General features: G+C 37.6%; 6 protein-coding genes across 7 annotated transcripts; 3 read left to right on the top strand and 3 right to left on the bottom strand.

Annotated features, from left to right (window-relative positions):
- The first annotated feature begins 14003 nt into the window (after positions 1 to 14003).
- Positions 14004 to 19466, top strand: LOC116249101 (uncharacterized). The gene is made up of 5 exons (XM_031622237.2): positions 14004 to 14565; positions 15306 to 15409; positions 17514 to 17627; positions 18970 to 19053; positions 19203 to 19466. The coding sequence occupies exons 1-5, from the start codon at positions 14292 to 14294 to the stop codon at positions 19257 to 19259; spliced, it is 633 nt and encodes a 210-aa protein (XP_031478097.1). The 5' UTR covers positions 14004 to 14291; the 3' UTR covers positions 19260 to 19466.
- A 7058-nt stretch (positions 19467 to 26524) lies between these two features.
- LOC116246966 (uncharacterized) lies at positions 26525 to 30826 on the bottom strand. The gene is made up of 7 exons (XM_031618891.2): positions 30436 to 30826; positions 30294 to 30334; positions 28677 to 28734; positions 27874 to 27967; positions 27059 to 27143; positions 26907 to 26972; positions 26525 to 26798 (listed from the first exon to the last, which is right to left on the bottom strand). The coding sequence occupies exons 1-7, from the start codon at positions 30524 to 30526 to the stop codon at positions 26697 to 26699; spliced, it is 537 nt and encodes a 178-aa protein (XP_031474751.1). The 5' UTR covers positions 30527 to 30826; the 3' UTR covers positions 26525 to 26696.
- A 47219-nt stretch (positions 30827 to 78045) lies between these two features.
- Positions 78046 to 78690, top strand: LOC116247121 (uncharacterized). Its single transcript, XM_031619094.2, has one exon. The coding sequence runs from the start codon at positions 78262 to 78264 to the stop codon at positions 78565 to 78567; it is 306 nt and encodes a 101-aa protein (XP_031474954.1). The 5' UTR covers positions 78046 to 78261; the 3' UTR covers positions 78568 to 78690.
- Positions 78691 to 85158: 6468 nt separating this feature from the next.
- LOC116248718 (uncharacterized) lies at positions 85159 to 92250 on the top strand. The gene is made up of 9 exons (XM_031621668.2): positions 85159 to 85454; positions 86219 to 86294; positions 89057 to 89096; positions 89660 to 89718; positions 89809 to 89846; positions 90620 to 90683; positions 91229 to 91282; positions 91893 to 91991; positions 92090 to 92250. Exons 1-9 carry the CDS (start codon positions 85276 to 85278, stop codon positions 92144 to 92146), a joined length of 666 nt encoding a protein of 221 aa, XP_031477528.1. The 5' UTR covers positions 85159 to 85275; the 3' UTR covers positions 92147 to 92250.
- A 481-nt stretch (positions 92251 to 92731) lies between these two features.
- Positions 92732 to 94287, bottom strand: LOC116248717 (chlorophyll a-b binding protein, chloroplastic-like). Its single transcript, XM_031621666.2, has 5 exons — positions 94127 to 94287; positions 93845 to 94027; positions 93724 to 93761; positions 93091 to 93605; positions 92732 to 92987 (listed from the first exon to the last, which is right to left on the bottom strand). Exons 1-5 carry the CDS (start codon positions 94177 to 94179, stop codon positions 92970 to 92972), a joined length of 807 nt encoding a protein of 268 aa, XP_031477526.1. The 5' UTR covers positions 94180 to 94287; the 3' UTR covers positions 92732 to 92969.
- Positions 94288 to 108977: 14690 nt separating this feature from the next.
- Positions 108978 to 140366, bottom strand: LOC116248067 (ubiquitin-like modifier-activating enzyme 5). Of its 2 annotated transcripts, XM_031620653.2 has the most exons (15): positions 140115 to 140366; positions 139468 to 139536; positions 139252 to 139365; positions 137976 to 138104; positions 130942 to 131010; positions 129478 to 129630; positions 129243 to 129279; positions 128050 to 128132; positions 127071 to 127145; positions 126654 to 126728; positions 125635 to 125721; positions 125448 to 125560; positions 124647 to 124696; positions 123694 to 123858; positions 108978 to 109285 (listed from the first exon to the last, which is right to left on the bottom strand). In XM_031620653.2, exons 1-14 carry the CDS (start codon positions 140202 to 140204, stop codon positions 123719 to 123721), a joined length of 1284 nt encoding a protein of 427 aa, XP_031476513.1. In that variant the 5' UTR covers positions 140205 to 140366; the 3' UTR covers positions 108978 to 109285; positions 123694 to 123718. The 2 variants fall into 2 exon arrangements, with proteins under 2 accessions (XP_031476513.1, XP_031476512.1); XM_031620652.2 differs by lacking the exon at positions 108978 to 109285 and having other exon boundaries at positions 123558 to 123858; positions 140115 to 140365.
- Positions 140367 to 144179: the final 3813 nt, after the last annotated feature.

Genomic DNA, 144179 nt, shown 5'->3' with positions numbered 1-144179 from the left:
CTGGGCCTCCTTCTGCTTCTGCAAAATTATTTCTCATAAATTAGTCTAAACTAAAGCATAAAGGAAAATCATATTTTTATTATCTGTAAACAAATGCCATGCTATCAATCCTCTATCAGTTTATAGGCTTGAAGAACTAGGCCACATACAACTTCCTTTGATTTAAAGACTCAATGCATCTACTTCTGCATTAGCTTTTCTAGGGTGATAAGCAAGCTTGAAATCATATTCCATTAGATACTATATACATATGTACTGTTAGACATTCAACTCCTTCTACGAAAACAGATAAGTTAGAGATCTATGATATGAATATTTCAAACTCTCCCCCTAAAGATAACAACACTCCATCTTCAAGACATGCACCACAACACCTAACTCTAAATCTTGGATAGGATAGTTCAGGTCATAGGTCTTAGCCTTCTAGAAGTGCAAGTGTTAACAAGCCCATGCTACATCAATATCCCACCATACCCATAGCTAGAAGCACCAGTATATACTGCAAATCATTCTATGTCTGAAGGTAAAGCCAAAACAAGTGTTGTTGTTAACCTCTGCTTTTGCATCTGAAAGCTCTACTCACATCCCTCTGACACATATACCTCACTCCTTTCTTGAGTAATGTAGTCATGGGTAGGGATATCTACAAGAATCCATAAATAAACGACATGTAATATCCTGCCAACCCAAGAAAAGCACATACAGTAAGAGTCGTAGGGGTGATCCATGTTGCATGGCTTCTACCTTAGCTAAATCCATTGTCACTCTCTAACCAGAATATAGCCCAAAAATCCAAATTCTTCTAGCAAAAACTCGCAATTAGACAATTTGGCATGCAACTTATAATGTCTCAACGTACTTAGTATCACACAGAGGTGTGTCTCATGAGTCTCATGCCAAAGAGAATAGATCCATACATCATCAATAAGGCAATCATAAATTGATCCAAATAATCTCTGAATACTCTATTTATCAAATGTGTAAATACAACAGGCGCATTAGTCAGCTTGCAAGTTAATACACAAAAATCATAATGGTCATACCGGATTCTAAATGTAATCTTAGACACATCTTGCTCCCTTATGCACAACTGATAGTAATCTGATCTCAAATCAACATTGAAAAATACTCATGCATCACTTAGTTGATATAATAAATCTTCAATGTGAGGCAGTTGATACATATTTTTAATGGTTACCTGGTTCAACACGCATTAGTAAATCCACAGGTGAAGGAAGTCATCATTCTTTATCACAAATGATACTAGAGCACCCCAAGGTGACATGCTAGGGTGAATGAATCCCTTATTTATGAATTCCTATAGCTACTTCTTCAACCCCTCCAACTTGACATGCACTTGGTATAGGACTCCTTCAAAATATGTGTTGCACCATGCATCAATCATGAACTCCATCTCTCTAGGTGGCAGCAATCCGTAGAGATCCTCGTAGAACACATCCAAGAAATTACAAACTAGTGTGATTTGTTTAGGCTGGGGTGACTTTGCCTTTACTCATGCTAAGCTCACCATATAAGCAATCTCCTCTAACTGAATGTTTTGCTGCATACATAGTATAAAGGCTACCAATTGAAAAAATGCTTTGCATGTTTGAGCCTAGAATTTCGTAAAACTTGACTTAGAAGCATGATTAACCACATACTTGACATGACAATCAATATAAGTCAACCTATGACTAGGGTTACATCTAAGCCCCTCTAGATCTAGAATGACCATCAGAGCATAACATAGTACTTCCAAGATTTCAATAGGTACATCAAATAAATACTATGCACAATAATCCAAGGACCCAACAATAGAGGATACCCAAAGTTCATAAGGTATAAGTACAACAAAAACATCAATGAGGCATTTGAATACCTAGAACTAATTACCTGAGCATGAAGTGATGGATTTTTAGTATGAGCACATTTATTTTGGAAGTTTCATTCCACCTTCCATATGCCCCATTATGTTTGATGTCTTGGAACTTTAGCTCCCTGTTTGTTTATGCTTGGAACCAAAGTACCACCTAAGCATAACATGTTGTATTTGTAATACAATTCATAACACATCCCCTACCTACACAACCACATCATTTTTTATACCATTGTACAGTTTGTCGAAGCAAAAACAACAAGAAACTAGTGGATTGCACTACCAAAATTCGTCATGTCACATGTACACAATAATTCTATATACCAACATCCAGGCATAGCATAGTTCTTCTTATTCAACTATAGAAAAGTGTCTATTTGACTACATCGTCAAAACAAATATAAAAGGTTTAGACCAACCATAATAGAGGTATGCTAATACATCTATCATGAAGCAAAAGTAACAAACTTATAGTTCAGAAGGCAAAAAAGCCAACATACAGACACCACAACTAAGAAGGACACAAGTTCACACCATGTCAATTCCCATTGCTTCTCTATATGTATGATTACAACTAATCTCCATCTGTTGCTTCTTCATCAAGTACTCGTATAGATGCAACTCTGCTACTTCTGTGTTAGTAAACGACCTGAAAACTACACCCTTGTATTTGATAGCGAGTTGTTAACAATGTTCCCAACTATAAAAATGTGCCCTGTTCTCTTCCTTCAAATACAACATAGTACTTGCAAGGCTTCATCTTTGATTCCATGCAATTGAAAATATAATGTCATTACCAAAAAAATGTAACATAATAGCAAACCAAATAATGTAAAACAAACTTATTATAAGGTGAACAATATGTACGCATGTTGACAAGAAACACTAACTTACTACTTTGGAAGTTTCTAAACATTTGTGTAGTTATAGTTAAGCACAAATGGATTATTGCTTCCTCATTAAGAAGTCTACGTAGCAACTTCAAATTCCTTCACAGATGTTGTATCATTACTTGTCTCATATGAAGTGGCATTGTGATTAATAAATTGTTATGCATCTCCATCCTTGTCTATGATAAAATTATGTAATATACAAGTAGCCAACACAACCATAAGTTGTTTTCAAAGTGAATATGTTGCTTGTGATTTAAGTATATGAAATCATCCTTTTAACATCCCAAATACTTGTCCCATTGTTGTTTGGAATTGAGAATGTTGATGGTTATATAATTCTTTTACAATACTTACATACCATGAACCTGGTATGTTCCACTCAGACACATGATAATGAGGACGTCAATATGGTGTTAAAAGATCACATATGTTTGGATAACTCCCACTAGCAAGACAATATTCTCCTATATCACATAGTGAATATCATCAAATATTATTGACACACTATTCTAATACTCTATAGTATCATTGCTATAATAAAGTTGTGACGTCCTAGGATGACTATGTATTATGTTTTGGATTATCATAGACTCAACATCTTTGTATGGATGAACAAAGTGTCTATGTTTCCTTATTAAGAACTGAATGACCAAGAAGGGATCCTTGACTATTGGAGAATACACACACCCCACCATCCCCCTGCCTAATTGTTGAATGGAGATTGTATGACTAATAGAGGTTGATGACCCACCAGATGAGGGGCATGGCTACTATGATAGCTGTGGAGATTTTTGCTGCTGCTGCTGCTCTCGATGCTTTGGGCATTTTTAAATAAAATGACTATGCTCTATGTAGAACAAGAAAGCACTTGACAATCTCAGGCAAGGGTGACTAGGTTGGAAATGATAACAAATACTATACTATTGACCTGATGGTGGGAGTCTACATCCCTCTTGTAGATCTGGGGGTCCTCCTCTCTTAGGAAGGAAAAGCTTCTTCCACCTTCCTTGATTAATCTCACTTGTAACTGTGGGTTTCTTCTTTCAGACTCATTCTTGCACTTTGAGTCCAATCCTAAATGCTTCTCTAAATGCTTGAAATGGGTTGTGTACTCTATTGCGCTCCTGCCTTGTTGAGCCAAGTCAAGGGACTCTTGCATGCAGCTCCTACACATAGTTTGGTATATATGTTTCATCAAAAAATTTCTAGAACTCTGCCTAGGTGGACTCTCGATCCTTGAATTGTAACTCACTGCGTATCCCACATTACTCTGCATCTCCCCCAAGCAAATATGCCCAGTACTTGAGTTGTAGGTCAAACATGTCAGACATCACGAAGAGCTCGATCTCCTTCAGCCAATCCGTAGCTACATATAAACCATCCTTCCCTGTGGACTTCAGCGATTTCATAACCATAAAATACTTGTGTTGCTTCCTAGGAAGTTGTTGAGCTATGAGAACGGGAACTGTAGTAGGCTGTGTAGATGTTACTACTACTTGCATCATATGCAACATTGGCCTTGGGAATTGGATGAATAGCAGGAACGGAAATTGCAATAGATGTGACTGTTGCGCATGCAACCTTAGGCTATCATGAAATGGCCTGCTTGAGTGCTTGAATGGACCTTGTGAGTGCTTGCAAGGTCTCAAGAATGAGTGTTTGTCATTGGTCTGCTGCTCAACTATGGCTTGCTTTGAGTGGCTTGCTCCTCTCCATCCCGAGAAGTGCTGGTCCCCACAGCCTCCTACTAGGCACATTGCTAGGTGAAATGTGACATCATGACCAATACTCACGATGCACTAAGAGCATAAAGTCACAAAAATGAGCTCTATCGTAACATTACAACTAGTAACATATGGTAACAATAACAAAGATATTAAAATTAAATTAGTACTATTTATCTCATTTGGTTCAAGGATAGAGGGGTGTTTTGATATCAACTTTTATAGTGACACTACCTACAATCATTTGGCATGCATATCATATCAATTTTGCCTTCGTAATTGGCAAATAGTGTGACATGTCCTACAACATAATATGAAAGTAGCTAACCTAATTGGCATATGGCTCGACCTGTTCTAGACATATATGTGCTCTACTCTAACAAAATGATGCGTCAGTGCATGTCCCATGCAAAACACACACAACATGTATAACAAAAACCCATAGCCAAAAGATAAATATAGATATATCATAAAGAGAATCATCTACAAGGTCATAGGTATACAAAATAAGCCCACAACTAAAACAGGACGATGATTAGCGTCAGTCACAGTGCCAAGGACCATCCTCTATCCCAACAACATCATGATCACAAGGCACCGCCCTCCTCCGGTAGAGTACCAGAAAAAAAAACAACAAATGTCAAAGATAACTCTAGGGTGAGGACAAGCTCTTCGCTAGGAGCCCGAGTGAGGAGCACTTCACAATGTTGTGTGTTCTAGGAACCCAGGCCCCTGTGCCGCCACCTAACCCCTTTTAAATGGGTTCGACTGATGTCCAGTCGATATGATTTGTTCATGATAAATCTAGACTTAAGTCGTTGCCTTATGTTCAATTTATGCTCAAGGCTCTCAATGCCAGATCATTAATCATAAACCAACAAAGCATTATGGTACATCAATACAATATACACAGGTTAAAACCATACCACTTGGGTAAGAAGCAAAAACCAAACCTATTAAAATATTCTTTTTGTAGTCTAACCTTATTGATATGATCTTAAGAGTGATTTGATGAGAAACGTATATTAAGTTAGTCGTTTTCTTACTTAAATTATGTTTTTTTAATAGTCAAAAAAATGAATGCCTCTTATAACATCAAAATTTTGATAGTATAAAGACCAATTTTTTTTTGCAAAATAATGACTTGAACCAAAACATGATTTATATTAAATTAGTGTTTATAAACATATTAGAAGTTCCACATTTTGTTTAAAACACTTTTTAACATGAATTTAAGGGGTCTGGTTTTTTTATCTCTTAACCAAGTGGTCTAGTATCTACGAATCATATATAGATATAAGATCCAATTTAAAATTCGACTAGTTTGAGATCTGAATTTAAGATCGAAGATTCTTTTGATCCCATTGCGAGATCTATGTTCCAAGTTCTACATTGTAGTTCCAAAGTTTGGGGCTTGATCCAACATTTATGTCCAATATAGAATTAGATCCCAATTCAAACTCTAAGTTCATTTGTTCTGAAATCAAGAATTGATCGAATTGATCTTGATCCGTTATGAATTCTCATGACTAGGACTTAATAGCTAAGGGTAGACCCTGATAGAACTTGGCCAAAATGGGGCAAGGTTTACTTAGAGAATTAAGTTAGGCTCTATTCAATATGAACTCTTATTTGACTAAGTTCTGACCTTAGGTCAAAGCAGAGACATCTTGACTGGGATCCAAGTTTAAGGCCAAGATCAACTAAGGCTTGATCAACTTGACTAAGACCAGAGTCTTAATCAAGGTAAAACCAATCCTAGTAACATCTAGGACCAAAGATAACTCAAATTGGGTTTGGTCCTCAACTGGATATCAACCATTTTGAACTTAGGTTTTGGAAAATCAATTTTGAAAAATAGGTTTTGAAATTAGAAAATGTGAATTTGAAAACCATGTCTTCGAGAGTGAACCCATGCGGAGCCTAGGTTAAGCTTAGCTTTTGCATGTTGGGAAATATTGTTGCATCGCATGCTATTATTCAGTCAAAACCTTAGCTACTTCATGGTCCTGGATCTATGTGCATAATTCAAAAAAGTAAAGCATATGCATGATCCTAATATACTAATGATTAAACAAGAAAATAAACTGTATGATATCATCGATCAATATTTAAAGTGGGCATATATGAAATAGAATTTGAAATATTAAAAAGAACAAGAGAGAGATAGCATTGGCTTACCTGTCCCACATCCCTAACTTAGAAGACATTTAGAATTTATCCACAAAACAGGAAATAACTGAACTACAACATGCTTAATAAGAATTATACTAACCTAGGCACTAAAATGAAAATAAACTAACCTAAGCATTAAAATGAAAATAAGTTAGAAGTATTAAAACTAAAATAAGCTAACCTAAGCATGTGAAGCAAAAATAAAAAACCTAAATATGCAAAACAGAAAAAGGAAAACCTAAAGCCTGCTATCTAAGGAAACAAAAAAGGAAAAAACTAAAATGCAAAAAGAAAAAAAAAAGAAGAAGGAAAAAGAAATTTAGCTCATCGGTCCCTACTCCTAGGCTGATCCACAACCTTAGCTGACTCCTTCTGGCCCTTAGTTAATTTGCTTGATTGCCCACTGTTGTGACTCAAATCAAGCCTAGACTTAGACCTTAAAAAATTTCTTTCTCTCCCGAGTTTTCCAAGCATTTGAGGGAACTTTATCAAAGCAGATGAGTGGACCTAAAAGGGACAGGGACACCTCTTTTTATAGTGTGAGGAGAGATAAAATTCTTTTCCCCTCCATTGACACATGACTAAAAACTTTGTGAGTGGAGGAGCTCCCACTTCGAAGCAAATCATAAAAACCATTATGTTACCCAAGTTCTTAAAACAAAAAAATAATTGTTTCGAAGTCATATGAACACCAATTTTAATTTTGTCAGAACTAGATTGTTCAGCTTAGAGTTGTGCACGAGCCATGAGCAATTGTTCAGATAGACGTCTAGCATAACATGAAATCAAGCACGACATTTTTCTCAAATATGCACACTTATGCATTTGGACTTCGGATTGAGATATGGTTTTGATATTCAAATCATGATCCAAATCCAACAAAAAAGATATGGCCATCGGTCAGAGATTTAGATCAAGATCTTAATCTAGAGAAAATTCTAGAAAATAGATGTTGGATGTGATAGGAGATTTGAATGGAAATTCCAAATGCAGGATCTGGTGACAATAGTTCATGGATCTAAAAAATCTGGATGAAGAGATTATAATTGATGCTCTAAATATTATAAACTATGTATATGTGACTTATAACTTAAGTGTATAATGGCATAATATTGAAGATGAAATGGCTGTTTTGCCATTGGGCATGGACAATGGATTCAGTAGGAAATGATTATTTTGCCCTTGGTTGTAGTTTTGAATCACTTGTTATGTATTTGAAGTAAAAAAGAGAATTTAAACTGGAGCTTTGAAGATCTGACAATGGTAAGCTTGATGAACTTAGGTATACATGACATATAATCTTAAGTTAAGGTGAAAAATATAGACAAAAAGAAAATGATTGTTTTACCACTTATGTGATTTTGGACCAAAACATGCTCAAATCACTGATTTGACTTTGGCTAGGGCTCAAGGAATCAAAGAAAGCCATAAACTAAGGCATATGAGGCAAATGTACTATGTTGATGCAGAAGAATATAGATAAAAAAGAAATGACCATTTTGCCCCTATGTAAAATTACAGAACTCCACGCAAGGTTAGCTTGGTCGATCCGATTAGATGAACTTATTGGCTACTTCTAGATCAGCTTTGGTCAAAATTTCACTAAAATATTTATCTTGGATTGTTCTAAAAATTAAAATTTTTAAAATTTATAAGCTGAAAATGTCATATTTATAAAGGAAAATTAAGCAGAGTCTGAAAAAACACATTATTGTTGGAATTTTCACTAGTGGAGCTGGGAGTGCTTAGATTAGCTACTTACCTATAAGGATATGCTAAAATATTGAAAATTTCAAGATGATTTAACCTAATTAAGCTCGACAATTGTTTATATAGTGTAGCAAGTGTCAGGAATGAGCTCTTGATCCTTGAGAATAGAATTGGACTCAAATTAGTATGAATGAACTCAAAACTCAATCTAGACGAAGAAAAGATGGATTTATATATGACAAACATAATTCTAACTCAATTTCAGCTCACTCTATCATGTTGAGCTCAAAATTAACTCAGACCCTAGAAAAATAGGAGATAGAGTGAGCTCTAAGACCTTCAAAACTAAATTGAGCACAAACTGAGATGAACGAACTCAAACTGAACTAAGGAAAGATTGATTTAGATATATAAACATGATCTTATCTCAGTTTCAAGTTATCTATTAGATTGTGCTTTCAGCTCAAACCCCTAAAAAAAGAGAGATTGAGTTTCATGTCTTTTCAAACTGAATTTGAACTCAAACCAGGATAAATGAGCTCAAACCAAACTAAGGGAAGATTGATTTACACATGATAAAAATGATCTTAACTCAGTTCGAGCTGACTCGAACCCAGCTGGATTGAAAGTCAGTTTGGATCCTACTAAATAGGAGAGAAAATGACCTAGTGGTGGAAACCTGTGAGTACCACTAAAACTCAAATTTTTGTTTAGTAACTCGAAATAAGTGAAATAATACTTTATTTGTACTAAATAAGCCCATTATGAACTTGGTTGGACTTAGGGATACACAGACAAGCAAAAGATTTTAGTTTTAGGTTCCAATGGTCTTACTTGAGCTCAGGTGAGCTGACTTAAGCTGGTCAAAGAGCTAATGAGCTGATTTTACCCTCATAGACTTGTGAAGCTAAGAAGTACCATATTTGGGTTTATTTTACCAGGGTATACAGGAACTTTTGCTATTTAGTGGCAAGATGATCATTTGACATGATGATAATAACTACGTGTTTTATGTCTAGATCCATGGTTCCTGAATGAAGTTCTTAGAGACACTAACCATTGAAATCTTGCTTTGAAAAATAATTTGAAATTACATTGAAAAGGGAAAAACGATTATTTTAATTTATGATAAATTTGGGGTATCTACAACACACAACAAGCCCTAAATGGGCATGATCATGGGCACACCTCAAGAAGTCAAAAAACAAGTCAGAGCCTATCACCAACGGTAGTACCTAGCCACTCGCAAGCTATGGCCTAAACGGGGGTAGCCATAGCTCGGCCATGGCTGGTGCTAACCGGCCATGGTTAGCTGCCAATCACCGGAAAAATGGCTCGTCCAATTTAAAAACTTACAGAACTATCTACTGTCTTTTTGACACGTAAAACACGTCCATGAGGTCAATGGTAGAATGTGTGGAACAGCATATTGGATCATAAGTCTGATCTAAAGCAGGCAGCTGCCTAGGCGTCTGATTGCCAGACCATGCCAAGAATAGGAGTCATCTTGGGGCGGGCTTACTACTTAGATGCTTTCAGTAGTTATTCGCTTTGCACTTGGCTAATTCTGGAAAAACAAGCCTAGAGGGCTATTTCATAAACTGGCTGGTTTAGGGTTTGTAAAATCTATGAATTGCATGTTTTTAGTCAAATAAAAAATGTCAATAGATAGAGACTAGAAAAATATGCCATTCATAAATTATGGCTCAAAATTACACGTCCAATGGTTTTAAATCAATCAAAAAACAAACATTGAGAACCTCAGGCATGCCATACTTGAAATAAACGATGATTTCGATCAATGAATGTGTTAGAAAAAAGTCTCTCCAAGGATCACCGGATAGACCCTATCGCTCAGCCAGAGTCCCTCTCTCTCTCTCTCTCTCTCTCTCTCTCTCTCTCTCTCTCTTCCCCTTTCCCTTCTCTATCTTTTTCCCTTTCTTTATCTCTCTTTTTTTATGTTTTGAAATGAGGATCGAGCTAGGGCTGTACAATGAGTCAAGCTAACTTGAGCTCAGCTCGAACTTGCTCGATAAACTTGTCTTGAGCTCGACTCATTTAATAAATGAGTCAAGTTCGAGTTAAGAATGAACTCGATCACATAAATGAGTCCAGTTCGAGTTAAGCGGGCTTTGCATGGTTAAGCGTGAAAAAGGTATATATATATATATATATATAATTCGTCTCATAATATTGTCACAAAAAATTAGATTGTTCAAATGGATGTCTGCATAGATTGTAGGTGCAAGGTTCATGGCTCCAATCTTCATGCTGCCATTTTCTTTAAAAGCTTAAATTTTTTAAAGAAATACTCAGCTCCACCCCAGCTAAACCCTGCCTCGAGCAGAATCGAGCTGAGTTTGAGCTTTTAGAATTTGAGCCAAGTCTAGCCAAGCTGTGGCTAATGAATCGCAAGTTTACTCCAGCTCGATCCAAGCTCAAGTTTTGTTTAGGACACTCGAGCTGAGTTAGAGCCGGTTCGACTTGGCTCATGAGCAGCCCTAGGTCGAGCAAAGCTTGATCTCCCCTTTAACTTTTTTTTAAAATTTTTCTCTAATTTTTAAGCTATTTACATTTAAACTCAAAGATAGTTAGTAACCTTTAATCATGGATTAGTTTAAATTAAAACCATATTAATTAAGGTTAATATATACTTAAATCACACATTTAAGTATATCTTAATCTTGTTTAAAATCCCCTGCTTAACCAATTTACTAATCCATCTACTAACTTCTAGTTAAAAATTTTTAAGAGTAACTCTGCATTTACAGATAAGCAGCTCCTCAGTTCTTAAAAACTACATTTAAATTTTCTAGAATTTTCAAAAGGAACTCAGATTTCCATAGGCCATTCTTCGCCATCAGTAGTCCAATTTCAGCAGAGTTAATATCCTTGGGGAGCTGGTTGCAAGCTCTATCCAACCTTACCAGCCTCACTTGGTTACTCTAATCCACTAGAAAGTCAACCGTTCTAACATGTAGCTTGAGAATATAAAGGTATAGGCTCAAAAAGCACCCATAGTCTAAGGCGTTACACCATACCCACAAATTGAGATTCACTAGCTAATGAAGAGTGTTAACTATTAAAACATTTGTTATCTAATTTTTATAGGCCATGTGTTTTGGGTATATAACATATCTGTTTTTGTTCTCCTTAAAGAAAATGAAAAAACATAAGAACGCTGAGAAACTGCAAGAAAAGACTAGTGTGCCCATGCTAAAAGAAAATTATCTAAGTTCAAAATCCCATTCGTATGGTAATACACTGGCTGAAGTAGCTTTTTCTTAAGTTTTCCATTGCTTTAGTCAGCTTTGTTCTAAAGAAAGATGCTTTTCATCATTGAATTTTATATTCTTAGTTAAACTCACTCCTGGGTTCAGGCCCCTAACTCACTCCTGGGTTCAGGCCCCTAGTTTGAGAGGGGCCCAACCCACCCCTTAGCAATTTCGGCTTCAGCATAAAAAAAGGCTAAGAACCAAGACAATCATCTCATTAATGATGCCTTTTATAAACCCTTGAAGTATCCCCACAATCTTCAATACAGGACTAAACATTTGGGGCATTACAATTCACCCCCTTAAGGCACACGCATCCGCGAGTGTGGGACTCCAAGTCCGAGTGTTGAACTGGCTCTGATACCACTGTAACAAACCGACCCACTCCTGAGCTCGGACCCCTGGTTTGACGGATTTCAACCCACCTCCTAGCAATTTTGGCTTCATCTTCAAAAAGGCTAAGAACCACAATCATCTCATTAATGACTCTCTTTATAAACCCTTGAAGTTTCCTCACAATCTTCAATAGAAACTAAACATTTGGAGCATTACATAGCCAAACTGTAGGAAGCATTTACCATTAGCTCTCATAGCAAATAAATTTGGTTTTGGGAGTACCTATTAAAAACCAGTTTTAAAACCTGGTTTGCATGTTGGGATGACAATATAAAAGCTTGGAGAGGGGCAAAAATCAGTTTGGCCTGAAAAACCTTAGGGGAGGCAGGTTTTTCAGGCCTTTTTGTGACAACTAGGCTTGATCAAAACATGGTTTTGACGAAACCCAATTTTGTTGTCATTCATGCATGTGTAAAATAGAATTTTACAGGCAAAACCAGGTTTTGCTTCTAAAACTTGGTTTTGGACTGTCATCTAATGCCTCTTAGAGCGTCCAGCTGGGTTGAGGCGCCTAATCAAGTTTGTTCAGAAAAATCAAACTGAAAAAATGATAAAAAAAAATTCAAATTGCAGTCACTGTAAGCCAAATTTAAGCTAAACTTGCTATCACAAAGCTACAAACGCTGGAACTTGAATTTTTGTCTGGTTATCTGGAAACTAACACTTCAATGGACGTTTCTTGACATTGATTTTACTTGTTTAAAAGGGACTAATTATCATTTAATTGGTTTATCTTTGGACTAACTACAAAAGCTCGGTTCACCTGATTAGGGAAACTTTAAAGGTCGTTTGATTGGCAGAACTACAAACGCTATGTTCCAGCGAACGGTGAGGCCTGACCTTAGCGCAAAGGGATATGAACGTAATGCCCTTATTTGTTCTTCAAAGATCACATTCTATGTCTACCGTCTGCTTCATCTTCCACTGAGCAGGCATGCTGGAACGTCCATTCATAAGAAGTGTGTATAGTGCTATAAAAAAAAGGTATTTATCATCGACGTTGAGATGGCAAGAGCTTAGCTCTTTGCCCTCAGCCATTAACGACTCATCTTGTCTTGAGCTCCATCAAGTAATTGGTAGACACTCCTGAATTTGTAGGAGGTTTCTAGATAGTCTCTCACATTGGACAAGATCAAGTCACTGCCCCTTTTAGAGCTTTTTCCCATGTAATGTTGCCAAATGGTAAACACGTGGAGTTCAAACTTAACTGAAAACTCAAGCTTGTAAACGAGTCAAATTCGAGTTTCATAAACTTGACTCATTAAACTAGAGTAAACTCATTTACATGATCAAGTCAAAGAATGAGTTGGTAAATGAGCTTAAACGAGTCAAGCTCTAGCCGGACTCAGTTTGTCGAGCTGAACTCAAGCTGACCTTGTACAGCTCGATTTAAGCTCGAGCTGAGCAAGTTAAGAATCAAGTCTAGTCAACCTGACCGAGCTGGACTCCACTCGACTTTTGTGCAGCTACGGGTTTGTCATTTTGGGGGGTGTTTTTTTTTCTTTTTTCATTCCATTTTTGCCTTTACAGGGTTCTGTGTTAGGGACCATAACATATAAAGTGCTTTGCTGCCCCATTCACCATACTTAAAGTTTTTTTATTTGTACACCAACAACGCTGATAAAACCAAATGTAGCTGATCTGAATTCGTCTGAAATACGGTAAGATTTTTTCCTTGATCCCAGTTACTAACTTAAAACACACTTTCCAGTTGTAGAAGACTTGAGATTTTTTTTTGAGAAACAACAGTATTCTAATCTTTTAGTAAAAGAAAGAACAAAAATTATTTCGAGACTCGTGTTTTTGTCAGAATTTAATTTTGCTAACATGATATTGAGAAATTATGCCAGATGTGATTCCGTTCTAATAATTACGTTCGCTTTTACAGGTAAAGTTATTTTTCTAAGAAAATCCTCTTAAATATGAGCACGAGCCAAGATACAGGATATTTGGAGGGGAGGGAGCCTTCCTTCTCCACACACGTTGCCCAACATCATTGTGAAGGTTTCTCTCTCTACTCTGACTGCATCTTCTCCATTTCCACCGGAACAAAGAGATTTGGCACTTGGTGCGTATCTAGTTCCTCCTGACGCAGATGGTCACACACAACTGAGAGTGAGAGAGGGGGGGGGATGGAAGCTGGTCATCTGGCCCCGGAGGAACTCCGAATTGTATAATTTCCAAGTTTGAAGAAGACCACCAAAGTTTAATCTCGAAGAAGGAAAGAGAGAAAACTAAAAACATGGCGTGTGCCACCATCACTCTACGCTCCCTCTTTCTTTTCCTCTGCCCAGAAGCACCATCATCTTCACGGGCGGTGCTTCCTTTTCGCCCTCCCACGGTTTCTAATATCGGGTCGCCGTTTCGGCCGTTGTCGATGTCTCCGACACTCAGAGTTTCCTCCCGGGCCGCTCGCAGGTTCCATTTGAGGTGCTCTGCTGAAGATAACTCGTCCATTGATCCGTCTCAGGATGAGCAGGGCCCTCCCCAAGAAGCCATTCTCAAAGCCATATCCGGTAATTATTAAACTCTCTCAGTCTCAACCTGTCATGTGCTTTGTCTTTTAGATGGTACCTGTGTTATTTTTTCTGAGTGCTTCAACAATTTGATTGATTCGGTTTCGTGGGAGTTTATCAATTGTTGGTCTGTTAGATTAACGTTTTGTGATGTAGGATGTCGGTTTCCGTTGTCCTCCTCCTTTTAGCACTTCGATTGAATGTGAATTGTTGGTGTTATTGGATTTGCAAACATTTATTCCAGTGGTATCAATGTCAACAAACATTGGTAAAGAACTCCGGGTTTCTTGGACTGCTGAATTTTGTTATGAAGAGACGAACTTGTGTTCATTACAATGGCATGAATGTGAACAAAAATGTTAGACATTGGTAAAGAACTCTGGGTTTGTAGGACTGTTGAGTTTTGTTATGAAGCGACTGTGTTCATTATGCAAGAATAGTAAGGAATTGCGTTTTTTGATTCCCAGATGTTGGTTTGATAATACCAAATATCTGCTAATTATGCAAGATAGAGAACGCAGCTGTGATTTTACATTACCCTCGGAGTGATTAGTGGTACTATTTTTCTTTAGTGGTGTTGCCTGGAGAAACACCAATTTGTAGTGCTGTTTTTTGGTTTCAGTGGAATTCGATTATTGTTAACAGCCTCCAGAATTTGCTTGACTATGTGGTCTTAAATCACTGAAGAATTTTCAAGCTATTGGTGCAATTGACAATTGATTTTATGTGATGATTTTTAGAGGTATCAAAGGTAGATGGAAGGGTTGCTCAGACCACAAATATTGTGATTGGAGGCACAGTGACGGATGATGCAACTGATGAATGGTTAGCCTTGGATCAAAAGGTACTCTTTTCAGCATTCAGTTGCTTCATAATTTTACTAACCATTTCTGGCAAGCTTGGTGGTTAGGTTTCCTCGTATCAGCTAATCGAGGTTGCGAAGGTTGTATTGAATTTTAGAATGAGATAGTGTGATGGAGTGAGTTTTGAGATACAGTGCCAACATTTCATCTGATTGTTGCTTTTACTTTGTGCCACTTTATGAAGCCTAGCCTTCTATTGCATAAAGAACAACTACTCTCTTACTAAGAAAAGGGAGGACGGGGTTGGGTTGTTGTGGGGGGGGGGGCGTGTGGAGGAGAGGAGAGTGGGGGTGGAAGAATTTCATGTCACTGTCATCGAATTCTTTTGCTACCTGAACCACATGAAAATGGTTGCATATTATAGTTTGGAATTTGCAAACTTACCAAGTAAATGGTAACTACCTTCTCTGAAGGGAAATGAAAAGGAAATGGAAACTGGTTGGTATGAAGTCTGGGATCCAGTAAAAAGTAGTGGGAGAGGCAATTTTCTTCTAACTGTTGAATTTCATGATAAGCCTTTTTCTTTCCTTTCTTCACGCTCATAAGCTATATAACTGAAGCTTTTTTTTGGAGATGAACATATTGAGCTTGTACGTGCCTGTCTCCATCCGGTGAATACTCAGACTACTTGTTAGATCCTAACTATGTTGTGGTGGCCACAGAGTAGGCCTCAATAATGAAAACACTGTCATTTAATTGAGTGTTTTTTTCACAATAGAATTAGTCTATTCATGTAACACTTTCATACTTGTCTTGCTGAGATTTTGAATAGATGTTTCATCTGGATCTGGGTGATCATCGTCATTTTTCTGGTGACATCTTGGATTTATTTATTTTTTTCATATGTTTAGTTTTAATCTGTTCATCACTAGGAAGGGTCTTCTTTGCCCTCATGTCTATGGAATAGTTCAGGTTTAAGAGGTGCCTCCTCAGGCTCTGCTTTCTGAAGGGCATCGAAGAGGCAGGTGCCTTATTTCCTTTCTTCCCTAGATATTCATTTAGTACGTTAGTTTGCCTTGTATTTCCTCCTTCAGTTATGTCAAGTAAGAAATAGCCAATACCTCGATTTTAAGATCAGTAGTCATTATTTTGATAATTTGCTTTATCTTGCCCCATGAATTTGGACAATTTTTAATCAGGTGCATCTCACAATTGTGCTATTTCTATTGACATATGCAACCATTTATAAGTTGCATTTCTCTGTGAATGCTATGTCCATCAAAATTTTAAGGTTAAGCACCCGAGGATAGTACTGGGATGAATGATTTCCTTTTCACATGCAAGTCACAAGGCTCCTACATAGATCAGCAGTTCCTTCTCCCATGTATCTGGGGCCTGTTTAAACGTACATGCGCATGCACACAGAGATTGGGTATGTGTATTGTCTAAAATTTGTGTCTTCTGCACAATATCTGCAAATTCGGTTCCAAGAATCCAGATCTGAGACTCAAACCTTAATGCATGTTTGTATTTCTGGGGAATCCTGTGTTTCAGTGTATATTTATAATCATTGTTAGTCATGTTTCAGTCTAGGTCACATGGGTGACGGGTACACCAGTTTTGAAAATTATGAGTGCAGGGATACCACAGAGCATATATATAAATATGTACATTATATATATAATAATACACAAAAGTTCTCAAAGTTAAAGAAAAGGGGGAGAAAAATATGGAATCTAGGTGGAAGGGAAACAAAAATAAAGGAAAAATCAAAATTAAAGCAAAACTTAAATTTGAAAAGATAAATTTTTAAGGTTTAAATACAGCTGCACCCAGCCGTACCCACATAGCCTTTCACCGTCCCCACATACCGACATGGGTACCTGCCCATATCACATGAACCCATGTGACATAGGTTCCAATATTTCAATTAAACTTTTCTGTTGAGAAAAACCATAACAACTTAATTAACTCTTTCTAAAGTATATAAAACACTATATCCATATGCTCAATATTTGCTGCAAAATTCTTTTTGAAAAACATAGCCATATTGAATATTGAGCTTATTGGTTGGCATCTCGTTTCAATTGGAGATGCATAGTCAGTTATTATAAATAAGGTTTTCTTATTTCGTTTCTTTTGCAGGTGAACTCATACCCAACAGTTCGAGGATTTACGGCAATTGGTACTGGAGGAGATGATTTTGTCCAAGCTATGGTGATAGCTGTTGAATCAGTACTTCAAAAACCAATCCCTGAGGTCTCTCTCTCTCTAAGCATGATTCATGTCTTGCTGCTTGAATTTTACATGTCTTACCCATGAGAGTCAATAATGGCATACATGTTGGTCCATATGGTCAAAAATATCTTTTTATTCCACCTGCATGTGGTTCTCGAACTTGCTGCTGTTGCCTTGCACCCTTTTTGGTAGCTAGGAGAAAAGCTTTTGTCTAACTTTTGTCTTTGGCTCAAACATGACAAAAATTTTGTATTATGTGTGTGTTTCTATTTGTTACAAAAAGCTCTACTTAAAACTTTTGCCTTGAATTGAAAAGCTTTTGTATGTTAAATCTGCTAAATCTGCTCAAGCTAGAAAATGCCTTAACTGGTCCACAATGGACTGGTTGGCAACCATTAGTTGCATGCAACTCACTGTTGTTGGAAGATTTAAAACCAGCCACCTCCTAATGGCTTGTATGACTGAATATGCAGTGTTTTGCTTTCCTTTTTGAGTGCATTCGTCTTTGTGGCCACTCTTTCTGCAATAAGAGTGTGGGGACATAACCCTAGCTGGTTGGCATCTGAGAGGGATGTTTCCGTAAAGCAAGTGCATGGAAAGTTTCAATAAGATGAACAAAAATGATTAAGACAAACATGACCATACAGTTGATAAGAAGTTCAACAGGAATATTCCATTTAATAAGGCATCGGTGAAATCAAGGCAGGATGCATCTTGAACTTCTATTTGCTCTCCTTTGTTGTGTTTCAAAGGTAGGCCTTGGTTCACACATGCATGTAAGCCACCAATATCATCTCAATTTACTTGCTTTTCGTAGAATCGTATTGCTAATCATTCAGTTATCCTTGTTTAGTAACCTGCCTTGGAATTTAGTATATATCGCAACATTGAACTGGTGCATTATTTTTACTGTTGGCACCATGTTCTTGATGGACTTGTATGTTAGACTTCAGAACCACTGTTGTCTCTATCTTTGCATAAATAGAGGAACTTTTTTATTAAAGTTCTAGTGGAACTGAGCTTTGAGAAAAAAGAACAGGAGTCCAGGAAAGAAAATAATGACTGGAAGTCTTCAGCCTCTCCTTCGTTTAAGTTTTTATTAGATATCTTCTGGATCTTCCTTTGGGCATCAGCTGCTGAAATGTTACCCTATTCAGTTAAAGAGTGGTTATACAAAAAACAGGTAATTTGTGTAAAAAGGCATACATGAAGGCACTTTCTACCAATTAAAAATGATCGATTAATTACACTGCTTGCTATCAACAGCTTTGATGAGTTAGCAGGTCTTTCATACTTGAGGGCATATTATTGTGAATGAATTATTGGTTGGTGTTGCTGACTAGCAGTTCCTCTCCATGAGCAGGGTCGTGTGAGACAAAAGTTATCTGCTAGAGGGAAATATGTTTCTGTTAAAATTGGACCCGTCCAAGTGGTATCAAGTGAACAGGTATGCATGTGCACATATGTGTGTGTGTTTGCAACAGAGAGAGAGAGAGAGAGAGAGAGAGAGAGAGACCAATTTTGCTAACGGTTGAATGGAAATCTATTTTCCATCTTTCTGCCTAAAGTTTTTTTTTTTCTCTCTCTTTGGAACAGGTTCAAGCTGTGTACAATGCAATGAGGAGAGACGATAGAATGAAATATTTTTTGTAGAATACTTAGTGTTGGAGAAAGAGGGATATATTCTTTCGTGTTCGCTTGGTATGCTTGGGTTGTACGGTGGCCTGCCTTCACAGCAATCCGTGAGGTTGTATTGTTATGTGTTTAACCACTGCTGTTTACAGTTTAACTTCTTTAGCAAACTTTGTTGAGAAATATCTTGAAGGATAAAGGAATTCTTTCTTGATCTTCTTTTCTTTATTTCTTCTCTCTTTTTTCCATTCGTCTTTCACATTTTGAGATGAAAAATGGCACTCCATGGACCAAATGTGTTTCCAGTAGGGCCCTCGGGCCATTTTTTGCCCGTTAAAGCGGGATCAAGAACAAGGCAGTCAACCGTTTGCATAATCCTGCCTGTCCTAAATTCCTAATTCCAACGTTTCTTGATATTTTCTTGGGGCGCAAAGTTCCGGGTTTCATTATTAAAAGTGTGCGACCGCGGAGTACTCGATCCCAAACAACTTGATACAAAACAAAATCAATCTATTTCTTCAGAAGCAATATTGAAAAGGCAAAAGCGTTGGAAAAGATTCACTTTATTGCGATTGTGAACTTATCAAAACTAACTTTCCTAAAATATTTGAAGAAAATATACAGTTTTATTTAGTAGCGTTTATTTTCTGCAAGGTCAGCTTCCATGCAAGATGTCCACTTGTCAAAACAAGTGAATTTCTAATGCTTATTTTGCACAAATTTTCCCACCAATCTTTGTTATAATTATCAAGATAGCTCTTGCCAACCAAATGTTTTGAAGAAGTATTTCAATGTAGTTTTGAATGCAATGTGTGAGCTAGGGAAAAACTGAATCAAGTTTCCTGTAAATACAACTAGCAAAAATAAGATGAAACCCTTGCTGCTGCTCATATTTGAAGGTAAAATTTTATCATTATCTTTCGTCAAATGTTTAAAGTACACATTTAGTGAATCTATTTAGTAACTGATTAATACGAAATCTGATAAGTCACTATTGATATATGATTGTTTATGAGCTATTGATGGAATTCATGTTCCTTGGTACCACTTGAAGCACAAGGATGCTTTTGAAATGTGAAGCAAGTATGCACCCAAAATGTGATGGCTATTGTAGGGATTGATATGAAATTTTAATATGTACTTGTTGGTCAAAACGATTGACGTCTAATTCAAGAGTATTATATGGTGCTATTGATGACAGTGAATATCCACTTGTGATACTTCATGGCACTTATACTCATTGTCTAATAATTGATTGTTAATCTTTTTCTTTTCCTATATAATTATGTTTTTATTGATGTAGAAAATAATATCTTGCCGATAATGGTAAACAAAGTGGGATTCATCACTCCACATCAAGGATATCAGTACCATCCTTCAAAATTGAATTCTTCATGACCTAAACTTATAGAGACAAAAAAAAATTCAACCATAGACATGTGTTGCTCTGAACTATAGTTGATCATGCATTTGGGTTCTTGATCACCGGGCTTGGGCCCTTGGTCCGACAGATACCAACCTGCCCCTAACAGTTTTTATTTAAATCCAAAAAGGCTATGAACCAAGACAATCAATTACTTTAACAACCCATTTTATGTGCCCTTCAAAATCTCTCACAATTTTCAATAAGAGGCTAAACTTTTGAGGTATTACAATCTACCCCCTTAAAGCATGTGTGACACTTCAGATCTGTTTGTTGAACCATACTTTGATATCACTGTAACAACCCAATTTACATTGGGCTCCAGCCACTGGTCCAACAAATCCCAACCTACCCCCTACCAGTTTCGACTCCAACACAAAAATGATAGAAATTAGGAAAACCAATTACTTTAACAAACTACTTTATAAGCCCTTAAAGATTTCTTACAATATTCATTACAAAACTAAACTTTTGGGATGTTACACTTGAAGCCACAATATCCCATATGAAAAGATCAAGTGCAATAACCATTTTGCACTTAAGTGAAAATTGTTCTTGTCACATGTATTTTGCATAATTTTATATCATATATGAACCGAGAAGCAAGGAAATTTGAAGCTGAAGAAGATGAAGACTTTTATAGTTATAGATAGGTAGATGAAGAACAACAAATTCGTAGTAAACATCATCTTGGTGGTCACAACAATACATTGTGAAACAGTATTACAAGGCAAATGTGGCTTGACTATGTGATATAGTACGTATTATGTGGAACATTTCTTGCTTATTATTTCATGTTGTAGAATCGCAACATCAATTGCAGGTTGTTGGTTTTTTGGAGGTGTTGGTGTTTTTATTAGATGGGTAGTTGCACGTTGCAGCTCTAGTTGAAGTTGGAAATGTTTCATCAATTTCATTGACCAAAAGAGAGTTCCCAATCTTGTAATAAATGACAGTATTTTTTACCATTTATTGTTCTTATCTTTGATTCAGTAACGTAGGTGGATGCACTGAGATTTTTTTTTTTTATTGTGAGAGATTATTAAAACAAGCTCAATTTGTTTTCACACAATTCGTATTTATTCTTTTTGTCAATTTGTAGGAAACAGTGAATGTAAGATCATTGGTTATATATCAAATTGAGAAACTAAGATCTCCATATGTAATTCCGTTTGCTAGCAACTAAGAAATGTGTAATCCCCCCTTATCTGAAATCCTATGATCATAAATCCAGTGATCTCAAATCACTTTGGATTTCAAATCCAAGGCCATAAAAAACAACCAGAGAGAAAAAGCACCTCCATCGCCCAATATGACCTGATCATTGATAAAACCTTTCCTTAAAAGCATTATAAAACCCTACCAGAAATAAAGATGCTTTTATAAAAGAGGGACAAAACAAGATCTTACCAAATTAAGTCAAAACCCGTATTTAAATCACTATAAAACCCCATAAAAAATGAAGATGTATGTATAAAAGGGGTAAACTAAATATGACATTTTCAAAGAATAAGTTAAAACCCTTATCTAAAGCACCCTAGAGATGAAATAAAATGGAATAAAAGGGGGAAGCGGGGAAATCCATAAAGGCGGTGCAAGCTCCAGCCTCCTTCTTACTGCACCGACGGTTCCATTCCGTATCAGTTTGATCGGTAATATGGTATATCAGCTGATACGTATCGTTGCACAGCATTGTATGACAAGTTTTTCTTATTTTATGAATTTTTAAATTAATATAAAAAATTTTAAACTGATGTGATCAAAATGAAAAAATAAATAAATAACGAGCGTGTATCGGCTTTGTATCGTTTTGGCAAGGGGCCGATACGCTTATCTATCGATACATATGCTCCGACATAAAGTATTTTTTCCGTTTTTCTTTTGTCTCCACATCTCTTTCCGTTTTCTCCCTTTCTTTCATTTTCTTTTCTTTCTTTTTAAACTTCTTACTTGCCATATTCCTACTCTTTTTATTCTTTTCTTTGCTTTCGTTCTATTTTTTTATTTTTCTTGGTTTTTTAATATTTTTTCTTCTTTTCCTCTTCTTCTTTTATATGTTCCATTCTTCTTCCTCCATTTACTTTTTCCTTTTCTTTCTTCTTCTTTTTTGTTTTTTTTTCTGGTTTTTTTGTCATATTCTTCGTATTATTTTTTTTTTCTTTTGTTCAGCAGGAATATACATTGCGCTACATAATGCTTCCTTCTTTCTTGTTTTTCCTTTCTTTCTTTGTCTTGTTCCTTGTTATATACTTTTTTCCGTCTTTTTCATCATACATCTCTTTCATTTTTTTCCTACACCACGCGCATAGCTGGTTAATATCTAAATTCGCATTCTCATTACAGTAGAATTTCAAGGGAGATAAAGAAAATATCATAGATGGGTTCTATGCTGTGTCACACGGACACGGCAAAATGGACCACGTACCGCTGTCGACACTTAGACACGACATGATACGTTTTGAATAACCACTTTACTAACCCAACATTCTTTGTTTTGTTTGAGACTTTCTTTCTTATGACTTATAAGATTGGTCATGAACAATGTTTTGTTTGAGAATCTGAGACTTTCTTTCTTATGACTTATGAGATTGTAAGAGTGAATTATCAATTTAATGTTTTTTTTATTTTATTATCCTTTTAATTTTGTTAAAATATAAAATTTACCTTATCCGCGTATTCTAAAATTTTGAAAATTGCCGTATCTGCCTATCCATACCCGTACCCATAGGATACCCGTACCCGTATCCGTGTGACATAGGTTATATGTATATGTGGAAAGATTACTTGGGAATATGTAAGTTAGAAAAAAATATATAAATATAGATGTATTTAAACTTTTGGGTAGAGAAGCAGTAACTAGAATGAAATGGCGGGAAAGACCTGGTCAGAATGCTCCTAAGCTATTATCACAATAGTGTTTGATGTTGCCACAATTGGTGAATCATTAGACTACTAATTTTCGTGTGTAAGATTTTTCATTTACGGCCACGCAGCCATTTGGTGGAGCTCATTTTGGCAAGTGACTTCTAAATTGAAGAATTTTTGAAATTTGAGTTCTAAGCTTGACCTGAAATGCATCAAGACATGGGTGGAATTGAAGCACTTTCTCATTGGTATATATCTATATTTGATTGAGTGAGCAAGAGGGATATTTATTTCATCCTACAGCTCAGATGAGAGGCGAAGCTCCCACGTAACTCCTTGTCTCGGTAGGGCATAAGGTTTTCTTAGGTGTCTCGAAATGTCACTTTCACCATTCTTTAATTTAACATATTAGCGGCTCTCCTTTTACAGTATAAGGGAGTTGATGGCTTGAGGATTCGACAATAAAGGAAAACGTGAAGAGAAAACCGCTACACTATCTTTCATCATGTGAAGCATCAAGCTAAAAGAAAGACACGTGAAGAGAAAAACTGGTTTGAACCCCACTTATTAGATAACGTAGACCAAAGTGATTAGATTGTTGAAATAGAAAAATATGTGTTGCCTAGCAATCCTAATTGATTGAACATTTTTCCCAAGTACACATGAGCTTTTGTAAAGGAAAGGGGAATGGGAGATGAATAATGATGACGAAGAGAAACAAATTTATGTGGACATCATAGAGGATAAAAGTTTTAATGATGAAGAGACACGAGTCTAATAAGGTAAAGTTTAAATTATGGAACTTTGAGCACATCTCATCTACCCACCTTTTTTTTTCCCTGGTCATTGCAAAGTTTAGTTTATGGCTAAACTCTTTTCGTGATTTGGGCATATGATGTCTTAGAAAGGCTTTTTGAAAATGCACAAATTATATTGCTCTTGCTTGGCAAGAGATTATTGAGAAATATATAAAACATGGTTGCATATATACTGGCAATTTAATGCTTCGAAGATGTAGCAAATGCAGCAGAAGGTAGGGGAACTGTTTGGAAAGCAAGCTGATATAAGGAATAGGTTTAAAAAGTTTGTACATATGTTAGGGGCAGAGCCATGAATTTTTTGTCGCAGGGATCAAACTATAGTTTCAAAATTTTAACAAGGGCCGAAATAGAAATTTTCAAATTTTTTTATATACATAAACTATTTTTTTTAGATTTAGATATAAATTTTTAACGTTTTTAAAATCTGAGTGGTGGCCAAGGCCCCTGCCAACCCCCACGTTCCCTTCAACAGATATGAAAGACCCCAAAAGATCATAACAAAGTCCAGGCCACACGGTGGAATATTTTCTTCATATGAATTACTTTGCAATTATGGATGTTTTACACCTGAAAGTTGTTAGGTAGTAGGGATACTCGGTAAATGTCTTATGAATCTACCCTAAAACTAACTCAAGTAAATATGACACTCATATAGTATTCCTGCTGCCAAACGACTCTTTAATTGATCACTAGAGATATAAGTATGTCAGATTTCCGTTATTTGCTAAAGTCAGATTTCCGTTATTTGCTAGGGGTTGTTTGGTAAAAGTTAAAAGTAGGCAAAACTTTACAACTTTTTCTGGACACAAAAATTATTGCTTTGTCATATTTGATTGAAAGGAAAAAAGATGAAAACTTTTTTCATGTTTAATTAAAAGAGGGATACTTTTATGCCAAAAAAAAGGTAAAAGAAGAGCCAAATCTGGAAAAAAAGAAAGAGGTAGGATCCAGCATTTTTTTGCAAAAGTTTTGCCTGGTTAGCAAACAAGACCTTACAATAAGTGAATCCTCTGTACATATCAATATCGCCATCTTCGCCATCTCCGCGCAATGATGCTCAGTATTAGCCAATCTGATACTGAGGATTCAAATAATAATAAAAAAAAAAATTCCTTTTTTTTCCATTTGAAAATGCCTGGTACAATCTGATATGGTTAATTGTTCAGGTTTGGTTTTTTATGCGAAATGGCAACTGATATTTGCAACTCTGATTAAAAAGATACTCCTGAGTGTCATGGCCACGTGAATTTGAGGAATTCTAGTAAATAGGAGTGCAATGAATAGGTTCCTGAAATCAGAGCGTAGAGGAAAAGCACTCAGGTTGCAGGCAACTCACGCCTTCTAGGAGAATCTGGCTCCCAAGGAACAAGAATGGCCATCTAAATGGATTAGAAAGGTGGAGGTGGAAGTGGAGGTGGAGGGTGCCTGAAAGACAGGCCCGCTTCCTCAGTGATAAACCAAAACCCGAGTGCAGTGGCAGCAGACAGCAGAAGGAAACAAGTTGAACATGACTCTATCCATTGTTTTCAGGAAAGAACCGGTAATGAGGGAAAAAAGGATAATCATTCCAAGAGATGCACCTGTCAAAAGGAGGAAACCATTTAAATGGTTGGTTGTTTCGCTGTCACAATGAACATATGAGAGTTCACAGACAACCAGATGGACTCTCATGGCTGGGTGACTTTGCAAGTCAAAACGGCTGGCAATGGTATCCTCTCGCTGTGTTTCAGTCTCCGCCAAAAGCAAGATAGCTTTGAAGAGCATCAGAACAGAGTTGGTGCAAATCAGGCATGTACAGACACGTTGAAGGCTTAAAGAGCAGACTGAGGTGTTGGATAGAGCAAAATTTTTCACCAATTGGGAATAAGCAAAGTCAGAACTGTAAAGAGTCTGAGCAGGAGGTAACCAACATGCTCCACGGAAGTGGCTGACGATTGCTAGAGTGCTCTCTGAGGGTTAGGCCAAAGTAGGAACACGATTTTTGAAGTGATCGGGATCTCTACATAGAATACTACTTTTGTTAGTGGTTACATGTAGCATGGATCAGTTGTAACTTACCTAATTGATTGAAGTCTGAGTAGCCCCAGCTTATAATTAAGTAAGCAAAAAGCAAAAAAAGTAACCCCAAAAAGACACACATACTTCAACAGCTAAGTAACTCTTTTGCACTTAGGAAATGTAAGAATAGCCAAGGCTGATAAGCCCATTGCATTCATACAAAACATGAATCATCTTTCTACAAGGAAGAGATTTCCTTTCTCCTAAGGCTAAGTCAGTCCAACAGCCAATTGCAGAATACAACTGTATGGTACAAGCCAGGAAATTAATTCACTCCTTGTCTGCTTGACCTTACATACCATATCTTTTACTTTGAACAATTTCATGAATTTGTTCTGCTGTTAAAACTGAAGCCTGGCTGTCAAAATTAGCATTCTCCATTTGCTGCCGAAGCTAAAAACCAAGATCAAACAAGTGATGTTAGAAACACATGATCAAGAGCTCTATGTTTGCCACATCTTGCACACTTTTCAAGTAAAACATCTAGGATTGACAACTAACCATCTCAAGGACGAATGACTGCTCATCCATTGGAAATTTACGCATTTGTTTTAGCATTTCCAGTTGCTGAGAGAGATAGCCAAACAATTATTAGTACTTGATGCATCTTGCAATGGACAATGACTTGAAAGAAAGAAGCCATCAAGCCCCACCTGTTCCTGAAGGTTTTGTTGGGTCCGTATTTTTTCTGCAAACTCATCAGGTTCTAGCTCGGCTTCATCACAAGCCAATTCTTCTCTGCATTCAGAGCATGGAAAGGTAAGCCTTGGGCCACAGAATCAAAGAATAGTTGTACTTGAAGCCTTGTACATTAAAAGCTCAAACATGTTTGCAGATTCAGATTTTCAAGCCGTAATAGGAACTTCTATGGTGACGGGAAATGATGAAGTATGCTGCTAATCATGTCATTGTCAGAAGCAGGATGGCTAGGAGTGCATGTCTGGCATGGTAACCAGTAGCAACTACAATGTCCACTACTAGAAACCCACACAAAGAATAAATAATGCAGACAATATCAAGGTTTTATCCTTTTGACTTGCACTCCACCAGAAGTTGAAGATTGTGAATAGCCTACTAGGCTTGTAGGGAATACTCGCATGTTGTGCATTACACATAGGACCAACTAGCAAAAGAATACGCTTATGCATAAACAGTTATCCTACAAGAATTCCAGATAACCTAGCCAACAACTCAAGCAACATATTAAGTTATTAACTCTAAATAGCAAAAGGATAACATGCTGAGGCACTTCACCATGCATTAATGACTGAATAACGTTATAACACAAAACTATAGATGAAAGGATCTCTGCAGCAAAGTTGAGGACCAAATATGAATAGTGTACCTTTACATATGGAGAATGAAGAAATAAATCAGTTAATACTCAATGGTGCTATGTTCTAAATCCCAGACAAAGAAAGAAACAGAAGTGCATGGCAACACTGTACACAAACAAGTCAGAACTTACTTTGCAACAAATCCATAGAACTGCATCATTAGGTCTCGGTCATTCTCATAAACCATATTTACTTTTCCGAGACAAGTAATGCCAAACCCAGGATCTGCAAGGAAGTGCGAAGACAATATATCATGTGTTCAAGGATCTCATGCTAGTTATTTCATATGCATGTGGAACAAGAAACCACAAACAACCATATTATCTCAAACCCACATCAAGAAGATGACAGGATTATATATATCAAAATCCATGACAGATGCAATATGGAAAGGCGGTGGAGCCAGTGATAGACATCCACCTTCAACCAAAATTGGAAATATTTGGCATCCTTGCTACTTTTGAAAGAAGGCTTTTGTTTTTCAAACAACATGATTGGGGATCCTCCAAAAACACAGACAGGAATGCCAAGAAATAGTCAATGCCATTGCAGAATAAACACTTCATGCCTGGGTACTACAACCTATCCACATGTAGGCCCAGGCCCCAAACACTTCAGTTGGATAAGCCACCCCTGGATATTACACAATAAGATGAAACGTATTATACTGCATACAGCTAAATTATGCATACATAAAGGGCACTAGCTCAACTTGTTTGTTGCTAGGACAACATGCGTAGTTGTCATGTCCTAGAATGACCATATCCTGACATAAAGAAATAGTTCAATTGAAAGCTTAATATGCATACTTAGCTAGAAATCACTAGCAGAGGCTGCTCAAAGGGAGCAATACACAAGATATAAAAGTAAGATTCAGCATACATTTCTCAAAGACCAATAAAGGCAAGAACAAGATACACTTTTTTATACTTACCAACTCCCATATCAAGGAAAATCTCCTCCTGAATTGCAGTGGTTATGGCAACTGCTTCCTGCATATTTTGCAAAATTGCCAGAAAAAAAAAAATTAATGTGTAAGTTGAATAAATAAAGCTAATAGAAGACAAAACCTCATGTAAAGAGGCATAGAAAAGTTAAACTATTAACAGCTAGAACAGATACCCAAGATATCTTTCTGCAAGTATGATTTTTTTGAATGCTTGTATGAAAGAATGTAGGTTGTGTATTTGCAATTGGTAACTCAGTGAACAGTGATGAAAGCGAATAGGTCACATGTTGAATGCAAGCTTATAAGCTAATGCCTTGTTTGACAAGCTTCTGGCATGGTGGGCCCTGAAAGTCACCTAAATAAGAACACTGAACCAAACAAAACAATAAGAATAAAAGAAAAGTGATGCAATGGGAGATTTTACCTTCACTAACCATGGGTGGGCCTACTCATTGCCTGCTTGAAAATGATTTTTTTTTTATTTTGTCCAGATAAAAGCAGATCCAAAAGAACATTTTATTTTTCAATCATATCAATAAAACTCTTTTGAGAGGAAAAAGGAGGAAAATGATACCCTTAAACAAGTGGAGAAAAATTAGTTCTTCTATTTTTGAATTACAATCTACACATTTGTGGAACCCCATGACTAAGCCTTTGATGTATGTGATGGAATGTATTCTTGACTCCACAAAAGAAATATAACACACGTTTCAGATTTTCCTCTTATATACAGATGCTGACTAAACAAGACAACAACATATTTTTCTGTCATGTCATTCATCTGGATCGTCAGGCACTCAAACCTGCTGTCTTAAGTTGCAACTACAGTTTTACACAAACACCCAATACCTAGTCCAATCAAACAGATCCAATCAATAAAAGATTTTGACAAATGACATCATATTCCAGTCTTTAGCATGTAAAAGCTGGTCTGTGTAATCATGAAACGTCTATTTTCTAGTGGAATATTCAATAACCAAAACAGAAACAATTGGTGCGCTACAGAACCATAACATATTCTCTACATACGCTATTTCACGAACATGTGACCAATACATAGATGAAATTCATGAAACTTCCACCAAATTGCATCTCCAATATGAATGCAATCCATAGTCACTCAAAATAGACACTCAATTGCATATGTCAAGCTCAATCCATTCAGGATGAAACGTTAAGTCAAACTTTATCTTCAATATGGTCTTTATACAGAGTTCAAAAATTCAGTTCAATTGTTCCAGATAAAAGCGTTCGCCTCTTGCATTAACCCATAAGTCGTTGGATTATCACCTCCTACTTATGAAATGAGGACTCACGCACTGCATCATTTTCCTCAATATCCCCAAAAGAAAAAAACTAAATCAATAACCAAGAGCAGGTCATCGTTTCACTGTTTGCTTCCAAATTGAATGGAAAAAACAGAAAACCAACTTTGAGACTATGCACATAATTAAGCAACTAAATGCAGCCCACATTCTCATATCCACTTACTCCACATATTTATTTCAAAATTCACCAAATAGAACGAAAAGTTAGCAAGGAAAGGAAAGAAATGACGAAAAATTTATCTGCAAAGGAGAGCAGGAGGAACACGGCTTTTACCTGTTTATCTTTGACAGCGTCCTTGATTCGTTTCTTCACATCTGAATTAGAAAGGGAACCAAGAAAATTCTAAAAAAGCCAAAACCTCATGTAACACACACACACAGATGATGATGATGACGAAGATTGATTGGTGGTGGACCTGGTTGGCAGGTGCGGAGGGAAAACTGGCGGAAGAGATGGAGGAGTTGGTCCCTCGAGAGCATCCCGCTCGTCTGCATCGACGTCGCCATGGCCGATGGGCCCCCGCTCCGAGTGTCTCTTTTCAACCACCGCCGACACCAAAGCAGAGCGGAGGCTCAGCTCAGAGGCACCTCGGATTAGGCTTACCGTAGCTGGGCCCCTCAGCTTACAGCAGTCACATATCCTGGATGTTCTTCTTCCTTTCTCCTCTCGTCCTCTGCAGCTATAAAGCAGTCTCGACTCGTTTTGCAAAAGGAGAGTTGGCTGAATATAATTGGAAATTTGGAATTGGAATCATTTGAAAAAGAGATCATATAAAAGTAAATAATTAAAGAAACATATTAAAAATACAAAAACAGTCTCTAATTGGAAACGACATCGAATTGGAAGGGAACGATTCAGTTGCAATCAACATATTCAGGCCAACTTTGGCAACCCTGTTTTAATATTAAGGGATAAATGAAAAAAAAAATCTTGGTAATCTAGAAGTCGAAAGGAAAGTATCACCGAGTTTATGGGTAAGGGTGCAGTATACAAAACAAGAATTTTATCATAAACTTTTTAATGTGTTACAAATAAAAGAGAGAGATAGAGAGAAAGACAGAGATTTGAGGAAGAAAGGAGAGTGAAATTGACTAAAACTAGTAAAAAATACAACGGAAAAGCAAAATAACGAAGCTAGAAGAAGAGGGTTGTTCTCAGTTTTGTCACAAATGGATCCTATGGCTAGCACAATTAAAACTTTATATATTAGTGGATGTGGATCCTGTTGGATAAAGTTAAACCTATTTGGATCCACCTGTACAGATCTAGATTCTGATTTATGGATCCTTACATTTTGAATATGCATTAGGATCCAAGACAAAAACGAAGGATGATCCAAGTATATTGGTCTAAAATTCTAAATAAATTGATTGGTCGCCTTGGGATTCAATATCAGACTGGATTGGGTTTACTTTGCATTACACTCTCTTGGTTAGACAAAAGTCAAGATCGACCGATTATGATCAACCAAGTTGCAAGTTGCCGCTATAAAGCTGGCATCGGGGTGGGCTGGGTCTGGGCTGCAAAATCAGCTATCGGGGTGACCCAATTACATCTTGGGATGAGCTCAGGCTGGGAACTAGTGGCATACTCGGCCAAAGAGCATATGTGTAAAACTATATTTATTGTGATTTTATATATTTTTCATTATAATTGTTATATTTGTATATCAAATTTATATATTTTATGTATTTTTTTTATTATAGTCGGGTTGGGACGGGACTTGGGGCTTGGCACAGACTACTGGCTGGACCAAGCCAGACTTTGTACCGGGCAAACCCGATGCCCGGCCTGGCCACTAGGGGACCTTGCATCACTCTCCCTTGGAGTGAAGTTGTCCAACCTCTAGCTCATTGTTGACGTTTTACTACTTTTGGTGATTGCCAGTCTCTTGTGCTTAAGAGCATCAGTTGTACTTGTCTCTACCAACATCTTGGTGTACCTCCTATACTTGCGTTATTGGGATCTTGATAATGTGGAGGTTAACTTGCGCATTGTGGATTTAGATTTTTAATAGAAGATCGAATATGTTTGGGTTTGGATGCAGATTTGAGTTTAGACACGGACTTGGGTTTAGGTATGGATTTGGGTATGCATATGGATTTGGACATGGATTTGAGTTTGAACTTGGACTTGGACTTTGGGATGAATCCAATTGGATATGAATCAGGTTTTCTCCTAAACTGTCAATCGGATGCCAATAAAAGATGGGTAGGACTAAAATCGAGCTTTTTGTTCAGGGTCCAAACTGAAAGAGGTCTCATTTTGACCTAGTGGAAGATGAAATAGAGGTCGGTCCAATTTGGTTTATGTAGTGTTTAGATAGTGGAATTGGACTAAATATTGTATTTTATATCTAGTTCAAGGATGTTTCTAAAGTGGACGCAATGGGTTTGGTTAGAACAAATGGGTTTAAGGTCAATAATTAGTTCCTCTACTACAAAAAGAAAACTTGATTTTTATTGACGCTAAAGAAACATCAATAAAAATACACGAAGCATCAATAAAATATTTACTGACATTCTTACATATGCAAAACCGAACATCAATGAAGACTGTGCCGCTAAAGCCTTTCCTGACATTTTGCAACAAGTCAGAAAATTTGCTGTTTGTGACATAAAATATACACCAGTAAGTACTGACTAATTATTGACGTTCCTTGCATCAGAAAAGCCTGCCAAGAAGTCCCCTACAATGGGTTTTATTGGTGCAAGTGGACATCAGTGAACATTCTTTCCGCTGATGTTAAACCATCGGTGACATTTGATAACATCAGAAAATATTTTTTCTTTTACTGACATACGGTTAGCATCAGTACACACAATAGGAAAAAGAGTAAAGTGGAGATGACACCTGTGAAGACCATGCATTACTTTCCTATTGTTATGTGATTAAAAAGACTTTTCACATTGTTTGAGGCTGCACAACAGATGACATGGTATAACAGCAAATATGTTAAGGATGGAGTGCTCAGACATTAGATAGTTTTGCATGGAAAAATATTGATGAAATGCACGTGTCATTTGATGTAAATGCATGAAATGTACGATTAGGTTTAGCAAACGAGGGTTTCAATTTGTTTGAAACATTGAGCTCAACTTATAGTATATGAAATGTTGTGTTGGTAGTACACAATTTGTCACCTTGAATGTGTATGAAACAACCTTTTATGTTATTATCGCTTATCATTTCAGGACTGTAGAAACAAGCACCACATTCAAACACACCATGTAATGTGGAAAGCCTCCTCCAAAATGAAGGTAAAAAACCACGTGAGACGATAAGGTAGTGGATGGTGCTCACTAGCTGTCGTCACTCCTTTCTCACTCTCTAAACTTCATTCATAATAAAAAAATTAGGGTTACAAGACATATTTAAGAGACTCAATAACGGGTCGAGTCTGGACCCAAACCCAACTCAGCCATACAATCGTCAACACTCTCCTTCAAGTTGGACATACAAGTCAAATATGCCTAACTTGAATACATTCTTTTTCAAATAAAGTGGATGACAAGGCTTTGGTCAAGACATCTGCAATTTGATCTTCAGACTTCATGTACGGGAGTACAAGTTATTTCAAGTCAATTCTTTTACGGATGAAGTAACAATCAATCTCCACATGTTTCGTCCTCTCATGTAGTTTGTTAAGCTTATGGCTGATTTGTTATCACAATACATCTTCATCAATGTCAAACAACAGAACTTTCAACTGTAGTAATTCTGGGACCCCCATAGCAATTGCCTGAGATTCTGTCTCAGCACTAACGCACATCTTATCTCTTGCTTCTCCAAACAACAAGGTTTTTCTCAAATAAATACAATATTCTGTAGTAGATCTCCTTGTATCTGTACAACTTGCCCAGTTTGTATCTGAGTATACTTCAATCCCAAGATAGCCTTGCTTAACATACAAAAGACCCTTACCTAGATTTTTCTTCAGATAACACATGATCCTATCAATAGTTTTCAGGCGAACATCAGTAGGAGCATGCATGAACTAACTTATCACATTAACAACAAAAGTAATATTTGGTCTCGTGAGATAAATCAACTTCCCAACAAGATGTTGATATCTCCCCTACTTTCTTCACCTAGATGCTCCTCATCCTTGATGCTGATTTTATTTTCAACTTCTATGGGAGTAGGAGCAGGTTTGCAGCTAAGTTTTGTAGTCTCTTCCAACAAATTCAACGTGTATAAAACAAGACTTGTACTTGATCGAGCAATCTCTATCCCAAGGAAATGTTTCAACTTGCCAAGATCCTTGATGCCAAACTCAATAGCCAATAGTTCTACAACCCCATCTTTGTCATCTCTTGTTACAATCATATCATCAACATACAATAGGAGAATAGCTACATTGTGCCCCCTTCTTTTCACAAAAAGAATGTGATCCCCATTACCCTAATGATATCCATACTTCTTCATCACAACTCTGAGACGTTCAAACCAAGTTTGAGAAAATTGTTTAAGTCCATATAGAGTCTTCTTCAACTTGCAGCATTTTCCACTTCTCTCATATCCAGGAGGCATACACATATATACTTCTTCTTCAAGATCTCCACTCATAAAAGCATTTTTAACATCGAGTTGGTACAAATTCCACTACTTCTCCATTGCCAATGCGTGAATAATCCTGACAGTCTTCACCTTTACAACAGGAAAAAATGTTTCCAGATAATCAATTCCATATTTCTGACTAAAACCCCTGGCTACCAACCGGGCTTTGTATCTATCCACACCACCATTAGGCTTACTTGATTGTATAAACCCACTTGGATCCCATGGGATGAACATTTTCAAGTATACTCACAACTTCCCACGTTCTATTCTTGTTCAGTGCTTCCATTTCTTCTTGCATTGCACACACCCACTTGGAATCAACCTGAGCCTCAACAACAGTCCTGAGAGTCATAGACATAGAGAAAGAGATGACATAAAATATTTGTAATTTCCACTTAGTTTAGAATACAATATGAAATTACCAATAGGATATTGGACACATGACCTGGTGCCCCTTATGAGAGCGATAGGCAACTCTTCAGTCAACTCCCTTTTGAACTCCTTGAGCTGACCTCTTACAAGCCAGACTTGGATCATTTGGGGAAGGTTCAAGCTTGGGATTAGTGTCATCCTCAAGCTCTACTCTACGATCTTCTCCTCAAATATACCTACCCAAACATGTGGTCATGCCACCGTTCATTAACAATCAAGTGATCAACACACTCTCTCGTAGAACTTGACTGGCCACTGATGTTATGATTAGAACAACCATTAGTTTTATACTCTAGAAAGTTAGTAAATTGAATCTCTTGTTCTGGAGAATACTCTTCATCCCTCCTTGACAACTCTCCTTGAAGAGAGTTCACCTTAAAGAAAGAGATATGTTCCAAAATTGTGATGTCTTCTGTCAGATAAATACGGCTAGTGAAAGGGTCTAAACGTGTGTATCATTTTTGAGTAGGGAGTACCCAAGGAAGACTCCCTGAATGGACCATGCGTAAAGTTTTTTAATAGTGGGTCTGTGATTGTGAATAAAGCTGACACAACCAAACACATGAGATGGAAGTGGAAAAGGATCATGACCAGACATTAACATAGATTGTAGCGTAGAACCATTCAACACTCGACTAGGCATATGGTTAATCAGATATGCACCAATCTGCACAGCATCCCCCCAATATTTCTTTGGGCCATGGCATTGAAAAGGGAGGGCTTGAATCACATTCAACAACTGGCAATTCTTTCGTTTAGCAACCCCATTTTGAGGTGGGGTATAACTGCAGGATGTTTCATGAGCAATCTCTTTTTTTCGAATGAAACCGCCGGTAAAGTGTCACACATATTCATGTGCATTGTTAGAATGAAAGGTTTGAACAAAAGCACTACATTGAATTGTGTTTCTATAAGAGTGATAAAGGTCTCGATGACACTAGGAACTTCACTACGATCATTTAACAAATAAACAAAGGTGGTCCTAGAATAATAATCTATAAATGTAATAAAATAGTGAAAGTCATGACAAGAAGATATTTTAGAACCCCACACATCCGAATATATCAAAGCGAATGCTGTATTAGAACGACTTTCAGGAACAGGGTATGATGCTTGGACGTGTTTGGCCAAATGGCAAACTTCACATGATAACAAGTTCAAATTAATATTAGAAAAAGAGTCATGGAACAAACACCTAAGCAAAACAAATGGAAGATGTTTGAGCCTCTCATGCCACCACATAATGAGCTGAATATGATCTTCTTGACTCTTCTCTATCCTACTGATCATTGTCAAAATAGCCATAGCAACACACATGGGTGGCTGAAAATGTCCCTCAGAAGTCAAACCAATCCCAATCTTCTTCTCTGTCACCAAGTCTGCAAGACACATCGATCAATAGAAAAAATGTGTCAGCAGTTTAATTTTTTTTTTAATATTGCTAACCGACAAAATATTCAAAGGAAGGTGAGGGACATGCAGTGCATTATGAACCAAGAATTTATTCAATAGAGGGAGACTCCCTTTTCCGGCTATTGTAATAAAGGAGCCATCAACAAGGGACACTCGCTCCTTGCGAGAAGAGAGCTTATACTCATGGAAAACCTTGGGATTCCTGGTCATGTGATGCGTAGCACCATTGTCAACAGTCCATTCTCCCACGCAAGAATCACCTTCTTCACTAGAGTATGGTCTTGAGAACAGCTTCAAATTCTTTAGTATAATAGTCTAATTCTTTCCACTTAGACTTCAAGATAGTATAAAAATCAGCAACTGACCTGTTCCCTTGCCACAGACCATATACATTTGCTCTAAGATCAACCACATGTCACGAGCAGTCTTCTTACGAAGGATAAGAGATTAGACACTAAATTGACAATCCAAGTCTTCACCTGATCATCCTCAAGGAACCATGTGTCCCATGTTGGATTAGTCTCATGTGGTTCAGCCATTCTTCCATTGATATAGGCAATCTATCCACGACCGGAGATTCATAGTGATGGCAGCGGACCAGTGCATGTAATTTTCCTTGGTGAGTTTAATAGTCATGACTTGAACTGGAATATTTTCAGTTTTGAAGACCCTGACATCTACTCAATTAGTACTAACAACCGATGAATCTGATTCAGCCATCATAGTTAGGCCGTGGCATGCAGTGGCACATAACAAACGACAGCTTAGGGATGTAGGCGATAGCAGCTGCGTAGGCAACGACGGCAAGCAATAGAGACGACGACACGCAGGACCAGAGGCGACGACACATGGGAGTAGTAGAGGGCTCGGGCGATGCAGACAATGGGAGCAATAGAGGGCTCGGGCGATGCAGACAATGGGAGCAATAGAGGGCTTGACACATGGGAGTAGTAGAGGTGACAACACACAAGAGCAACATAGGGCTCGACACTTGGGAGCAACAGAGGTGATGGCACACAGAGTAGTAGAGGGCTCAGGCATGTGTGACAGTAGTAGAAGGCTAGGGTGACGCATGCAACAAGAGCAACAGAGGGCTTGCGCTATGCAAGCAACGGTGGCTACTGTTCGGGCAACAAACGACAGCAGCTCAGGTGACTGCTCAAGTGATGGTGAGAGAAAAAACAACGGTATCTCAAATGACAAACGACGACAGCTCAGGCGGTAGGAGCAAACGATGGTAGCTACAGTAGAAGGTAGTCAAATGACAATAGCAAGGAAGCATGAGAACAATGGAAGACAGGAGCAAACGTTGGCAGCTCATGTGACTGCTCAGGCAACAACGGTACTCAGGCGGTTGATTATGTACAAAACTCAAATTATTTAAAAAAATAAAAAAAACTTAAGCATTCAAATTGTGTAAGACTTAACTGAATGATTGTGTAAGGCTTCATCGAAAGCAATGGAAGGGAACATGATAATTGCTTCTGATTTTGTAACATTCGGTGAAGAACATCACCAAATGAGCTTTAGGATCACCCTAGCCATTGAACTTCACAAATTTCTTTAACAAGTTCTTGATGTATTTATCATTTTTGAAGCTTTCATAGAAGTCTTTGCAAGTGAAATTTTGTTTTTTTTTTTGCCCTTGAGTTGGACAACATTGAGTTTCTTCTCCACTTTTGGGAGTTTGATTATGATAGATTTCCCATTTTTCTTGTTCTCTATGAGGGTGGTCTTGATGTTTTCTTCACTACTGATTTCAGTAGTGGTATTACTGATAGTATCACTGTCACTAGATGATGATTCATTCTTCTTTTTTTCTTCTTGTTTGTCTTCGATTGCTCTTTGTTGAATTTGAGGATGAATTAGTGGAACTTCTTGTATCCTTCCTTATTAGATTTAGGGGCCTTTGAGGCAGTGCTAGAGCTGGAAGATGATTTCTCAACTTTGGTTGAGAGGAAGTGGTTGTTCCAACTCGATTTCTATTCTTCTCTTTCTCTAACTTCAGGTTCCACCATAAACTAGATGTTCACCTAATTGAAAAATGAAGAAAAGAATGATAGAGATTAGAATTCTGGAAAATGACTTGATGATAGACATGGAAAGATGTTTCATTGCAATATCAAGATGAGACAATGTTGTTTTGCAGACTTGATTGATTACAATGCAATAATGGGCAAGTGTTTTCCCACCATTTGGCATAATTAGGACCAATGACTGAGCCAAGGATGAGGTAGATATGGACAAACTTCCACCATTGTTGTTGGGCTAATGCATATGTTCCCAATCACTTTGGAGTATCAAGCTCGGGCAGTGCGATGGCTCCTTTGGATTTGATGTCGTTAACATTTCTTTGCTGCTGTGAGAATTGACAGAGACAATGTTCCAGATAGTATGCCACTATGAAGTAGGGTCCCAAGAGTAGGCAAACTCTATATGGGTTGTATGTGTATCTTGATCTGACGATGTCTTTGTCAAAGAAATCCCATATAATGCTTTCTTTGTCAATTTGTTCCACTTTTCCTGATAGTTTCCTACACAAAAAAATCTCCCATCAGGATCTTGTAAATGATTGGATTGTGGTCCTGCATGCTTGTAGAACCAAGACTGTAGAGCAAAGACGCATCCTTCTATGTGGTCTACATCTCCAATAGAAAATTTGAATAACCCTTTGTATAGGAAGGTGAGAGCTGCCATGGCTATTGATCTATGACTGGCTTTAATGTGTCCACATTTTCTAAAGAGACGATCAACCCTGAGCTCCATAGTTTCTTCTTTGTTATGCCATAGTTTCTTCCTTGTTATGGAAGACTAATAATCCGACAGTGCACGTCATCATTGAGTTTTTGTACTGTTAGAAGCATTTCTGGATAGGGTGGTAGCATTGATATATTGAGAGAGTTCTATGCTGAGACATTCTAGTTGAATGAACTGAAGTCCATCTTGTTCTATAAGTGAACAACTCCTTTTTCCTGTGAGCCTACATATCAACTCTAGAATTTTGAATTCTTCTTGGTTTACAAGGAACTGACTTTCAATCAGCCTTTTAGGGTAACCCTCTGGCATAAGGAATCCTAGATGTTGGAAAACTTGTCCAGGGTGATGGCCAATTCACCCCATCGAAACCATAACATGTTGGTTCTTGGATTCTACCTTTTGGTGATTGCGTGGATCAAACAGTCATTGATAGGTTGAGTCGCCAAGTTTACTGCTTCTTCGAGCCCATAGTTCTCCAAGTGGTCCGAGAACATACACCTAAAGGTATGGTAACATGACAAGTACCATTGGGGTAGGTAGACTCCAGTTGGTATTGTTTGAAGTTCAGGTCGGCCTTGGCATTCGCCAAAGAAAATGTGATCATAGGGAAAGATGGTGTCTAAAGAGTCCATGTGAACATAAGGAAGTTGACTCCATTAGATATTTGATAGGATTGATGTGAGACAAGATGAAGTCTCATTTTGTGCATGGATGGAAACAAACAACGAGTTCCTAGAATTCTATTGTTCTGAAAAATAGACTTGAACCTCTTAACGAGCCTTTGTTATACCAAGATCAATGGTATTGGCCCTTGTTAAGTTTCTCTAGTGTTTGGGGCTCTTCATTGCTCCTTGTTCACCTATCGATATAACGGGGACAATTGCCCATTTCGGTCTAATAGGAGGATTTTTCAATCCAATTGGTTGGTCCAGTTGTTAGGCTATATCTTAGATTGGGTTCTAGAAATAGCCTGGCAACATAATGACCGGGACTTGATAGGTAATGGGGTTTTGAAAACTTGAACGAAAAAATAGATCTCTCTATTGCATACATTTCTATGAGATTAGTTTTGAAATGTAGAGAGCAAACATAGGCCCCACACAATCCCTAGATAGAGAGGGGTAGGACTAAGAGTAGGGATGCATAATGCTGGTAGGTGTGGTCATGAATGTTTCATGCAATTGAGATCTGGCATTTGAGAAAATAACTTGTGCTTGAGAACTAGACAAGAGATCATGGGTCTCACCAGGCGTACCATTTATTCGCACCCTCCACGGTCAATCTTGGCGACCATGTGCATGGTATAAGGAAAACTGTGCATGAAGTAGCAAAATTTGGGTTTTGTTTGAGAATAAAATTTAAGAAAAAGGGACCAGCCCATTGGTACGATGATCAACCATTCCTGCCACCTTTAACAGGGATAATCGATCCAAGGTCTAGTTTTTCTCAAGATTTGAAAAGTTAATTTTCATACATGCATGTGCAAGGATTGGATTTTGGTCTTTTGTATTCATTTTGAACAAGTTTGAAAATATGTCAGAATTTTAAAAATTGAGGAATTGGAAATTTGTATGGGATCTTTGGATTAATCCCAGATTGTAGTAATTGATCTTTGATTTGGTCCAAAAATTAGAGTTTGAGAAACTTAGGACTTTGATCTTGGATAGGAAATTAAATTTTGAATGAAATTAGCATTTGAAATTGAATGGAATTGGATTGAAAATGAAATTAAAGTTTTGGATAGAATTTGGATATTGAAATTGGATTTTTGAAATAGGATTGGGGATTGAATTTGATTTTGATTTTTTAGATAGAATTTGGTTATTGAAATTAGATTTTTAAAATAGGATTGGGGATTGAAATTGAAATTGAATTTTTTGATAGAATTTAAATATTGAAATTACATTTTTGAAATAAAAATGAGGATTGAAATTGAAATTTGAATTTTTGGACTAGATCTTGGAAATTCTTGGAATTGGACACTTTTTTAAATTAGATTTAGATATTAGAGTTTGAAATGTCTAAGTTTGGCAATGCTCGGAAATCGACCAATATTTTGGGATTTTGAACTTGATTTTTGGGAAAACTTTATTTCACTTTATTGGAGTTTGGAAATTCGAATATAGGATTGTCTTATTTATGGCAACTTGATTTTGAGAATTTTGATAATGAAATTTTCTGTATTTGGGTAGAAAATTGATTTGGTTTGAGAGAAAATCGAATCATGGATTTGAAATTGATTTTGAAAATGTATGTTTTTGCAATCATTTTAGAATGTTACTTAAATAAGTATTTTTATTGCCAATCTCTTCTATGCTATAAGAAGATTATACAACTTGTCAATGGTTAGTCATTTGAAAAAAAAAACATAGACACAACGTTGGAGAGAGAACTTGGTTCAAAATATAGTCACAATGAAGCTATAAGTAATAAAGCAAATAAAAAATGTTGGAGATGAATTGTTGCACAATATTTATATAAAATGTGAAATATATTTTTAGTGTACATGCAGAAAATCAATAGTAAATAAATGGTACCAATCATGTCACTGCTAACGGTACAGTACCACCATTACATGCACATCATCCCTAACCATCACATATCATCATCAACATTGTCAGCTTGAGAACTTGCAGAATTGTATTGATCTATATATCATGTATGTCAACTTCTATCCTTAGAATATCATATAGTCTTTTAGGCCTTACATGCCAATTATTGTCCGTTGGATTTTCTACATAGAAAACTTGTTGTGCTTGAGATGCACCAATTGTTCATACCACTGAAATTAATATTAATGCATGTGAAACAATATTTGCCTTGTTTAATGTCTTGCACGAACTTAGTACATCAATTGAATCACATTTAAAAGGAATATATTTCAACATTTCATTATAGCTTATATAATGTAACTAAGATATTCATAAATATGCAACTTCACCAACAACAAAATATCCATCTCTTGTGCTAGAAAAACTAAAAGTTTGTGCATGAACAAGAATACCACAATTCTGAAATTTCATATTCCTCAACCAGTCTCTTGTATGAAATCTGAACCCCTTAACTATATAACTTTTATCCCACATCACATTATTATTAAAAAATTGTGATAACCAAAAAAATGACATGGTAACTTCTTAAGATTGATTGTCACATAGTTGATTGCTATATGAAAAATTGAAGATATTATAATAAGATATAGTACATGTCCATGCATGCTTACTATATTCAAGCTTATGTGATTTTGAATTCATTTACTAAACTGAACTTTGTGCACTAAATGAATCATTAATGCACCATGACATCGAAAATGTCAGTGCAATATCATCCCTAGTTGACAAACTGACAGTGCAATTTATTGCTCCATTTCATGCAAGTTATTATTTGCTATGGTCTTATACATATTTTTTTTTGAAAACCCCACAAAATTTGATTGATGTGACACTAAAGTTCTTTATTAATGGCCTGGGTAATACTGAAGGAATAGATTGTTGTAGTAGTACATGGCAATCATGACCTTTTAACTTCATAATTTTGTGTCATTTTGATTGTATCTTCCATGACATATTAGCTGAATAACTGTTTGAAACTTTAAAAATTTTCAATAGTTTACAAAAGGTAACTTTCCTCTTTTCTACTCATTTTGTAACAAGCAGCAAAAAGCATCATGTCTGAATTCTTCTGTTAATGTTCATGAACTGAATGTCTTAAATTCATTTATTTTAAAGAGCGTTGAGATGATCTTTTGATTTGCTGCTCATATTTAATAATATACTAATGATATTTTATATATATATATATATATATATATATATATATATATATATATATATGTATATATGTATATATATATATATATATGTATGTATGTATGTATAAAGGGATAAACGTGAGTAAGTTTTATGCGTAGATGCAATTTTGACTGTTCATAGTAGTTTTTTGCTTCTAGAAAATCACAAAAAAAAACATTTATTTGCAATGTGTTTTAGCCACAGTTTCAACTATGGCTAAAGATCATAGACACCTCAGCCTTCAATTTAATTTCTGATTTAATACTATGTGTTCTATCTCTCTTTATCCAAAGTTAAATGAAAGAAAATATTTACCCAAGGAATTTCTTGCTAGTTTTGATGTTGAACCTGAAGATTCAAGTTTTCAACATTAAAACTACAAAATTGCCTCTTAATCTTTACATGTCAGCAGATGTAGATGTCCATTTGAAAATTTGATATTTATTCCACAAACGACTTTACCTATCCTTTGAATCAAGTGCTTGAAATTGGATTTTAAAGAAATACCGTATACATTACCTTGCAATTATTGACAACCCTAAAGAAGCCTTGAGTAATTGCAAACAAATAGGTAAGCTTTAAAATGTTTTACAAAAAAAAAAAGCCATGACTGACCCTTTTGGTAATCCATTGCCATGGATCTCTCTCTCTCTCTCACACACACACACACACACACACACACGCACATAAAGCTTAAAAGCCAAGGAAGATTTATTTCCTTTTTAAGATTTTTCTTTTCTAGCAGGCAACAGCAATCTTGGAACCTAGGTTGGGATGCCAATAGATGAGAGTTAGATTGGATACAGATATTACAATATAATATGTAAATGGATGAATTACTTTTCCTTTTTTAATTGATATTTTTATTGAAGAGATATTAGTACAATAGTTAACAAAAGATTTCTTGAGATGGGATCTGAAAATGAAAAGATTGTATGAGCTAGCAAACCATGTTAGGCCACTCTAAGACTTCTATAAGAACCCATTACTTTCATACCTGCTCCACATTCATCTACCAATATCAAAATCTCTCTCACTGACCTCTTGTCTTCCTCTCTTTATTTCTAGGGTTATATTTCATCAGTACATCTCAAAAAAAGAAATAAGAGGAAGATGAAGAAAAAAGAAATTAGAGACTATGTTGATTAAAGATGCCTATCTGCTCATTTTTCTCTTCATGTTCTTCTTTTTCACTAATCTCAAAAGATCAAGATGGACCGATGTAAATTATCCTCTAGGATCCATGGACTCATATGCTTTGGTCAAACCCATGAACTATATTTAGAAAGCCCATCTATCTTCGTCGGAGATCAGCAAAATAGGTCAAACTTTCAGCTTTGTTTCACTTTCGATTTCTCTTTTATTTAATTATATAGTGGCATTCCTCAATCTCCATTTTATTAAAATGTTCACAAACATGTTAGGCCTAGATGTTCAATAAGCAATTGGATTTCAATAAATGTATATGATTTTTACTTAGAATAACATAAATTGAAATTTTCAACTCCAATTTCCAAAGTCTTAGTAAAATCTAAAGATCAAAAAAAGTAAAAAAATATTAATTGCTTCCATATATGTAGTATAAAAATCAATGTTCCAACCCTTGTTGTATCCAACAAGAGAGACAATGTTGTTTAATGAAACCTTAATTAAGATTATTGTGCTTTCATGTTAGGAAGATCATCTCAGTGGTTTTCTCTCTTGGAGCAGTGAACATGCTAGCCCAAGTATTCATAATTAACTATATGTGATGATGTATGTATTCTCAAAGTGGGGCTCCATCCACTACCACAATAAATGGACCTACTTTGAGTGATACAATCAAGCGGAGTACTCAAACTCTCATCATATTTTTCCATGAAATGTCCAAAAATGATCTCAATATTCAAGCTAGTGTAATTAGTTCGAAATATTTGAAATAAAATAATTAAGACCTAAAATCCATTGCTTAAAGAGGAATGACGACCATACAACAAGGTCAAAACAATTGATAAACTTTTTAATACATTGGCATTCGAACACAAACCAACACAAAGAAAATGATTGTTTTATAGTATTCAATGGATGTGGCAAGCATACTATAGAAGCGGAAATACTAAATGTGTATAACTTGGGTTAGTGATTTGAGCAAGAAATAATACGAAAATTACTCCAATCATTAACATAAATTGTACATTGATTGCAACACGTTGTGTCTTTTCTATGTTCCCCTATACGCGTCTTCACCTCCACACCCTTAATCCTCTTCTCATCTGCCTGATGATCTCCTCTACATCCGTTGTCATCGACCTACCCCTCAGCTATGCATGCATCAACCTAACTGATTGGCAAGCCCCATTTGTCACACACGTCATCTACCTCGACTTCGAACTCATCCCCGTTAGCAACATCTCCAAGCTCTGTTGAATCCCCTACTCCTACTTCGTCCTGGGTGCCCTAGAGTATGGCCACTTGAACTTTGCCAAGTGTTTTATGCCTCGCTTCCAGTACAACACTGCTTTCATGTGAACTTTTGTAGTCGGATGCTCGGCCACTTCAACACTTGTGTCATGATTAGCAACATTGAGATGTGGCATGCTCAGGACATCACCAGCTTACTCAAGGACTTGAAATGTGTCCAATAGTGCACAGCGAGCTATTAGGTGATTTTCTAAGCATGCCACCCTTGAGCAATGTTGACCACCATGGCCATATTGAAGTACCAAGGTGTTTGACAGCTGGCAAAATTTCACTGAAAAGCAAGGCTGCACAAGAAGCAAGGAGTAAAATACTTGGTGAAGTTTGTCTGGTAGTACTCTAAGGTGTCGTGCACGAAGTTAGAGAAGGATATACACCAGAGCTTGGCTGATGCCAGCAACGAGTATGAGATCGGAGTCGAGGTAGATGAGGTAGGTGACTGAATGGTGGAGGAGGTTGGCAGATAGGTGTGCGTGTAGTTGATGAGCTGGTTAGTGAGGTAGATGAGTGCATAACTGATTTACAATGCTAGAATATTCTATCGCTTTTATTTAAATTAGTTACTGATCTTCACATACATCTACAAATATAAAAATATATTTCACTAAATTCTTTTTGTTCCCCCTTTATTTCTAGGCTTATATTTTATTAAAGTTGTATTATATATATCATAAAACTTAAGGCTTGAAAACAGTGTTCTAGTATGGTACATCAAACCCTTTTATCATTTTTTCAAAGAAATGTCCAAAATTGATGTCAATATCCGAGCTAGTGTCATCATTTTGAAATATTTGAAATAAAATAATTAATGACTATAATCCACTGCTTAAGAGAAATTATGACCACACAACTAGGTCAAAACAATATATAGACTTTTTAATACATTGGCATTGAAACACAAACCAACACAAAGAAAATGATTGTTTCATAATATTAAGTGGATGCATCAAGCGAACCATAGATGCAGAAGTGATTTGAGCAAGAAATAATATGAAATTAGTTCAATTATTAACATAGATTGTACATTGTTTGTGTTACATTGTGTGTTTTCTATGTTGCCCTACATCCATCTTTACCTCCATGCCCTTGATCCATGCCTTATCTGGCCAATGAACTCCTTGTCATGCACATCATCTACCTCGACTTCAAACTCATCCCCGTTAGTGCCATCACCAAGCTCTAGTGAATCCCTTACTCCTACTTAAGTTTCACTCTTCTCTTTACGGCACACAGTTTACGCTTCTCTTTTTCTTTTTTTCGTTTTTTTCCTTTACAAATAATTTTTGTGGGGTCCACTTTATTTGCCTTTTCCCTCAATGTGGGCCATATAAAAAATTTTTGCACCTTTTCGTAAAAAAGATATTTTTAAAAAGTTCAACTAATTTATTTAATTTGCTTTCAAAAAAAAAAGAAAAGGTAGGAAAATTTGGCCCAACTGCTCCCCCTTTCATTAAAGAAGTCACAGTAAAATGGACCACCTGATGGGAACATACCATCACGCGGACACGGCAATTTTCAAAATTTTAGGATATGAGGACATGGTAAATTTTATATTCTAAAATATTAAAAAGGATAATAAAATAAAAAACATTAAATTAATAATTCACTCTTAAAATTTTATAAGTCATAAGAAAGAAAGTCTTAGACTCTCAAACAAAACATTGTTCATCACCAATCTCATAAGTCATAAGAAAGAAAGTCTCAAACAAAACAAAGAATGTCGGGTTAGTAAAGTGTTTTGGATAGGGTCTGACCCAGACCCGATCCAAAACGTATCCTGCCGTGTCCAAGTGTCGGTATCCAGGTGTCGGAGTGTCGACACCGGTACGCGGCCCATTTTGCCGTGTCCGTGTGACATAGCATATATATGAGATTTGTGGGTTTCTTTGTTTATGTTTAGACCAAGAAATCTTTTGACCTTGATAGCATGTCATTCCATGCAATGCATCAGGCGGTGTGTTTAATCATAAACTCAAAATAGCTGAAGGATCACCGGGGGTCATTTTCACGCTTTGAGAGGTTCTCAACACTCTTTTGGTAAACAACAAAGGCATATACTTTGACAGAAGAGTGAGGTTGCTAGCAACAGACATTCTTGGATCCAACGAAGTTGAACCTTTTTGGATCCAAGAATGTCTGTTGCTGGCAACCTCACTCTTCTGTCAAAGTATATGTCTTTGTTGTTTGCCAAAAGAGTGTTGAGAACCTCTCAAAGCGTGAAAATGACCCCCGGTGATCCTTCAGCTATTTTGAGTTTATGAAAGTTTTATAATCATGCTTACTGGTCCATCATCATCAAAACTTTCATTTTCTGAACTATTTGATTTTCTGCTCAATCAAGAAAAAAGTCTTGCCTTACTTAAGTCGACTTCGATAAACTTGACTGAATTTGTTCAGCTAGCATAGCAGGTTATCAACCACACTGCATTCAATGTTTTTTGTAGGCAACATCGAGGCCGAGGATTTTTCCACGGCCGAGAAGGAAGGAATCATGGTGGTCATGGAAATCAATTTCAAGGGCATGGCAATCAACTCCAGCCACACCAACGATCTGGTACGGCCAACACACAATATCAATGCCCTCCTATTGTTTGCCAATTTTGTGGATGGAAGGGGCACTCAGCTCATACATGCCTGGACATTCCTCAAGCCTACTCTGCCATGAGTCTGCAAGATTCATTAAATGAATATTGGTACCCAGATATAGGCGCTACAAATCATATTGTAGCAAACGATGATATGATGCACAATAAAGCTCCTCAGGATGGACAAGAGAGTGTCATGATTGGTAAAGGTTCTTGCCTTTCTATTAAGCATACTAGTAATCTATTAGTTGATGTTGATGGAAAAACTTTTAAACTCAAGAATACTCTTCACGTCCCCGCTATTGCTCACAATTTGTTATCAGTAGGAAAATTTACTACTGACAATGATTGTATCTTTGAGTTCTCACCGTATGATTTTTGTGATCAAGGATCGGCGAACAAACAAGATTCTTCTTTGGGGACCAAAGAAGCGTAATGGACTGTATCCCATTACACTTAAGAGAGCTAGCGAGAATCAAGAAAGAACAGCCTTCAACAATTGGTTTTCACGCCAAAATAATACAGCCTCTTATGAGCTATGGCACCACCGGTTAGGACATGCAAATAAAAGGATTGTGAATCTTTTAAGTTCTAGTTGTTTAATTTCAATAAACTCTTCATCTGGAAGAGATTTTGTAAATCTTGTCTTGTTGGCAAAATGCATAAACAACCATTTCCTTCTTCTGATTTTCATGCTTCTTGACTTCTTGAAGTATTACACATGGACGTTTGGGGACCGACTCCTGTGTTTTCCAAGGATGGTTTCAAATACTTCATTTTGATAGTTGATAATTTTTCTCGCTATTCATGGATATTTTCTCTAAACACAAAATTTTAAGTAGTTGATTGTGTTTGCAATTTTAAAGTTTTGGTGGAAAAACAATTGAATTCAACTATTGCCACCATTCAATCAGACAATGGCGGTGAATTTTGCAACAAGGCGTTGGAATCATTCTGTGAAGAACATGGAATTCTCCAACGATTTTCATGTCTTTATATGCCTGAACAAAATGGCATAGTTGAAAGAAAGAACAAACATGTTGTAGAAACTGGTTTAAGTATGTTGCATGATTTCGGGCTCGACTACAAATTTGGGTTGAATCTTGTAGGACTATAGTATACATCATTAATCGACTACTGACTCTCAAGTTCAAACGAAAGACTCCATTTCAGTTGTTGTTTGACAAGGTGCCTAATTACACTCACCTACGAGTTTTTGGGTCCATATATTATCCACTTCTCACTTTATCTAATAACACCAAATTCCAACCAAAGACCACTCGATGCATTTTTCTTGGCTATGCAAGCAGACATAAAGGGTTTATTTGTTATGATGCCACACTTCAAAGGACTTTTATCTCTCGGCATGTGATCTTTTATGAAAGTTTGCATAACGGGCAGCCATCGACAATTTTCGATCCTTCCCTATGGACGCCCAATGTTCGACATGATCAAGTTACAAATATTATCTTGAACATAGCAACTCTCATGACATGGATCCTCCACTAGTTGAGCCAGCATATCAAGATAACACTCTTTTATTATTCAATCATGCATCAGTACCATCTAGACAACAAAGTCCTTTCATGCTACACGTCACTGATTTTTCAGCTTCTCATAATGATTGTCATGACATGGCCATCTCTCTTTTACAAGATCATGCTGCTAATAGGACCATACCACAGCAACCAAGCCCCTTATCACCTCTTGTTACATCATCAGTACCATCTAGACAACAAAGTATTTTCATGCTACATGTCACTGATTTTTTAGCTTCTCATAATGATTGTCATGACATGGCCATCTCTCTTTTACGAGATCATGCTGCTAATAGGTTCATACCATAGCAACCAAGCCCCTTATCACCTCTTGTTACATCATGTTCTCATACTGATCTCCTCGATCCGTCCATTTCACCCATACAAGATCTGGCTGGCCATGAAGACACATAGGAGACTGAAAATGGAACCGTACAAGAGCTTGCTGAAAATTCATCTATCATTCGACCTTCACATCATATTCATCCTATGGTCACAAGTTCGATGACCAGTTCCTTGGTACCAAAAAATTTTTGTGTTATGCTAGATCAGAAGGAACCAACCTCATTTAAAGAAGTGATTAAACTTAGTGACTGGCAGCAAGCAATGAAACATGAGATAGAGGCACTCAAACAAAACCACACATAGCATCTCATTCCCACACGCCATGGTCTTCATGTCATTAGCTCAAAATGGGTGTAAAAAATTAAACGGAACGTTGATGGGACTATAGCTAGACATAAGGCACGCCTTGTTGCTCATGGTTTCCAACAAGAAGAAGGCATCGATTACTCGAAAACATTCAATCCAACAGTAAAACCCACTACTATTCGGGTTTTACTTTCTTTAGCCGTGCAATATGGGTGGGCTCTTTGTAAACTTGATTTTGACAGTGTGTTTCTTAATGGCTATCATGATGAAGATGTCTATATGACTCAACCTCAAGGATTTGAAAATCAAGAACATCCTACTTATGTATGCAAACTGAAAAAAACTATCTATGGTCTCAAACATGCTCCTCGAGCTTGGTATCATTGGCTCAGTTGTCATCTTCAAAAGCTTGGTTTCTTCAGTTCACAATCTGATGCATCACTATTTATTTATTCAAAAGGCATTGTCAAACTTTATATGCTCGTTTATGTTGATGATATAATCCTTACTGGATCGTCCCCATCTCTTGTTGACTGGGTTATTCGACAACTACAAGATACATTTTCAGTGAAAGATCTTGGACTCTTATTATATTTTCTTGGGATCGAAGTCACACGGACAACACAATCGTTATATCTATGTCAACAATCCTATATCTCCAATATCATCAAGTGAGCTAATATGGCCAAGCCTAAGCCTATTGTTTCACCGATGAGTACTAATAAAGACAAAGAGTCATCTCCAACACTTTTTGCTGATCCTTCTTTATGTCAAACTGCGGTGGGGGCATTACAATATGCCACTGTTACTAGACCAGACATAGCATTTGCTGTCAATCAGGCTTGTCAATTCATGCACTCTCCTACAGTGAATCATTGGATAATGGTTAAACGAATCCTGCGATACTTGAGTGGAACCAGTCATTATGTATTGCACCTCAAACCATCGTCAGCATTACAACTTTGCGCCTTTGGATATGCCGACTGGGCAGGAAGTCCAGAAGATAGAAAATCTACAGGTGGACTTGTTGTATTCTTAGGAGATAATATCATATCTTGGACATCTAAGAAACAACGAACTATTGTCAGATCTAGCAGTGAAGTTGAATACAAATCTTTGGCAAGTGCAGCTGCTCTACTTCTTTGGTTAAAATCACTTCTCAAAGGGTTGGGGATAAATTTCTCATCTTCACCTATTCTTTGGTGTGACAACATTGGAGAACTATATCTTGCAGCCAATCCAGTTTTTCATGCTCGAACTAAACATGTGGAAGTGGATTTTCATTTTGTTCGAGACCATGTAAATCAAGGAAATATCCAAGTTCAATTCATATGATCTGTTGAGCAACTGGCTGATGGAATGACGAAAGCTCTCAGCACTAGTTCGTTCAACTTGTTTAGAGACAAGCTAAACATGGTTGAACCAACGTTCAGCTTCAGGGAACATGTTAAGGAAAGATATGATAAGAAGATGTGCAACGGGTGAACGTTATCAATTAGTGATTACCTAGTAAATCAATCAAAGATTATCGGTTGAATGATCTTCTCAAACTATAGAAAGAATTTTGAGAATTCAAGTTTCACCCGTAACTCCCTCTTTGATTGTTTCCATATATGTTCCAATGTTGTAACGTTGTATAGTTGTACCATTCCTGTAATGTTATGTAACTGATAACAAATTACACTATATAATACAAGGTATACTCTTGCAAGAGATGCAAGAGAGTTACTCGTACTCATCCTCTTGAGTCATCACCTTCTCTTCTTTCTTGTTTCTTATTTCTTTCATTGAGAAAAAGAAAGATTGGCTATCCATGTTCAGTTGTGTGCTTCCTGTAGCCGGTTAACGTTTTCAAAAGGAACAAAAAAAAAACCCTACCCTAAATCAGATGTGAGAGAATGGCAGCTGAGAGCTGATGTCTGATTTCTCAAGAGCATAGGAAGCGCAATCTCTCGAAGCAAAATCAACACCGGAAGCAAGGGAGTGAGAGAGACACTCACATTGTCGGTGAGGTGGGACTCCTCAACTTGGCACCGTAGCGGACTGGCGGCTGCTTTTTTCTCCTTCACCTTTCGAAACAGGGCAAGACAAAAACCAAAGGGGCAGAGTTTTGTGGGTTGACCCAAACTAAAAATTTTCATTTTTTTAATTTTTTTTTTTTCAATTCGCTGGGATGGGGCCATGGACCAGGTGGGCCCCTGGCTCCGCCCTTGGCCACTTGAACTTTCTCAAGTATTTTACCCATCGCTTCAAGTACAACACTGCTTTCATTGAACTTTTGTAGTCAGATGCTCAGCCACTTCAACACTCCTATCGTTATCAGCAATATTGAGATGTGGCATGCTCAGGACATCACCAGCCTACTCAAGGACTGGAAACGTGTCCAGATATGCACTTCGACTAGGCATGCATCCATACAATGAGCTATTTGGTGATTTTCCAAGCACGCCACCCTTGAGTAACGTTGACCATTATGCCGTGTTGAAGTTGCAAGGTGTCTGACAGCCAACAACGTTTCACCAAAAAACAAGGCTACACCAGAAGCAAGGAGAGTAATATACTTGGTGAAGTTTGTGTGGTAGAAGTGAGAGAAGGAGATATGTCAGAGCTTGGCTGATGCCAACGAAGAGTATGAGATTGAGTCGAGGTAGGTGACCAAATGGGGGAGGAGGTCGGCAGGTAGGTGCAGGTATAGTTGAGGGACTGGTCAGTGAGGTAGATGAAGGCATAACTGACATAGAGTGCTAGACCATTCTATAGCTTTTATTTAAATTAATTGCCATTGTACTTCTACCAATATAAAAATATGTTTCACTAAATTCTTCTTATTTCCTTTTATTTGTAGGCCAATATTTTGTTAAAGATATAATACATATGCCATAAAACTCAAAGCTTCAAAACATTGTTCGAGTATGGTAAATAGAACCCTTTGATCCTTTTTTGAAAGAAATGTCCAAAATTGAACTCAATATCCAAGCTAGTGTCATTATTTAGAAGTATTTAAAATAAAATAATTAATGACTATAATCCATTGCTTAAGATGAATGATGACCATACAACAAGATCAAAACAATTGATAGACTTATTAATGCATTGGCATTGGAACACAAACCAACACAAAGGAATGATTGTTTTATTATATTCAATGGATGCACCAAGCGAACCATAGAAACGGAAATACTGAATGTGCATAAGTTGGGTTAGTTATGTGAGTAGGAAATAATATGAAATTAGTTTAATCAATAACATAGAATGTACATTGTGTGTTTTCTATGTGCCCCTACATCCATCTTCATCTCCGTGCCCTCGATCCTCTCCTTCTCTGACCAATGATCTTCTCCTACATTTGCTGTCAACGACTTACCCCGCAGCTACGCATGGATCTACCGAACAGACCGGCTCACCCCCTTTGTCACCCACGTCATCTACCTTGACTTTGAACTCATCCCTGTTTATGACATTGCCAAGCTTTGGTGAATTCCCTACTCCTACTTTGTCCTTGGTGCCCTAGAGTATGGCCACTTGAACTTTCTCAAGTATTTTACCCTTTTGCATCTAGTACAACACTAATTTCATGTAAACTTTTATGGTCGGATCCTCAACCACTTCAACGCTCATGTCATGATCAGCAACATTGAGATGTGGCAATCTCAGGACACCACCAGCCTACTCATGGACTGGAAACGTGTCCAGAAGTGCACACCAACTAGGCGTGCATCCATAAAGCGAGCTATTCGGTGATTTTCCAAGCATGCTACCCTTGAGTAATGTTGACCATCATGGCCACATTGAAGTAGTGGGTTGCCCGACAGCTGGCAAAATTTCACTAAAAAGCAAGGCTTTACCAAAAGTAATGAGCAAAATACTTGGTGAAGTTTGTGTGGTAGTACTTTAAGGTGTCGTGCATGAAGTGAGAGAAGGAGACATCAAAGCTGGGGTGATGCCTATGACGAGTATGAGATCGGAGTCAAGGTAGATGAGGCAAGTGACCCAATGGGAGGAGGTCGGTAGGTAGGTGCAGGTATAGTTGAGAGCGCTGGTCGAAGAGGTAAATGAGGGCACAGTTGATATACAGTGCTAGACCATTCTATGGCTTTTATGTAAATTAGTTACCGACACACTTACTCCTCATACTTTTACAAATAAAAGATATATATTTCACTAAATTCTTCTTGTTCTCTCTTTATTTTTAGGCCTATATTTTATTAAAGTTGTAATATATATACCATAAAACTCAAGGCTTTTCGAGTGTGGTACATAGAACCCCCTTGACGTTTTTGGAAAGAAATGTCCAAAATTGAACTCAATATCCAAGAAAGTGTCACTAATTTCAAGTATTTCAAACGAAATAAGTAACTACTATAATTCATTGGTTAAGAGGAGTGATGACCATACAAGAAGTTCAAAACATTTGATAGACTTTTTAAAAACACATTGAAATTTGAACACAATCCAACACAAATAAAATGATTGTTTTAGAGTATTCAATGGATGCACCAAGCGAACTTTAGAAGCAGAAATAGTGAATGCACATAACTTGGGTTAGTGATTTGAGCCGAAAATAATATGAAATTAGTTCAATCATAAACATAGACCATTCATTTTTCGCATCACATTGTGTGTTTTCTATGTTCCCCTACATCCATCTTCACCTCCACACCCTTGAACCTCTCCTTATTTGGCCGATGGTCTCCTCCTACATCTGTTGTTGTTGACCGACCCCTCTGGTATGCACGCATTTACCAAATTGACCAGCTTGCCCCCTTGTCAACCATGTCATCTACCTCAACTTCGAACTCATCCCTGTTAGTGACATCGTCAATATCTGGTGAATACCCTACTCCTACTTCATCCTTGGTGTCCTAGAGTATGGCCACTTAAACTTTCCCAAGTATTTTACCCCTCACTTTTAGTACAACACTGCTTTCATGTGAACTTTTATGGTCGGACTCTCAGCCACTTCAACGCCCTTGTCATGATTAGCAACATTGAGATGTGGCATGCTCCAGCCTAGCCAAGGACAGAAACATTGAGATGTGGCGTGCATCCGTACAACGAGCTATTTTGGTGATTTTTTAAGCATGCCACCCTTGAGTAATGCTGACCATAATGACCATGTTGAAGTAGTTGGGTGTCCAACAGCCGGCAAGATTTCTCCAAAAAACAAGGCTGAATCAGAGGCAAAGAGTAAAATACTTGGTGAAGTTTGTGTGGTAGTACTTTGAGGTGTCGTGCAGAAAGTGAGAGAAGGAGATTTACTAAGGTCTGGCTGATGCCAGCAAGGAGTATGAGAGTAGAGTCGAGGTAGATGAGGTAGGTGACCGAATGGGGGAGGAGGTCAGCAGGTAAGTGCGGGTATAGTTGAGGGGCTGATCGGCACGGTAGATAAGAGCATAACGGATATACAATGTTAAACCATTATATGGCTTTTATTTAAATTAATTACCCAGACACTTACTTCAAATTCTTCTACAAATATACAAATATATTTCACTAAACAAAATGATGGAAAGGTCAAGATTCAAGGCACTCGCTTCGCTTTGGCTTTCCAATGACACCAGCAAAGCAAATCAGATTGACACTCGCAACTTTGAATACAAGTTTCTTGCTTCCTCTTTATTTCTAGGCCAATATTTTATTAAAATTGTAATATATTTACCATAAAACTCATGGCTTCAAAACCTTGCTCAAGTATAATACATAGAACCCTCTTATCATTTTTTGAAAGAAATGTCCAAATTGATCTCAAATCCTAGCTAGTCATTATTTTGAAATATTGAAATAAAATACTTCATGACTATAATTCATTGCTTAAGAGGAATGATGACCATGCAACAAGGTCAAAACAATTGATAAACTTTTTAGTGCATTAGCATTGGAACACAAACCAACACAAAGAAAATGATTTTTTTATAATATTCAATGGATTCACTTAGCGAACCATAGAAGTGGAAAAAGTGAATGTGCATAACTTGGGTTACTGATTTTAGCAGGAAATAATATGAAATTAGTTCATTCATTAACATTGATTGTACATTATTTGTGTCACATTGTGTGTTTTCTATATTCTCCTATATTTGTCTTCACCTCCATGCCCTTGATCCTCTCCTTATCTGGCCGATGATCTCCTCCTACATTTGTTGTCGCCAACCTACCTCAGCTACACACGCATCTAACTAACTAATTGGCTCACCCCTTTTGTCACCCATGTCATCTACCTCGACTTCGAACTCATCTCCGTCAGTGACATTGCCAAGCTCTGGTGAATCCCCTACTCCTACTTCGTCCTCGGCTCCCTAGAGTATGGCCACTTGAACTTTCCCAAGTATTTTACCCTCGCTTCTAGTACGCTTTCATGTAAACTTTTGTGGCCAGATAATCATCCACTTCAACGCCCATGCCATGATCAGCAACATTGAGATGTGGCATACTCAGGACATCACCAGCCTACTCATGGGCCGGAAACATGCCCATAAGTGTGTTGGAATGAAGGCAGCAGAACAACGTCTCAAGCTCCTCAACTGGTTCACCATCGGATGCTCTAGACTTAGGCTTCAAGTGACTAATAGCATAGATGGAAGAGACAGAGACGGAGGAGAAAGATGAAGTAGAAGAGCAAGTGGATAGTGTCAAATTCGGGGGTATAAATAGCCAGCCCCTTAGGTTTTTCCCAAATCCCAGCGGCGGTTAGCATGAGAGATTTCTTAGGAAAAGGTTTAGATAAACATGAACTTTATCTCGTGAGAAGTTTTCGAGTTAATTTAGTAACTGCAAGGCAGTTATGAGATATCCAAATAGGGCTCAATGGCCACTGTCCAACATTTCCCACTTGACCATGAGACCACCAGTTTGCTTCTACTATATGTGGGTTTTCTTTATTTAGTTAGTTACATAGTTTTCCATAACTGATTTTTCCATCGTAACTTTGTTCAAGATTTACAGCAAGGTTTTCCATTCATTGGTTCTTCCTTCGCAACCTTTCAAATATATCTTAACCTCATATGGGCTACATGTTTTGAAAACAAGTCTTCAGATATTCCCTTAGTTAAGGGATCAACTACCATATTATTGGTATGTAAATATTCAAGTGAGATTTCATTTTTCTCGATAATTTCATGAACATAATGGTATTTCACCATTATATATTTACTCACTGAGCTAACAGCTCCATTCTTCATAAGAGATATCGCTACTTGATTATCACAGTACAATTGAATCAGTTCATTATCAAGATCTAATTTCAAGTCTTTGAAGAACCGATTTACCCAGACAGCAAAAGTAGTTGCAACATTACATGTTACATTCTCTGCTTTCTGAGTGTGCTAATCAATACATCCATGTTTCTTACAGGACCAAGCTATCACTTCACCTCCAAAGAGGAATACATATCTATAAGTAGATTTACTGTCGTCTTTGCATCCTGCAAAATCTGCATAGAAATAGCCAACTAAAGTTAGCTCATCTGCTTGATAGGACAATGTCAGTCCTTTTGTTCCTTTAATGTACCAAAAAATCCTTTTAACTGCTTGCCAATGAGGCCATCCAGGATTACTTTGATAACGACTCACCAAACCAACAGGAAAGCTTATGTCTAGTCTGGTACAAAGCATTAAATACATCAGACTGTCAACCATTTGTGCATATGGAACATTTAATTTTTGTTGTTCTTTACCAAGACAATCACTCCTGTTTAAGTTTGCTCCTTTAGCTATAGGAGTCTCAATTGGTTTACAGTCTAACATACGAAATTTCTTTAAGATAGAATCAATATATCGTTCTTGGTTTAAACTCAGGATCCTTGAGTTTCTATCTCGAGAGATCTTTATTCCTAATATATAGGATGTTTCACCCAAGTCCTTCATTTTGAAGTTCTTGTTCAACCAAGTCTACATTTTGAATATCATGTCATTATCATTTCTTGTTAATAAAATGTCATCAACATATAATGACAAGATACAGAAAAAACTCTCACTTTTCCAAACATATACACAATGGTCAAGTTGGTTTGTAACAAACCTAAGTTTTGTAATAGCTTTGTAAAAAGCAAAATACCATTGTCTAGGCAACTGCTTCAATCTGTACAATGATTTATTCAGCTTGTACACTTTGTCTTCTTATTCCTTGATGACATACCCTTGTGGTTGAGTCATATATACAGTTTCCTTCAACTCACCATTAAGAAAAGTGGTTTTCACATCCATCTGACAAATATTTAAGTCATAGAATGCTGCAATAACCAAAATTATTCTAATTGATGCAAACTTTGCAACCGACAAATAGGTTTCTGAGTAATCACTTCCTTCCTTTTGGAAAAAACATGTTGCCACCAGTCTAGCTTTGAATTTCTCGACTGATCCGTCAGCTTTATACTTCTTCCTTAGCACCCATTTACATCCAATTGTTTTTTTATCATTAGAAAGATCTACTAATTCTTAGACTTTATTTTTTTTATGGATTCAATTTCTTCATCCATAGCATTCATCCAATCTGATGATTCATGTGAGCTTATGGTTTCGTCATATGTCAGATTGTCTGACATTTCGTCAATATCTAATGAATAGCATAGCTCCTCTACAAGATATACATAATAATCATTTAAATATGAATGAGGAGCTCTAGGTCTTTTATGACCTGATAACGTTTGAGATGACGAGGTACTCAGATCAGTTGATTCATTTTACCTAACTGATCTTTAATCGGTTCATTACCAGACTGTTCCTCAGACGAATCCTGCTCAGTTGGTTCATTGCCAAACTAGTCTCCAGCCACTTCATTACTAGACTATTCCTCTGAATATATCAGATCATCCACTACATCATTTTGATATTCAACTGGATCAATATTTTTATTTTTGAGCTTTTCTATGAACTCTACATCTCTACTTTCTATAAGTTTCATAGATGAATGATATAATCTATAGCCCTTGGATTCTTTCGGATATCCGATAAATACACATCTTACTGACCTGTTATCTAGTTTATCCAATTTTGGATCTAGAATTTTCACATGTGTTATAGATCCCCATCTCCTCAGATGTCTTAGTTCTGGTTTTACACCAGTCCATCTCTCATAGGGAGGGGTTGGGACTGCTTTGTAGGGCACTCGATTTTTTGTATACATAGCTGATAACATAGCTTCACCCTAAAAAACTTTTGGTAATTGTGCACCTGCCAACATGTATCTCACCGTGTTTAAGAGGGTTCTGTTACGCCTCTCAGCCACACCATTCTGTTGTGGTGTTCTAGGCATTGTCTTTTGCCTATTAATTCTAAGGTCTTTACAATATTTGAATAGTTCATTAGACGTGTATTCTCCTCCTCGATCAGACCTTACAACTTTGATTTATCTTCCAAGTTGTCTCTTGACTTTAGATTTATATTTCTTGAATTTCTCAAGTGTTTCTGACTTGAACTTAATCAAATAAATATAGCCAAATCTTGAGAAGTCATCAATAAATGTTAAGAAATATAATTTGCCACTATGAGTTTGGACTCTAAAAGGTCCACAGATATCAGTATGGATTATTTTCAATAATTCAGTTGTCCGAATTACTTTAGACGGAAATGGTTTCATTGTCATTTTTCTATATACAAACGACTCGCATTTCGCGAAATCATTTATATTTATGTCAGGTATTAAACCTTGTTGTGTTAGAGTCTTCATCTTTTTTATGCTTATATGGCTTAATCTTTCATGCCATAAGTTTACATTCACACTCATTGCACAGTCGAAATAAGCAGAACTAGAAGCTTCATTCTTATCATTAAGTTTGAACATACCATGTTTTTTTTATAAATTTGCCATCAAACATGATCCTTTCATGTTTTCCGACTGTTATTTTCCCGAGAATAAAACAAACTTCAAAACCTTTCCCAGTCAGTGCGGGAATAAACATTAGATTCCTCCTCATGGAAGAGACATACAAAACCTCGTTAAGTCCGACACTAGTGCCCCCAACATTTAGTCGATATGCCCCAATTCCCATGACATTACAATATGAGTTGTTTCCCATGTAGACCTTGTTTGTTCCCGGACTCAGTCCTTCTATGTGAATCACGTCTTCCTTTGTCTTCGCAATGTGATGAGTAGCTCCTGAATCAACCCACCAACCAGTCAAATCTCCATCTGCAAACAAACATTCTGACACAACACAAATGACTTCTCTGTCGGAGTTCCCTTGTAGCTTCCTCCTTAGTACTTGCAAAATTGCCCTTGAACTTGTCATCGTTTTGATTTTTAAATTGTTTGGATCTTATAGGCACATGACTATTAGCAGGTTTTTCCTAGACTGTCATTAGTTTTGCATTCTTGCTCTTGGCCAGACGTTGTTGCTGTAGAGCTAACTGTATAGGAAGCTTTTCTAAAGTAAGATTATCAAATTGGAGACTTAAGGCAGTAACTCCCACATCCCAGGAAGGAGGTAGGCTGTTCAGGATTGTATTAATCTGCATGTTGTCAGATATGACATTCCCCATTATGGCTAAATCTTTAGTCATGACCAACATCTTATTAACATAGTCCATTACAAAGTCTGACTCTTTCATCTTATAGGAATTATATTGTTCTAACAGCAACTATACGTGCATCGCAGTAGTGGTGTTGTATTTGGAAGAAATATTTTCAAACATTTCCTTGACCATTGGACAATCCTCAAATACCCTGATCTGATCATCTTCCATGAAAGATATAATGGTTTTAGCCATTAGGTCAATAGAAGTAAATGACTCATATGCCCTTCTTTCCTCATCTGTAAGTTTGTCTCATAAAGAGGGAAAAGGCTCGTCAATCACATAAATGAGTCTTTCCAAAGTTAGGCCCAACATAATCCTACGTTTCCATGCATGGAAGTTTGTCCCATTTAATTTCTCAGTCTTGGCTAATTCAGAGGCTCCCACTCTTGATGTCATTTCTAAATTAATTTTTCATGGCAAGTAAAGAACAATAAAGAAAGGGAAAACATCACAATGAATATCACATCAATTGGTCTCAAACATCATTCTAATATAATATATAGAACAAAAGAGAATACAATAAATTTAGAATATGCATTTCTCTTTTCAAAGTTGGATTCAGAACCCTCTTACTATAATTTTTAATAAGTTTGATGGTGGCTATATGCAATTATCCATAAAACCACAGTTTTCTACTGAAATTGCAAAATAATTTTCCTGTAACCCTCTTTCAGCAATTTATAATAACTCTAAGGGTACCCCAAAGTAATTTCTTATAAAATTCTTGGTTTCTGATGAAAATAACTTTTGCGAGTCTCTTTTTGAAAAAGGTTTTAGCAAAAATGTTTCGGCTTTAATTTATCAAAAATGTAACAGCTTTTTTTAAAATAACGCCTAAATGGTGCACTATTTTTGTAATTTTCAAATTCTGACTATAAAAGCCCTTTTCGAACGATTTTTCTTCATTTTCGATTTCGTTCTCTCTCTCCTATCGAGAGTTCTTCTTCCCTCTCGCAAAACCCTAGCAAAGAATTTTGTCTCATGTGCCTCCAACGTTGCCTCTGCCCCATCTTCCACCACCGCCACCCGAGAGAGGGCCGTCCTCCTCCATTCTACCGCACAGAAGGTGGTTGGAGCCGAGTCATACTAGCAGAGAGCAGTCAGAGGCCCTTTCTACTCAGATTAGGGTTTGGGTAGATATATTCTACCGTCTGGTAACCTTCTAGAGATTAACAAAACACTAAGTATTGTTGGGTATAAATAGCCAGCCCCTTAGGTTTTCCCCAAATCCCAGCAGTGGTTAGCGTGAGAGATTTCTTAGGAAAAGGTTTATATAAAGATGAACTATATCTCGTGAGAAGTTTTTGAGTTAATCTTGTAACTACAAGGCAGTTACGAGATATCTGGATAGGGCTCAATGGCCACTATCCAACAAAGTGCACACCGACTAGGCGTGCATCCGTATAGTGAGCTATTCAGTGATTTGTATAGTGAGCTATTCAGTGATTTTCCTAACATGGCACCTTTGAGTAATGTTGACCACCATGGCCGCGTTTAATTAGTAGGGTGTCCAACAACAAGAAAAATTCACCAAAAAGCAAGGCTGCAGCAAAAGCAAGGAGTAAAATACTTTGTGAAGTTTGTGTGGTAGTACTTTAAGGTGTGTGCATGAAGTGAGAGAAGGATATACATCAGAGCTTGGCTGATGCCAACGATGAGTATGAGATCGGAGTCTAGGTAGATGAGGCAGGTGACCAAATGGGGGACGAGGTCGGTAGGTGCAGGTATAGTTGAGAGGCTGGTCGGTGAGGTAGCTGAGGGCATAACTGATATACAGTGCTAGACCATTGTCTGACTTTTATTTAAATTGTTATCATTGGACTTCTACAAATATAAAAATATATTTGACTAAATTTTTATTGTTCCCCCTTTAGGCATATATTTCCAAACTCATCCCGGTCGATGTTATTGCTAAGATCTAGTCAATCCCAGACTCCTACTTCATCCTAGGTGCCCTAGGGTATGGCCACACCAACTTTCTCAAGCATTTTACCCATTACTTCTAGTCCAAACCTGCTTCCAAGTGAACTTTTGTGGCTGGATGCCAGCCACTTCAACACCAGTGTCACGATCAGCAACAATGAGATCTGACGTGCTCATGGCTTCACGAGCTTGCTCAAGGGCTGCATAATGTCCGGAAGTATACATTGTCTAGACATGCATCTATACATCAAGCTAGTGGGTGATTTCCTAAGCACCCTACCCCTATATATCCATTACCATCGTGCCGTGTTGAAGTAGATGGGTGTCTGGCAGCCGGCAAAATGTCCCCAAAAGCAAGGTTGGATCAAAAGCAAGGGGTAAAATACTTGGTGAAGTTGGTGTGATACTACTTGGAGGTGTCATGCACAAAGTAGACATGAGATACACTAGATCTTGGCTGATGTCAGTGATGAGGATGAGATTGGAGCCGAGGTACATGATGTGGATAACCGAATCTAGGAGCTGGCATAGGTGAGGAGCTGGTGGACGAGGGCTTAAATGAAATACAATCTAGGCCATTTATGGCTTTTATTAAATCAAATACCACCATGCTCCATGTTCCTCTACAGATATAAAAACTTATTTCATTCATCTCTTCTCTTCCCTCTTTATTTCTAGGCCTATATTCATCAAAATATATGTAGTGTAAAACTCTATGCTTTGAACTATGTTGTATCCAGTAGGAGGGATAATGTTGTTTAGCATAATGTTAATTTGAATGGTTTAGCTATCATACATGGATCATAATCTTAGTGGCCACTTCTTCTTGAGCATTGTCTAGCATGGCCTAATACTCATAATTAATTACATGTGAGTATGTATGTATTTCCATATTGGTGGTCCAACTACTACCACAATAGGTGGTCCTCTTCGAGCAGTACATTCGAGTAGAGTACCTGGAATCCTTTTATGATGTTCTTGCCAGAAATGTCTAAAATTGATCTCAATATCCCAGATATTTTCATTAATTTAATATATATTATTTATATTAATTAAGGACAAGAGCTCATTTGTTTGAGAGGAATAAAGACTTTACAATAAGGTCAAAACAATTAAAACTTTTTAGTTCCTTGGCATGGAAAGACCAATGAACACAAAGCACATGTTAGTTTTTGCAATATTCAATTATTGAACCAAGCGGAACCTTAGAAGGAGAAATAGTGAATGTGCATAACATAGATTAGCATTGAGTCAGCATTAGTATTAAAATTGGATCAATCTATGACAAAGATTGTACATTGTCTGCTTCACACTGTGTGTTTTGCTTCCATGTTGCCCTACATCTGCCTTTACCTCCACGCTTGCCTTTATCTGGCTGATGATCTACTCATGGCAGAGAGATGTGCATCCATACATCGAGCTAGTGGGTGATTTTGTACCCACGTCACCCCTGGATATTGATGACCAACATGGCCATGTTGAAGTATCTGGGTGTTCAGCAGCCGGCAAAATTTCACCGAAAAGCTTGGACCACAACCAAGTGAAATACTTGGTGAAGTTGGCATGATAGTATTCCCAGGCACCATGCATGAATGAGGGGGAGAATAAGGTACACCAGAGCTTGGCCGGTGTCAACATGACTTCAAAATCAAAGCAGATGATGTGGGTGACTGAATGGTGGAGGAGTCTAAGGAGGTGTGAGTGGATATAAATGAAGTGCTAATTAGAGAGATAGATGAAGGCATAAATGACATACAAGACTAGACCATCTACGGCTTCTATTTAAATCAATTACCACCACATTTGCTCGACGTTCCTCTAACGATATAAAAAACTATTTCACTGACTTCTTCGCTTTCCCTCATTATTTTTAGGCTTACATTTCATCAATGTTTTAATATATGTGGTTTAAAACTCAATGTTTTGAACTATGTTCTATCTGCAGGAAGGGACAACATTGTTTAGTGTAATCTTAATTTGGATGATTCGGATGTTATAGATGGATGATAATCATGGTGATAACTTGCCTTGAGCATTGACTATCACATAGATTGTATAATGTACGTATGAGATTGCGTGTTTTACTCTCCATGTTTCTCTACATTATTGACCAGCTCATCCCCTTTATCATCCATGTTCATCTACCGTGACTCGGACCTCATTCTTTTTTATGACATCACCAATCTCTAGTCTAGGGTGCCCCATAGTACTACCACCACAACAACAAAAGATACTTTCAGGAACAGCCAGAAACGGATCCTAAAAGAATGGGTGGTCATTCCTAAAGCTAATTAAGAATGGCTAGGTGACCATTCCTACTATGTTCCTAAAAGTGGTGTTCTAATTACTTATAGAGACTGTTCTGTTCCTAATGACTCATTAGGAACTGTCTTTCAAAAATGTACCTAAAAGTTTACATTTTAATTGCAATAATTCCTAATACTTTATATAATCACTTTTAGGGATGGAAAGTTTAAATTTTAATTGCAATAATTCCCAATACTTTATATAATCACTTATAGGGATGGTAACCTTGGTCGTTATATGTATATATATATATATATATATATATATATATATATATATATATATATATATATATATATATATATATATATATATATATATATATATATATATATATATATAGGGAGAGAGAGAGAGAGAGAGAGGAGTGAGGGAGAGGGAGTTGCATATATTTACTATAAAAAAGGTATAAACATTGGTGACAATTATATGTTTACTCCATTACAATGAAGTAATGCAACTACAAGAACACTAGAAATCTGATAGAAGTAGGCATGGTTATCAAAGGTGTTGATCACCCTACCCCAGGGAAATGAAAAAAAAAATAATTATAAAAATTTAATATTTTTGTTACTTCTATGTAGTATTTGAATCCGGGTTTAATTTGGCCCACAAAACCAGGCCTGCCCCCTTTGGTTTGCCCTATTTCAAAATTTGGTTTTCGAAAGGGGAAAACACACGTTGTGCCAAGGAGAAACTAGAGAGTGCGAGGGAGGAGAAAACGAGAGACAAAGAGAGACGGAGATGGTCTGATAGAGAAACAGAAATATGAATGAGTGAGAAAGGGAGTCGGTCTGCATGAGAGACCAAGAGACAAGAGTAGGGACGGAGCCAAGATTTTTTCTCGGGGCAGGTCAAACGGTCCAACAAGCTGTAATATATTATATATATATATATATATATATATATATAATATCATATATATATATATATATATATATATATATATATATATTTATATAGACTCACACACTTTATATAGTATTTGCAAACCACAGTGTAATAAAAATGGACATATGTCGCATATAATTGCCCACGTCATGAACGTGAAGCGCCACCTGTCCTACAGCACATTTTAATAATTGTTTGTGTTATTATCACAAAGCACGATCTGTCCTAAATAGATAAAAAGCTCTATTTTTATTACAGTGACGTAAGTGTGATCATAAAGTCAACATACAAATATCACAACCAAAAATATAGGAAACAAAGACATCTACAAACTCGAAAACCAAAAAAAATACATATTACTTATACAAAACAAGCAGTTTTGCATTCTTTCTATGTAATGCAATCGGTTTTGCCTTTGTTTTTATTGAAAATAGTTCCATATCATTATTCATTCATCTGCACAATAAAATGTAAATAAAAACTATACCATTTATTATTACAACTAAATAATAACTCAAACAAACATTAACAAAAAAAAGATGCAACAAAATACTTTACCTATTGTAGTTGTGCTTTACGACTTTTCATCTTGTAAAAGGCATCAATAATATCATATGAATCAAACATTAAGTAATTTCTTTCTCAATATACAAAAGTCGACAATCTGTAAAGAATTTATCCTCCATTTTGTTACGCAACCTTGTTTCAATAAGTTTCATAGCTGAGAATGTCCTTTCTGTAGTTGCAGTGGAGATAAAAAGTGTTAGAATGAGACTAAACAACCTGTATACATAAGGATATTCTTCAATTTTTCTACTACGTATCAATACTTCACATACATCTTGTAGTGTACCCAAATTTTAAAAACTTGGATGATGACAAATATCATTCTTATAATGTCTCAACTAATAATTTAAACCCATAAAATCTGAGTTTAGAAAATCTTCATGATAAAACTTCTGTGCAATAGTGAATGCATCTCGTGCATTAAACGACTCATATTAATCTCTAGGGTCGAATGTCAACATCAAAGGAAGTATTTCCATTGAATTATCATTAAATCTACTATTCAAATCTACGAGCTGAGAATCAATGGCAGCAATAAAAATATCGACATGATAATGATATCTCACTGTAATGAAATTACGTTCACGACGAAAACGTGATCCTCTTACAAAATATTAGGCATTCATATCTGGAATAGGGATATCATGTGTCATACAAAATGCTCTCACAGTATCTAAAAATGAATCTCAATCAGTCTCTCTAAGTTATTGTAGAAACTTTTTTGAATTATAAACCAAAACTATTGCATGTAGAATGTCTTGTCTTTCCATCTCCAATGATTGACAAAGAATATCACTATGTCTCAAAATTTCTTGTACCAAATGCAAAATAAATATAAAGTCAAATGATGTGATCATGTTGTAAGTTGAATTACATTCACCCCATATTTGATATGTTGATCCATTGTCTTTTAAATTTTTTCAATACTACACATGTTGCATCGAACATTTTTATCTTTCTGCACACGGACAAAAAATAAGATCCCCATCTAGTATCACCAGGCCATTGTAGTGATCTAATTTGATTAAGTCATCTTCATGTTTCAAGTTCATCTATAGCAATTCTAAATACAATTTCATTTGCTTGAGCTTTGCGCAATTCATCATTATGTTTACTGTTTGCACTAACAACATTAATTACATATGTTAACTGTTCAAAATAGCTATGAACATCGACAACTTCTCTTGAAGTTGCAACAAGTGCAAATTGTAATTTATGAGCAAAACAATGAACATAATATGCATAAGGACATTCATTCCAAATTAATGCTTGAAATCCATTCTATTCGCCTCGCATATTACTAACACTATCATATCCTTAACCCTGTATATCTTGAATACTAAGATGATGTTGAGACAACAAAGTAGAAATTGCGTTCTTCAAAGTAATTGTTATAATATCTTTCACATGCACAACATCTAAAAATTGCTCTTAAACTTGACCTTGTTTATTGACAAATCTAAAAACAACAGTCATTTGCACTCTCTTGACTTATCTCGAGCTTCATCAATAATAATATAATATTTAGCATCACCAATTTCTTCTATAATTTTAGCTATCATTTTACTTCCAAAAACATGTAAAATTTCTTTCTGAATTGTTGTTGATGTATATTTAGCATTTTTTGAGGAATTATCCAAAACAACTTGTGCAACTCTGTCATTATAATTAGCTAAAGTTTTAATGAACTCAATAAAATTACCTTGATTCAATGAACTTGAACTTTCATCATGGCACCTAAAAGTACAAGCTTGGAATGCTAACCAACGAACTGCATCTACAGATGCCTTAATCTCAAGTGGTTGTTATAAACAAGCTCCAAACTTTGCTTTTCAATCATTTTATCTATGTGTTTGCTTTGACAACTTAAATCATTAAATGCTCGCACGTTCATATTATGGTGTGAATTTTGACTTGTTCTTTCATGACTGTGAAATGTACATGTTTTCTCACTACCACCCACCCTCTTTCAAGATCTGAATCCTTCACTAATAAACTGTCATTTGAATATGGAGTAATAAAAAGATAACACAGTAAACAGTATGCACTATCTATCTTTGGAGAATATTCTAACCATGGAAATCTCTGAAATCATGAAGCTTAAAATTTACGAGGATGACTTGAAGGACCTAACGTTGGATATCTATGATGCTTATGCTGATATGACCCATAATTGTTATATGTTTGCCTAACTTCATCTCTCTTATTTAATTGTATCTCCCATATAGGATGTCGCAACCCTGGATCATGCACGATGCTTTCTACAGTTTCAATTTTTGAATACATAAAAGGTGGAGAATCTGAGTCAAAAAGAATAACATCAAGAGCTTTTCGAACTAGAACAACTAGCATTTTGGTTTTCTCCCTCTTGGTTTTGGATAATGCACCAAAAAATGCTAAATATACATCACCAACAGTTCAGAAAGAAATTTACATGTTTTTGCAAGTAAAGTAAGAGCTAAAATTATAGATGCAATTGGTGATGTTAAATATTATATTATTATTAATGAAGCTCAAGATGACTCCAAAAGAGAGCAAATGACTATTGTTCTTAAATTTGTAAATAAGCAAGGTCAAGTTCAAGAGCGATTTTTAGATGTTATGCATATTAGGGATACTACAGCAATTATTTTGAAGAATGCAATTTCTACTTTGTTGTCTCAACATAATCTTAGTATTCAATATATACGGGGTCAATGATATAATAGTGATAGTAATATATGAGGCGAATGGAATGGTTTGCAAGCATTAATTTTGAATGAATGTCTTTATGCATATTATGTTCATTGTTTTGCTCATATATTACAATTTGCACTTGTTGTAACTTCAAAAAAAGTTGTCGATGTTCATAGCTTTTTTGAACAGTTAACATATGTAGTTAATGTTGTTAGTTCAAGCAGTAAACGTAATGATGAATTGTGCGAAGCTCAAGCAAATGAAATTGCATTTAGAATTGCTATAGATGAACTTGAAACATGAAGAGAACTTAATTAAATTGGATCACTACAGCAGCCTAGTGACACTAGATGGGATCTCATTTTTCGTTCGTGTGCAGTTTGATAAAAATGTTTGATGCAACATGTGTAGTATTAAAAAATTTAAGAGACAATGGATCAACATATCAAATACGGAGTGAAGGTAATTCAACTTACAACATAATCACATCATTTGACTTTGTATTTATTTTGCATTTGTACAAGAAATTTTGGGACAGAGTGATATTCTTTGTCAGACGTTGCAGAGGGAAAGACAAGACATTCTAAATGCAATGACTTTGGTTTATAATTCAAAAAAGTTACTACAAGAACTTAGAGAGACTGGTTGAGATTTATTTATAGATATTGTAGGAACATTTTGTATTACACATGATATCTCTATTCCAGATATGGATGCACAATATTTTGTAAGAGGATCACGTTCTCGTCATGAATGTAATTTCATTACAGTGAGAGATCATTATCATGTTGATACTTTTATTGTTGTCATTGATTCTCAGTTGATAAAGTTGAATAGCAGATTTAAAGAGAATTTTATGAAAATGTTTCGTTTGATGTCGACATTCGACCCTAGATATCAATATGAGTCGTTTAATGCAGGAGATGCAGACACTCTTGCACAAAAGTTTTATCCTGAAGATTTTCTAAGCTCAGATTTTATGGGTTTAAATTATCAATTGAGACATTATAAGAATGATATTTGTCATCATCCAAGTTTTCAAAATTTGGGTACACTATCGATGTATTGAAGTATTGATACGTAGTAAAAAAAGTAAAGAATATCCTTATATATACAGGTTGCTTAGTTTCATTGTAACACTTCATGTCTCCACTGCAACCACAGAAATGGCATTCTCTGCTATGAAACTTATTAAAACAAGGTTGCATAACAAAATGAAGGATGAATTCTTTGAAGATTATCTACTTTTGTATATTGGGAAATAAATTGCTCAAATGTTTGATTCGGATGATATTGTTAATGTCTTTTACAAGATGAAAAGTCGTAGAGCACAACTACAATAGGTAAAGTATTTTGTTACATCCTTTTTATGTTAATATTTATTTAGTTGCAAAATAAATAATATAGTTTTTATTTACATTTTATTGAGCATGTGAATGAATGATGATATGGAACTATTTTCAATAAAAAGAAAGGCAAAAACTAGTTGTGTTACATAGAAAGAATGCAAAACTGCTTGTTTTAGGTAAGTAATATTTATTTTTTTGGTTTTCGAGTTTGTAGATGTCTTTATTTGCTATATTTTTTGTTGTGATATTTGTATGTTTACTTTATGTTCACACACACATCACCGTAATAGAAATAGAACACCTTATCTGTTTAAGACAGATCGTGTTTTGTGCTAATGACATAAACAATTATTAAAATATCGTAGGACAGGTCACGCTTCACGTTCATGACGTGGGCAATTATATACGACATATGTTCACTTCTATTACACTGTGGTTTATAAATACTATCTAAAGTGTGTGAGTCTCTCCCTCTCTCTCTCTCTCTCTCTCTCTCTCTCTATATATATATATATATATATATATATATATATATATATATATATATATATATATATATATATATATATATATATATATATATATATATATATATATATATATATATATATTACAGTTTGTTGGACCGTTCGGCCAGCCCCGAGAAAGAATCCTGGCTCCTCCTCTGCTTACACAAGTGGTCTAGTATTTACCAATCACTTATATATATGTGTGTGTGAGTGAGTGAGTGTGTGTATACCAACTTGCATCTCTTAAATGTGCCTCTGGTTTTTATATTAATTAACCTTTCTTTAATATATCTATCCATATAAATAAAAACATAATATGTCGAAATATGAAAAATTGTCTAAATTGGTCTTGTTGAGTTGAGAAAGCTAAGGTAATTGATCTTTAAAGCCACATGAAATATGATTTATTCTTGTGAACTTTAAAATTTTTGGATTCTTGTTAGTGTAGGCATTTTGCATCCATGTACATTTAATGTTGTTTGAAATCCTCACAATCAACTCTTGCATATTGTGAGCTTTCTCTTCTGCATTCTCATTCAATGTCCAACAATGAGCTTTGGATGTGCAATGTAGTAGAGAAACCTACTTAAACACACACACACACCCCACACTTCAGATATTGTCTACAAACCACAATGTAGCAAAAGTGAATATACACAATACACAACTCCTCACATCATGAACGTGAAGTGCGACCTATCATACAATATAGTTTGATAACTGCTTGCACCAGTAGCGCACAACATGGCATGTTCTAAATAGATAAGGTGCTCCATTTTTGTTAAAGTGACAATAGTACATACAAAATCACAACCAAAAATTTGGCAAACAAGTGCATCAATGAAACCCAAAACAAAAAATAATGTTACTTACCTAAAACAAGTAGTTTTGTATTTTTTCCGTTAACCAATACGTAACACAATTAGATGTGCCTCTATACACTTTCCATTGACAAAAGTTACACATTGTCATTCATCTACATAATAAAATATAAATGAAAATTACATTGTTAATTATTGAAACTAAAGAATGACTCAAATCAGCATCAGCATCAACAAGATGCGAAAAGATATTTTACATGTTTCAAACTATGCCCTATGAGCTGGTTCCATCTTGTAAAAATCATCAAGAATATTTGAATCAAACATATGAGCAATTTTTTCTCAATGTAAAAAAATAAATAATCTGTAAAGAATTCATCCTCCATTTTGTGACTCAATCTTGTATCAATAAGTTTTATATAAGAGAATGCCCTTTTTATGGTTGTAGTGGAGACAAGAAGTGTTACAATGAGACAGAACACCTTGTAAGCTAAAGGATATCTTTTGTTGTTTTTCTATGTATCATTATTTGACATACATCTAATAGTGTATTCAAATTTTAAAAACTTAAATTTTGAGGGATATCGTACTTATAATGTCTCAACTAATATCTTAAAGGTTCAAAATCTTGCTTTGAAAAATCTTCAGATAAAACTTCTCTGCAATATTATATCCATCTTCTTCGTTAAATTACTTATATCCATCTATTAGGTCGATTGTCGAGATCAAACAAAATAATTACATAGAATTCTCTATAAATCTATTTTTTAACTCCACTAGTTGAGAATCAATGGCATGAATAAAAATATCTACATGATAATGATGTCTCACTGTAATGAAATTACATTCATAACAAAAACATAATCCTGTAATGAAATATTGAACATCCATATCAGCAATAGGGATATAATATGCCCTACAAAATGCTTCTAGTGTATTTACAAATTTATCACATTCAGTCTCTCTAAGTTCTTGCAGAAACTCCTTTAGATTGTAAACTATAGCAATTTATTTAAATATCTTGCCCCTACCTTTGCAATGTACGATAGAATATCACTTTGTCCCAAATTTTCTTTTACCAAACACAAAATTAATACAAATTCAAATGATGTGATCATTTTGTATGTTGAATTATCTTCACCACATATTTGATATGTTGATTCATTGTTTCTTAAGTTTACTAAAACTACACAAGTTGTATTAAACATTTTTATCAAATTGCACACACAAAAAAATGAGAAAACCATCGAGTATCTACAGGTTATTGAAGTATACAATTTGATTAAGTCATCTTCTTGTTTTAAGTTTATATACAATAATTTTAGATGCAATTTCAATTGCTTGAGCTTCATATGATTCATCATTACGATTACTACTTACACTAACAACATTAATTACATAGGTTAATTAGTCAAAAAGTTATGAACATCGACAACTTATTTTGAAGCTGCAACAAATGGAACTTCTAATCTATGAGCAATACAATGAACATAATAAACATGAGGACATTTATCAAAAAATAAAGTTTCCAATCTACTCCATTCACCTCGCAACTAGCATCATCATATCCTTCACCCCATATATTTTGAGTACTAAGATTACATTAAGACAATATAGTAAAAAATTCATTCTCCAAAGTAAATTTTATGGTATCCCTCACATGCACAACATCTAAAATTTGTTCTTGAACTTGATTTGGATGTTGACAAATCTAAGAACCATAGCCATTTACTCTCTCTTTAGACTCATCTCAAGTTTAATCAATAGTAATACAAAATTTAGCATTACTAATTTCTTTTGTAGTTTCAGCACTCACTTTACTTGCAAAAATGTGTAAAATTTCTTTCAAAACTATTGGTGGTTAGCATTCTATAAGGCATTATCCAAAACAACTTGTGCAACTTTGTCATTATAACTAGTCAAAATTTTTATAAGCTCAACAAAGTTACCTTGATTTAATGAACTTGAACTTTTATCTTGACCTTTGAAAGCATAACCTTAATGGCTAACCAATGAACTGTGTCCATGGATGCCTTTAATCTAAGTTGTTGATTTATACTTGTTCTATAGTTTGCATCTCTTATCTATGTGTTTTCTTTGATAACTTAAATCCTTATATGCTTGCATGTTCATATTATGGCACGAACTTTGACTTGTCCTCTCATGACAACGAAATACACATGTTTTTTTTCAGTACCACCCACTTCTTGTAGGCCATGAAACCTTAGTAATAAATAAAATATCATTTGAAATAGAAGTCCTCAAAAGATAACATGGTAAACAATATGCACTATCTATCTTGAGAGAATATTCCAATCAAAAAAAAAAATTAAACTATAAAACTTGAAATATGATTTACAAGGATGATTTGAAGGACCGGACAGTAGATATTTATGAAGCTTGTGCTAATATGGCCCATAATTAATATAAGCTCGTTTGACCTCATTGTTCTTATTTGTGGATATTTCTTAGATAGGATGCACCACACTTTCTATAGTTTGAATTTTTAAATACTTAAAAGGTGGAGAATCGGACTTTAAAATGTCAACATCATGAGCCTTGGGACTAAAACAACTAGCAACAACAACAACAATAGGATCTTTGTTTTTTCTCTTTGCAGCATCTTGGTTTTCTTCCTTTGAAGCAACTTGGTTTTTTCCCTCTTGCATAGTAAGTTGTTCTTTTGTGAAATAATCATGCATGTTTTTCATCATCTTCTTAATTAACTTACATGAAAAATCTATAATTTGAAATAAACCATAACTTTCAAATTTTAAGCATTAATTCGAGTATTATCTGGATGTAAAAGGAAACAACTAACTAATTGCATTCCATGAGAATCAATAAACGGTTTATATGAATTTTATAAAAATTTCAGACAAAAATTAAAGGAGAGAATAAAAATGGCACTTCTAAAGCAGACATGCAAAACAATTTGTTGCAAATACAAAGACATCCCAAAAAAGGTTCTAGCACAGAAACTAAAAAGCCTAAACAGGGTCAATTGAGATTGGTCATAACTTTGCATATAAATGACTTTGTTCATTTTTTTATGAAAAATATTAGTAATGAAAAGCTGATTTGAATAAATGGTGACAAGAAAAGACACCAATACTAAATTAAGGAATGAAGGCAAATTAGAGGAATAATAAAGCCCAAATCAAGGGCAAAATAACTGCCAAATCAAACAATTAAAGGGCAAATTAGTGCATAGTTGCAATTTTTTATATAATATGATATTGGTTGCATTAATAATCAAAATATCAATTTGGATTCGATAACAAAAATCACTTTCAATTAGAAAAGTCAGTTAAGGATATGACATATAGGGTTTTTCCTACTACATCTACTGGAGGTTTGTTTTTCATAGTCCTTGAATTCAATTCCATGAGAATCCATTTTAGTTTTTTTTTTTCAAACGTGGTGTTCTTCCATGAATAAGGCCTTGCCCTGGTTAGATTTTTTTTAACAAATATGACATACAAAGTCCCATTTTTCCATCCAAGAATATCTAGAAAATAATGCAAATAAAGCCTCAACCATATAAAAAGATTAATATGGTATACTAAATGTTATTCGAAAGGTGAAAATCACAACCCCCTAAATTTAAATCACAACCCCTAATTCTCAAATGAGTCCATGACAAACCGAGACCCCCAACAAACTACCATATAAATTTCAGAAGAGGGTAGCAAGGCATGCAGCAGGCTGCCATATAATTTGGATGGTCGCTGCCTTTGTTCGGGGCCAATTCTACAGGGACCAAACCAGACCCGGGTCCAGGATCTACAGGACCATACAGACTTTTTTTGTTTTTCAAAGTTTTTTCTTTTAACCTCCGCCACACTTACATTCAGCTAGTTAAAATTCTAAGCATAGTGTTATTAACTTCAAGTGGTTTTTCCTAGCACAACTGGTCCAGACTAGTGGCTCGGAAAAGGCCAAAGTCCTTGGTTCGATTCTCATGAATATCAAACCTTAGGAGGAGAGAAGAACCTTGGCTTCTCATAGGAAACACGGTGCTGCTAAATCTGGTAATAAATGGTTAATTTGTGAATAACAAAAGCGAATCAAATTAAAACTTATGACTGGGAAGACATCTTGCATGAAAATGTCTTATATTTGGTTTCTGGCTCAATAGTAATAAACGGGAGACCGGGAAAGGGAGGTCACAGCCCACAGTAGCGCCTGTTATCATTTATTTCAAAAACGTGTCCCCCAAAAAGAAATTCCTAGTCCAAGTCATAACCTCAACTAGAAATACGCGGCCTAGCTGAGGTCCCTAGAGCTCGAGTGGGTCCAGATCCAGTGTAAGGCCCAACTCATGGAGCGCCATATCTGGGCCCGTGGTTGGCCGCCTACCCGCGTGCCGTCCATGTGGACAAGGTTGCGCCACTGCGGCCTCACGCCGAGTCCACAGAAATCCACGTTCCCTTTCAAGTCCTTTCATCTTCACCGTCCGTTTTCTTCAACACGACTCTTATAGTGACTCCCCATCTCATATAAAATGGTTTCCAATTAAGTTGCATCCTTTTCGAAAGTGAAAATGTTGTAAGGTACTAGACTCTGATGTCCATCTTCATATGATTTTGCATGTTTTGTTATAGCATTACATTTAACTAAGTAAAAATAACAGATTAAATAGATATCTTGCAATGTTATACAACACACAAAATTAAACGCTCAAAGGAATTATTTGAACGAAACTCGTTTGAATTCTTAAAATGAGCTCGATGGGATGAACCATAAGCAGCTAGCATTGAAATGGTATGAAAGCCTAGTCTAGCCGGCCTGCGCTAGGCTTGGGTACTTAACTCATGTTTAATATATACGTTATACAATTTTAATGTATCAATGTTTGTTGCCGGCACACTAAACAAATGCAATGACTCCCTAGGAAGGTGAGCTCGAGAAGAGTTTACGAGAAACAGCCCAACCTTGGATCGTTGAGCTTATTTGTCTATCTGATTTATGGTTGCAAATGATCGAACCAACCATTTTGGAGCTGACGCATTTGCATAATTGCATCCCTGATATATTGTGTATGGCTCGTTCTAAGAATAGAAACTGCACACGAGCTGAGTCGAGTTCACTGACTCTGACTAAGAAAACTCGAGCTTCACTTGAAGTTGAGTCTTCATAGAACAGGCTCCAGCTCAAGCTCAAACTCGACTCGACAATGTAAATTTGAGCTAGAGCTTGTTTAAATTGTTTTTGATAAGCTTGTCTTGTGTTTTTTTTCTTGTTAACTCGTTTAACCCCTTAGCTGCTACTCCTTTAACTATTCCTCAATTATATTTCAGCAGTCATTCTGTAATCGAGCCGAGTTGAGTTTAAACGAGTAGAGTTTTTACCACTTGAACTCAACTTGTTTAACATTTGGAACATACATTTGAACTTGAGCTCGAGTTCAACAAGCGACTTCAAGTCGATCTCGAGCTGGCTTGACATCCTTACTCAAAAGCTAGCCAAGCCAAGCAAAGGCACAACCAAAGACATTTTCAACATACAATTATAGGAACTCACACGTTGGTCTTTCGGGAACAAAACCAACTTTTTATCTAATTTAGTGCTGCATGAGACGAGCTTGAACAAGCTTTGTTCATTATTAAATAAGATGGGCTTACATATCCTTTGTGTTTTTATTAGCACTGACGACTTTGAAACTATTTAGGGGATGTTTGATAGTATGTTATTTGAAATAATTAGGAATCTCAAATCCACGGATTTTAGGTATGGTACCTCAAATTCCTGAATTTTGGCCATAAAATGAGCATAACAAATCTCCTTCTTCATATAATGGTCGTACCTAGTCTGGTTATAACGTGGGACTTACATAAAAGTGATCTTAGATCAATATGGCATCTACTGTTAGCTTTAGCGGCCAAGTTGAAAGATCGACTGCTTTCCGATAGGGGCCGGCTGCCTTTTAGTTTTCATTACTCTTCAATTTATACAAAACCGTTATTGATTGAAAAAAGTACTTTCATAAGTTTACAATCTGTCCTGATATAATTTTTGAATGAACATCCTCGCCGCATTATATACAATATATGAGTTGCGAAGCAACAATAGATATAGTGAGAAAGGCAGGCAATGGACGACGGCGATCTGCGGGCCGCCATACGGCAGCAAATTGAACGCATCTCTCTCTATTCTCACACGGTCGCACCACACAGAGACGCATGAATATCGGCTAAAGCAGTGCCAAAAGCGAAGGAGAAACGGCTCTTTGCCTTCACACGCTACCACGAAAGAAAAATCGCAAGTGAATCCAAAACTCCAACGCCGACCATCACACGCTTCTCCTCCCTCTACCGTGGCCTTCTCCACCACCAACCACGTCTGCACCATCTTCCCCACCACCCCCCTCCACTCCAATATCCCCATCCCCCTCCTTCCCTTCTTCCTCCTCCCAATCGGAACTACAATTTCCTCTCTCTCTCGCTAGCTGCTGACCTGAGAAGAAGAAGAAGGAAAGGAAGAAACAAGGGTTCAAGATGGGTCCGATTGTCTTGACCCAGTTGGCCACCGGCCTGGGAGTGCTGGCGGGAGCCGTGCTGGTGAAATCGGCCATAGAGCAGAAGCCCATGGCTGGGGGCTGGCCTCGCTGCCCAACCTGCAACGGCACCGGCCGCGTTAGCTGCCTCTGCGCCCGCTGGTCCGACGGGGACATCGGCTGCAGGACCTGCGCCGGGTCCGGGAGGATGGCGTGCAGCAGCTGTGGGGGGACAGGCACCGGCCGTCCCATTCCCGCCGCCTTGTCCGTGAAGAAGAGCAACCACAACCACCACCATCCTCACTGAAGCTCCAAAGTTTCAGCCCGAGGTTTCTTCACCGTTCCCCTTCTCTTTCTGTTCCTTTTCCAATTCTTGTTGGGATGAGGGAGGGAGGATGGGGATGCCTGAATGGTGTTGTTTTGTATTTTATTTTTATTTTTATTTTTCTAAAAAATTGGGAAAGAATTAGTGTATATTTATATGCTGACTGAATGAAATACATTAGAACAAAAAAAAATCTCTTCCTCCCTTTCTCTCTCTCTTCCTCGACTCTCTCCTTTGTTTGGTGTAATTGATGAAAAAGAGATCCTTTAAATCACCAAACAAGATCTGTTTCCTCGTTCATGGCTAGTTTCTGTCATAGTCATGAGGAAGTTCATTTTCCCTTTCTAGAGCTCGATTTCCATTACTGGTTCGCTTCTCTCTCTAAGAAGATTGCTCTCTGGTATCGCTTCTCATATTCCGCCCATAGACTGGTATTTATGACAGGTAGGAACTCCTTGGTCTTTTATTGTTTAGATCTTACTATCTGATTCTGAATCTTAATTAAACGTTCATCCATCTTGGATTTGTAGTTTTAAGGTTTTTGTTACCCATATAGATTTATATCCAGAGGGATGTGATGGAAAATTGATTATTAAAACATTTCCTTTAGATTTTATGTTATTTTTTCTTCCTTTTTTTTTCATTGTTTTCCTCAAATGATGTCTAGTTTAGCTAGAGTACTCGACAATGGAAGTAACTCATACGTATATATGTACATTGAGCTGAACTGGCACATGATTTGATTTGCTCCTTATGACTGTTCCCCAGTGCCTATCTCTGCCCTTTGCATCCTTGAGTAGAGTCCTTTGTCCGGTAGGCCTGTGACAAAGTACAAATTTTCTCTACACTATTAATTGTCTCCCACATCGTTACAGTAAAGGGAACAAATGCCATACACCTGGCTTCGTGGTTCTAAGATCCTCAAACTGAAGAGGGCAAAATCTTGCTACTGAAAATAGAGAGCAGGTAGTAAGGGGGAAGGAGTGGAGGTGAAAACACTGTAAGTTCTGGTATTGTCATTATGCACATTGAGTTTTTCCATGGCATTGGCTTTCACCAGACATGGTGATCAGGCTCACCCAAGGTTTTCTTTTCAAGAGGCCTGGCTGTTGATTCGTCTGGTCCTTGAAGGGTTTACTCATCTTGAGCTTGTCTGCATGCTTATGTCAATTGCGGTAAGAGTATAAATGGGTTCAATTTCCACTAGATTTAGCAGTTAGTTAACTCATGGGTTCAGCCTAGGTACCACTTCATTTGGTTCCTCAGACCGATAAAGAGGTAATACAGAATCAGGTAGCAGCTATAATCTGTTCTTTTACACAAAACTGCGGGATCGACTGTGGATACCCTCCTGTTTCATCTTGCCAAAACAAGATCATGGCACCTCCTACTTGATAAACTGATTATGCTTTGGAGATTTTTGCAGGCCTTTCACGAGCTCACGGCTCCTGAAATAATCGGCCTTTTTCAATTTGTTCCTATACAGGTTATTGTACTTCTTAGTTTGGATGTGTCTTTTGTTTGTACTTGGTATTTTTGTTGGACATAGTGCACGTGTGCATGTGTGTAATTTTTTGTTGAACATAGTGCTGATGTACACGTGTCTGTGTGTGTATACTTTGTTTTTCATTATCTAATTAATCTAAATCTAAAATGTGTTATTGTTTAAACTGATTTCTTAAAGAACTTTGATTTTTAACCATCAATTTTTTGGTGTTACAAGTCGTTGGCTTTTCCTATTCCTCTAACAATTCTATCAAGTAAAAATAGTTAATTTAATGTATTTTCCTACCAAATCATTTCTAGCATTATATCTGCACAACATTAGGCTCTTGGATTGGTTTTTCAACCATGGGTGACTGCATTAGCTATTGAAAAAGCCTTTCTTGTTATCATGCAACAACTCGGCTCCTTTCGGCACAAATAAGTCCGTAGCAGTGACACTATCTTCTTGTTCTCTGCTGGAAAGAGCCCACAATGGAGATGGTCCTGTAAGTCGACAGGGCAAGAAGGTTAAACATCGCCAATGATAAAACTAGTATAAAGGTAGGGTGCCTGGCGATGTCAGGCAAAGCAAGAGATCTATGATTGTGGATATTTCTTTTCCTGTCAAAGCCTCTCTGAGGCATTTTCTCTGGGATGAAAAGGTTTTTGTGCAAGGGTTTTGTTAAGCTGCTGTGTTTGAGCAGCTGTTTTCTTGGTCCCTGATATCATTGGTGCTCTGGATGATAGCCTCATGCTGATAATTCTTTTGTTTGTGAATAGTCATTTTGTGGTCAATAAAGGCAGGGGAGCCTATTTCACAGCCTGAATTTCATTGGAAGTCGTTGCTACGTGCCTGTGTAACCGCAACAAGCACAGACCAACATCTTCAGAACACCAAAGTGCCCAGCTAGCTTAAAGTTGCACAAACGGCAATGGCACATAGTAAGGTAGAAACTGTATACTGCACGGAAGATCTCCAAAGCTCTTTCTTACCTTTCAGTTACTCTCAAAAATCTCCAAGGAACCATCCAAAGTACATAGAGAAAGCAAGAATTTGCATCACAGTTGAAATTTTTCATTGAGTTAGACTCCAAAAGGCGAAGATGTAATCCTCTCCTCAGAGAAAAACCATCTAAGGTCAAGAGAACCAGACTCCCCAGTAAGCACTACATTATGACTGAAATCTCCCAACTCCAGGACTTTATCTCATGAAAAGCAAATCAGCCATACTGAACTGCCCTTGAATCTCCAATTCCTTAGTCGAACAACTCGACAACCATGCATATCCTATCCATCCAAGTATGCACAAAAAAAGAGAACGCTAAAATCAAGAAACCGTGAACTAACTAGTGTCTCTCATTTCCCTGTTGAAATTGAACGCAGTTTAATTTTACTACCACGGAAGGCCACCATCAAGCTTAATACCAATAACTGTCAAGGGCATTCATATCGACTTTTGGTTATTATGATCAGCAAGGATTATTGCTGACATGGAGCACTTACAAGAAAATTTAGTTCAGAATTTATTTCAGATTTATTTGACTCACTAAATTTTGCCTTGCGTTGCTGATAGCTGCTACCATTTTTAAATCCCCGTTGCCTTGCATTGCTGATAATAGCTGCCATTTTGATAAAGATACTGATAACAATCTTGTTGCATAACCGGTTTTCTTCTACTTTGTGTCCCAACTCAGAAATGTATCAGCAAACCATCCCCTTTGAATCTCCGATTTTCATAATTTGAACCCTACTCGATAACCAGTTCCAATAAGCAAGTGGTAAAGAAAATGTCAAACAAAAAAGCGACTACTAAAATAGTGGCGATACAATGTCAGATAGCTGAAACGGAAAAGTGGGGTGAACTTCTTTTCCATTTGAAAGGAGAAAAGAAGAAGAATTTGATGCCTTCAATTTTTTGTTTTACGGGGAATAAGAACAGGGAGATGTTCATTTGGTGGAATAGGAGGCCGAGGATGGCAAAGGTGCAGGCAAACACGATGAAATGCAAGCTGATTGGGTTCAGATTAGAAGACATTGGTCTTGTGGTATCTAGCTAATTAGACTTGTCCTGATTGGATTTGAATGATGAAAAAGCTTTTATTACGTTCCAATGCTTTGTTTAAATAACTAAATTATGACTTCTTTTGCTTGACATTTTGTGCATTTACTTAGAAAGAAGAGTACATGTATTACCAGCATAACATCCACGATCGGCGTCCAAAAAGCGTAAGTCCTGGGGAAACTCCATATGTTTCTATCTCTCCATATATTCCTTTCAAGCAAGAAAATCTGGGGTTTGGTTAAGGAAAGCAACATAACATGTTAGGAACCAGAGTAACTGTTTCGGGCAATAACAAACCTTGAATAGAATCAATATTGGTATACCGACAATGTAGGAAGTATTCCAGCAGATCCCCATGATCCATGTGGGTCTTGCATTCAAGCTCCTTTCTGCCTTTTGTTGGCTTTTCAAACATAGGGTCAGCAAAAAGCAGCTCAAAAAAAAAGCATGAGTGCTTTGCTCGTAAGCAACCTTCCCATCAATGCGCTTTTTTGGAAAAGATAAAGTCTATTATCTCGAGAGTAACTTTTATTCTTTGAGCAACTGCCCTTCACGTGGCAGGTTGTCGAAGGTAGAAAGAATCAGTAAGGGCAGAAAAAATTCCTGCTGGTGATCTTCATGATCCAAGTCCCTCTGCTTGACAGGTGGGTCTTGCAGCCAAAGCTCCCTTCTGCCTTTTGCTAGCTTTTCTAACATAAGCAGCCGCAAAGAGAAGCACGGGTGCTTTGCTCTTAAGCAACCTTCCTCGATATAGTAACTTTGAATGACGGCCCTTCCACTTAAGCAACCTTCATGATCCAAGTCCCTCTGCTGACAGGTGGGTCTCAATGCTTGCTAAAACCCGGGTCGGTCCTGCATTCATGTGACTTGAGGTATGGATAATGAGGCCCCTTCCTATCTGGATCCTTCCCCGGTCCTAGTGATCCATGGATGTATCGCTGTACAAGTTAGAACAAATATCAGAATGATGATGCTTCTATAGAAAACGGCAGTAGCCATTGAACCAACTGTGCTTATTATCCCCATGAAAAAGGACTACTTTTAATGGTCCACCCATGAAAAATACTACTCATAACAAGGCAGCCATGGAAGCTCTTGTCTTGGTGGCATGCTTTGAGAGTGCCAAAGCATAGTCTAATGTCATGAGCACTTAAAAGCGAGAGCGTTGTGTAATCACGTGATAAAAACTTTTTTTTTTTAATGGAAAGTGAAGTTTGTTTACATTGTATTGATAACAAGATTTCGGAGGATCACTTAAGAAAAAACATCCTAAAAGGGGTTTTTGAGGCAGCATCATGGAATTCTCATTGCCAAACAGCTCCATAGTGTATAAAAAAATTGTCCTTTTTGTCTTTGACAAAGTTGGTGTTGTGCATTTTGAAGTACGTAAAGGTCTCACCGTCTGGTACCGACGCAACTCTAAACCTTGGAAGCAAGGGGAAGAAGGGCACTTCAGTTCTCGCACCGATTAGATTAATCCTCCTGCTGACCTGAACATAACAAATGGATATTTGATTTTCACAAATATCCGAATTCGGTTACATGTTAAGGAAATGAAATTCAGTTTTGCATTTTGTATATCCAAATTTGACCATACCTTCAAACCTCATCATAAAGTATCCCATTGGCCAAGTGTAGCAATATTTGATTCCCACTACACGTTTTTTATTCCCATCCATTTTGAGTGGGTTCCAAAAAACTTGGACTGAGCTCTCCACACCATTTGGGTAAGCCGAGTCAGCCGGATGTCAATATCCAGCAAGGCGTGATTCAAACCACTTCTCAACTTTGTTATGTTAAGTAATACAAACAAACTTTGATGAAGTGGGAAATTTAAAATGTCTTAATTTTGTTATTTACATAATTGTCACGATTCACGAAGTCAATGTATTATTCTCTATAAAGATGAAAATGTAATTTAAAAAAAGTTCAGGATTTTTAAAATTATGAAATCCAATAACTCCTCCCCTAATCAGGCTTAAACGAGTATAACAACTAATTAACTATGAACATATCCGATCTATTAACTTGATTCGAGGTTTTGTTCAACAAGTTGGGACACCAGTTAGTCTTTGAACAGCCATACACAGGCTCTGTTTGATTCAACACTGAAAAGTGTGAAGGATCAATTTTCCAGATTTTTGAGCCAAAGAAGACTTACTATTCAATGAGTCCAAACTCGAGATCCAGAAAACCAATTAATTAAATTTTTAACAATAAAATGTTTGCCTGTATCCGAGAAACCTAAGCGATCTGGTTTGGGGTGAGGGTTTGTAATTTATTTTGGCTGATAAAAAAAACCAAACACTTGATCCAAGTCCAAATTTTTTAGTTGATCCAAACCCGATCCCTTCTCACTTTATTCGAATCACGTCAGTCCATCAACTTCTCTTGTCATGCTTTACACATCACTGGCCTTTCTCCCACAACATAGCTACTTCCATGCTTTCTAAACGTAATATTCTCGTAAAGGTCCCTAAAAGTTTTCCAAAATACATGTTCGTGGTGCCAAATCTTTCAGCAACTCCTTTCCATGGTCATTATCTTATTTTTATGTTAAATGGTACTTAAATTTCTGCTAAGTTCCAGTCAAATACGTATTTTCGCTCAAATCCAAAAATTTGTTCCTGGAAATTTAAGTTTCATTCTTACACATTGGAAAGGTAAAAGCAAATCCAGTAAAAGTATATTGCATGAGGGTCAAAACTACATTATAAATATTTTTTTTAAAACATCAACATAAAAATAATGTGAGGCTAGTATAGACAACTGTGTGCACTTTCCTATATGTAGCTCTGCCACTAAAGAGGATGCACTTCTGTCCCCTTCACCAAAGATGTAAAACTTAGAATGGAAATCAGCATCAGGTGGACATCTGAAATATGGGTTTAACTAGAGTCGAAGTTTGAATTTTTCAAATAATGAAAAAGAAAACCCGTTGAGGACTGGTTGATATTATTGGCAGGCTTGATCTTTGAGTCGTCTTCTATGTCACTAGTGAACTGCGTTCCACTTCTATTTAATTATTTTATTTTTCCATCCCATTTTCCCGCGCCTGTTCTGCATTCTTGGTGGATGGAAGAAGAAGAGGGAGGAACAAGTGAGAGAGGTGGAAGCTAGGGTTTTCCTTTGCTTCTCCAGTAATGGTCACTAGAGAAGCCCTTCTGGTATCGGCCTCCGCACTCGTCGGCGCCGCTGCTTCCGCCGTCGCCTTCCAACTCTTCTCTCGCTGGATAAGGCCTTACTCCGGACCTGAGCCTTCCGCTAACGGCATCGGAGAGTGCTCCGTCGTCGATCCCTACGATCCATCGAAACGTAAAGGGTGGAGTTCTCTACATCTTGTTTGGAGATTTTGAATGTTTCATTTAAATTGTTTTCTGGCTCTTGAGTATTCGCCGGAGTCCGGGGGCATTTCATCCAGTAACTGCCGTGGAGATTTCGTCGCAATCCATTTTGAATTTTGTTAGTTTCTTTGTGAATATTAGTGTCGGTCTTCCCAATTTTTTTGGTAATTAAGGAGTTCCTCTTATGCTTGTTTTGAATAGTTAGTACTTAAGTTGGTGACCTGATCAAGTTCTAAGTTGAATTTTCAGATAAATTTATTAGAAATAATCAGAAACCGAGTTTGTGACTTTTCTTTCATTTTTATCTGAAAGACCGGATTCCTTTGTTCGAAATTTGAATGTTGTTGCAGGAGATTTAGATTGTGATGAGATTGTTTCGGAGGACACCATATACCAAGATGCTTGTAATGAAATTTTCATGGATTTCGTAGAATGTCTCTGTTGTTGATAAAAATAACTAGTATGGAGATTTTATGGTTTTTGCTGTAGCAACTTCTTGATTATCTTGCTGTAAAAGGTTCTTCAACGGCTCAGCCCTGTGGTTAATTTGCTTTCTGTGGTGGTGCTTCTATTTCAATTTTTTGTTTCCTATGATCTCCTTTACCTTTATTGGCTTATGGGAGCCAGTCTTGTTCATCTCAGTTGATAAACTTCGTGGTGAAAGAAAAATATATAGTGCTGGATGTTAATGGATGCCAGGAACTGACTAGTTCTAGTTTTTCATTTCTTCTCTTATGGATAGATATTTGTCATGGGATGACTACTTCATGGCTATTGCATTCTTGTCAGCCAAGCGTTCAAAAGACCCGAATAGGCAGGTGAGTTCACTGTTGCAGTTATGTTCAATCTTGTCGTTTTCTGTAGATGAATCGAACTCTCTTTCTTCTTTTTCCACATGCTCTTGATGTATCTCTTAACATGATCACAATAGGACGACTAGTTTACAGTAGAAATTATTAATGCATGCAGTGTTTTTTCAGGATGGTTCTTATGTGCATTGATTGGTTTCTTGGTAGTAGGATTTTCTCATTTGTGATTGAAAAGAACTATGTTTTTTGACGGTGAATATAGTGATCTTGTCGTGGACATGGGTGTCAATTTGGATGAGATATAGTGCAGGTGCACATAAACACACAAACAGACGATCACACATGTAACTGTAGAAGTTAAATTTCAAAAACAGAAGGGAGAAATCAGTGTTGTACGTATCGTTTAGAAAATATGATACGATACACCCCCTGTATCGTAAATAGGAGTATACCGTGCCTATGTCATACGATACGTACGATACAGGACCCTGTATCATATGATACGGTGTGATACGCCCCGTATCGTACGATACGGGCTGATTTAAAAAATGGAGGGCTTGAATCCCCTTTTTTCGAGTTTTCTTTATAAAAATTTGCCCCTTCATTTCTAACCTAGAGATTGTGCTGCCGTGGAGGGAAATCATCGATTTCCATCGTTAAATCATTGATTTTCAAAGTGAAATCATCGATTAAACCATGGATTTGTGTGTGGGTGGCTGATTGCCATTGGGAGGAAAGGGTTTTTTTTTTAAATCGTGAAGATGAAGATGAAGAAGAAGATGGAGATGAGGATGAGGATTATGAATGAGAGTCGAGAGTGCTTTCATTTTATATGTATTGACATTGAAAATTTTCACAATTTCATTATCTTGATGAATTTTGATGTTTACGAATGATGAACCGTAACTTTATAGCAATAATAAGTCTATCATTCTGTAAAACATGTTTTTTATGAAAAACATATTTTTCTTGATTTTTACTGATTTTTTATGATTTTTTTCGATTTTTATTCAATTTTTTCTGATTTATTAAAAAATAACGATAAGTTACGATACGTTACAATATTTTACGATACGGTGTATCTTAAAGCCAGACCGATATGGCTTACGATATGCTCTTTACAACATTGGGAGAAATTGTCAAAGCAGTAAGACAATGTATGGGACTAATAAATTTATGATATTGGTATGATGGTATCAATATAATTATCGCAAACGTCACCATATTCTTTTAAAAAATATGGCATTAGAAATTGAAAAATAAGGTAAAGAAAAATGTAAACATTTGCGATATTTGAAAATATTACCTAACAAAAGTATCATTTTTTGTCATTTTTTTTCGTTATTAATGTTGTTATTTTAGAAATATAATTTCAGATTTTGACTTTCTTTTGACATTTTATTTTGAATTGTTTATCAATTTTTTTAATAAGAAAATTAGTAGAAAACTCAAATTTTCAAAATCTCATGTAACTGAAATTTTCATGAGAAAACAAACTTTCTGATTAATACCTTAGAAAACCTCACCAATAAAAACCCCAAGGGTGATATCAGTGACAATGGGTTGGTATTTATTCTAAATCTGCTTTGTGGATTGGAATGTAACCATGAAGAACTGGTCAATGCAATACCATGAACATGCTTGCATTTTTTTTTGAATTTTATGAAGCTAGCAAATGAGCCTAAAGCATTCAATTTTCTTTTGTTAAGTGCTGAACATGCTTGACAGAAAGGGGGTGGTGTCATGGAGTGGCCAATGGCTGCCAAATGAGTAGTTACGGTTTGGTCCCCATGGGTATGGCCCCTTGCTTAAGCCAAAGGTGGTGTACTTCTTGGGATTGAGAACTTATAGAATTTTACTAATTCTTCCTTGGCAGTTTAGAACCTGGTTCCACCCTTTGACTACTAAAAAGCATGTTGGGCAAGGGCGTGAATGGTTGGTAGAAGTGTCCAGGGAAGGTTAGTAAAAGTGTGGTGCTGTTTGCTTCTTGGTCTGGCAAGGTAAATAGCTTACAACTGTACAAGGCCATCTACACAGTACCTAAGTAACGGTATTGTTATTAAGGGGAAAAAAGGTCCTGCATTCTGATATTTGATCTCTTCAGGAATTTGTCTGTTCCTACCTTTTGGGAATGCATCTTACTTATGTGTTGGCTATCCTTGAGAACACTATCTTACTTGCATGCTGGTTTTTCTATCTTCTCTTGTTTAATCCAGTTGAGAGGTTGCATTGAATGAAATATGGTGGAGATAGGAATTGACTTAGCACTGCAAATTTAATGGGATAGTTAGGAAAAATGACAAGTTCATCCAAAGGAGATGAATGTGCAAACACAAAAAACTAAAATGTAACAGCATGCTTTTTTGCTTCAAAGTGGATCTAACCATCGTTATCGATATGAGAACGATCCAACGTATTTGACATTATTAGTATTACACGAATAATGGAAGCTTGCAAGTTGTTTTTGATAACCATCTATTTGTGATAGAGAATCCAACGCGACTGACAGATGAGCTGACGTTAATAGCAGGTCTAATTCCACGATAAAAGAGCTTTGTTAGACGTTGAGGAATTTTGTACTTTTGGGAACTTAAGCTTGTCATGACTTTTCCATATGACCAGACATGGTGCATCTGTAATGAAATTTAGATAGCCTGGTGGCTTGTCCTGGAATAATAATGTAGCATTTGCTATCTTCAGTTCTTCCTATCTTTTTCCTTTCTAAAGAATAATTAATGCTGGGTCTCAATGCTTGTTTCCTTCTTTTACAGGTTGGTGCATGCCTGGTTAGTCAAAATGGAGTAATACTTGGTAGGTTGTGCTGATTGAAATTTGTTCCTGAAAGAGACTTTGCCTGCTTCTCTAGCTCCAGAAAATGATATTTTTGACTTATCGCACATGATTTCTCGAAATGACATATTTCTTCAGTCCTGTCATTCACTTGCTTATTTAAAGGATGACAAGAGGTGAAGAATGCTTGATCATCTTCTTTCTTAAGCACATTTTGTTTATCAGTTTGTCCTTTTCATGGTTCAATATTCAGTTTGACAAACACCTGTTTGATCAAATTGCAACTGTTATTTGGAGTGGGAAAATAAGGATAAGGTTTATTCTCATGTAAATATGGCTTTAATTTTTTCCTTATTTTTTAGGTGCTTCTCAGTTGTTTATTGTTGACAACTAGTCTTCACATGGTACACTGTCCATGCTTATACATCACTATTACTCTTTCTGAGATTCTTGATAGTTTGGTACTGTTAGCTTTAGTTCATTTCGAATATGATGTAGAACTGACCATTACTGTGCTGACACTCCTTCGTCATTGCTGTTCGTATTCTCTGGGTTTCATTGAATGGTGGTGCTTTTTTATTCAGGAATAGGTTATAATGGATTTCCAAGGGGCTGCTCAGATGATGAGCTCCCTTGGGCGAAGGTTGTTATTTCTCCTTTTATCCAATTCCTGTTGTTTTTTCTCATATCCCATGAGGGCTAGAACTAAGTATATTTTTCTTCTTCATTACAGATGTCCTTAACTGGAAATCCACTTGAAACGAAGTATCCGTAAGTCACAAAACCTTGTAACTGCATCAGCTTCTGCTATGGGCATGTATATTCTTATGCAAGGATAAGTATGTATTATTATTGTTAAAAGGCAACAGACTTTCGGTTATGGGTACATGATTTTGGATAAAGCGTGTCATAGAAAACGCGTCTTATTAAAAAAAAATGTATAATACGCGAAAATAAGTCAGCCATATAAAACGTGAAAAAACACGTATTATACGCGTTTTTTTTGTATTTTTTATGATTTTTATTTTTTATAGTTTTCAGGATGTATCAAATGTTTTAAACTTTTTAAAAATTTGTCGAGATAATTCTGAGATATTCCCGAGATATACAACTTTACCGTATTATACCCGAGAAATTCCTCGCTGTATAATACCCATACACGATATATGTGACACCGGGATAAAGTATGTGTACCTTTCAGATATTTGTCTTAACCCTAATCTTTCTTTAAAAATTAAAATGAGATTAGGAGTCTAATGAAGGTTGACGATTCTCCCTCTCTCTTCCTCTCTTAACCTTATGTCTCTTCTTTCCTCTTTTCTCTCCTTTTCTCTTCTCTTCTCTATTTCTTCTCTTTCATCTTCTTCTCTCATCCAGTTCATATACTGCCTTAATGTAGATCTCAACAACAATTGCACATGGTACATTCTACAACACGTAGGCTCATAGTTGCAGTGTTTTCCTTTCATGTGTACTTTGTGGGTATACAAAATGACTCTTCATTTTGTCCTGGTTACATTGACCTTGTTTTGTCTTTTCTGCAGCTATGTCTGTCATGCCGAGGTTAATGCTATCCTGAACACAAATCATGCATCTGCTGCTGGACAGGTTCCCTCCAATGATACCATTTATTAGTACATCTGAGTTGTTTTTATGCTTTCTGATTGGTGCATGACTGCATGTGAATCGATAAGGTACTAACACAATGTTATTCTCCAAAATTTCTTTAGAATACTTGAATTCTGCTGTTGCATTCTCAGTTCTGTTGTATTTACTTTTTTATTATTGAAGTTGTTGACCTACTCCATGGAGAAACTAGTTGTGGGTATGAGAAATCATATTTTTTTCTTGGCCAGAGTCCGTTCCTGATTATCAATTTACAGTTGCTTTGATATCTGCGTTTGTTTCTAGGCTACTTAGAATGCGCATGATTCTTACCTCCATGTCTATGAATAAGTTCTTTATTTAAATATGGCAAAATTCTCATCTGAAATTGTTAATCTGCTATGGCTAGAGAGTGCCATATTTTACTTTTCTTTCATTTTTTGGGTTAAAAATTGAAAGTGTTATGAATACTTTTTTTTAATCTCACTATATTTCTGAAATCCAATGACTTTCCATTTAAAATATAATTTTCATTGGTTTTTGTGCAGAAGCTTTACGTGACAATGTTTCCTTGTAATGAATGTGCCAAGATTATCATTCAGGTACAGAAACTCATGCTGTACATCAGCTTTTTGTTTATATTTTAACTAGACATTGTTGAATAAGTAGATGTTGTGAACGAGGTAAATGAACTCACTGTGCTGGTTAATATGGGGCTAGAAGCCTAGAACGTTTTCTTGGAAGGTAATGTACAATTTTTTTGTTAAATGGTGTTAGTTGTACAGCATGTGCCTATACCTAACATTAATTTTGTCATTTGCTTGAGCGGGTGCCACTCAGATGGATAGCTTTCAGTTCTTTTGACATCTTTGCTAGTTTCTTATTTGCTTTCTCCTTTTGCGCATCTCTGCATTTTGCGTTGGTCCCTTAGATATAATTGTCAAGTGTGTCATAGAATATATTTTACAAGCTCAAGGAAAGATAATATAATGGAGTGGTCTTGCAGTCGTCGCGATCATTCTTCTTTCTAGTTCAAATGTCTTTGTTCTGAATATGAAGAAATTAAGTTTGTATATTGTGAAAAATGGGTATGATCATGATGTTTTCTTGCTGGCTTGTTGTTTGATTCAAACCCCTTGCAAACAGTGTTACTTTGTGCATTTTAATAAGGAAATTTACACATTTCTAATGTAGTCCAGTTTATGTTTCCAGTCTGGTGTTGCAGAAGTAATCTACTTCGTTGAGAAATTGAGTAAGTTAGATGCTGCATATATTGCTTCTCGAAAGTTATTGTCAATGGCAGGCATCAAGGTACTGCCCCTCTCCATCTCCCTCCCTCTCTCTCTCTCTCTCCCTCTCTCTCTCTCCCCCCTCTTTCTCTTTCTGTAAAAAGTATCTTCAACTTGCAGGTGAGAAAGCATCAGCCACAAATGTCTCACATCCTCGTACAATTTGATCAATCTTGATTTGTACAGCAACTTTCTCCAATGTCAGCGATTCCTACCTGTTGTTGTATCGATTTTATTGAATGCATCTTTCTAATATAATATAATTTCAATTAATGCTACAATTTTTTATTTCTCTGATCTCCAATATCTAAAACTGTAGAACATTCAGACGACTTAAATTTCCTGATAGTTTGACAGATTATTGTAGATTGTATGTTCTGTGTCATGAACTCTTGCTGGTCTAAAATCGGACCTCTTTTACTGCCAAGAACGGGAGCCAATAAAGTTCCTTAACGCATCCCACAAGCTTTTTATCGTCTGTGATATTTTCTAGGTTGCAAGCAAGGTAATGGGGTTTGTGGGAAGATCATGGGTTTTGCAATTGATCAGTCTGGAGCATAAATCTGACGTATGTTGAAGATATTTCAAGACAATGAACAAACTCAAAGGAAAATTTGACAAACGGTTTCGCTATGGGGCATAAGACTTAATCAGAACATCGAGATGGACAGCGTCCTTTCCGTCTTCCCGATTGCCTTAAAAATTCATCTTCCTAGATCGCTTGTGTTTGGTATGCTTGCTTTTTTCTTTTTTTCCACTTAATGAATAAGAATAGCGGGATGCATATTGGAAAGAACAGTGATACACATGGCCTCAAAGTTACAGATGCTTTCTCGGAAGATGAGGAAAGGTTTTTCTCCAATGGATTAATTTGTTTACAATTTTAAAGTAGAAGCATGGCAAAATAATACACAATCCCCTGCAATTGAATTTCTGACATCCATAGCCACGTTGTAGCAGAATCTTTGGAGCGCAAGGACACCGGCGTCTGGCTGCTTCCTCACTTGGGGGTAAAGGCCTGAGCCATGGAAATATTTTTGAGTATTAATTAGATGCGGATCGTTAAAGAAGGAAGAAACAAAGTATGAAAATACTCTTGCAAGTCGAAGTTAATTGCTTACAGCGAAGATCGTAGCATGGCCGGGATCTGCTAGGTGAGCGAAGAGATTGTCGATGGGGCCAGTGCCAGTGTATATGGCTTGGAACCAGGCGCCCATGACAGCCAACATGGCCAACCTTCCATTCTTGATCTCCCTTGTCCTCAAGTCCTTGAGTTTCTCAGGGGACCCTGTGCCCCAACCCAGAGGATCGAACCAGAGGCCGCCTGGGTAACCAACATCAGTCCCTGTGAGCTTGTTGTTGGGAAAGATCGGATCTTGGTTCACGCAACCTGGCTTGATGATATCGGCCCATCTTCTACCCTCTGCCCACCCTATAAAGATGAGCTCCACCAAAAAGAGGGTGGTTTTGTCCGTGAAGTACTCCTGTTCGCCGGCTGTGTACCATGAAGGGGTGTTGAGAACTCCCAACTTGGTCAGCAATTCAGGGATGAATATTCCAGCAGCACCAAGCATTGCCCATCTGCAGTGAACAATTTCTGCTTGTTGGTTCCATCTCAAGCTCTCCGGATCAGATCCTGCAAAAAACGCATACCTTCAACTCTTTCAGCATTGTTCTATAAGAAACAGAAGCTAAGAAAGGAAGAAGAGGGATTCAAGTTTCACTTCTTGTGACCCTTTATGACAAAGACTCACCTAGGCCAAGTGGGTCAAAACCAAAGTCACCTGGAAGACTGCAATCAGGGGAGAAAGATCAAAGGTTGGAAAGAAAAGCCTTAGATAAGTGACACTGACGGAAAGATACTCGGAAACATACCTTCCATCGAGCCACGCCGGCGGTGTGCTCCCAGGGAACCACAAAGGTCTATCGGGCACGGCTTCCGCCTTCACAGAAAAGGCTCTTGCAGTCAGTGGAGCTACCAGATTTCTCGCTTGCAGAGGTTTCCCGGCTAGGAAAGAAGCCTTGGTTGATGTCAGCGAATTGCCACTCCTCTGGGAGCTGAGAAACAGATGAAAACATGCGGAGAAATCATGAGTGAGAAAGATTCAGTTCTATCACAACCATACATCTTTATGTTTGGATGGGAAATGTGTATGCCTTGAGGAGACAGCGACAGCGGCAACGGCAGAAGAGGCGCACGAGGAAGCCATTTGCGTTACGCACCCCTTTGCTTCCCTTTCCTTTCTTTTGCTGGTAAGAGTGACTATGTGAGGGAAGGATCAGGGAATGAGGCTACTTGTTGTTTATGAAATGCAAGGGGCTTATCCTGTGAGATCGCGGGCATGAGAGTGCGATTGGCTAACGTGGAGGACAATGGAAGCCAGAATCTGGAGCTGACTTCTCAGCCACTTGCTATCGGCTGACGTGGAGGACCAAGATCTGATGGATGGTTGGTTGGAGTAAGGACAATGTGATGAGAGTCTTCGTTACTGGACAGATAGATAGAAGGCCTGGCATGAGATGTATTCTCATAGGCGTTAGGTAATTTAGTTCTTTCTCTCTTCCTGGTTAGACCTAGGGTGCGTGAACAGCACTTCTCAGGTTCAATTCTTATACTCTGTCCATGGTGAGAGATAATGAATGTGGCGGAGGTCATGCCCGGGTTTTAACTTTTAAGAGGACTGAGATTGTAGTTATGGTTTTTTTTTTCCTCTTTCTCTCTCTCTCTAACCTACTATTTCCCTATCCCATAATTCACAAGGACGCCGAACAGATTAATGAAGTGTGTTCGATTTACAAATCAAAAGGTTTTTTTACTGTTGGAATCGGGAACTCATTTTTTTAATCTGATTTTCTTGTTCTGATTTTGAACACTAAAAGCAACTTATGACGGCTTTAAAATATAAGAAATATGAAAATAATGTTTGCACCGAGTCAGCATGTTGATCATGCATGCATGCGGCAAAAAAGGGCACGAGGCTCAAATGTTGCCGGTACTTAGCTGTATCCGGAAAAATAAGGAGTGGATATTCAAAAGAGTGGAGGTCGAAGAACAGGTTAAAGTTCGGATGGCAGAAAGGACCATCTTGCGATTTCTCTGTTTTACAATTAGAATTCACCTCCATTCTGAAATTTACATTTCTTAGGGGGCATGATCAATATATATATACACAAGCACATAATTGAAAGCATCTTTATAAAAATAAAGAAAAATTGTGGAGCTGCAGGGCCAACTGCTACAGGTGGGTCAAACTCATCCATAGGGATGTCAATAGATCGAATTTGAATCGGATATACTCTTAACTGTATCCATTTTTTCAGATATTCACATCTATCGATTTGAGTACCCCAAAAAAAAAATCATATTTGAATCTGAATCCAAAATCTGATTTTACAATTTGAATGCAATCCAAATCCTATTTTCACATTCATATCCGAATCTTAATCTGAATTTTGGACCTAATCTAGCCAATTTTGAAATGTAAGAACATTGGATATGGGATACTTATTTAAAACTAAATCCGATTGGATATTTATGTATATAAATCCAATCGGATGTTATTTCTCGTATCAAAATCCTATTCGTTTTCTTAATCAGATATTAAATTGTTTTCATATCTGATTTTTTTGGGGAACAGCTCAATCGAATACCCAATCCAAATCCGACATACAGACAACCTTATCCATAAAGTGCATGACGCAAATTGGTTCTTCGTGTGGTGAAAAATGGCTTGAAAAAGGTTGGAAATAGCTTGAAAATGGACAGGGTGAGGATAAATCAGTAAGACTTGAAAATGGAAAATATGGAACGTTTATAGGCACAACCACATAGAGTGACCTGCCCCACTGGTCATCATACTTTAATTTGGTACTTTATATTTTGTATATAGAATATATTTATTCATGTCAGGACATCCAGCTATAGAGTGCCTACACCGCAATCACTTTCATTTAGAATCGATCATCACACAATTCAATTGCAATGAGTTGGGGTGGGCGCAGTGATCAAACCAAAAGTATCCATGCATTCCAATTCAATAGTGGCCTTCCCAAAAATATTCACATTGAATCCTACGCCTGGGATGGGTGGAGCTAGATTCTTACTGAGACCAACATGTAGTTATTATGCAATAGTTTGATCCAAGATTTTTCATTAATTTTACTAAAGTTCGATTTTGTGGCTCAGGCATATCAGTCACACTTCATTATGTTGGGAAGTTTCACATAGACATTCATTTTTAGTCAATCCAAATCATGGAGGGTATTTTTCATCCCCAATTGGCTAACAACTTTTCTGTGGAAATATTAGTCCATCATAATGTCTAAAATGAGGTTCATGGTCGACCAGTCAATTCAACTGAGACCTTCAATTCACTATGATTATTAAGAACAAATTAAACTGAGAAGTCGTCTAACCTTCCAAACATGTTTTTCCCTCATTTGAAAGTCATTTGTTTTGCAGCAGCTAGTGACTTGCCATCCCATTTTGTTTTTCCTTTTTTCCTTTGATTGACTGCAACCACCTCGTCGTCATTCAGAATCCTTCTTTTCCAACTGGTTGCCAATGTCGTTTATATATATATATATATATTAAGATTTATAGATTTTTACATTTAGGTTTGGATAGAAAATCTTCTCGTCTCTGGCCATATTGAACTCTATCACATCACGATCACCGGATGCATTGCATTGGATAGTGTGTTATGAGAGACGAGAAGATTTTTCTATCCACACCTAAATGTAAAAATCTATAAATCTCAATATATATATATATAGGTTTCTTCTTGTCATCCATTCACTGGATGTCTTACACACGTGGCCCGATTGCATCGTGCTGCATGTATGAGACATCTAGGTAGCTAGAGGATTTCAGCTTCTCTGCCTTTTTTTTTTCTTGCCCTGGGATCCAAACTTGAACTATCAATTACGGTTGGGTTGGCGTCCAAGATTTGTGGACCTTGTCAAAGTGTTTCCAAGAGGGCTTCACCAGTACTATCTTCCTCTCTTGGGCTATGTGCGGCTTGGCTTCTAATTGGGACTTATTACCAACTCCACCCCTCTTAGGTTGGTTTTGCCACCCAAGATCTTATTATTGGAAATCTCTCAAAAAATTTGTCCTCAACCCATTTTTTTGTCATCTAATTTGACAAGTCATATGACAATGCACAAAAATGCATTATTTCATAACATATTTTTCATGCACATTTTTGTTTTAAATGTTTTGTAGTGGTTAAACTCATACGAATGTGTTTGGAAAGGTATTATGGAGCTTTAATTTAAATTTGGGGAGAAACAAAATTCTAAAATGGGTGACAAAGCCAGGAGAGTGGAAATAAGCCATCTAGGAGCAATATCTGCGTCATCAGTTACATGGGTTGCGACATCAGAATCCACATACCATTGTCTTTTTCCATTTTGCTTAAGATTGACTTTGGACAAAGCTATCATTAAAATCTGTTGCACATTAGGAGGAATGTTCGATACAATTGACCCAACTGGCTTATTGTCATGCCTACCTGTTTTTCCTTGTTTTGAGGATTATGCTAACATTCTAAATTCACATGACCCCTCTTATTACAATAAAAGCAAGTAGGTATCCTTTGTGGTACATTTGTCTGTGCATTTGTATTTGGTGCAGGAAGAATACCTCTCCTCACTCTTGCTTGTGAGTACCAAACTCTTTGATGACTTCCTTGAAAAGCATGGGTCTCAGTGACCAACACATTGTGACTACTAGAAGGAAATAATTCTTGTCACTTCACGTTGAATCAATTTTGCTTGTCTTCAAAAGATGAAAAAACAGGTAATATCTCTAAAGCAGTGCAGAAAACATCAAAATCTAACCTCAATTCACTCAAAGCATGTTGTACCTTGTCCTCGTCACTGATTGGATGTCCTATGATTTGACATTTTTAATTTCATGTATGTACTCCAAAATTCAGCGTGTACCTCACTTGATATCTTGAAACTGCCTCTTGAGTTGTCTCGCTTATGATACTTGAGAATATATAGTAGCGAGTACATTCCATAGCTTAAGTGCTAAAAGATCGTCATCAATGCCCGCCAAAACTTCCTTTGATAGCATAGAGGTAATATATGCAACAAGAGACTGGTCATGGGCCATCAATGTCTCATATTCAAGATTAATTTCTATAATGGTTATTGTTTCTTGAACTTGCCTTGTAGCATTCTTCACTTCCCACATGATCTATTCTGGTGGTGTAGGTGTGGTGCCATTGAAATGTCCATTGAGACGGAGACTCTTGATAAAGGGAAGACTCTTGATAAAGGGAACTATTTGATGTTTCCATGTCAAATAGTTGGTATGGTTCAACTTTTGTGAGATGAATTGAGAGAGGAAACTAGATGACAAGATAGTAGAATTGCAATTGTGGTCCATTCTTGAAATTAGAAGCCACACACACACAAGGATAGGAACTTAGGCAACTTTGGAAGTTAGGGCACAATAGATCTAGGGATTAGGGCAGATGACAACAGTTTTAGGATTAGGGAAGAAAAACAGAGATTAGGGCAGAAATCAGAGATTGTGGGATTAGAGCAGAAAGATAGAGATTAGGGCAGAAATTAGAGATTGTGGGATTAGGGCATAAAAAAATAAAGACTAGGGCAGAAATTAGAGATTTTTTTTTACCGAACCTGCTCTAATACCATCAAAGACTTTGATGTGTACCACTGGAAGAGGAAGAGAAGAGAAAACAAGCTGCACGTGAGAGAGAGGAATAAGAGCCTTAGACTTCACGCGTGCCCCTTCTCATTAACTTATACAAATTATAATTTTGTGTTACAAATAAATTGCACAAAACAATAAGAAAAATTACAAGTATGCCACCACCCACATTATAAGTGGCATGTGGAGAAAGTGGGCCGGGTCTGACTTGACCCGACCCATATCTTAACAGTCAAACCAAGAAGGTTGCTCGAGCGTGCCACACCCAAGTCAGACTAGCATGCAGCCAACCCGGCCAGCCCCCACCAACCTACAAGTAACCCACCAAAAGTAGAGAGAGTCAGTTGAAAACACTAGACCAGCCGGTGTGCCCAAGTGTCACCGCCACTTTGACTAGACCGGCCATCTTAGCTCGACAGTTGGGTCGGGACAGCCATGTTGGACTATCCCAACCCCAACCAATCAATAGGTTTCAACCAGCCAAGGAAGGCCCCTTTAGTGCATCTAGAGGGCAATTAACTGCATATGCATGCATGTACATGGCACTCAGTGCACTCCCAGAGTGCCAATGCAGCAGCACCAACCATCTCAGCCCTCCATAAGAGCTCATGCAAGACCGATGTCCATAAGAGCTCAGTATTAGGCCTCAAAGAGAGTTAGGATTCTGGAAATGGTCGATGGGGCCCCTCACTCCTAACTATCCATCAGATTATGAATGAGAGTTAACTAATCCGAACTCTCTAACGGACATACAGCCCCACAAGTGGGTGGCGTCCTGTACCATGCCACCCACCTTTTGGGTTGTATGTCCTACAAGTGGGGAGGCATCTCTCTACCACGCCACCCACTTGTACAGAGAGTTCGGATTAGTTAACTCTCATTCACATTCGAGTTAGGATTATTTAAATAAGTGTTTCGCACCCCTCAACCCTCCTGCATTAATTGTTTATAACCTGGAGTATTTACATGAAGAGTTAGGATAAACCCTCATGCAGTAAATGTTTATAACCTGGTGTTGGCACATTGAGAGTTAGTATACAACTCTCATGCGGACATTGTTTATAACCTGGGTAAGGGGGATTTGGAAGGAGTGTTAATATTATTGCACAGGTAGTACAAATTGCAATTTATGACCGATTTGCTCAGCTCCAACTCTCATGCAAGAAATGTTTATCACCTAGTATTTGGGTTGTGCATTGAAGATGTATTGGGGTTGTTCACTTAAGGTGTCTTAAGATAACCCCCGACAAATCAAGGCATCCTCCCTGGGTGACTCAACTAGCTAGGCCAGCATGGGCTGCCACACTGGATTGCTCCTTTAACGTGCTTGTCACCCTAGCTTATACCTACCAGTCTGTCCTCCAACTTAGTGCCAACAAGGATTACTGCCTAGCTTTTTTTTTCTTGCTTACCCTATATGATCACTAAAACCACCAACAACACACCATTGCATTGGCTAGCATTTTGAATACTGAATGGGCAGGAATCCTCCTCAGCACATACTCCTCCATGCAACACAACTCATTGCCTAGCAACAGCACAGTCCCCATGTGCACGCCACCTCATCCCTAGTGCACTTTTTTGTTTCTTTCTTCTTTAATATAGTATTTAAGAACATTTATTTTGTATTTATGACATCTCATTTTTTTATGGACCTTGTTTGACTGAGTGAGAGAGGTCTCACCAGACTTCGGTCAATGCCACACAATTTTGACCAGCATCAAGCCATCACTGCCACCACCATTTGTCTTTGGTAGCATGTCTGATACACATGAGCAGAGCTCCCTTATTGGGAGGAGCCACTCTCCGATGAATCACACCTTGCTCCAGTGATCTCCTTAGTGCTTCGGTGGATGCTATGCCACCACTGGCTAGACACACCTTGCCGTTGGTGAATGCTCTCTCCAGCACCTTCACCCTTACCATGGTTACAACGAACGTCAGTGCTGCTGGCTAAGTTTCCAGCTTGCCAACTTTACGTAAGCTGGCTTACTTCTCTCTCTCTCTCTCTCTCTTTGTCTTGCTCTCTTCTGCATGTTGTCACTGATTTTGGCTACTTTTTGATGCATCTCAATGGTCATTGACAGCCAACTCTACCACACCCTCAATTGCTCTCTTCCACTGGTGAATGCGTTGGATGTGGCTGCTTTTGATCATTGCCTGCATGTATCCTCATCCATGTTGTTGCACCTCTCCACCTCTCCCTTTTCCATCCACATTATCAGCTGCTGGAGCTCTGCAAAAAATAGGGTCCTCCCTTCATTGCCACTAGGCACTAGCAGCATCCCTTCATGTAGTGCTATCATCGACTCATCCTTCTTCTCTCTTCTCTCTCTCCCCCCAACTTTTTATTTTCCTATAGGGTCTCCAAGAGGAAGGCGAACAGTCTTTGACCCCATGTCTGAACTGGCCAACCTCATATGTAGTTTGAAATCCTTTTCCCGAGATCTACCACATATCTCAAACCCAAAACCCGACTCGGCCATCAGCCACCAAACATCACAAGCACAAGTCTGCCCACACATAGGCTATGCCTGCTACCAACCAGCAGCCTGTTTCAAGGAGGAAGGACACCAGTTGAAATAGGACAAAAAGGACAAGTTTGGCCCCTCACTCTTCTGACAAACCCTTTGGTCAGCCATCGATGAACAAATCCCCAGTACAAAGTGAGATGGCTACCACATTCCTCTCTCTTCATTGCCTTCTGCACCTAAAGTAAGCCATGACACTGTGACGCCTAAGTGCACACACCTGCACCAACCCCGACTCTCTGGCCGCAACCCTCCATCTGCCCCATGTCCTCCTAGACTCCCCCCCAAACAAACCCCACCCACCCCCTTTTAGGGGTTCTCTCTAACGACGACCCACACCCATGGCTCAAGTCAGCTACCACCGGCTAGGTTCAGCCAAAAATCCCTAACCACCCCTGGCTCATGCCCAACTGTCGTGGTCCGGCCTAGACTGTCGTGCCAGCTCATCACCCAAATAGGCCAAACAGCCAACCCTCATTAGCAACCTTGTCGCTTGAGCGCCATGGCCACACTTCACCTACAAGCCACCCACTAAGCCCTGTCTAGCCAGTCGTAGACTAATGCATGGCCTCAATCGAGCTCTATCCATTGTCGTCTCGCACCCAATCTCAGTCGAGCCTCACCCGAACGGAACAAACAACCAGCCCTCATCAGCAACTTGGTTACTCAGACGTCATGGCCACGCTTCACCCACTCAGCCTTGTTTGGCCAGTCACCGATCAATGCATGGCCTCAACCAACTTCTACCCTGCCACTAGTCCCGACCAGCTGTCGTGTCATACCTAGCCTCAGTTGAGCCTCACCAGGCACTGACCCGACTAGCAAAGGGGCTCAGGTAAGGTTGGGAACCTACCAAGCCCGACTTGGGCCTGGTAGCTGGTCGGGTCTTGTCGTCGGGTCCGATAAATTTAACAGGTCGGGCCCAAGCAATACAATGCGCCCATCGACGGCCCAATAAGACTAGTAACATTGTACACTGTCTCTTGCCTTTGCAAAGGGTTATACGCAAGTCCTATGAAGGATCAATGTCAGGTATACTTACTTCAATGAAGCTCACATCCTGAGAAGATTTTGATGGTCGACCGTGAGAGGGATCATGTCGACGAGTGTAGACCAATGGAGGGTCCTGAAACCTTTTCATATTCGAAGCAGGAAAGGGAAAAAATTGCAACAAGACATGAGGAATAGGTAGAGGAATAGGACATGGTATCTCAGATGACACAGAAGTAGGACTAAAGTAAGACTGAGACTCAAGGAAAGTTACATCCGCTCTGATGAATTCTTTTTGAGTTACCGGATCAAAGCACTTGTATTCTTTTTTGTTTTGAGGATAGCTAACGAACACACACTTAATGGCTTGAGCAAAAAGTTTATCATGTTTAGGCCCAAGAATGTGAACAAAACAGGTACATCCAAAAACTCTAGGTGCAACAAGAAATAATCTTCGATTGGGATAAACAAGTTGTTGGAAATTGAAGAGAGGAAGAGGCGAGAGAGAAAAAAAAAACTTTTTTTGATCATGTAACCCTAATCTTATATTAAAAGAGATTAGGGTGTCAACAATATATATTTACAATTTCAGTCTACCAAAAATAAAAAATAATAATAAGTAGACCCATTTCCACTTTCTAATATTTCAGAAAGGCTCTAGAAAACTTTAACACTCCCCCTCAAGATGGAGCATAGATATCAATCATGCTTAGCTTGTTACATCCTCTCAAGAAATCTGTGATGGAAAGAGCTTTAGTAAACATATCAACTGCTTGATCTTCAGAGTAAACATGAATCATGCTAATGATACCTTCTTGTACCAAATCTCGAACATAATGGCAATCCACTTCAATGTGTTTTGTCCTCTTATGAAAGACAGGGTTATTTGCAATGTAGGTTGCTGCTCTGTTATCACAATATATCTTCATAGGAAGGCTCACTGAAATTCCCAATTCTAGAAGCACTGATTTGACCCATCACATTTCAACTGCAGTTTGAGTCATCTCCTTGTATTCAGACTCAACACTAAATCTAGCAACCACATTATGTTTCTTGCTTCTCCAAGAAATAATCTTCCCACCAATAAAGACAAAAAAACCTATAGTAGATCTCCTGTCATTTACTGACTCTCCATAATCAACATCACTATATGCTTCTATGTCTATACATTCTCCCTTTTTGAACTATAATCCCTTTCTCAGGGCTGATTTCAAGATTTTACCACTATTAAAGCAGCCTCCCAATGAATTTTTCAAGGTTTTTTCATTAATTGACTTAGCTTATTCACAGCAAAGCTGATATCAACTTCTTGATCTTCAGAGTAAACATGAATCGTGCTAATGGCACCTTTTTGTACCAAATCTCGACCATAATGGCAATCCACTTAATGTGTTTCATCTTCTCATAAAAGACAGGGTTATTTGCAATGTAGGTTGCTGCTCTGTTATCACAATTAGGAAGACTCACTGAAATTCCCAATTGTAGAAGCATTTATTTGACCTATCACATTTTAACTGCAGTTTGAGTCATCTCTCTGTATTCAGGCTCAACATTAGATGACCACATTTTGTTTCTTGCTTCTCTAAGAAATAAGCTTCCCACCAATAAAGACACAAAAACCTATAGTAGATCTCCTATCATTTACTGACTCTGCATAATCAATTATCACTATATGTTTCTATGTCCGTACATTCTCTATTTTTTAACTATAACCCCTTTCTTGGGGTTGATTTCAAGATTTTACCACCATTAAAGCAGGCTCCCAATGAATTTTTCGAGGTTTTTCATTAATTGACTTAGCTTATTCACAGCAAAGCTAATATCAGGTCGAGTGATGGTCAAGTATAAAAGTTTCCCTATCAAAGATCTGTAAGAACGAGAGTCAAAAGCCTCTGATTCATCATCATGAATATGAATTCGAGGATTCATAGGAAGTGTAGTAGGTTTGGCTCTCAATAACTATGTTTCCTGCAAAAGACCAAGAACATATTTCCTTTGATATATCACAATCTCTTTATTACTACGAGTTACTTCAATACCAAGGAAATAATGAAGTTGACCAACATCTTTTGTGACAAAGTGTTTCTGTAGAAACTCCTTTATTTGAGCTATCTCTTGAGTATTTTCACCAGTGAGGACAATATCATCAACATATACAATCAATATCACTATACCAAAAGTCTCTCACTTGATAAAGAACTAGTGAACAAGCTGAGATATTTGAAATCCACATTTAGAGACAACCACATTTGGCTTATGGAATCATGCACGGGGACTTTGTTTAAGCTCATAGTTAGCCTTTTCAAGTTTGCATACCTTGGAACATTCCCCATGTCGTTTGAAACAAGGTGGTTGTTACATATAGACTGTTTCAGAGAGATCACAATATAGAAATGCATTTTTTACATCAAGCTGAAAAAGAAGCCAATTCTGCTAAAATTGCGAGAGATATAATTAGGCGAATAGTATCCAACTGTGCCACAGGTAAAAACGTTCCGAAGAAGTTCACCCCATAAGTCTGTGTGTAGTCTTTTGCAACAAGATGAGCTTTAAAGCACTCTACGGAACCATCAGAATAATATTTGATGGTGAATACCCATTTAGAGCCGACAACATCACAATTCATCGGTGGGTCCACCAGGTCTCAAGTCTCCCTAGAAAGAAGTGCATCCATTTCCTTTGCATGGTGTGCTTCCATCGTGAATCTAATAAGGCTTAGTGGAGAGAAGTAGGAATAGTGTGACTAGCCATAACTCGATCAAACTGCACCAAACTTGTACTCAAATGGTCCATAGAAATTGAGTTAGAGATCAGATGCCTTGTGCATTGTCGTTGGCCCTTGCGAATGGAAATAGGTACATCATCTGCAGAATAGTCATCATTTCTTCCCGAGTCTGTCTTATCATTGAAACTTATGTCATTAAAAGACTCTGGTGGGCGGTTTGGAAAGGAACCTTGATCTTGAGTATAGACTATTGGAGGATCAAGAGGACGATCACATGACAGTGGTTGAGAGGAAGGGATAGACTCAAATGATACTGGGAGAATAGGAAGAGGAACAGACACGGGGAGCCCAGACATAGTGGTATTTAGAGTGAAAAAATAAGGACGAGACTCAAAGAATGTCACATAAACACTAGCAATCTCTTTCATGTTCTGGGATCAAAACATCGATATCCTTTTTGAATGGCAGAATAGCCGATGAACCACATTTGACGGCTTGGGCTACAAGTTTGTTTTTGTTTGGGCCCAAGATGTGTACAAAGCAAGTGCATCCAAAAAACTTTGGAAGGTATATGAAATAATGGTTGATCTTGAAATAGTATTTGAATGGGAATGCGTTCTTGGATGGTAGACGAGGGCAATCTATTGGTGAAATATCATGCAATAAGAATAGCATCACCCCAAAAGTAGGTAGGCATATGAGTATGTAACATGAGGGTGGGGGCCACATTTAGAAGTTGTCGATGTTTGTGTTCAGCAAAACCATTTTGTTGGGATGTATGGGGACATGTATATTGTGGTCGAATCCCATGATTGGCATAAAATTGAAGTAGAACTAAATTCAAGAGCATTATCAGTGCGAAGATTTTTGACAATAACACCAAACTAAGTTTTTGTTTCATTGACAAATTTATGAAGAATACAAAAGACTTCAGACCTGCCCTGTAACAAAAATACCCAACTGACTCTAGTAACATCATCAACCAAAATAATGTAATATCAAAAACATGAACAAAAGGAACCTCGACTTGGATCCCAAACATCAACAATTCAACATGAAGAAGATCAAAAGGACTTTGACTTGATGGACTCTGACTCGAAAAGAAACTACTACATGTATGCTTGTCAAACTATCATGCATCACATAAGAAAGACTCTGATGCAGGAATATCTAGAAAAATGCAAGGAAGCTTGGACATAGAGGGATGACCTAGTCTGAGATGCCACTGCAAAGGAGAAGGCTTCGACATGAAAGAGGATGCAGCAACATCTACAGGGACAGAAATGAAATAGAGTCTCTCACGTTCATGGCCACCACCAATCATCTTCTCAGTTTGTAAGTCCTGAAAAGAACATGAACTCTTATAAAAACTGACTCTGCACTGTAAATCTCTAGCCAATTGCTTAATAGATAACAGGTTAACAGGAAATTGAGGAGCATATAGCACATGTGTAATGGTGCCAAAAGGTGTGAGGGAGATATCACCGCTGCCCAGAATAGGGGACAACTTGCCATCAGCCAACCTGACATGTTGTGTTGTGGCTTATTAATACAATGCTTGGATGCTCCTGAGTCAATCATTCATATCATACCTGGGTCATTGGTAGGGGCACCAAAGAAAGCCGAGTCTACTGCAGCTATGCTGGTCGAGGCAAGGGTAGACCTCTCAGCTAGAACCAGATCATATTCTTCCTTGCTTAAGTTGAGAGAATACGATGGTGGTACATGAGAACATGTAGGAGACTCAACCATAGAAGTTGTATCCTATTAAGAAGTTGCAGTAGATGAAGATGACCCTTTCCTGCACTTGTCTTCCGTCCACCACGTCCTGGTGGACCAGCAAAACGGAGATGGGGATGTTTGTCCCAACATCGATCCTCCAAATGTCCTAATTTACCATAATAAGAGCATTAAAATTTGTCGTGTCCTGCACCACATCCCCTAGATCCAACAAAAGAACGATGGCTACGTCTTCCTGACATCAGAAGTGCAGAAAATGGGGTGTCATGCATAGGCTCAGTAAAAGTGACTGTAAGACGGCTCAATCTATTATAAGTATCTGCTAAGTCTTGAAGGTCACTGCCTGTGAGGATTTGAGACTTCACCATAGAATACTCTGAAAATAACCCAAAAACAAACTTTGCTACCATACCATAACAGTGCTTGCAAGGTAGGCGAAGAGCTTTTAACGGTTCATATGCAGTAGTCAATGTAGCAAAATATTGTGACAAATCTTGATCTCCTTGCCATATGTTAAAAAAGCTCCTCTTTCAATTGTAAATATTTATTAACATTAGTAGCATGAGAAAACGTCTTCTTTAGGAAAGACCACATATCTTTAGTTGTGGTGTAGTATGCCATTGTTAGAGCTATACGGAACTCTACACTGTTCATAATCCATGTCATTACAATGTTATTATCTTCATCCCACACGGCATATTTCCCTTTTTCCTAAAGGAGTTCATCTTCTTCAATAATATATTTCTTTCTATGACCAGCCACAGAAATCATAAAAACCCTAGACCAGATTTCATAATTTGAACCATCAAGTTTTATTGTGGTTCCATAAGAGAAGCAGTTCCCAACCATCTTGTATTCATTAGACCTCTTTTGACCTACTACCGTCAATCATAGTAGAAAACCAATGTAAAAGAACACGAAGACCACCACCAAAGGACGTGCAACAGGTTGAACACAACAAGAAAAAATAGCAAGCTATTTTCAGATGCATGCAACAGGCAACAATTTTTTTTTTAGACGATGGCAGCAAACAACAATTTCAGATATAGATTGCAGCAAACATACACACGGCAGCTAGCAACAATCTCATATATAAATGGCAGCAAACATACACATGTCTAACTATAAATCTCAACACAACCTGTCAACTCCTCTCGACTTCAACTATGTTGTAACTCCATACGATTTCAAACATGCCAATACGATAAACCTTTGCCTATTAGGATCCATAGGTACCACACGACCAAGTAGATTTAAATGTCCTAGCCGATCAGATGTTTTCTGGTATGACCTTCTTCCACGACAGTAAATACGTCAGATCTGATACATTCTGATCTGATCCATGGTCTGACCTTCTTCCACGGCAGCAGATAAGTCAAATTTGATACATTCTGATCTGATCCACCATTCAACAACTTTATATGGCTGAACTTCTTCAATGTTTAGATCTAAACAACGACATTAATGACTCCAACAACAACACAAGGGTGCTAATCACGTTTCTACATGTTAAACGTGATTAGCCCCTTTCCACCAAATAGTTTACTTGCTTCTCTTGTAATCAGTAGAGATTGTAGATGTGAACCCTAACTTGGAGGAAGAGATGAGAGATGAGGGAAGGAACGTGAAACCCTGGACAACAAGGTCCTAGATCTAGAGCTCTGATACCATGTTGCAAATTGAAGAGAGGAGGAGGCAAGAGAGGGAAAGAGAGAGAGAGAGAGAGAGAGAGAGAGAAACGTTTTCTTATTTGATCATGTAACCCTAATCTCATATTAAAAGAGATTAGGGTGTCGACAACATATACTTACAATTTCAGTCCACTAAAAATAAGAAAATAATAAGTAGACCCATTTCCACTATATAATATTTCAAAAAGACTCTAGAAAACTTTAACACAAGTTTAATTGGTACTTTGTTCTCAATGGAGGATGATGGTGAATGATTCGTCAGGTAACAAGCCATGAGTATCACATCACCCCACAAGTATGCAGGTATGTGACTATGAAGCATTACGGTACGAGCAATAGTTAGAAGTTGCCTATGTTTTCGTTTGTCAACTCTATTCTATTGTGAGGTATGAGGCCATGTAAATTGAGGAGATATACCATTTTCAGTATAAAAGGTCATTAAGATAGATGATTTGAACTCGAGAACATTATCAATGCGAATACACTTAACTATAGAACCAAACTGAGTTTTTATTTCAATAATCAGATTTTGAGAATACAAACTACTTCAAACCTTTCTTTCAAAAGGAATACCCAACTAACTCGAGAAAAATCATCAATAATGATTAGAAAATACCTAAACTTAGATCGGCTAGCAACCCTGCTAGGCCCCCACACATCAACATGAAGAAGATCAAACAACCCTTGACTCGACGGACTGAAATTCAAAAAAAAACTACTACGAGTGTGCTTGCTAAGTTGACAAGCTTCACACTACAAAGACTCTGGGACTGAGAGATTAGGTAGGATAGAATGGAGCTTGGGCCCTGAAGGATAACTGAGCCTGAGATGCCACTGTAAGAATGTAGAGTCTGATGTAGAGGAGGTAGCAGCAAGACCCATAGGAGTCGTCAGGATGTAGACGTGCCCTTTGTCATAGCCGCCACCAATCGTCATCCGAGTTGGTAAGCCCTAAAATGAGTATGAACCAGGGTCAAAAATAATGTGAGTGTAAATCAATAGTCAGTTGTTTGATAGAGAGTAAATGAGAAGAAAATTCAAAAGCATATAAAACATGTGGAATGGTCATGGACTGAAAAAGTTTCACATCTTCATAACCCAATATGGGTGACATTTTGCCATCTACAATTTTGACATGACGTGGCTGAGAAAATCTATGTAAAGTAGTGAAAAATCCAGGTATACTATAGAAATCTCTCGATGCTCCTAAGTCAATAATCCAAGACATACTTGAACCACATGTAGATTTACCCACTGAGAAGGCTCGATCAACAAATGACTAAAGTCCGTTGTATGCATCAGAGAGATCAGGAATTTCACTCCCAGTGAGCATCTGATCCTTGGCAACAGCATACTCAAGGGACAGACTAGCGAGAAACTTTGCAACCATGGTAGGTTCAAAGTGTGACTTATAACAAGATTTGTATGGAGCGTGCAAGAATTTCAATCTCTCATAGGTCGCTTTAACAGATGCAATGTATTGTGATAGATCTTGATTTCCCTGTCAAAGATTGTGCACCTCCTCTTCAACTTGAAGGATTTTACTTACAATTTTGTCTTGCGAATATGTCCTGCCTAAGGAATTCCCACATTTCCTTAGCAGTAGTATAGTAAATAATAGTAGAAGCAATTTGTGGTTGGACGTTATTCATAATTCAATCCATAACCATGTTGTTGTCCTCTTCCCAGGTCATGTACTTCCCTGACTTGTCAATAGGTTCATCTTCTTCAATTATGTGGTTCTTTCGATATCTTTTAACTAACAACATAAAGGACATAGACTACAATTTATAGTTGTGTCCATCTAACTTGATAGTAGATCCGTAAGAGAAGGGATTTTCAGCTCCTTTATGATCACTGCCACCCTCTGGTTTGTGGTTCTCAGCCATAATGAACCACAGCAAGGATTAAGACCAAGAATACCATGATAAAAATTGTGCAGCAGGTAGAACACAGAAAAGACAGTCCTATTTGCAATTAATCAGTCATGCAAAGGGGCTGATAAGCAAAGCAAGAATCAGCTATATCACATGCAGTCTCCTGTTTCGTATCTCACCAATGCACAGCAACATCCCATAGGAAATAACCAAGGCCTCCTTCACGCAGACCGAGCAGACAAAATAGCAAACGTGCGGTTTTATATACTTCTTCAAACATGTTTGAGCAGAACGAACAGCTAACTATTTTTCAGTCATAGAATGTCACAGAAAATAACCAAGACTTCCTTCACGCAAACTTGAGCAGACAAAATAGCAAACGTGTTGTTTTATATACTTCTTCAAAGAGGCTTGAGCAGAACGAACAGTTAACTGCCCATTACAACTCCAACTATGCTGCTCCACCAGACAACATACTTTGACAGTAATAGAAATCTCAAAAATAGAAAACTCAAACTTGCTTGCCCATCAAGACTCCAACTATGCTGCTCCACCAGACGACATACCTTCAAACTTATCAACACCACAATATGTCTTCAACTGTGCTGCTCCACCACTTGTCTTCAAGAGTGCCTAGGGTTTTGAGAAACCCTAAGTTGAGATATGAGAGACAAGGCTGATCAGACGTGTCTACCCAAAGAGCTTAGATCAAGGCTGATCAAACGTGAGAGTAGAGAAGAGAAGAGAAGAACACCACTACGCTAGCCAAACAGATGTCAATTGGCTTTGATACCATGTTGAACGATGGAGGAAGAAACGAGAGAGAGAGACGAAAAGGAGAATCCTTTCCATTATCGTGCCCTATTCTTTACTTAAAGAGAGATTAGGGATCGACTGGAGTCTTTACACTTGAGAGACACATAAAGTTGTAAAAAGACAAAGGAAGACTCTAACTTTTAAATAATCAGAAAACTACCAAACTTAAAAATAAACTTTCTAATTTCAACACCTTGCATGGCTTAGCGCTTACTATAGTGCTTGACAGTCTTTTACCCAGCAAGTATGGCTGCATCCAAGCCCGCATAGCAATGTCAACCATGCCCTTGGTTACCTGCACTCCGACCTAACCACAACCTTTGTTGCCAGCTTGGAATGACATGCCACTTCAACCAATAGGCCGCTGCCTTCTATCAGCTACCATGTCTAGCTTTGTTGGTCATCTCCAGCTAGCCATCCTCTCCCTCAGCAGCCTCGAGTGGAGGATGGTTGGTGTCTTAGTCAAATGTCTTGCTGGAGTTGGGCTGATGTAGCCTCCACAAACTTAGCTGGAGCGCTTGGGCTTCCCAAGATGGCCAAGGCGCAAGATATAGATCACTAGGAAACAAGCCACGGTTGATTTTGTGATGGGATTAAAGGGTTTCATGAGGGTTGAGGGACTAAAACCAACTTCAAATTTGATAAGAAGCTTCATTAATTGTGGGAGTAATGTCTTAAATAAATACATTAAAGGAACATAAATTGTTGTGACTAATGGCATTAATGGATCAGAGGAGTAGGAGAAAGCAAGGCATAGACCAACTTTGGAGCATTCATCCTTCCTTATTGAAGACTGAAGAACATGTTAGCTCATTACTAGTGAAGTGTCTTTCTGATCTAGCTCCTAGCTTCCTCCAACCAGCATGCTTGTACATTTCTGGACATTCCTTGGCCGATATATCATCCAAGCCATCTAGAAGCTATCGCATTTGGACAGATATAAGCTACGTTAGGCCACTCTGCATCAGGAGCAACTGAACCCTGAGCAAGGCCAGATTGCACCATCAGACAGAAGGATCAAGCTGAAGACCAGACAAGACACTATACCAGTGGAAATGTCTGCCCTAACACATATGGATGGCGTACTTTGTCTAGATTGAGGTGTAGGCTGGGGCTGAATAGGGACTCAACCAGCCACGGCCAGATCTACAAGAGGGACAGTGTAGGGGTTGCACGATTTGTAAACAACTCTTATTTTTTAAAGGTTCAGGCCTGGGAAACTCACGTTCGTACACGGCCAGGTGAAGAAATCAGCCAAGAGACGTCCGTCTGGGGTAGTTAGTGGCCGAAGGAAGGGCACTGAATTTGGGGATTAAATCCGAGAAAAGGGACTCCATGCATGGTCCTACCATGTGCACAATGGGAGTGTGCTGATTGAGACTGGGATGGTTTAAGAGCCAGGCTAGCCGAGGCACCACCAAAGCCATTTGAGTGGCCTATGGCATAACGCTAAGCTGGCTGGCCATGTGTGTCGGCTAATGTTAGGCTGCCATGAAGGGAAAGTGAGGGTCCCACCTATGTGACTTGCTTTCCACGTAGGCTGTGCTTGCTGGCTGGAGCAACTCAGATCTGAATAACCAATTATGGTGTTTGTGGACCTTAATGAAGTAGTGTAAAATGATTTTACTGGTGATGCTTCTCCTTTGGTCTGATGTAGGTGCGAGCTAGGCTCGACATCTGACTAGGACATGTATTACAGTCTAGGGTTTGGATTAGGAATCGGGTCTGTGTCGGGCCAACTGGACTGACACAAAAGATCACTATAAATAAGGGAATTGTGGGGGTCATTAGGATTATCGATGAAATAGGGATTTTTCTTTGTTGAGGGTTGCTCTAACTGGGTTAGGGCAGTGCGAGTGAGTGAGTGTTTTCTTGTAGCAATGGAGAAGTTAGCGGGTGGTGGCTAACAAAGCCAGTCGTCTTCTTCACCAAACGAAACCACCTCTTCACGTTGTCTGCTTGTGAGGATGAGAATCCTGTAGCTCTTGAATCCTTCTGCAAGCAATTGGAGGAAGAGCACCAAATGATGGACAAGTTCATGAAAGCGATGGAAGGGAAGGTTGGGAAGATCGAGCAGTCCTGGGAATCTATGGATAAGAAATTGGGAATGATAATAGCCCAGCAAAAGGTTTTCAAAGACCTGCAGGAGCAGTTGCTTAACAACATAGATGGTAGGATGATCAGAGCCGAGAACATTCTAAAGTCATCCTACAAGGATGGAGAACAAGTAGCATGGGGAGAGGGAGTCGACGATTGCTCTTGCAATCCGTACCAATAACAAGATGGTGGACACTGACCAGAAATAGCAGACGGTCAGCAGTGAGGACATGTCGAAGGTTGCTGCTTCAGGGTCCACGCCTGTCGCCAAGGAGGAAGAGGTGTGGTCTGATCATACAGCAGCGTGGAGCAATCTGAACGGCAGAGACGCTTTAGTCTTGGGCCGTTTGGACAATGGAGCAATTGAACTTGTAGTGTCTGAAAATGGTCCACTGATACTCAAATTAGGGGTATTGATGGAGATGTTGTAGAAGGATCACAGGACATCTTGAGGACTACTATTTTTAGAAGATGCTCTCTTGCATTTGGAAATCACGGTCTTCAAGAAATTTTTGGGTGGCATGATTCACGAAATCACATCCAAAGAAGAAATATTGTAAATGTTCTTTATGAGCTTAAAGCAAGTCATGACATAGGAGAACACTTTTTAGAATGCCTTGGTGATTAAGAGCTTGTAAATTGTGTATCAGCAGCCAAATTGTTTCTCGCAGCTGGATCCTACTTTTGTTCTGCTTGCCTTGCTAAAATACATCTATTCTCACGATAAGCTAGTCCAGTCCACCGCTAGTGATGTTGTGGTTACATTACTGAAATGTTAAAAGACAAACTTGATGCAGTATCTATATTTCTTGACTGCCTTAGAGATTTTAGTCACAGTCACAGTTCAGATGCCTCAAAGGTTTTAGTGCAAACAATAGAAACTATAACGTCAAATGTTCCACCTTAACGGTCGGGTTCAAGACTGGACATTGATTTTGTTTTTCGATCAACACCTAAGCAGTCTACTAATGCTCAAGACTGGAACGGTCTGATTGAGCCTTTGATGGACCAAAGGTTTGGTGATCCATCAAATGTACTTCTTCTTCTTAGTAGGTTATTTCCTCTGCGAGTTCTAGATGATCTGAACTCCTCCCATCGTGCATGGTAAATTGGCAACATCTAGAAATTATGATGACAAAGATTATGAAGATTGCATAGTTGCCTTCCTAGTAAATAGGGCCTTTCATTTATTGGAGTTCAAAGATGTTATATGGTCGTCTTCATTGACAGGTCATATTGCCAATTATTGAAGCTCAGATGTAGAATGTTGTGATCTATCAGGATATGCTGAAGATAAAAAAAAAAGGCTTGTTTGCCACTTGCTCATCTCTTATGATTAGGAGGACATGTTCTTTACACCAGCCAGCCATGGCCAAAATGGATACTGAGATGAAAATATGCATTGGTTATATAATGATAGGAAAGAATTTTCATTTGATTGGTGCCTTATTGGATAATTTTTTGGAGTCATTCCAACATATTTTGGAGGAGCTTGTTTCCTTTACAAGACCAGCATCTGCTGTATTGTGGTCCTGCAATATGCCGGAAGGTGTTGGTTTGGTATTGGGAAAGCTTGAGGGGCCAAGTCAACGGAGATTACCCACCTCTTCAGCTACTTCTCTGTTGCAAGCGGTCGCATCTCTAAGGGCTATCACTTCCCTATTGAAGTTGTATGTTCATTCAGAGGATAGGCTGGTTACTTCAGCAGTTGAGTTTTGGTGGAGTTGCACATGGAATGTGATTATATTGCTGGCCCCTATAACGGAGGCTAAAGCAGGAGTTCAGTTTGCTGCACGTGAAGCTCTGGAGGCATTAACTGTTACATTTCTTCCTAGAGATGTTCACATATTAATGATGAATGGCAGTCCTATAGTTGGAGAGTCAGAAACGAGAATCATATTGGATTCTTTACCAAACAAGTATCTTGACTGTATCAACAAGCTTCTTGCAATAGGACTGCTAGCTCACAGTCAGTGAATTGTTTTAATTCACTGGAAGTGGTGTAGCCTGGATTCATTGCTACTTATCCTCTATTGCATAGTTAATAGTGGAGATCACAATGAGCCTTGCAAATCAAATGAAACTCTTAATCGAGTTCTTGTTGAGGTTGTTGACGGCCTTGCAAATGCAAGTGAAGGTCCTTTCTTTCCGACACTGAGATCAATTAAGTTGGTAATGGAGTTTCAGTCTTCAGCTTGGGGAACACTGATCGTATGGACAGCACAGAATGCAGCACAACACTGGCGGTAAGGACAACCCTCATTTGACCCAAAAGATCACTATAAATAAGGGAATTGTGGGGGCCATTAGGGTTATCAAAGAAATAGGGATTTTCCTCTAGTAAGGGTTGCTCTAACTGGGTTAAGGCAGTGTGAGTGGGTGAATGTTTTCTTGTAGCAAGGGGAAGTTAGCGGGTGGTGGCTAACAACATGCATCACAATGTAGCCCCTGGATGCCATTGCTCCCCTTCCTCCAACTTCCTCTACTCTCTCTCTCTCTCTTCATTTTCCTCTCTTCTTCCTCTTTTCTTCTTCCATTTCTCCTTTCTTTCTTGCTTGCTTTCTTTTCTTTTCTTTTTTTTCTTTTGCCTCATCTTTTTTCCTACTCATTATGATGGCTGCTGAACCACAACCCTTCCCTCTCAACTTCATCTCTTTTGTCTGCCTGCTGTTGCTGCCTTTTCTTTTTCTTCTTTTTCTTTTCTTCTCACCTTTTATCTTTTTTTCCCAACTGCCTACGCAGCGCTGCTGCTTGCCCACCACTCAGCAGCCCACTCAGTATTCTCCTTCTTACTCTTTCTTCCTCTCAACTTTCTCTTCCTCCATTTTTCTTCTCCTCATGCTGCTGTTGTAGCTGTTGGGATTTCTCCCTCATGCATACACAAAACGATATGTCCTAAACAGGATCATGCTCATGCTAAATCATTGAATTAAACAAAATCTTAAACTGAAGCGGAAGCGTACCTGAATCCATATGAACTGGTGCACAGGAAGATCACAGCAGAGTCTTATAGGATACGTGCGGTGCGCGTGAGGTCTCTCTCAGATAGGAAAGAGAAAACCCTAGAAACCAACGTCTCATGCAACCATTCATACGACCCTATGGACCACTACCATTTTATATTAAGGGCAATTACGGATTCAACTCATCAAAGAGTCTGTAATTACGTATAGGTATCTATACATTTCAAAACTACCTCATACCATCTAAAATGACGTAATATCCCAAAACGCAATCACTTAAGCGGATATTTACCTTAAGACAGCCATAATGTCTGAAATTCCTCAAAGACATATGCCGGCCCACCAAATGATCATACAATTTCTCACTTGGGCCAAATATGTCTTTATACATTCAGACATTACATAAACTTTAGGAGCTCATAACTGCTATCTTATTAAAGGTCATTTTCACTAATCTCATCCATGATCATATCAACGTAGAACTAAAGCGGCTTTCGCTATATTAAAATTAGCTAAACCTTCAATAATCACAAATGTTACACAACCAATGACATAGATCTTATATGGATGTATAGCATGAGAATTACATGTAATGTGATTACGACATGTTTATTCTCAACTGGTCAAAGTTTAAAACCTTATGGAGATCAAAAACGCAAACACATAAACACAGAATGAAACCAAAGAACTTTAAACTTTATTCTGCAAAAAACTGAATATGTGTTCATACATAAGAGCAAACAAAATACAAACTCCCACTAAACTAGCACATCATCCAAGGATAACACCCTCATACGAACAACATGTTCGTGAAAGACTTTATGTGTTAAACCCTTGGTAAGCGGATCCGCAATCATAGAGTGTCTCAATATGCTCTAAAGACACCTGACCATTCTGTATCCTCTCTTTAACAGTCAAAAAACTTTATGTCGATGTGCTTCGACTTTGACAAACTACGGTTGTTATAAGAGTACATGACTGCTGAATTATTGTCACACAACAACCTTAGTGGTCTTTCTATATCACTCACAATGTGCAGCCCCGTGACAAAATTCCGCAATCACAAAGCATGATTGGATGCCTCGTAACATGCTATGCTACTGTCTTGGCACCTAGCAAAATCAGAATCTGAATACTCAATGATCTCCAACTGGTCTGACTTCCTGTATGTGAGTATAAAATCTTTTGTTCTTTGTAAGTACAACAAAACTCTTTTGGTTGCTTTCAAATGATCCATACCAGAATCACCTAAGTCTCTGCTAACATTCCAATGATAAATGCAATATCCAAACAAGTACAAACCTGAGCATACATAAGGCTTCCCACAACAAACGAATAGAGAATCTTTTCCATTTCCTTAGATTTGATTTCACTTTTAGGGCACTGTTTGAGACTAAACTTGTCTCCTTTAGCAACTTGAGTATCTCCTGGTTTACAATCCTTCATGCCACATCGCTGAAGCAGCTTATCAATGTAGGTCTTTTGTGATAATCCAAGAATACCCCGAGAACGATCTCAAAATATTTGGATCCCCAATACAAAAGATGCATCACCAAGATCATTCATGTCAAACTTTGTTGACAAATTTCTTAGTTTCATGCAATATGCTCACATCATTACTTGCTAGCAATATATCATTAACATATAAAACCAGAAAGATAAATTTACGTCCACTAAACTTTTGGTATACACATTCATCAACCACATTAGTCTCGAAACCAAATGAAACTATAACCTGATGAAATTTGTAATACCACTGAAGGGAAACTTGCTTTAGCCCATAGATGGATTTCTTGAGTTTGCAAACCATTTTCTTTGCATCTCCTGAAGCAAAGTTTTTTTGTTGCACCATATATATCATTTCATCAATATCTCCATTTAGAAACGCTGTCTTAACATCCATTTGATGTAGCTCTAAGTCAAAATGAGCTACAAGTACCATTATAGTCCTGAAAGAGTTTTTCGACGAAACTGGAGAGAACGTCTCTATATAATCAATGTCTTCCTTTTGAGTAAAACCCTTAGCGACAAGACGTGCCTTATACTTTTCGATGTTTCCTAATAAATCTCTCTTGGTTTTAAATATCCATTTACAGCCAATGGGTTTCACACCTTCAGGCAAGGGAACAACTTCTCATACGCTATGTCACCAGAGTGCGGGGTGCGGGTGCGGGTGCGGGTGCCGACGCGGCACACCTCAAAAACGTTAGGTGCGACGGTGCGGGAAGACTATTTATTATTATTATTATCAATTTATAATAATAATATATATGACAAAATTATCTCTAAACCATAAAATTATTAAATATCAAAATCAAAATTGCAATTTTCCCCCTTCCTTTCTTTCTTAATAAGGAGGTTAGGTTCGGGGTCGGAGGGACGGGGCGAAGCGCTCCGTTGTTGAGTAACTAGGGTTATTCCTATAACAATTTTGGTTTTGGGTAAGTCGAATTGGATCAGGATCCAAATCCAGACCCAAACTCTATCACTCGCCCGACGGGTTCCCCTTCCTCGTCTTCCTCTTCCTCGTCTTCCTCTCTAATCTCTATCTCCCTCTTCGTTGCCCTCTCAATCTCTCAGGTGAGCATCGAGACAGAGAAGAAGGTTGAGGAAGGAGCAGTGGCAGCAGCAATGGTGCAGCGCGGCGGCGATTTGGGTAACTAGGTCTTCCTCCTGTCCTCACCTCTCTTCCTCCCTCTCCCATCTGTTTCCCCCTCGCTCGAGCCCTCTCTTCCTCCCGTCCTTACCTCTCTTTCCTCCCTCTCCCATTTGTTTCCCCCTCACTCGAGCACTCTCTTCCTCCCATCCTCACCTCTCTTTCCTCCCTCTCCCATCTGTTTCCCCCTCGCTCGAGCCCTCTCTTCCTCCCGTCCTCACCTCTCTTCCTCCCTTTCCCATCTGTTTCCCCTCGCTCGAGCCCTCTCATCCTCCCATCCTCACCTCTCTTCCTCCCATCCTCACCTCTCTTCGTTCTTGCTCTCCCTCTCCCTTTCCCCCAAATCTTGTCCTTTTCTCTCCCAGGGTGCGGTTTGGGTGTGTCATTCTTATCAGGTGCGGTTGGGGTGCGAATCTAGGTCGCACCCGCACCCGAATCAGCACCCGCGTCGCATCGACGCGAGTGCTGGTCCAATTCTGCCGCACCCTGGTGACACAGCCCATACGTCATTATCCATCATTGACTTTATTTCTTCATTCATGGCATCTATCCACTTATGAGATTTAGAACTCTTTATTGCTTGCTGGAGGTTAATAGGATCATCATCCATTAAACTCATATCAACATCATGTTCTTGGAGATAGACAAAATCATTTGAAATTGTATTCTCCTCTCTCTAGTGGATTTCCTCAATAGCACCTCTACTTCATTTTCTTGAGGTTGTTGAGTTTGTTCTCCAGCAGGGAGATCGACATCATTACCTTCTTCTAAATATGTTGATGGAACAATGGCATGAATGAATACCTGACTATTGCTTACAACATCTGTATGAGTGGACTCAAGTCCCTCTTCAAAGGCAATGTTTCTAACCTAATCACCTCCACAAACTCAATATCTTCAAAAAATGGGCATTTCCCGTTTCAAAGAAAGACTTACTGGATGGATTATAAAACTTATAACCTTTTAATGTTTGTTCGTTTTCATTCATACATTCAATGCAAACATTAAAGTCACCAAAATCAAAGGACTCAAGAATTCCATTTGACATAAGCCCTTTAATTCTCTTTTTAGAGATATGTCCTAAGCGCCTATGTCACAACATAACAGAATTCTCATTGGTTAATTTTCTTTTAATACCACTTGACGTAACATGCAAGGTTTCATGATATGAAGCAACTGTATCAAGCAAATAGAGGTTATCGCTACTAATTAAAGAACCAATGGCTATCAAATTTGAGTGCAGAAACAACTTAAATTTACTTCTTTCAAATGAACAATAATAACCAAATTTGTCCAATAAGAAAATAGAAACCAAATTCCGTTTAAAATACGGTACCACATAAGTTTCTGTCAAATTCAAATAACAACCAGTCTTTAACAATAACCAAAAATCTGCTATGGCTTCTACTTTCGCCTTCTTGCCATCGTCCACATAAATGAATCTTTCAGCATCATTTGGCGTTCGACAATTTAGGCAGCCTTGCATAGAGGCACTTATGTGAGTAGTAGCACCTGAATCTATCCACTAAGTGTCTCTGGGTACTGAAGTTAAATTAACCTCAGAACAAACCAAAGTGAGAAGTGTACCCTTCTTTTCACGTCATGCGTGAAACTTAAAACAATCTTTCTTTATATGACATTCACCCTTACAAAAGAAGCAGCCTGATTGGCTTTCCTCATGTTTTTTCTGTTTCTTAATGGATGACTGGTCAACTGCAACTTCTTTAATAGTCTTTCTTTTCTTACTTTTAAGAATCGAATCATTAAACTCAGGAATAGTACTCAAATTTACAGATATCATGGAAGCAGAACTTACTGTACAAAGAACAAAATACCAAACATGCTCACAATCAATACATGTACAAAGATGAAATAACAAATATAAATGAATTTAAATACAATAGCCTAAATCTCATCACAAGGTACCGGTGCAACGTTAATATCCAATCTTTGGATTGAAATATTAACTTCAAGTAGTATTATTGGTCAACAATGAATATAGATAATTAACCATGTCAAACAACGAGCCTATCTGTGGATTGACTCGCTATTTACATGAAAACCTGAAAATTATCACATATTCATTGTCATGTATACTTAAGTCTGACCAAACAACAATCCTCCTTTGGGTTGATCATTGCCCGCATGGATCAAGTATACTATCATCTAATGTTCAAAACAGGCAAATTCGTACAACAGATGTCACTTTGGCGACATAAAGTACGAACACTCATTTCGAACAATAAACATGGCCAAAATTCAAATTCATGGTCCAAACATTCATCTAAAACACATCCACAATTTTAATAACATGCAAAATATGATACATAAATTAAAATTGCATACAACATTATCCCTACATTGAAACCAATACCAAATGATTCAATGATATGGCCCAAAAGAATCCAATATTTTATAAACTGGTACCATAAACGTGCTTAAGTGGGTCAAGAACCACTAAATCGACCATAAAATGGCCCATATCGTTCTTAAAACACAACTAAAACACCCACATAGCCCTAAATAGGACTGAACCGATTTAAAAATTGGACAAACCGGTCAAAAATAGACTGTATCAGTTCCAAAACCCACTGAACCGGTTTGAAAAACATCGGAATTGGTTCTGAAAGGCCCGAATCAGTTTCAAAACTGAATGAACCGGTCCAAGAAATAGTCTGAATCGATTCAGAAAGGTCCGAACCGGTTTTATTTTAAGAAACGGGCCGTATGGATACGGGTTGGGTCCCGCAAGAATCGACCCGATCCGAGAAAACAAAAGCGGGCTGGCGGGGGTACGAAAATTTCTTTTTTTAGGCTGATGGATCCGAATTGGTTCTGTCAAGACCCGACCCGGTCCGACCCGCCCGCGCGAGCGGTCGTGGGCGTCGTCTCCAGCACGAGCGGTCGCGGGCGTCGCCTCCACCGCTCGCCTACCGATCGGCAAGCGTGCGATGGTGATCCTCCGGCAGGCCACCCAACTGCATGGGTGGCTGCCGACGGGTGCCGCCAAGATGGTCGGCCGTCGCCGCTGCAATGGCCGGCCATCACCCGCCAGAAACTGGCCGATTCTGGCCGGTTTCCCTTCTTTTACAATCTGCCCCTTTTCAGTTGATTGGGCGGCTGCTGCAGCGGCGATGAATCCACCGGTGGGTCGCCGAAGACCATGACTGGTAAGTCGCATGGCCCTGTCCGGCGACTGGTAAGTCGCACGGCCCCATCCGGCGACTGGTAAGTCGCCGGCAGGCCTCTGATTGGCCGCCGCCTTCCCTGTCGTCATCTCTCCCTGTGCCCCTTTTCCCTGCTTCCGCGGCTGTAGTAGAGGCACAGTGGGCACTGCAAGCCACCCACAGCGTGGGTGGCCGCCATTGGGGTTGCCTCACGACGGCCCGGAGGCCCGCCGATCCGGCTGTCTCCTTCCCCATACCTCTTGCGTCCTCAGATGGCTGCAACGGAAGCCCGACGGCTTTCGTCGCACGCCCTATACCAATTTTTTTTTTTTTTTTTTGAAAAACTTGCAGCCGAAGAACTAGAAGGAGAACATCCGAACGAGAAGAACGCACAAAATCACCAAAAAAAAAATCAACGATTCAACAATGAACATGGGCTCTGATACCAAATGTTGGGATTTCTCCCTCATGCATACACAAAACGATATGCCCTAAACAGGATCATGCTCATGCTAAATCATTGAATTAAACAAAATCTTAAACTGAAGTGGAAGTATACCTGAATCCATCTGAACTGGTGCACAGGAAGATCACAGCAGGGTCTTTCAGGGTACGTGCGGTGCGCATGAGGTCTCTTTCAGATGGGGAAGAGAAAACCCTAAAAACCAACGTCTCATGCAACCATTCACACGACCCCAAGGACCACTACCATTTTATATTAAGGGCAATTACGGATTCAACCCATCAAAGAGTCCGTAATTGCGTATAAGTATCTATACATTTCAAAATTACCTCATACCATCTAAAATGACGTAATAACCCAAAACGCAATCACTTAAGCGGATATTTACCTTAAGACAGCCATAATGTCTGAAATTCCTCAAAAACATATGCCAACCCACCAAATGATCTTACATTAACTTCCTCCTCTTCTCTTTCTTCTTCTCTTCTCCTTCTTTCTCTGTTGCTACTGCATATTCCTTCTTTCTCTCCCCCAGCCATAGCTCTCTCTCTCTCTCTTCCTCGTATCTCTCACACGTCCCACCCCTCATAAGAAAGATCGACGGAGGGGTAGGCAATGGAGTATATAGAGCTTGGATCAGGGGTTTAGGCTGACTCAAATCTAACCCCAAAACTTAACTTGTATAGATAAATACAGATTAAATTACTAAAAGATCACCTAAAGTAAAGAACTTAAACGTGCAACCCTAATCAACTCATGTTTTATTTCACTTCAATCATTCTCTTTTCTTTATATACATACATACATATATGTATGCATGTATGATTTGTAATCCAAAAAATTGGTTCTTCCAAATCTTTTAGAGATCTTCAGACACATATCCAAATTTACCCCCATAATTAATCAAAACTATATTTTTATCCTGTGTTATAATATTTACTTATAGGCACTTTATATAAAGACCTACTTAGAAGGCTCTTTAGACATACACTTATTCCGAATAATCCCCACAACTACTGAAATTCCATTTAACCCCTACTTCCAACTAATAGCAAAAAAAAAAAAATCAAATTCTAACTTGGGGAAATGGCCAGACATTACAATTTGCTTCTTACAAGGGGCTTTTCAGTCACTAAATGCTTCCAAAAAGGACTCTATTGACCTTCGTTGTTCACAGAATAAAATTACCTCTACCAAAAAAAGCTTCTACGTTGTGGTTGTTATCAGTAATATCAATAAATAGCTAATATATATGATTGAAAATGGCAAGATGAGAGACAATTAACTGAAACAATTATTAGAAAAATTCGATCATCGTACAAAATCATGGTAGGATGTCCTCAAGTCAGCTAGCATTGAGAGCATCCAGTTGCTTTTGAAGGTCTTCAAGATCAAATGAGGTGGACGCAGTCGTTGATGTTGGAAGGTCATGATGAAAATCATCTGCGTCTGGAAGCTCACGTGCAAGACCATCTGGAAGAGCATCTGCAGTTGTGGTTTGACCAGACGTTACACAACAAGAGCAACACATATTTGGAAAAAAAAATACCATGATAAACAACAAACAGAGTCAGCACCAGAAAATTTATGTCAACGGGCTATTATTATTTATCTAATTTTCACAATCTAGGGGTAGATGCTATTTTAAAATTTTCAAGGTTCAGATTTGATTTTTCAAAAATTTGAAGACGGAAGAAGTAGGGCCAAAAATAACTTCAGCTGTATGGCAAGGGACGCAAATGCCAGTTACTGAACTACAAACCAGCAACTTCGAGGATTTAAGCCAATCCAGGAAAATCCAGGAATTTGGCGTATGCAAGTCTGGATGGCAAAGATAAAAACCTCATACTAATTGAATGTGTATACGAATAAATCATAGCCATAAATTTTGCGATATTTTTTAAAATATGGGATATTAACAAAAAATGAAAAAAGGAAGAATATGCGATATTTGAAAGAACATTAAAAATGAATTTATCACGAACTTATAGTGTGATATTATTGTGAGCTTTTCTGCTTTTTAAACTTTTGTTTCATTGTTGTATTTATTACTTTGTCCATTTTATTATTTTAATAAGAATTTTTTTGTCTTATTAATCTCTCATTTATTTTATTTTTACCTGATACTATGAGTTTTTTGTTTTAATTTTCCTGAGGTTTTCCCAAAAAATACCTTTGTCAAAAAGTACCCAAGGAAAACCCCTTTAGTAAAAAACCAAGAACGATATATGTAGCTATGGACTAAATCCAGCCCAAACATCTTTAATAGCTACCTGTTGTTCTGCAGACCTGAGAAACCTCCAATCCATCATCATCAACGACACTGCAAAAAAGAAAAGCCAAATAACTTACATTTGAAGAAGACAAGAACACAAAACATCTTTCAGAACAGTAGTGCACAATTGAACACTAGGACAAAAATTACCAACAGATGGAAGACGAATGACAAACCTTGCAAGTTCCATATCCATTTTAGCACCACAAGAATAAAAGTGTGGTTACAGATTCAAACTATAATTTGAAGAAAGCCAAAGATAAATTCAAAACGGGTCTCAGTACATTGCCTGCATGTTGCTTCTTTTCTTGTGGTGGATGGTTACAAGATGGAAAAAGTGACCATTAGCACAGTTTCAAGTTGCCATCAACTATTTAAAAAATTATCCAAGGGATACAGTTTAAGTCTGAAATTCATCATGGAGAACATTTTATCTCTTAAAGATATAAATGCTTAGCTAAAGTAGCATAATAAGAGAACAAATTTATACTTAAAAGAAAGCCGACCATCTTCAACAAATTAGTCTTAACTCTTCAGCAGATATACCATATAGACAATTTCAGATTTGACTGTCAACTACTATATTCTTCTGCTTTATCATTGAAACACAAAGACATTTGCACAAAAAAACTCCATTTAGATAATTAAAATAATCCTCAGTTTGATGCTTATAGTCATGCCTTCTGGACACGGGCACATTGCTAAATAAATAGCAGATTTTGGATTGTCCCCCTTTAACCTGTGCGGAGAAATCATGCAACAGAGCATAAGGGAATATTTAGAGCTTTTGCAGGAATACCTAATGTTCCACTCATTGTCAACATGAAGTGGCCCCTCATCTGACAATGCTTGGGTTTCCATCATTGCCTTAGCTTCAGCATCTCTTATTGGTTCCATTTGGGCGTACTCTTTCTGTACAGCAGTAAAAACCTTCAAACCTGGGTAACTGAATTTTTGAAGCATAACCACATTGAGAGAAGCATTACCTGGCGTTCTAAGCAAGCTGCATTTGAACATTGTGTATTTGGTCGCATTTCCATTGTTGGGAAGTAATCTTTTAGAGCATTGTATCCCTGCAAAAGCAATACAGTCAGGGACTCATTGGACAGGAGAATGCAGGAAGCACAAGCCTCATGCAAGAGAAGGCTCTTAAGGGTATGTGCTGTTTGAGTAAAAAAGAGTTTTTGTCACACATGCGGATACATATTGCAGCATTTTTCCAAAAAATAATTGGATTTAAGTTCCGCAAGGGCATGTGGGTGTGTTAAAACTTAAAATTAGCTTATAAGTACGTATGCAACAGAAATACATTAATTGAACTAAAGTGCAAATTACATGTGACATCATGTACCAAGCGGCACACATGCTGCACTTGGGTTGGACAAAAGGCCTGTCTGCGGCATCCATGTGATCTCAAAAATAAATCATTGGCACACATTCTTAAAAAATTAAGATATGAAATTTTACTGATAAAAACTAAGAAATAGGACACTCAAGAATCAAAGTCTAAAAAAAGAAATAGCTAGGCAATCATTAAGTACATAAATGATCTCCATGTTATTAAATGCTCAGATCCAACCATTGTGATAAATATATTTTCGGGTTTAAAACAACGAAGTTTTTCTCGGCTATAATACAACAAAGTTGGTTTCCTAGGGAAAATCTTGGCAAATTTTAAAAAAGTCAAAAACTAAAAATAAAATGTAAAAATAAAACACTGGTAACTAAAAAATGTAAAAAAGTGAAAAAAAAGCAAAGAAAAGGGGAAACTGAAAAAAAGACATGAATAAAATGTGTTTTTCATGTTTTTTTTTTTTGCATTTGTTTAAAAAAAACGCGTCTTTTTCCTGGTTTTTCAGGCTGACTTGTTTTTAATGTTTTTTTGCATTTTTTTTAATAAAACATTATTTCTATGACATTAGGTCCAATTAAGGTTACACCAGGCACAAGAATGCAACCAAGAATGTGTAAGGAAAATAGCAAAAATATATGTTTCATATACTACCAAATATTTGGTCACTTGTCCAAACTTGAGAAGGAATTTAAGGGCATTCTGAACTAAGAGACCAGCTACAACCCCCTGCAAGAGTAAAGGAGCAATCATGCAGCTGAACTAGCTCATATTAAAAGGACCAATATATGCAGTATCAGAAACTTGGCAAGTCAAATTGCAGCTGAAGTAACTCAAGAATTTGCATATGTCAACAAAAAATCATGATACTTTCTGAGCAATAATCATTTCCAGAATATTGCCTATATTTATGATATTCTCATGCACACATATATCACACATACACACCATATGCGCCAAAAGCTCAGAAGAAAGTTGTCATCTGCAGCAAGAAACATTAACATCTCCAGGTAGCTAGGAGTTTTCATTGTAAGAAGCCAACGAAAATCTAAAAACAGACAGCTATTTTACCATGGTAGTTGGTAAAGAAGCCGCACAGACACCTTCTCGTTTAAGAGTGCGCTCATCAATCCCAGACGCAACAACCTATACAGAGTGTGGAAATTAACTTATCTTGCATAACATTAAGAACCAAACTAGCATTATAATGCTGACAGAAACTACAACTTCATAAAGCTTACATACATTTCAAAATCAATACGACAAAGGAAACATATGATTCATAATTTGTTTAACTGGTGCAATTTGTGCAATAAATAATCTTCAAGATTTTCAGTATATTGGCTAATTTGGCTTGCACAAGAAGCAAGATCAAATGTTTCACCTTTAAACAGATGCAGACAATGTGTTTCTTTGTGGACCAGCATTCTAAAGCATGTTTCAAGCATATTAGGCCTATTGTTTCTCATATATTCATTATATTGTACATATCAGAAGTTATCAAGCACCTCGGCAAATATGAGCACAATGAAGTAGTCATTAGACACAAAAATCAGACCTCAAGAGCATGGATTAGACTACTTCTTTCAGATTTGTGCATGATAACACAGAGAATATACATGCAAGCACAGAAAACGCATTTTTTTTAAGAAAACACAAACAAAACGCGATAAATTAAATGGCCATTTAAAACTTTAAAAAACACGTTTTTTTTCACTTTTTTTTCACTTTTTTCATTTTTTCAGTTTTTTTAATGCCAAACAGTTTTTTTTATTTTCTATTTTTTATTTGTTGCAAATCTACTCATCTTTTGATATTTGTGTTATTAGTTTCTCGCTTATTTTATTTTTCCCCCATTTTTAGTTTTTTAACATTTTTAAAAATTTATCGTATTTTTCCCTTTTTCTTTCAAGCTCGCCATATTATACCCGATAAAAACCTCGCTGCTTAAAACTCCAATACGTTATTTGTGACTATCTGTAATGTAATATGCCACAGTTTATAGTGGTAACTCATAGACCGTTTAACAGAAAAATGAAAGTCGGCATACCAAAGGAGGAGCACAAGCAAAACAAGCAGTTTCCCCAGGAACCAACAACTGTATATGACCAGAAACAGCATTTTCAGAGACACCTGCGAAAGCCAATTCTTGTTACATAACTTACATTGATGGAAGATAATATCTTCCATCTAAAGATGAACACAGTAATATCAACCAGATGATACAATTCAGCAATAGCACCTGCCTGACGTTTCATTATGAACAAGGAAAAAAAGGATGCTCATGTCTACATAACACGGCAGAGGCAAACAACCCGTCACACCCATGATGCAAGTTGACCATGGGTGCAGGTGCGGCTGTAGGCCTGGCATGGCATGGACATGGTCCAAGCGTGTTGGGCGCGGTCACTTCACCATGGCTGTGCCTCTCTTTTGGACTCGGTCAAAGTTGACCAAATCCAAATCTATCCAAAATTTGGGGATTTTTTTTTTGTAAGCTCGTCATAAAGAGGGGAATGCAATAAAAAGGGTCAATAGTTGACCCTTGGCCTTCATACACCCCATCTGGACTTCCCAAGCTCTTCCCCAGCCCCATCAATGTGCAATCAAATCACCGGTGAGAGTTTCACAGTGAGGCTTCTGGCAACACAAACAAGTTTTATTTTTTATTGTTAATCTTGTTTTTTGTCTGTTTATCCACGTTCATTGGAAATGATTGTCTGTTCTTCTATCCCCTTTTATGGTCATTGTTCTTGTTGATTTTGTGTCTTTTCTTGTTTATTTCTTCTCTGTTGCTGTTTTATTTCTTGTTTATTCTGTGTCTATTGTATTTCTTTTTCATTTCATGCCTGTTCCTGTCCATTTTTTGTTTATTTCATGACTCTTCTTGTTTATTTCATGCCTATTCTTATTTATTTCATGTCTGATCTTATTTCTTTCATGTGTGTTCTTGCTTAGTTCATACTTGTTTAACATGGGTCATGGCAAATGTATTTTGTGTTTTTTGCTCTTCTTGTTTATGTCATGTTGTTTTCTAATAGTACTGATTCTCTTTTCATGTTTACTTTGACACTTTCTTGTTTATTTGTCTATATATATATATATATATATATATATATATATATATAAAGCCGTGTCCACCCACCCCACACCCATGTGACATAGGTTTGTATGCGTAACTATTTGAAAACATACAAGTTTCTTTAACAGCAATGATTTCATGTATGAGAACATATCACATACCAGACTCCATCCATGTCTTGTTGAGCTCATTGCAAGCCTGAAATGTCAATAAGCTCATATTAAACTTACAAAATAGCCAAAAAAACTTTTAATCTACTTCACAAAAAGATGCATCACATATCATAAGAGAAAATGGTTCCAATTCTTTCACTGGCTTTGGGAAATATCCACTAGAAATCTGTACATGCCTTCGGTGTAGAAAGATGCGGCTACATTAGTTTGGTAAGGGCCCTACCTGGTTGACGACCATGCGAGCTTCATAATTGTCAACACAGCTCAAGACTAGATCGACTCCAGTGAAATGCTTGTTGGAGCCAATGTGACCAGAAGTCAGGCTAGTCATAAAAGTCTCAAAGCCTTTAACAGTTGTGATGTTGAATGTATAGCTCTGTGTAAAAATAGAATGAGAAACATAAGCATGAAAGCAAGCACAGCATGAAACTCAACACATAATATGTCCACCTCAACTAACAGAGCATTTGGGCCACCATATGTATAAAAGCCAGCATTACATCTTTATTTGATAACTGCATACGGTTTAATATCTTCAATATCAGCAGGAGTCAAGTATTTTTTTTTGGAGATGGTAAATATAACATATCAAGCGAAAATCTTCAAAAACTGAAGGAACATCTGGTATCTTCATAACAAGCTTGAAGAAGTTGGTTATCTCAATCATGTCAATGTTAATTGCACATGTAATATAACAAATGAATACAACTGTCGTGTATAAAGTATGTAAACAAACAACAGAAGATTCGCAAAGAAAACTTCAATACTTGTGAAGTGTTAGCTTTAGTAAACCACATCTTTTCAATTGAAAGTTTACAGCGTGCATGTCAGCTTTGAAGGTAAAGAGTGCCTAAACTTTCCTTATATCTTCACCAGAACCGTTCTGTTCAACCAAAAATCTTGAGAAAAGATGGTTTTTGACCTTTGGTATGGCAAGCAACCATTCTTATCTCAGTCGGGACATTGCCTAATGAATTATGGGTCACAATCTTTGATAAAGTTTCACTAATGATTGGTGCTAGACAGACTTCTGTTAATAGCATTAACTTCCATTCTTTTGGGTAGCTTCTTGTGTTTGCTAATAATCAAAGTTGGGCTTGCAGACACTAACTTGTTTCTAAAGCTAAAGGCATATCTTTTTACTTTTCTCCTATTTCCTTGTGGATGGCTTTTAGTTTTCCTTTGACAAACTTAAAAACTTGGCATGCTTCTCAATGCAACCATGCATGAGCATATGACTTGCTAAAGTATCTTTTCACTCCACTGGGAACACTTGCAAGCAAACACTTTTACAAGTTTTATGGGGTGAAAAAGAGTAATAAGAAGACTCTCGGAAGGTATTTTCAGCAGGTTACCTAGTAAGATAAGAAGCATATAGTCTAGACTAATCCCATTTGCAGATGTTTTCCTTTCATATCCCTGATTATCAGAAAATTGTTCTGAGTCTTCTGACAGTTCTTAAGTTTTTGTGTCTGAGGGGTTGCTTTACAGCATGAGTAGAAAATATGCTTTCTATTTCTTTACAAGAAATTTTGTACAAAAGCTGCCTAACAGGTTCTGTTGTCACGAACTCTTAGGGTTTAAGATTTATAACCATGGAAAGAATTTCAAGGTTTAAAAAAGAATGAGGAGTCATTCCTGGTTATCAATTTTGCTCATGCATCATAATTTGATAACTGATACATACCTCAAGAACAACATCGGGATTAATGTCTGACAATGTCTGAACAGCAGCGTCTGTCTTTGTCATCCCAACCTATGCAAAAAAAATAAAAGGACAAAATCCAACCCTACTAAGAAAAAAACATTTTAATATATAATAACCTTAACACTGTTATTGCATATGAAAATTGTTGAATTAGAAGACTTTATGTTTATAGGTGGCTCTTGTAATATTAAAGAGTTGCAAGATCTCTTTAATATTTTCTTTATTTCTGTTTGATGTAATATGTAAATCTCCTTTCTACCCTAATCTCTTTATAATGGAGATTAGGGTTAAGGAATACGGAAGTTTTCTTTCTCCAAGTGTTACGGCTGCTACTCTCTCTCTCTCTCCACATCTCACGACCTGCCATCTCCAAACCTCACGGCTGCAACATGGTATCAGAGTCATCGTGACTGGCAACGTGAAGAAAGCAGCAGCTGGGATCATGAATCAGGATGGCGACGTGAAGAAAACTGTCGTCGGCTTCTCCTCCTCAGGCCATCTCTTCCACTGTCTCTTCTTCTCCCTCTTCCGTCTCCTACTCCACACGTTTAGTTCAAGTTGACTGTTTTCCAGTAACTGAACCATGTGGAGGAGTCTATTCACACTATGAAATCTGCGTGAGTAGACTCCAGCTATGGGTGTTTAAACATATATATTTTATCGCAGCTGGGTGGGAGTCTGCGGTAGTTTATGTTGAATGTTTCTTGCTGTCGCTATTCATGATTAGTGAAAAATAATTGGTGGTACAACAGCGTTAGATGCATAAATAGATAAGTTGTTGGTTGCTAAAGACAGTGGAAGCAGTGTGAGATTCTTTTTGTCGTTGGATTGCTGGATTTTCTCTGTCGTGGGGTTGTTGGACAGCAGTCTTCTATTTGTATTGCTGGATTTTATCTTTCGTGGGATTGTGGACAGCAGTCTATCGTGGGATTTTTCTCTATTGTTGAGTTGTTTTCTGTCGTAGGGTTGGTGTCAACAGTTGGACAGCAGCCTGTTATCGTGGGTTGTTCAGAAGTTGTGTGGGAGAAGTGTTGTGCATCTAACGCTGCCGTGTGGTGTTGGAATTGTGTTACTGCTGATCAGTCACAGTCTTTATTGATATACATATATATTCTCGCTTGTTGGTGGTGGGTGATCATTTGTGGGCAGATTTGCGATGGCTGAAAATTAGAAAACTGATTTTTCTTATGAGATTAAAAGCAGAGGAAATTCATTCTCCTATGGTTCTACTGTAAAGTTAGATGGATCTAACTATGAAATTTGGTCTCGTGTGTTTATGATGTCTGTGATTGGACATCGGAATGAGCATGTTATCAAAGAAGATGAGCCTGTGGAAAAGAGTGGGAAATATGTTTCATGGAAGAAAGATAACAATATTGTCATGTCTTGGATCATGAATAGCGTGCAACCACAGATTACTTCTACTATTGCATTCTATACCTCTGAAAAACACGTGGGATTTTCTGAAACAAACTTACTCGAATGACAAGAATGTTAGCAAGATATTGCAGGTTGAGGAGGAATTACTTAATTTGCAACAGGGCGACCAGAGTCTCGCTCAGTATTTTCGCTTCTCTCAAGTCAGTCTATGAACGACTTAAAGCATTACGTCCCCTATGTCCAACATGCAATAAGACCCATGGTGAACAGTCCATGGTTGCGAAGTTTCTACAGGGTCTCTCTTCTGAATATGCAGTAGCAAAGACACAGATGTTGACTGGAGCAGAAATCCCTGACCTGGCTGAAGCCTACAACAGACTCAGCCATCTTGCTATAACCCTCTCTCCGCCCTCTAGTGATATCCATGCCTCTGCCTTGGCAGGCTCAGGAGGTCATGGACGCAATTCATTTAGGGGGAGAGGCATAGGTCGAGGGTCAGGAGGAGGTCGGGGGAGAGGCATAGTTTGAGAGGGTCAGGAGGAGGTCAGGAGAGATTTCAGTGCACCTATTGTGAGAAAATAGGGCATTTGGAAGACAGATGTTGGGATAAACATGGTCGTCCTTCCGCAACGCCGCCCCTAGGAAGAAATGTTGCATCCAAACTAGGAAAGAACTCTTTGTAGTCTCCTCAGTTGTAGACGAGTCTTTATCTTCTTCCCACCCTGAGACAGTGACTGTGAGTATCAACAAGTCAGAGTATGAGGACTTTCTGGCACACAGATCTACTCAGCCGTCAGTCTCTACAGTCATGATAGACAGTGTTATGTCTGTTGATACTGTCCCACATGATACAGGTACTACTTGGATTATTGACTCAATAGCATCTAGGCACTTTTGTAGTAGACCTTCTATGTTTACTGTCCTACACACACGTCATGTAAGACTTGCAGATGGTCGATGGTCACCTATTATGCGTTATGGAGATATCAAAATCTCTCAGTCTATGACTATTCCTAATGTGTTATAAGCTCCTAAGTTTCCCACAAATCTGTTATCGATTGGACAATTGATTAATGATTTACATTGTCGTGTTACATTTGACTCTGGTTTATGTTCATTTCAGGACTTGCAAACTGAGAAGAGGATTGGTGGAGGCTATGAGAAAGGGGGCATCTACTTTCTATCGGATCCAGCAGGTATTGCAGCATCATCGATCACTTCATTGTCCTCCTCCTTCCAGTGGCATCTCAGACTTGGTCATCCATCTGTCTCCAAGCTCCGTCACCTTCTTCATCATCTTTCAGTACCAGTCATTTCAATGTGAAGTGTGTCAACTAGGCAAACACACCCGTAGCTGTTATTCATCCAGTTTGAGTTGTCCAGTTGTGAACTATTTGATCTTCTTCTGTTGATGTGTGGGGTCCTAGCAAAGTTGCTAGTAGGTCAAGATTTCGTTATTTCCTTGTCATTATTGATGATTATTCTTAAGTCACTTGGGTCTTCTTTTTGAAAGAAAGATCTGAAGTCGTATGTACTCTCAAAAACCTTATTATTGAAATAAAGACCCAGTTTGGTATTCTTGTTAAAAGCATTCGCACTGATAACGCTCTTGAGTTCAAGGCACCTACCTTAATGAAGTTTTACTCTGATAATGGCATTTCTCCTCAATTTACTTGTCCCCATGCTTCCCAACAAAATGGAGTAGCCGAGCGAAAACATCGCCAACTTTTAAATGTAGCTCGTTCCCTAATGCGTCATAATAATTTACCTGTAGAATTTTGGGGAGATGCCATCCTTACTGCTTGTTACTTGACCAATCATTTACCATCATCCTCTATTGACAACAAGGTTCCCATTAAACTTGTGCACCCACAAAGACCCTTGTTTCCTATGACTCCCAAAGTATTTTGGTTGCACATGCTTTGTTCACATACTTCGACCCACACGTGATAAATTGGGTGCCCAAGCCATTAAGTGTATCTTTATAGGCTACTCCAGAAACTATAAAAGCTACAAATGCTTTGACCTCTTGACTCAAAAGGAGTATATCAGTGCGGATGTCACATTCTTTGAGTCTAAACCTTATTATAGCTCATCTCCTACTTCTACTGAGATGTCACCGTCGCCAAACCCACTACCTATTCCTCCTCTTCCTTTGGAGTCATTTCCTTTTAAATCTCCTTCTAAAGAATCTTTGACTGTAGTGTCCAAGTTTCATGATCCTCCACTGATCTACACTCGTGGACAGGACCCCTCTCATGATCCTTCACCAAACGCTTCTCAGGAGGTAAGTTCATCTGAAGTGAGTAGCCTTAGTCCATCTGATCCCTGTCAAGACTTACCTATTGCTCTTCGCAAAGGCAAGCGACAATGTACTCTATATCCTATATCTCATTTTGTGTCTACTGACGGTGTTGGTAAAAGTATGCAACAGTTTATTCAAGCTCTTACTGCTCATACAGTTCCTACGTGTCACCAGCAGGCTTTATTAGATACCCAATGGAAACAGGCTATGCAAGATGAGATGGATGCATTAGTTCAGTGAGGCACCTAGGAACTTGTTGATCCTCCTCCTAATTGTGACATTGTTGGCTCTAAGTGGGTATTCACAGTGAAATATAATTCTGATGGGTCTATGAAACTATAGAAAGCTCGGTTGGTTGCTAAGGACTACACGCAGACCTACGGAGTGGATTTCTTTAAGACCTTCTCTGCAGTTGCTCGGTTGGGAACCATTCATCTTATTATTTTTGTGGTTGTACACCATGACTGGCACATGTATCAGCTTGATGTCAAAAACGTCTTTTTGTATGGTGATCTCGATGAAACTGTCTATATGCAACAACCACTAGGGTTTGAACGACAGGAGGAGTGTGGAAAAGGGCACAAATTAAAGAAAGCTATCTATGGACTCAAGCAGAGTCCTCGTGCATGGTTTCACAAGTTCTCCGAGGTAGTCTCAAAGTGTGGCTTTGCGAGATCTCCTCTTGATCATTCTCTGTTTATCAAAAGACTTCTCGGGATGTCATCGTTCTAGTGGTTTATGTTGATGATATTATCCTATATCATCGTTCTAGTGGTTTATGTTGATGATATTATTCTGACAGGTGACTCCGATCAAGAAATTTCTGATGCAAAGTTGTTTATTCAAAAACACTTTGTGACGAAAGATCATGGTCCACTACGGTATTTCTTGGGAATAAAGGTTGCTCGAAATAGAGATGGTGTCGTTCTCTCTCAACGGAAGTATGTTATTGATTTATTGCAGGACATCGGGATGCTAGGAGCTAAACCGGCTAATCTACCTATGAATCCACGCATTAATCTTCATGATGACCAAGCAGAATTAGTGGATTCTCGATCATATAAATCCTTTATTGGAAAACTTCTCTATGTTACTGTGACAAAACCAGATATTAGCTTTGCAGTGGGGAAGCTAAGTCAATTTATGGAAAAACCCAAGAAAGTTCATTGAGATGTTGTTTTGATGGTGGTCAAATATCTGAAATCGTCTCCTGGCAAAGGCCTTTTGTTCACAAAAGGTAAGTCCCTAGAAGTGGAAGCCTATAGTGATGCTGATTATGCTGGCTCAATCAAAGACAGGAAATCTACCACAGGATTCTGTGTATTTGTGGAAGGCAACCTTATATCGTGGAGAAGCAAAAAACAAGGTGTGGTGTCCAGATCTAGTGCAGAATCTGAATACAGAGCTATGGCTCAAACTACAGCAGAACTGACTTGGGCTAGATCCATGCTATCTAGCCTAAGTGTGTCGATTACGCTTCTCATGAAGATGTATTGTGGCAATCGAACAGTCACATACATTGCAAACAATCCAGTTTTTCATGAGAGAACTAAACATATTGAAGTGGACTGCCATTACATTTGGGATCTCGTTCAAAAGGAACCATTGTCACTATTAATATTCCTTCAGAAGATCAAGTTGCAGATATCTTTACCAAAGCTCTCCCTATTGGTGATTTTTCTAGATGTTGTGACAAGCTGAGCATGTTTAATATGTATGCTCCAGCTTGAGGGGGAGTGTTGAATTAGAAGACTTTATGTTTATAGGTGGCTCTTTGTAATATTAAAGAGTTACAAGATCTTTTTAATATTTTCTTTATTTCTGTTTGATGTAATATGTAAATCTCCTTTCTACCCTAATCTCTTTATAATGGAGATTAGGGTTAGGGAATACGGAAGTTTTCTTTCTCCAAGTGTTACGGCTACTACTCTCTCTCTCTCTCTCCACATCTCACAACCTGCCATCTCCAAACCTCACGGCTGCAACAAAACTAAATTAAAGAGAGGAGCTATTCCTGGAAAGAAGTTTCAATGGCTGATGGTAGATAAGAATCTTTGTGAATAAGAAAATCAGCTTCATCTTTCATCTTTTCTTGTATACAAGTGATAAAAGACACTTCTTATGGACAGGATTACGTTTGGATGTCAGTACTGTGTAAAGATCCAGCCCATACAATTTCCAACATCATATGACAGAGAAAATTATTCATTCAAAAAAGGCAAAAAAAGGTGACCTGATTAGCATCAAAAAGGGAATATACAGAAATTACATGTATGCAAAGATCAACATCACCTCGTATATCAAGTTGAACATCATTAGACAGTCTATGGCACCAGTGTAGACATACAGACAGAACTCTTACACATAAGGTAGCTGGTCATTGTTCTGACTTCTATCTCTAGCATAAAGAATGGTGTTTTTAGATTTCTCATAATCAGCAGCACCATAACAGAATTTAGACTGTGATCTTTTTTTTGTTTGTTATGCAAGAAGGCTGGGCAGGCAGATCGGCCCATACAGGACTGGCTCCTTTAATAGCTCTACTGAAAAGAAGGTCCGAAAATAAGACTGGTAAACTTTTCATACCCAAAAAGAAAATGCTAGTCAAGGTTTGATAAGTTTGCCCAGGAAGAGCGATGAATTGTTAAAGCTGCCTTTCTCTGTATAAGTTGATTGTTGAGGGAGAGGGACATGAATAACAGGCTATGACTATCAAAAATTAACTGATATAGAAGCATTAAATTTCATTAGAGGGAAAATTAGATATATTGATTCATTTCTAAAGAAAGATGGTGGGAAAACAGAAAACAACCTGCCTGCGAGCTTCCTCAAGGGGGAATCAGGAGGAGGATAATCGAAAAGCTAAGACCCATGGGACTGTGCTTAATAAGCTTTTGATATATGATAACTCCCATGAAAAAACTTTATTTGAGGAATGGACTAGACACTATCATTGCTGAAGTTGGTAAAATATTAGCTGGAATTGCTAGCATGGGTCAATCAACTTTCACCAGCTTTTGTAGTTTATGCGTTTTTATATTCTCTCCTCTTTACTGTTCCATTTATTTTAGTCCACTTTTCCATAATATGTATATCATGCATTTTAAGTCCCTTATATAGAAGACAGAACACAGGTACTTAATCATTCATATGATATGTCATATGAGCAGAAAATAAACTTAAGTGAAAATAAAGTAACTGTTCAGGTCCTTTATACATATAGTAATATACAGCCTTACGATGCATGTGAAGGCCAAAACAAGCCTTTAGCAGTACTTTGTAAGGGATGACAGTGAAAATTAAACAAGTTTACTGAAGAATGTCATGCCTGTTCTGGGCGAAAGAATAGCCTATTCATATTAGCCAACTCCACTGTGTCATAGTCATAAAGCAGTAGTCGGCCAATACCACACCTTGTAAGCATTTCTGCAGCAACACTACCAACACCACCTATTCCCTGAAGAACCAATTTGAACACCTTTTAGAAAAGAAACAGTTATATTATTGATTGACTGAAATAACATATACAAGAACTTATAACAGGCACTGGATTTATCAAAGCTGGAAAAAGATGCAACCGAGAGGAACATATGTTCAATAGAGCCCATCCAAACACAAAACAGAATAACTTCCTTAATAAATCCATATTAGTATGGATTTGAAATTAAAGGACTATTTAACCTGCATTTGTTTTAATATGAACTCAAACTCCAGCACATCAAATTTCTGAAAAGGCTGAAATTCATGCATATGTGAAATGACCACATATGGGCTGACACATTTGTCAATAGAATGAAGGGGGAATGCAGAAAAGAAACCTGATAACTCATAGCGAGTTTGCTTCCATAAATTGAAAAATGTATAGTTTCAAGAAACAAAAATGTTAAAAAGGAAAAGGGATAGAATAAACAGTCAACGACTATTTATACTAGTCAAACAAACCAGTAGCGTAAATAAGGACAAGCTAACATTGGTAAACCTTCATGTTATCGATAAGCATGAAAAAGCTTATCTTCTCTTCGATTATAAAGGCAGAAGGATGAATTGATTGTGACAGAAATTTTAATGTTTATGTTTTTTCTTGATACGGTTTTGCTTAAGCATTTTAAGAATACCACTACAAAGTTCTGCATAAATGGAAAATGACGTATATTCATGCACTCCAAAAGTTAGAATTACATTTCGTAATTCTACTATTTATGTTAAGAACTCCATAAGCGGGTAACAGCCTTTCTTTAAATTTCCATCTATTTGGATTTCGGAGACATCTTTGATGACGAGATTTATAGTGTCCATGGTTTGGAAATTCTACCTACATTTCTATCTTCCGAAACTAACCATATGGATGTGATATCGAAGTTCAAGAACCTCACAATTGACACCTGGATCATTCTTCTCTGATGCATGAGCACTATTTTATAGCAAATTAGAAAAATAGAACGAATAAGGATTAAGAAGCGTTCTTTAAAATAAAAGTGACTCATGCTTCCTTTGACACGGATCGAGCGATTTATAATAAAATTGCGAACTCATGTGAAGCAACATTTGATCCGCCATCGAAATGGGATGAAAAGAAACCACCAAAGAGTGAAAGTTATACATACTACAACTGCAACAGAGAATTCCCTTATCCGTTCGTAGTCCTTCACTATTCCCATCCTTTGGAGAGCCATCAGCCTACTGTAAGGATTTGTATCCACAACCTCAGCGCTCATATCCTGTCCTTCACGTTTTGCATCATGATGTTATTCACACACATAAACAAAATATTTAAAAAAAAAAACACACACACGAGCATATGAGGAACCGATAATACAAACCTTCACTCTCTGCCGCCGCACATGCGAGCTTCCTACGAAACCACCAATGCGTTCAGCACGCTTTTTTATCTATCAAAGCATAGCCAATTCAGTAAAGAAGCCGTCATCAAAACTCCATTAAAGATATTACGGCAACGCCAATTTGCAAGAAAAGTACAAATAAGACCACAGAATAGTAATGCACCGCGGCGACAATTTGAGCTGCAACTATTAACCCCAGTTTGGAGAATTGAGGAACTGAAATTCTCAGACTTGCAATTTCCGCCCAAAGTCCACTTGCAACTACGAACTTGGCCGACTGAAGCACGACATCAAATTCATCTAAACCGCAGATTCCCGATAATTGGAATGCAAGAATCTCAGCCCCAGGAAATCCAAACTTAACATGAAGCAAAATGCGCTAATACACGACCGCATAGGCTCTTAAAAATATCACAAAAGTTCGCAGCAGAATCAACATCAGGATAGCAACACTCTGGCGTTGAATCGACGCAAACAGGGAAACGCTCATGATTCTCCATGGTGGACAAAAGTGAGCATGAAAATGTTCCCCCAGCTTCCGCAGGAAACTAACCGATCGATTTATCAATCGAGAGAGAGAGATACCGTGATCGTAAAAAATGCAGAAACTAACGAGATTGGGTTACCTTCTCGATACGTTCGCGATGATCTGGTTCGGAGACCACCCCTTTGAGATCGTCGAGATCTGCAAGAATCTCCTTCAACTCGCCCTCCATTGTTCGTCGATAGCCTTCCAATTCCTCTCTCTCTCTCTCTCTTGCTCTCTCTCCCTCTGTGTGCCTCTAAAGGCGTAAGCTCACGATTTCTCCCCTCCACGGTGATGAGAACGGTCAAATGCCCACGATTCGAAATTTATTACAGAAACGCGTAGTCGGAAGCCTGATAGGTTTGAAATTTATTCAAGAAAACGCACTGTCCGAAGCCTATTGTGAACCGTTTTGAGTACGTTTCACTTGAAAGGATCCTGGTTTAAGTATTTGGTCAGACCTGATCCATAATGTTCGTCCACGATCCCTTTTTTTTTTTCCAGTATAAAATGACGACATGTATTGTCACCAAGATCCACTCGAGTTTAATGCTCATTCGACCGGGTATGGATCCACCTTAAATTGCCTTCTTCTAATTGGATTTGGTTTTGGTTTTCCCAGTAAAAAGTTTCGGATCTGACACTAGCCCGTCCTATACGGATACAGGTCCAGACCATTGCATTTGCAAGGTCCAAGTCCTCTGACCCGCTGACTCGCCCGTCCATGACGGACCAGAAATTGGCGGATCGCCTAAATACAGGGATGCGGAAATCGATACTATGGAACAGCGGATTAGACGGGTCGGATTCGAGTCTGATCCAGATCTAATGGATTTCCAATAGAATTCGCATTCTGATCCTAACCTTTTCTTGTAAAACTGAATTTGAAACTGACTGGCGTAGCATGCAATGTAAGGAACTCAAATTGAAATTTGATTATGAAACTAAGTGCTAAACTCAGTGGTGGAGATACGCGGGGTCACCCTAGAGCATATGCTTTATGGAGTCCAATATAAAACCTTGTTTTTAATGAATGGATTCGGGTAGACCTACGTTCAATTAAATGGGTACCAATTGAAAATTTGTTTAACTATATATATATTTAGTGTCCTGCGAAAAAAAAAAATTGTTAAACTTGAATCCTATTAATAAATGGAGCTGAATTTCTTTACTAGATTTGTCTAAAAAATAAAATCGAATGGGTAATTAAACGTATCTAGTTTTATTTACATCTTTCTTTTCGAAAGTAATTAAACCATACAAAAAAAAAGTGCCTTCTAGGAATGCATGTTGGCTGACAGAGTCGATAATGACAACCATGCAGGTATTACTATATGGTTACCAGTTAGTGAAAAGAACGTGGTGAAAATGAAAAAAAAAATTAATAAACAACGTTACATTGGCATGTGGCCTTTAAAATTGCAAAAACAAGACGTGATCCAAATATGATGCCTTTAATTTACAGAGCTAGATTGCCCGATCCAAGGTGATGGAAGCCATATCTGAATTCTCTTCTGGTAACGCAATCTGAACCGGGTCGGATTTATAATCTCAATTAGAGAGACCAGATGCGAACATTTGGGTGAATGTGGAACCGGGTCATCCTTTGCTGGAACTAACATCCATGTCATAAGAACCCATGCAGGCTCGGTGCTCCCAACAGAAAAAAACTGGATCTGCATAAAGGTTGCCCCGACCCGTTTGTGGAGCCCTACTTACTTTTATTTCTTTATCGTCGATCTGGTTCTGACACATTGTCGAAATGAAACACTGAACTTGTTGGATCCGAGAATTCAAATCGAAGAAACTCGAGCGAAATTTCAGTCGGGCGTTATTAACGTAGAGGTTATCAGAATCGCTTGTTTTCCACAAAGAGATTACATGAAGCATGTAGGTCCTAGATTCTATGCATACCACCATTTTTTTTTTTTCATTTTTGTCCTGGGGACCCCGCCATTTTTCATATCCGCTGCATTCCATTTAGGAATACTTTTTATTTTTATTGGGTGTTTTGAATATTTTGAAGCTATTACTTCAAATTTGTTCACAAGATAGTTATTGTACTTAAATTCATGTTAAAAGTATTTTGAACGTAATATGAATATTCTAATGTGTTTATAAACTCTAATTTATTATAAATCATGTTTTAGTTCAAGTCTTTTTTTTATATAAAAAGATTGAGACCAAAATTTTGATGTTATAAGAGCCGTTCATCTTTTGACTATTAAAAAAAAACAACTAACTTAATATATGTTTCTTATCAAATCACTATATATATGTATATATATATATATAGATATATAACTATACTTAATGAGAATAATCTAAGTCATCAATTCTAAATAAATCAAATGGTGGAGATTAAGTAGAAAAATACAAAAAACAGATTAATTTTTCAAGAAACCGAGATACCCCTCAAAAGAGATAATTTGTTTCCCTATGTTTCTCTTTCTAACCTATCTACTTTCAGAGGCATTTTAGCCTCTTAAAACAACAGCTTAGGTTCTCCTACGCCAAGTCTAGCATGCAAGGGTCCGGTAGCTATCCGTTTTATGTATAGTCCAAGATGGAAAAGTCAAGGAAAGTTTATCCCATTTTTCCTAATTATCGGAAAATATTTTGGTGCGTCGACTCCCATTTTCGATCTTCAACTTATCTGGTGGATGTTCAGTCGTGGTAACATGTATATCACTAAAAAAAACATGAAAGCACCAATGTTGTTGCTTAAAGCTTATTTTGATTTTTTTGTCATTCAAATCATTTTACCGTCAACGAATCTAAAGCATACTCACTCTGGTCATTAAAAAAAAAAAAAGTAAATAAAGAAATGACACAGTGTCCTCACCATGTTTGGATATTTCAGATATAGCTACTTGAACAAAAAACTTAAATTGTATTGTTTCTAGTTAAAAAAAAAACTCAAAAGAAGTCATTTTTTTTTTCTTAATGACTAATAATATTGATTAAATGTTTTAGAGTCCAGAACATAATTAATTAATTGCTGTTGTTATGACCAGCACAGAGGCGGAGATAGGTGGAGATTTCAGGGACATACGCTCCACAAAGCTTAATCTGAAATTTTGAATTTACATGTTGGATCTGGATGGACCTTGGTCTAACTATATGGGGGCAGCCCCACCAGACCTGAATTATTGTCTTAAGGACAACTAAAAATTAGTTAATTATATATTCAGTACTCCATGGGAAAAAAATTTTGGTTCCAACCCTGGACCAGGAACTTGTTTTGAGAATTGAGTTTCCCGTTTTCGGTCAGGAAATTGCTTTTTCAAACATCATTTAAAGGATGGAAGATTTTCTTCGTTTTCTAGAAAGAATATGCAATCATTCAAAAAATTTACAAACTATTTGAGTTCAGTTGCTGTTATAATAATAATATCAACCTCTCGTTTCCAATTTTTGCACTTACTTTTTTGGTTTGAGGATTTCTAGCTCTTTAGACTGTTCCGGGATAACATGTAAACACTCCTGTAACATAGTTTTTTTTTTTTTTTTAATTTTCAAAATATATGTTCATTCTTTTTCCATTAAAAAAAAAATAGGGAGCCTATGGAAAAGTATTTGCTTCCCTCTTTATTTTTAATCACAACAATTTTGTTTTATTTAACTATACCTGAGAAGAGAAGGGGGACAGGAGAAGAGGACTAAGCCTGGGCATCTAGTTGGCCCGACACCTAAAAATAGAGTTTGGGTTTGGCTGGGTTAAAATAAAAAAAATAAATATAACTAAAGTTTTTAAATATAAAATATATTTTTAACAATAAAATATATGTCATTATTAAATAAAAAATAATATTAAAAAATAAACCAAGTCGAATCGAACTCCATTGAACACCAACTAGAACCGTTTCGCAGTGGCAATTTGGTCAGACACAAAAAAGTCCCTAATCCATTAGCAATCGAACATCAATTTGAATTGAGATTATCTGAGCTTTCTGAATATTTGCCTGGAAAGATCCATCATGCTAACATAGTTGCAAACAGGTTTTTTCTTATTTATTTTCTTGTTTCATCACTAGAAAGCCAGAGAGTATGGTGAGCCGGATCAGATTCGAATGAGTATTATTGACCATATCTGCTTTTCGAATGTTCACATATGCGGATTGGAATTTAGATTCAAGTACAAACAGAATAAAATATGTACCAT

This window comes from Nymphaea colorata, chromosome 2, assembly GCF_008831285.2.
Source record: "Nymphaea colorata isolate Beijing-Zhang1983 chromosome 2, ASM883128v2, whole genome shotgun sequence".
NCBI lineage: Eukaryota > Viridiplantae > Streptophyta > Magnoliopsida > Nymphaeales > Nymphaeaceae > Nymphaea > Nymphaea colorata.
Note: the sequence above shows the minus strand (reverse complement) of the source record. Positions and strands in the feature narration are given on the sequence as shown.

Excerpts from the sequence above, each read along its gene's own strand:
- LOC116249101 (XM_031622237.2), top strand. The coding sequence starts at position 14,292 with ATGGCGTGTGCCACCATCACTCTACGCTCCCTCTTTCTTTTCCTCTGC. Across the intron at positions 14,566-15,305 it reads CATTCTCAAAGCCATATCCG|AGGTATCAAAGGTAGATGGA; the intron begins GTAATTATTAAA and ends GATGATTTTTAG. Across the intron at positions 19,054-19,202 it reads AAGTGGTATCAAGTGAACAG|GTTCAAGCTGTGTACAATGC; the intron begins GTATGCATGTGC and ends TCTTTGGAACAG.
- LOC116246966 (XM_031618891.2), bottom strand. The coding sequence starts at position 30,526 with ATGGCGACGTCGATGCAGACGAGCGGGATGCTCTCGAGGGACCAACTC. Across the intron at positions 30,335-30,435 it reads CCTCCGCACCTGCCAACCAG|ATGTGAAGAAACGAATCAAG; the intron begins GTCCACCACCAA and ends TTTCTAATTCAG. Across the intron at positions 28,735-30,293 it reads ACGCTGTCAAAGATAAACAG|GAAGCAGTTGCCATAACCAC; the intron begins GTAAAAGCCGTG and ends CAAAATATGCAG.
- LOC116247121 (XM_031619094.2), top strand. The coding sequence starts at position 78,262 with ATGGGTCCGATTGTCTTGACCCAGTTGGCCACCGGCCTGGGAGTGCTG.
- LOC116248718 (XM_031621668.2), top strand. The coding sequence starts at position 85,276 with ATGGTCACTAGAGAAGCCCTTCTGGTATCGGCCTCCGCACTCGTCGGC. Across the intron at positions 85,455-86,218 it reads GATCCATCGAAACGTAAAGG|ATATTTGTCATGGGATGACT; the intron begins GTGGAGTTCTCT and ends TCTTATGGATAG. Across the intron at positions 91,283-91,892 it reads GTGCCAAGATTATCATTCAG|TCTGGTGTTGCAGAAGTAAT; the intron begins GTACAGAAACTC and ends TTATGTTTCCAG.
- LOC116248717 (XM_031621666.2), bottom strand. The coding sequence starts at position 94,179 with ATGGCTTCCTCGTGCGCCTCTTCTGCCGTTGCCGCTGTCGCTGTCTCC. Across the intron at positions 94,028-94,126 it reads GCTGTCGCTGTCTCCTCAAG|CTCCCAGAGGAGTGGCAATT; the intron begins GCATACACATTT and ends TCTGTTTCTCAG. Across the intron at positions 93,606-93,723 it reads TTTTGACCCACTTGGCCTAG|GATCTGATCCGGAGAGCTTG; the intron begins GTGAGTCTTTGT and ends CGTTTTTTGCAG.
- LOC116248067 (XM_031620653.2), bottom strand. The coding sequence starts at position 140,204 with ATGGAGGGCGAGTTGAAGGAGATTCTTGCAGATCTCGACGATCTCAAA. Across the intron at positions 125,561-125,634 it reads CAGCTTGCTTAGAACGCCAG|AAAGAGTACGCCCAAATGGA; the intron begins GTAATGCTTCTC and ends ACTGCTGTACAG. Across the intron at positions 123,859-124,646 it reads TCAGGTCTGCAGAACAACAG|ATGCTCTTCCAGATGGTCTT; the intron begins GTAGCTATTAAA and ends CCACAACTGCAG.